General features: G+C 40.0%; 1 protein-coding gene and 1 long non-coding RNA gene across 7 annotated transcripts in view; both read right to left on the bottom strand.

Annotated features, from left to right (window-relative positions):
* The window catches only part of LOC116574467, a 13,921-nt gene extending 8,896 nt beyond the window's left edge, over positions 1-5,025 (bottom strand). The window contains exon 1 of the long non-coding RNA XR_004279329.1: positions 4,614-5,025. This is a non-coding gene — a long non-coding RNA (uncharacterized LOC116574467). The remainder of the gene's footprint in view (positions 1-4,613) is intronic.
* A 50,064-nt stretch (positions 5,026-55,089) lies between these two features.
* KATNAL1 (katanin catalytic subunit A1 like 1) lies at positions 55,090-132,865 on the bottom strand. Of its 6 annotated transcripts, none has more exons than XM_032314748.1 (11): positions 132,476-132,865; positions 112,209-112,384; positions 110,047-110,207; positions 89,324-89,492; positions 81,482-81,609; positions 80,828-80,933; positions 76,275-76,433; positions 74,982-75,108; positions 72,646-72,780; positions 57,430-57,556; positions 55,090-55,798 (listed from the first exon to the last, which is right to left on the bottom strand). In XM_032314748.1, exons 2-11 carry the CDS (start codon positions 112,368-112,370, stop codon positions 55,600-55,602), a joined length of 1,473 nt encoding a protein of 490 aa, XP_032170639.1. In that variant the 5' UTR covers positions 112,371-112,384; positions 132,476-132,865; the 3' UTR covers positions 55,090-55,599. The 6 variants fall into 6 exon arrangements, with proteins under 6 accessions (XP_032170639.1, XP_032170641.1, XP_032170642.1 ...); XM_032314750.1 differs by lacking the exon at positions 132,476-132,865 and adding an exon at positions 132,099-132,415; XM_032314751.1 differs by lacking the exon at positions 132,476-132,865 and adding an exon at positions 131,895-132,051.
* Positions 132,866-144,179: the final 11,314 nt, after the last annotated feature.

Genomic DNA, 144,179 nt, shown 5'->3' with positions numbered 1-144,179 from the left:
TCCCCATAAGCAACTCTACAGGGTAAGATAGCTACACCATAGATATATAGAAAAATACATAGATAAGCTATCCCCATTTTACAGAGGAGGAAATTGAGGCCAAGAGAGATTAAATTAATATTCTTGCCCCAAATCACAGAAGAGTGAGGGGCAAAGCCCAGATCTGAACCTAGGCAGTCTGACCCTGAATCCACACATTTACCTCCACACTGGATTACTCCAGACCCCACACCAGCTCCTGCAAGATCCTCACCCATCTCAGGTCTCCTGCTCCTCCTTGTCTGCATGTTCCACTCACCCAGAGCCTTCTGAAGACAGGCTGAGCACATGCTGACCCCAGGGCCTTTGCACATGCTGTCCCTCTGCCCACGTCCTTCTCTCATCTGCCACCTGGCTGAATCATCCCCCTCTCCCTCCTCTGCCTGAACATTACCTCCTCTTAGAGGACACCCTGGCCACCTCGTGTAGGTTGTAAAGCCCTGGTTGTAAGAAGAGAAGGATTTGTCAGTTCCCTGGTGTGGTCAGTCTCTCCCCCACCCCCCCGCCCCCGGCCCTTTAGTCTAAGATCTATGAACACTTGCTCAGGTCTGTTTCCTTCATCACCATTCATGCTGGTGCTTGTGGCCTCACAGGAGTTCAGTACAAAGCCAGATGAGAGCTTGATGACCCACCTCTACTGCAGGGTGGGGTGTCTTTCAGCCTGGGGAGTGCGTGGGTGCTGGTGGAGGGCCACCTGGCATAAAGTAGCAGTGGGCTAGAGAACAGGAAACACACTCAAATACTCCTGGCCAGGTGGTGACTGGCCTGAAGTGGGGAGCGAGGGAGGCTGAATTGTCCAGGATGACCCCCGGTTTTCAGGCTGGTGCGCTGGATAAAAATGAAGGGGGGACATGGTCCTGCTCCACAAAGGGTAGTGTCTGGGGAAAGGGAAGATAGCCAAACCTAAATGACTAAAGTACCAGGCAACTGGTAATACAGGCAACTGATAATAAATGTCATTAACGGGCAAAAGGGGAGAGGGGGCAAAAATACTACTGGAACTTGAAAGAGGCTGAGATTGTTTCTGCTTGGGATGACCAGAGCGGGAATGGGCCACGTGAGCAAATACCAAAACACAGTGAGCGGAGGACACAGCAAAATTGTCTCTCCTCCCTAAAACAATTAGATTTTTCTTAACCCAGTTTGACTTCAGGAATCCCAATGTGAAAATAGTGACATTTGGCTGTCTGTTGCGGGTGAGTTCAGGGGCGCCCCCTTAAGGGTGAAGCAAGAACTGGGAGGGGCCATCCCAGTGGCTGGCTACCTGAGCAGCGGGGAGGGGTCCGCTGTGGGAAGAACCAGCCTGAGCCTGAGAGTAACAGGGGCCTTGCCTTGAACCTCACCACCGTCTCCCCACAAAAAGGTAAGGAACATTCTGGATCAGAGCTTGTAGGCACTTTCCCATGTGGCCCACTAGCTCAGGGAATGGGAACTTCCTAGACTTTCATCCATGGCCCAGGAAAACGGAATTTTAACTAGTGGGTCCATACCTACCAAGGAGGCCTCATTGTCACCCATCCTGTCTGGTATGGAGGACAATCCATCATTCCATCCTCTGGGCTCAGTGTCCACACACCCTGTCCAGTTGATAATACCACCTTCATGGGACCTGGCGTGGTCCAAAAAGAGAGAGAAAAAAAAAAAAAAAAACCAAAAAAACAAAACATGCTTTGGTGAGTGCTGTGAAGTGTGTAAACCTGGCGATTCACAGACCTGTACCCCTGGGGATAAATATATATGTTTATAAAAAATAAAAAATTAAAAAACAAAACAAAAAACACACGCACATCAGCCTAGCCCCGGGAAACCTCGTGTGTGGCTCTCCGTTACCTCCAGTACCTTGGACATGTAGCTATCCTCTCTGGGACGAGCCTTTCCATCTTTCAGGTAAGAAGGTTAGATTAGAATGGCACTCCTCTGACATTTTTTTAAGTGGGGACCTTTTTTAAATTAAAAAAAAAAAAGGAAAAAATATTTAAAAAACTGAAATCTTAAGGGAACTTCAACATCACGAGCATTTAACAGTGAAACACCACTGCTGAAATAGGGACAGGCCAGCCTGAGTCCACACCTGACTCCCTGTCCCCCAGCCCCCCACACCCCCACCGTGCCAAAAAATGTGCAAGGCCAAGGAGCCCGCCAGAAACTCCCTTCCCCAGATGCTCATTAAGAACACCCTGTAGCTCCAGGTGACTTCCCTTGAGCAGCGTTCTTGGGACTCTAGGTCTCCCCTGGACCCTCTGGAGACGCCGTCTGCCGAGCTGACATAGCAAGAGGTGTGAAGTAGGGCAAGACATCTGGGAGATCTCTGTGGTCCCTAAGGGCGTGGTAATGCTGTTTGCTTTCCACGCAGTCCTCCCGGGAGGCCACCGAACCCAGGCCACGTATAGGCAACTGTCACTAAGCATGACCAGTGGTCAGGGAGTTGATACTTTCAGTTGCAACCAAATGGTGTGCAAAGTTGTCCCCATAGATGCAGGGCGCTCTGAGCTGCTTAAATACAGAGCCTGAGTGCAGAGCCTGATCAATGAGTGTTTGCTTTGGCAAATCTTAAGCCAGGCACTGATGCTAAAATCAGAGACTTGAATATCACCTTGAGCCAGTCCCCTGCAAACATTCATGGACATGAACATCTCAGGGGAAATGGTACAACATTGTGGTTTCAAAGCCCAGCCAATAAAGTCGGATAGACTCACATCCAATCCCCCAAACTGTTTTCTCATCTGTAAAATGGGAAAAGCAACAAAGACACCACAGAGCTGTTGTTTGGAATAAATGAGAGAGCATCTGCTCCCGTTACCATTATTATTCATGTCACTTGGATCTGTTTCCAAGTAGTGTCCCCCTATGGAGGCATCACACACCGAGGGCACACATCGCTGCAGAAAACCACTGGAGAAGTGGCCCGGCCATTCCTTAACCTGGATCTAGTATCCACCTGTCTGTCTGTTTTAAATACTAAGTACTCTGAATATAAAATTATAGAGATATTCTGAGGTTCTCTAGATGATACTATCTGCCTGCCTCCAGATAAGGTTTTTTGCTTTCAGTAGGCATGTGGGCCAGGGCCAGATTATCTTAATCCACCCTCCATGAGCTGGTTCAAAGCTGGTTTCAGTCTTTGTGAAGGCTGGTCTGTTTCTGAATCATCGCTATGCCTGGGGCATTAGTAACCCCTCAGTTGCCCCAACCAAAAGCCTGAAGTGTGCACCAAACTCCCTGCTCCTTGGCAGGCTCCGAAGGCAGTGCTTGCTTTCCAGCCTTGCAGGACTCCTAAAAATTCTGCTTGGTATCTCAACCTCAACGGACACTTAGAAATTACACAGTGCCTCAGTGGGAAAGGAAAGGGAATGCTGGCCCCTAGAATTCCCTCCTCTCCTTGATTTTGGCTCTTCAAGTCCTAGCTGCCTTGGTAGCTCTCTGATTGCTTCCACAAAGTTTTTTAAAAAAATATATTTTATCCACTTTTTCTAGTTGTTCTCAAGGTAGGGGTTGATCCACTGTATTGGAAGTAAAAGTCTGTATTTTGATTTTAATGCTTATTTGGGTACTTTCAAAAACTGTCCTGTTTTCCTCTGCTTCGTTCATTAAAGACCTCCCTGGGATGGTTGGGGGTAGTGGAAATCCATGCTTTGCGTGCCAGTCTCAGGTCAAATTTCTGAAGAGGCAGAAAGGTACAATGTGAGGCGAGTGTTCAATCAAGGATTCAGGTGGCCTGTTGTCATAAACCAAAGGGGCAAGGCCACAGAAGTCTTGTTCTCTGGAGCTTTCCTCAGCAGCTGAATTCTGAAGGCATTTTTCCTCAGCAAGCTGACAAACTAGGCTGATTAATGATAACTTTTCCTCCAAATAATACAGTTTAGAAACAAGGGAAGAGAGCCACCTCCTGGTAAGAAATATGGTGGTACGTTAGAGACTCGGAGATTTGTGGAAGAACCCTGTGGATCCCCAGGAACCGGGGTCTGAGAAGAGGCTCACACTCAGCAGGCTCCTGTGACCTGACCTTCAGTGAGTGCGGCTCCCATCTTACCCTTTTTATGCCCTGGGTCTCTGAGAAAGGTTTCCACCATGTGGAATCTGAGAAATTGTTCCGTCTGCAAACCACTCAGAGTTCAATGGCCTCATCTTACACACTGAGTCCTCAGCAGATAACCTTCCCAGGACCTTACAAAGCATTCCTGGTAAATCCAGGGCCAAACCCAATTTCTCTGACCCCAATCCAAGCACTTTCTACCACCCCACCCTCTGTCACTTTGAGATTCTGTTTCCCAAAAGATTGTTGCTTGAAAAAACTGTTTATTTTAAGGGCCAGGTCCAGGGCTCTTTTTGTGGGGCTTTGTGGGATTTTCTCACAAACTCCCCCAGCCCCCAAACTCCCCAGAGAATAAGAATTGGTTATGACTGTTGGCATTTTCCTGACAGGAAACCAAAGGCAGCAAAGCTAACTGGTGCTCTGCCTCAGACCAACCCAGTAGACTGACTCACTGTGTGACATGGACAAGTCCCACCACCTCCCAGGGCCCAGTTCCCTCCTCCATAAAATGAGAAAACCAGAAAACTAAAGACCTTTGTACCTTGTTACGGGAGGCTCTTTGCAGAGTCCCCCGACACCCCTGAGTCACCCTGACTGAAACCACCACGTGATGCTTCCTTCTCTTGGGAAGCTGGTGACATCAACAAACCCAGATTATTGGTCCATTCCGAGAGAGGAGCTTCATTTCCGTCATGAGGAGGAAGAGATCACATCCATGTTATGAGCTAAATTGTGTCCCCCCAACATTCATATATTGAAGGCCTAACTCCCAATACCTTCGAATGTGACTGTGTATGGAGATAACCTCTGCAAAGATGGAGGTTAATTCAGGTAATGAGATCACGAAGGTAGGTCCTAGTCTGATATGACTGGGGTCCTTATAAGAACAGGACAGCGGTCTACAAGCCAAGCAGGGAAGACTCAGGAGAAACCAAACCTGCTGACACCCTGATCTTGAACTTCTTGATTCCGTAATTCTTGACTCCTTGAACAATAAATGCTTATTGTTCAAACCACACTGTCGCGGGTACTCCGCCCTGGGCGATGAGTGCGGTTGGTAGATTCCCTGCTTAACGGTCCTACCCCCTCACGTTTGCTCTCCTGACAGTGTCTCTCTGCCCATGCATTGGAAATTCCTCCCTTGAAATAAGTAAAATAAATAAAGGTGTAATGAGATGATAACAAGGGACCTATCATTTCTGCCCTGGGAAAAGGGTCACAGCAACTCACACACAGCCTCTTGCCGGGAGCGGCACTGGCTGTCCTTGCTAAGGACCGGGCCGAGACATGCCAACAAATCCTCTGCCATCGCTGCCAGCTCAGGGGTCCAAGACTGCTTGGCACCCCCCCCCCCCGCACCCCTGTTATCACACAAAGGTCTTCCCCTCCCCTGAGTTCAAAGGCCAGGGAGACAGCATGAGCGGTGAGGCCAAACCTGGCTCTTTGAGCAACAACTATGTAACTCGGTCTCTCGGTCCTCAACTTTCCCACCTGCAGAATGGGGAGAAGTATACAGTTCTCGTGCCTGTGAAGAGTGAAATTACGCCAGTGAGAACCAGGCGCTCAGAAAGCAGGAGGTAACCTGTGATTTCTCCGAGTTACAGAGCAGGCGCCTTCCGCTGGTCCCGTAGCTGAACCGGACACGCGGCACGCACGGAAGCACTTGCCCCGCACACCTGACTCCTGATCGCATCCTTGAAAATGGGATCAGGTTTGCTTAGTCTGAACAGGGCTCAAAAGAATAGAGAGGCTGTTTTCCCTGGACTCGTGAAGACCAGAGGGCGGGTTTCATCCAGGTTTCAAAATGACTGGGATCCTCTCCATCAATGAGGAGTGCGATTTTAATGAGGCTTGCTGAGAGCCGTCCTAACATGCCCAAGCCCCGCTGGTAACTCTGCCCTAGGAGCGCAAGTCCACTGGCAAATAAACTAAAGGAGGAAGCTTTGGCCCGTAAGCAAGTTTTGCCGAGATCACGTTCAAGAGCACCTACAGCCCCAAACCCCTAATTAAACAGGAAGGGAAGGTCAGCACAGGGAGAGATACTCTTGTTTTAAAACAGAACTCATTCCTCCTCCATTCTAATTAAGAAACACAGAGAGTTTGTCCTTATGGGTACCGGTGATCTTTACATCATAGTTCGAGATAAGGGTTGCTGAGAAGCTAATGTCCCCTAATCGGTCTCCCACTGTCATCGGGGCTAAAACCAGACAAAACCCAAAATGCCTTGATATGAGCCACAGGAGATGGCTCTCACACGTCATGATCTGAGAAAGCCTGAGAGGATATCCTGCCCTCCCCTATCTCTTCCACGTTTGTGTCAGGCACAGTCCCCAAGAGACTTGTGTCAGAATGTACACAGACAACCAGAGAGAGAGATGTCGGCCCCCGCTCACTGATTACCACATCTGTCCTGCCAACTCACCTCCATTAGGAGAGAGCTTTGCTCTAATAGGGCAAAGACACTGTCTCACAGAGGTAGGGAAGTCCAGGAAAGATACTAGAAAATAGGGCCACCAGGCCTTGATGGGATGCCTGACGGATCCCCAGTCTCCTCTTGGGCTCGATCACACAGCCTTGGGGGCTATAGAGACCTGTGGAGTCTTCCTCATTCTTAGAGTCTTTCGACCTCTTCAGCATGGTAACTTCTCCCAGAGCTCTCCAGTCCTGCTTTGCTCGTCTTTCAGTGACAGTTCGCGTGACCCTAAAGATAAGGTTGGATGCCGCCTTGCCAATACCCCTGTGCCACACACCGGGAACGCTAATGAAGGCAGATGTATGGCTTTTGTGTCTTTTTATTCCCCAAGAACTATCTAGAAGGGCGACTATTAATTTTTTAATCATATTAGAATGATATCCCCCTTTATGCTTCATTGCAAGACTTGAATTTTTAAACTCTGAAACGATAGTCCTGAATTTTCTGTTTTGCCACGTGATGTTGAGGAAAGTGATAACATCCACAGTCTGTGAAGCCCCCGTGTTCCCAAGTACCAGGCCTGGCCCCGGGAAAACAGATCTTAGACTCCTCCGTCTTCTCTTGGCCTTTATGGTTCAGATGAGGAAATGGAAATTACTGAGAAGGATGAACAGTGGATCAAATAGAAAATCGTGGGGTTTTCTGGAAATGGAAAATGCTGCATAGGACACAGACATGTGCCCTCCAGGACCTAGAGCTGAGGGAAATCTGATTGCTGAGGTAATCAGATGGGGAAAGTCTCCTTCCGGAGAGAGAACGGCTCCTAAGGCAGGGAAACTTGATTATCACCTGAAAGAACACATTCGTATCTGAGGAATGAATGTGTCAACCTGAAACGCATGTGGGTTCCCTGAGGAAGCCTTGGAAAAATAATCAGAGAGACAGACATGGTAACTGCGAAGGCCATGGTCCCCCCAAAGCAGGGTGTCCGTGCCCTAGTGTGTGCCAACATGACCCCTTGGGTAATGGGGCAAAAATAGAATGTCTATTTATATCTTGTTTATCCTTTACCATTTCTATGTCAGGTATGCTTTCTAAGGTACAAATCTGTTAGCCTGGCAGAAGATGATTTATAAATAATTGAGTAGGTTTATTTGGTATTCATGCTCAAATGTTGTTTCTGGTAAAGCACATGTGATACTACCAGGGTCTGGAGCGCAGTAATATCATTTGTATGGGCTGAATATTGCCCCCCAAATTCCTGTGTTGAAGTCCTAACCTCTGAGGTACTCCATGTACCTCAGAACATGACTGGATTTGGAGATAGGGCCTTGAAAGAGGCAAGTAAGATAAAATAAGGTCCTATGGGTGGGTTCTCATGCAGTAAGACTGGTGTCCTTATAAGAAGAGGAAATGGGGCATAGGGGTGACCGTGTGAAGACACAGGAGAGAGGTCTCTGAGGGTGCCAACCCTGCCGACATCTTGAGTTTGGACTTGGTAGCCTCTGGAACCGTGAGGAAATGTTTCTATTGTTTAAGGCCCCCAGTCCGTGGAACTTTATTGGGAACTCTTTTAGCTACAGCAGACTGATACAAGGACCCTCATACTGAAATCTCTCCCATCTGAATCAAATCCTTTCCGCCATGCAGTCCTGTGGGTTCTCAGACTCCTAGCCTCACTATTTCTCGTCTATCCCATGGGTGGAGTTCTTCTGCATGCAGCAAAGACTGTATCAGGAAATGCATCTCCCCTCCCTTGTCCGAAAGGACCCCCACCCAGCCTTCTGCTTGCCCCCCTCCTCTCACACACCCGGCTTTTGAGACCCATTTTCTAGCCCCTTCCAGGACCGAGGCTAGGTCAGTGGCTTGTCCAGTTTCACCAAGTAAGCTGGCAGCTAAGTCAAGACATGTCCAAATCCATCCCTAATTATTCAGTCTATGACCTAAGCAAGCCCATGTCTTCAATGTCTGCCAGTGACCTTAAAGCATTTTCAACCGGGATGCCTCGCTGACTCAGCTGGTGGAGTGTGTGACTCTCGATCTCCGGGTTGTAAGTTTGAGCCCTGCATTGAGCATGGAGATCGCTTAAAAGGGACGCCTGGGTGGCTCAGTTGGTTGGACGACTGCCTTCGGCTCGGGTCATGATCTCGGAGTCCCGGGATCGAGTCCTGCATCGGGCTCCCAGCTCCATGAGGAGTCTGCTTCTCTCTCTGCCCTTCTCCTCACTCATGCTCTCTCTCCCTGTCTCTCTCTCAAATAAATAAATAAAATCTTTAAAAAAAAAAAAAGTATAATCTTAAAAACAAAAAACCATTTTGATCAACTCCCTCTCTCCTAGAATAAGTATCCATTAGCAGCCTGAGAACAACAAATATTTAATTGAGATTGTCAGTTGCAGGTGTGAATGTTTTCCTTTCACCTGAGACAGTGGCTGGAGTTCAACTGTCCTGATACCATAACCCAAATTTTACAACTGGTTGGTTGTTGCACAGTCAAAACCTTCAGGTTTAGGGCACCTGGGTGGCTCAGTGAGTTAAAGCCTCTGCCTTCGGCTCAGGTCATAATCTCAGGGTCCTGGATGGAGCCCCGCATCGGGCTCTCTGCTTGGCAGGGAGCCTGCTTCCTCCTCTCTCTCTGCCTGCCTCTCTGCCTACTTGTGATCTCTCGCTCTGTCAAATAAATAAATAAAATCTTAAAAAAAAAAAACACCTTCAGATGGTACAAAATGTCTGCTCCAAATCAGGGTCACAGGTTTGAAAACTAAACCGTTGCAAGGAAGTTGTGAGTCTAACCACGCTGCCAAAACCTGCTTCTCTTGGTGTCATTGGCCACGCACACGCGGACAGTACACTCCAGCGGCTGACCCACAGTACGTGAAAAGACTTGGCAAAAATGAAACAGGAGATATTTTGATCCAAGTTGTGATTTCTGTGCAAGACACACAAACTCCAAGAACACAAAATTCTTCCTGGGCCGTGCTGTGGACCTCCCGGGGGCAGCAGACACTGTGGTGAAGAAGGCACACTGGCTGGGAGTGTGCGCGGCCTGAGGTCAGGTATTTAAATCCTTTGGCCTCAGTGGCCCCATCAGTAAAATGGGGCTTACAAAGCTTCCTCACATGGGTGGTGTAAATAAGTACTGCGTTTACTCCTCAAAGCTCAGGAATCAGAAATGGCTTTGGAAAGAACCTGGAAGTTGCCTGACAGATGGGTATGAGCGCATCGTCCCTGTCCTTGTCGCCCCTTGACAAAGTGAGCTGCGGTGGGGGGAGGGAGGTGACCGAAGGCTACCGTCGCGGCTCACTTTTCCCTGAGGTGGGAAAAGCGGGTGGGTTGTTCTTCCTTCCACAAGCCCATCGTAGGACTTCCCCTTTTCAGAGGAAAGAAGGGGGATGATTTCAACAAATAATAACCCAAACGTCTGAACAAAATTTGCAGAAACAATTGATTTTCCTCTCAAGGACTGGAAGTGGCGCGGGCCGTTGAGCAATAAAGGAGCAGCGGTAATTTTCTGCCCCATTTCTACAACAGCAACAAAAACATGACGGCAGGAAACAACGCCAAGTGACAGTCTTCAATTCCTTCCTTGGGGATGGAAAAACACATCTGTTTATTAAGTCTTTAAAAACTGTAACCACAGATTGCAGCAGCGAGACAGGGCAGCGAAGAGACGGGCCGGGGGAGCCAAGTGTATGTGGCAAGCGGGTGAGGAGGGGGAGAGGGAGGGGGCTCCCAGGACGGAGCGGGGGGGGGGGGGCCAGTCCCCGGGAAGGGCGAAGGGCATGGGGAGCCAAGAGCTGGCCTTTGCGTTGAAAATGCTGCCATGAGTGTGTTTTCCCGGGTGGACCAGCAAGCTCCCTAGAAAGGGGAGATTGATACGAGGGGGAATGTGTGCTCTCTCTAGCAAGCCATGAGCGTTTCCAGCCTGCGGAGAGCCTGGAGTGATGGATGGCCATTGACCCCGGCTTGGGAGGACTGGAAGGAATCGGGCGTAGCCCCACACCTCCCACCTCTTTCCGTCTTGACCGAACGTGTAGTGGAGTCTCATTCGTCCTCTGTCCCTGGGCCAGGGCCGCTCCATCTGAGTTCATTTTACTGAAAAACTGAGGCTTGCCTATTTAAATTTCACACATTATGTATGTCAAGTTTAACAGGTTTTGTTTTTGATTTGTGGGGGCGGGGGGGTGGAAATCTTTTCAAAATTACTGTCAGACCTCCCTGCCTCCTCAGCATATCATGAACTCCAGTGAGCGCATTCAGAGGGCAGCGCTGTCACGTGGTGGGCACTGACGAGCGGGGTCCCACGCTTGCTGCTTTTTATAGATCAAGGTCACCGACGCGAACACTGCTGATGGAGGGAGGCTTCTGCTCAGGAAAAGGGCTGTGCTTTCGGAGTGTGTCTGGTTTCTATCCACCGCCCCCCTTCACCAGTGGTCATTTCGTGACCTCTTCTCTACACTGCCTTGCTCACCCAGGCCTGATGTCCTCCCTGGACAACAGAATGGTTCTTAAAACTGCCTACCAGAGAGTTCCACGGCGGTATCGAATAGGCCACTCGACTAAGCCCCCGCAGACACAGCACCTGCTTGAATTCCCTAAACCTCTTCCTCCCACTCTTCTCCATCTCAGCAAGGGACGCGCCATCCTCCACAGTGGCTGCAGCTCCCAAACACGGAGCTGGCCCTGACAAGTTCCTTTCCTCACTCCCCACCACCAGACCATCAACAAATCCTGTAAGGTCAACCTTCAAAAGCAACTGACTCCTCCTCACCTTCTCCAATGCCACCTCCTCGGTCCAAGCCACCATGTCCTCTCTCCTAGATTCCTGCAAAGTTTGCTGCCTGGAGTCCCAGGGTCTGGCCTTGTCTCTCTATTCTCAACACACAAGCCAGAGGAATCCATTCAGGGATGTCACTCCTCAAAGTCAGTCTGTGTCCTTACTACCTCTCTGACCTCATCTCTGTATGCTCCGCACCTCATTCAACTAGCTCCACCCAAAATCCTTGCCCCTTGTTGTTCCTCATGCAAGCCAGACAGCTTCCTGCCTCAAGGCCTTTGCACCTGCTATCCCTTCTGTCCAGATGCCCTTCACTTATATAGGCACATACCGGGGCACCTAGGTGACACTGTTGGTTGAGCACCTGACTCTTGGTTTTGGCTTAGGTTGTGATCTCAGGGTTGTGAGACTGAGACCCACTTCCAGTTCTGTGCTTGGGACTCTGTCTCCCTCTTCCTCTGTTCCTCCCTTGTGCCCCCAACACTGCTCTCACTCTCTCTCTCTCTCAAATACATCTTTTAAAAAAAGATATGTTTCTCTCAGCCTCAGATCCTTACTCAAATATTACTTTCTAGCAAGTCCCCTTCTTTTTGCTCTCCTTCCTCTGCCTTATTTCAACATTTATCACCACAAGATACAGTTTGCTTATGTATCTTATTCATTGTCTATCTCCATCAGCTAGAATATAAGCTCCATGAGAACAGGGATTTCTTTTTTCACTCTTGTTCACTTTCACTCTATCCCTAAACCCTAAAACAGTACTCGGCACATAGTTAGTCATCAGCAAATATTTGTTAGGTGAAGTATTTTTTTTTTTTAACTGTAGTAATTGAGCCTCCTTCCAGAAATACAGGGTAGTGATCATGAGCATGGATTTTGAAGTCAGACAAATAAATGAAGATTCAAAAACAGTTCTCCCCCACTTTAGCTGTGTGCCCTTGGACAAGGTATTGAACTTTTCTAAATGTAGTTTTATCATCTTTAAAACAGATCAGATGTTGTACAAAAACCATGTAAAATACTGAGCACAGAACCTGGCAAACTGTAGCCCTTCGAGTCCTAAGAGCTGTTCTGGGTGTTTCCCCACCTGCTGCTACCATCAGGTTGCCTGTTGACCAGGAAACTGCCACCCCCTCTCCCTGAGCCCAGTCTCCCCCAAACCCCAATGTCTTCTACATACTACGGCCAGAGTCATCTTCCGAAACAGAAATCTAATCAGTAATACGGACATCAAACATTTTTCTCCTCCAAAAAAGGAATAAAACTGACCATACGTTGTCAAACTCAACTTTGTTAGAACTCTGGAATTAGCCGAAGGCTTGCAGTAATCCAGGAAGCTTTTCTTCAGTATAAGTGACTAAGTCTTGGTTAGAACAGTGAAGTTTGTGGTACTTTAACTTGCCCTGTTCCACTCTGCCCGTCTCTCCAGCTCTGCTGTTGCCTTGAAAACCAAACACAGTAAAGCCAGTGGCCTGGCAGCCATCAGAGGGATGGAAATCAGGCGGGAGCTCCTTAAAGCCTCATTCCCAGGGAACTTCCATGATCCGGTCAACCTGGAAGACCCCACTTGTGAGATCATCTTTATCTGACCTGACTTGAACTCACTCTATGCAAAAAGCCTTGTCCCCAGGGCTGTCTACCCACCCTCACCAATTAGAGGTAACTTTCACTTTGTGGTGGGTGCTCTGTGGCTGCTGGAGGCGTTGAATAGCAGCGGGGGCACACAAGCCGCTAACCAGAAAGCTTAAAAGGAAAAGCTGAGGAGTGCTTCTCCATCGGGGCTTTAAAAGCCTTGGCACGTTCCTGGGCATCTGGACAGCCATGTGCACGTGCAAGGCAGAGTGTCTGCTCAGAGAGGACCTGAGAAGGCCCTGAGCTCTAACCCCCAGCTGACCTCAAGGCTCTGCACAAGCAGGAAGCTGGCCACTGTCTGGCTGAGTTTGGAAGATGTGCCCCAGAGCACACACAGAGCCACACACAGAGCGGTGACCAGGAGATATATGGGTCACGGGAGCGGAAGGAGAGTTCTGCCGGTTCACTAAGGACCCCGGAGCAAACTAAGCAAGGGTTTCAGTGGCTAAACATGCCAAAGACGACAGACTTTACAGACTTCATTCAGAAAGGGTATTAAGCAAAACAGCAAACGAGAAAGGCCTTCAGCCATCTGGCCCCTGGCAACCCCTTCTGCCTTCTCTCACACCTTGTAGCCACCCCTCCACCTCACCTTACCTCACTGTTTCTGTTCCACACACACCACCCTCCCACTCACCTCCGGGTCCAGGGACTTGCTGCTCCTCCTGCTCTGGCCTTGCTCCTTGTCACCTCCCCTTCTTGCTCCTAACACCCGTGCATCGGCTGGTCCTCACTCAGATAGCCCACGCTCCTAAGGATGCTTCCCTGGACCTATTCCAACTGTGCTAAGTGTCCCTCCAGAGCGCATGCCCAGCGCCCTGGGCTTAGGCTCTTTATGCTTCAGCTCTGGGGGTAAAAACCCTCACTTATTTGTCTGCTTCTCTTCCCCATCCTGGAAGATGGGTGCTGTGATTCCAATGGCTTGCCCAGTGCCTCTTCATAGCAGGGCTAGAATGTTTGCTGAATCTGTGACCTCGGGCTAAGACAAGGCACCCTAAGTTAGCCCTCTTTGCAGGGCCAATTTTGATCATTTTAGCCCAGTCCTGATGAGGACTCCCCTTTAGTACTGACAGTATTAATAATAAAGGGCATCTTTCTTGAGATTTTTTAAAAAAGAGAGTGAGAGAGAGAGAGAGAGAGAACATTGTTCCATTTCAGAGCCGCTTACGGGCAGAACGGGCATGGCTTGTCTTTCCTGTCTTCTGTGTCTTTGAGTCCCCGCCTCCCCTTGCCCCCAGCAGCCTGGGTCCGCGTTGAAGCAGGAGATGCTGGGACGTGGAAGGCGCAGGCTCTCATGCAGAGGGAGCTAGGTGTCCCGTGAAGGACAGTGGGGAAGGAAAATGGGCATGAGTCAGGGAGTGAGGGCCCAGTCATGGCTCCAGGATACAGGGGCTGTGTTCACGGGGACAGAGCCCTCCTCGGAGGACAGATCTTTTGTCTAAAGGGAATCACAGAAAGGAGCACCTCCCTGCAGGAGAAACTGGAAAAGGCTGGAAGGAAGAACATCTGCCGTGTGGTCAGGCAGCCAGGACTGGCGGGGAGGCCACGGTGTGGCCCTGGGCCTGGGACTCTAGCCCCACAGCCGTTTCACCTCATCTTCCTGCCGCACTGGGTCCTTCATAAATGCCGGGCCAACTGACGAGTCCTCTGGCCACTGGTGAGTGACCAGCATGAAGTTACCAGACTCCACGGGCTCCCCTGCATCCTCCCCATAGGTCTCCCTCTGGGGCCGCACGACATCCATCCATGCTCCTGCACTTGGGGGCTCCAGGCGGCCCAGATGGAGCCCTTTCGTCCCAGACACGTAGGTGGGGCCCAAGTAGCCACTGTCAAAAATGGCTCGACCGTGAATTGTGTTCCACAACATTTAAGAACTCCACTCTGCTGTAGAAGCCTACCCCTGCGGTCGTCCGGTGGGGAAGACTTTCTCAAACTAAGAAGTAGGACGAGATTAAAACCCATTGCATTTCATCACTTTAAGGTGGCGTTCTGACCGGACTTGGGAACAAACAGACTTAAAACAGTATTTCACAAGTAGTGAAAATCCTATTATATCCTGAATATTAAGAGCTTTTAACTTTGTCTTTCTTCTCCTCTTGTTAACGAAGAGTGTAGTTGGAGCCTGGGAATAAACTGGGGGGAAGAATGGCGTTCTTTGTTTGCTAATGTGTTTTCCTTTTACTCACTATTGTGAAATGTAATTTCTTAATAGATGATGTTTAATGACCCATATTAACCTCTCTCCAGGCTCTGCTGGGCATGACAAATGTGTAGATTATAACTTTTCAGTTTTCATTGAGAAGATAAAACATGAGTATATTAAATTTGTATTTTAATCATGTTTTTCTACATGAGGCCCTTAATTTTTTAATGTTGTCATTGACAAATACTAGTTACCCATTTTCCAGCCAGGGCTTTCCTTCCCCTTTAGGGCATCATCAACTCGAGGCACAGTCTTGACTTCCCAGCTGCGGGCTCCCTGGGGCTGTCCCAGGTGACAGCGCGAGTATCCAAAGCGGCTCAGGCTCATGTTCCCTTCCACCTTCGAGAACCACAGAGCAGCCCAGCGCTCCACGGTTCAGGGAATTAAAAGTTGCTACTTTGGAATCAGATGCCTCTGTCTTGAATGAACTCCTCAGGACATGTCAAGGATTGCAAATTCACTTCCTGTCTCGACGACACATCATGGAAAGTTCTGAGCTGTGAAACAGCCTGTCCTTTTATCTTCAAAGCTTGAAAGCTCTTGGATCTAAGAAGGAAATAGCTTATTTGAGTTGAAAAAGACTATTTGATTTGAGGGTGGGTAAACACAGGGTTACCAAAAAAAAAAAACCTAAAACCAAACAACTTTTAGTCTCATAAAAAACCCACATTGTTATAAATCTGCTGGTAACTCAATGCCACCTCCAAACCAGGCATTCTGCTGTTGGAAACTGCAAATCCGGGGTACGAAATAGATGAGTGGGGGATGACAGCTTATGAGAGTTTCTGCTAAAATGGGTTAGGAAAACATATTTTGGGGGGACCTGTGTGGCTCTGTAGTTAAGTGTCTGCCTTCAGCTCAGGTCATGATCCCAGAGTCCTGGGATCGAGCCCTGCATCAGGCTCTCTGCTCAGCAGGAAGCCTGCTTCTCCCTCTCTCACTCCCCCTGCTTGTGCTCCCTCTCTCAGTTTTTCTCTGTCAAACAAATAAATAAAATCTTTAAAAAAATTTTTTAAATTTTTAAAAGTTTAAAAAAAAAAAAAAGGAAAACATTTTGGAATAGGACTGAGAACCATGATATAGTGACGTGGTCCAAGATAATCTCACATGCACACACGTGTGTGTGCCCATACACACACGCAGCCCACAGGCACATGCAGTCCACACACCTAGCAGTGTTTGCAAAGGTCACTTGCCGACTAAGCCAACAGGTGTTTTCACTAATCACCAGGGCTGAGGTGGACTCTGACTGATGAGGTTTGACCACAGTGATTTAAGGCACCATTGCTATTATTATCTGCCTATTAAATTGCTAATTGTATGGCCTTGGGCAAGGTGTCCAAACTTGCTGAACCTCAGTTTCTTAATCCATGAAATGGGTTAAATAATTCCTTGTATGCAGGTTGCTAATGAGGATTAGCACTAACACCAGCGAAGCATCTAGCGCAGTCCTTGGAACACAGAACCTAATACACACTACTAATCATTACGGCTTTTGTTCTTATTTGTAAGAAGGGTAGGAAGGTAAGGAATTTGAGGAAATGAATGTCAATGTTCTTTTAAAAGGAATGTTCCGGGACTACAGTAGTTTTACTTTAAAATGTTGCCCACAGGGTTCTATCCTTTTAGATTTTTAGGACAGAGGCTCTGTGTGTGTGTGTGTGTGTGTGTGTGTGTGTGTGTGTGTAATAAAGCCCACATAAATAGCTATTTCCATATCTTTAAAAATGTGTGAAATTGCATGTTTGAAGGCAAGGATAGGGTTTCTGGTTTCCTGTTCCAAATGTAAGGAACTTGGATGTCCCCACTCCCTCCTAACTACAAGTAAAAAGCTGAACAGACTGAAAAACAAGCAACTCTTCTTGGGTCCATAGAGAGGGGAGGACACAGGGCAGACCACTATCCCTGCAGCCGGAGAGACATCTGGGCAACCACTGGCTGATCAGAGCGGGGACTTAGGAGCCTGTGCCAGGACTGACGAATTGCTGGAGGCTCCATCCAGATGAGTCTGAGAGTTAAAAACTCCAGGGGAACCTGGTCACAGGGAGCCCCCCCAATATTATCCCTGGTAAACTAAGTTCCCACAGTAAATATTGGAGAGAAATTCCCTTGGGCTTCCAGGAAGTAGGAGGAGGCTAAGGAACCATTCTAAAATATCCCAGAGCGCTGTTTTTCTTTAAAAAAAAAAAAAAAAAAAAAAAAACAGCCCTCCGGGGAACGAATTCACCAAAGCCTTCCCTGCTTATTATCAGAGCCTCACTGGTATGGAGAAGGGAAATATCCAACTGCAACCCAGTCCTGCCATTCTGGTCTACCTAAAGGGAAAGGGAAAACTGAGAAACATTTGTAAAGCTCACAGTGCAGAGGGACAGGCTTACTAAGAGACGGAGACCTAAGGACAGGATGACAGAACACTCCCCCTCCCCCACACCGCCCCACCACCGCACCAGAGAGCTATTACGGCAGCCTTTTATGCCCGGTACATCATGTTCAGCTATCAAGAAAAATCACGAGGCACACCAAAAGGCAAAGAACACAGTTTGAAGAGAAAGAGCAAGCATCAGAACCAGACATGGCAGGGATGTTGAAGATATCAGCCCGGGAATTTACAACAATTATGAGTAATAATGGGCTGAAGGTTCTAATGGATAAAGTAGACAGCAGGCAGCTCTATAAGTAGAGAGACGGAAATCCTAAGAAAGAACTGAAAGGAAATGCTAGACATCAAAAACAGTGATACAGAAAGGAAGAATGCCTTTGACGGGCTTATTAGTAGATGGGGCTGGATGAGAAGTGACTGTCTGAGCTGGAGGCTATGTCAATAGCGTCCTCGGAAACCGAAAAGCAAAAAGAACAAAAACTGAACAAAATAGAGCAGAATATCCAAGGAGTGTGGGAAATTCCAAAAGATGGAACATGTATGTAATGGGAATGGGAAAACCAGAAGGAGAAGACAGAGAGAAACGGAAGAAATATTTGAAACAATAATGACTGATAACTTTCCCCCAATTAATGTCAGACATCAAACAGATCCAGGAAGCTCAGAGAACACCCAGCAGAATAAATCCAAAAACAAAACAAACAAACAAAAACAACAACAACAAAACCCACCAGACCTCACTTTATCATTTTCAAAGTATAGAAATTCAAAGATCATTTTGTAAAATCCTGAAAGAAGCCAGAGGTTAAAAAACAAAAACAAAACAAACAAACAAACAAACAAACAAAAAACTTACCCATGGGGCACCTGGGTGTCTCAGTCAGTTAAGGATCCGACTCTGGGTTACAGCTCATCTCATCATTGTGGGATCGAGCCCCACGTTGGGCGCTGTGCTCAGTGTGGAGTCTGCTTCAGATTCACTCTTTCTCTCTTAAATAAATAAAGTCTTTTTTAAAAAAAATTCTACCTATAGAGGAACAAGGTTAAGAATTGCATCCAGGGGCACCTGGGTGGCTCAGTGGGTTAAGCTGCTGCCTTCGGCTCAGGTCGTGATCTCAGGGTCCTGGGATCGAGTCCCACATGGGGCTTTCTGCTCGGCGGGGAGCCTGCTTCCCTCTCTCTCTCTCTCTCTGCCAGCCTCTCTACCTACCTGTGATCTCTCTCTGTCAAATAAATAAATAAAATCTTTAAAAAAAAAAAAAAAAAAAGAATTGCATCCAACTTCTCCTCAGAAACCAGGCCCCCAAGAAAGTAGAGCAAAATGTTCCAAGTGTTGAGAGAAAAAAACCTACCACAATTCTGTACCCTGCAAAATTATCCTTCAAAAGCAAGGGGGAAGTGGACTTTCTCAGGCAAATAAACATTTGGGTAATTTGTTGCCAGTAGACCTGCTTTATAAGAAATGTTAAGGAGGACCTGGGTGGCTCAGTCAGTTAAGCATCTGACTCTTGATTTCAACTCAGGTAGTGATCTCAGGGTTCGAGATTGAGGCCTGTGTTGAGCTCCATGCTGGGCCTGGAACTTGCTTAAGATTCTCTCTGCCCCTCCCCCTGCCTTTAAAAAAAAAGGGGGGGGGGGAGAAATGTTAAAGAAGTTCTCCTGAGAGAATGAAAATAATGCAGATCAGAAACTCAGCTCTACATAAAGAAGGAAGAGCCTCAAAAAAAAAAAAAAAAAAAAGAATAAAGGAAGGTAAAATAAAAACTTTTTTCTTATTCTTAATTGACCTAAAAGATTAACAGTTTGGGGCACGTGGGTGGCTCAGAGCGTTAAGCCTCTGTCTTCGCTCAGGTCATGATCCCAATGTCCTGGGATCAAGCCCTGCATCAGGCTCTCTGCTCAGCAGGGAGCCTGCTTCCCCCTCTCTCTGCCTACTTATGATCTCTCTCTGTGTGTCAAATAAATAAAATCTTTAAAATATTAACAGTTTTGGGGCTGCCTGGGTGGCTCAGTGGGTTAAGCCTCTGCCTTCGGCTCAGGTCATGATCTCAGGGTCCTGGGATCGAGTCCCACATCGAGCTCTCTGCTAGGCAGGGAGCCTGCTTCCTCCTCTCTCTCTCTCTGCCTGCCTCTCTGCCTACTGGTGATCTCTGCCAAATAAATAAATAAATAAATAAATAAAAAAAACACAGGGCAATATGGAGCACCTGGGTAGCTCAGTCCCTAAGCATCTGCCTTAGGCTCAGGTCATGATCCTAGGGTCCTGGGATCGAGTCCCGCATTGGGCTTGCTGCTCAGTAGGAAGATTGCTTCACCCTCTCCCAGGCCCCCTGCTTGTGTTCCCTCTCTGCCTCCTGCTTGTATTCCCTCTCACTGTCTCTGTCAAATAAATAAATAAAATCTTAAAAAAAAAAAAAACAACCCACAGGTCAAAAGAAACGTGGAAGCCAAAAATAGGAACAAAGAACCAGAGCAAAAAAATCAAAAACAGTAACAAACATTATAGATATTAATCCTACTATACAAATGATCACTTGAATGCCAATGGTCTAAATATGCCAATTAAAACACAGAGATTGTCAGCATGGGACAAAAAACACAACCCAACTATCTGTTGTCTATAGAAATCCACTTTAAATATAAAGACACATATAGATTAAAAGTAAATGGATAGAGAAAAATACAGCACCTTAACACTAATCAGAAGAAAGCTGGAATACCTAGATGAATTTCAGAGCAGACTTCAAAGTAAAGAAAATTATTGGCCATAAAGAAGGGCATTACATAATGATAAAGTGGTCAATTCTCCAATAAAACATAATAATTTTTAATGTATATGTACTTAACAGAGCACCCAACTCACCCGAGGCAACAATTCATAGATCTCAAGGAGAAATATATGAATCCACTATCATAGTTGGAAATTTCAACCTCTCTTTCTCAGAAATGCACAGATCCACGAGACAGAAATCAGTAAGGACATAGTTGAATTCAACAACACCATCAACCAGCTGGATATAATTGACATCTATAGACTACTTCAGAATACACATTTTTCTCAAGCTCACATGGAACATTCACCAAGATAAACCACATTCTGGGTCATAAAGCACACTTTAACAAACATAAAAGAATATAAATTATACAATATGTACTCTCAGGCCACAATGGAATTACACTAGAAATCAGTAACAGAAAGATAACTAGAAAATCCTAAAATAAAGATTAGACAATACACCTCTAATAATACATGAGTCAAAGAAAACATCTCTGGAGAAGCTTAAAAATAAACTAAATACAAATGAAATACGAATAAGAACAAAATAAGAATGAAAACACAACTTAGGAAAATTTGTGGGATGTAGTAAAAGCAGTTCTTAGAGGGAAATTTACAACACTGAACGACTCTATTAGAAAAGAAAAAAATCTTGGGGCAACTGCATGGCTCAGTCAGTTAAGCATGAGAACCTTGGTTTTGGCTCAGGTCATGATCTCAGGGTCATGAAATCAAGCCCTGCATTGGGCTCTGTGCTGACTGCAGAGTCTGCTTGAAATTCTTTCCCCCTCCCCCACTCTGCTCCTCCCCTCCCCTCTCTCTAAAATAAAATAAATAAAAAATTTTTAAGAAGAATAAGAATGCTCTCCAATAATCTGAATTTTCACCTTTGTAAAGTAGAAAACAGAGCAAATTAAATCTAAAGTAGGCAGAAGAGAGAAATACAACAAAGCAGAAATCAATGAAACCAAAGCTGGTTCTCTGAAAAGATCATAAAATTGATAAACCTCTAGCTAGATTAAGAAAAAAGGAGAGAGGACATGAATTGCTAATATCAGAAATGAAAGAGGGACATCACTACAAATTCCATGGGAATTAAAAAGATAATGAAGGGATACTATGAACCACTCTGGCCACAGATTTGATAACATAGATGAAATGGACCAATCCCTTGAAAGGCACAATCTGCCAAAACTTGTATAAGAAGAAATATATAATCTGAATAGGCTTGTATCTATTAAAGAAACTGTATCAATGATTAATAACCTTCTAAAATAGAAATCACCAGTCCCACATTGGTTCACAGTTGAATTTGCCAAACATTTAAGGAATAAATTAGGCTAACTCTCTACAATCTTTTTCAATGGATAGAAGCGGAGGGAATACTTTCTAAATCATTCTATCAGGCCAGCATTTCCCCAATACCAAAACCAGACAAAGACATTTTAAGAAAAGAAGACCATGGGGATGCCTGGGTGGCTCAGTAGGTTAAGCTGCTGCCTTTGGCTCGGGTTATGATCCCAGAGTCCTGGGATCAAGTCCCACATCCAGCTCCTTGCTCAGCGGGGAGCCTGCTTCTTTCTCTGCCTCTGCCTGCTTGTGTTTTGTTTTCTCTCTCTGTCTTTCTCTCTGACAAATAAAAAAAAAAATCTAAAAAAAAAAAATAAAAGAAGACCACAGATCAATATCTCTTGTGATGATAGATGCAAAAATCCTCAGCAAAACATTAGCAAATTGAATTCAAACAAGTAAAAAAGAGTTACATACCATGACCAAGTGGGATTCATCCCAGGTATTCAAGGCTGGTTCAACATTCAAAAATCAATTAATGTAATTCATCACATCGAAAGACTAAAAAAAAGTAACATGATCATATCAAATGCAGAAAAAGTATTTTACAAAATCCATCACCCAATCATGATAAACTCTCAGTAAATTAGGAATAGAGGGGAACTTCTCCAATTTGATAAAGACTTTGCTAATATAATAAGGCAAGGCAAGGCAGGGCAGGGCAGGGCAGGGCAGGGGAAAGGGAAGGGAAGGAATACCGATTGGGAAGGAAGGCATAAAACTTCACAGATGACACGGTCATCTATCGAGAAAATCTGAAAAAATCAACAAGAAAAATGTCTTTTGGAACTAATATGTTATTATAGTAAGTTTTGAGGATACAAGGCTAATATACAAAAGTTAGTTGTTTTCCTATATACCAACAATGAACAAGTGGAATTTGAAATTAAAAACAATAGCATTTGCATTAACAACAATAAAAAAATGAAAAAAAAAAAACCTAACAAAATATATGTAAGATCTATATGAGAAAACCTAAAAACTCTGATGAACAAAATCAAAGAACTTAATGGAGACATATTTCACAGACAGGAAGATTTAATATTGTCAAGATGTCAGTTTTTCCCAACATGACCTCTACATTCAATGCGACCTCAGTCAAAATTTCAGGGAGTTATTTTATGGATATCAATAAACCGAGTCTAAATTTGTATGGAGAGCAAAAGACCCAGATTAGCCAACATGATACTGAAGTAGAAGAACCAAGCTGGAGGACTGATGCTACCTACCTTCAAGACTTACTGCAAACTTCAACAGAGACCAAGACAGTATGGTACCGGTGAAAGAGAAGATGAAAGGTCAATGTAACAGACAGAGAGCCCAGAACTGATCTTTGACAAAGAAGCAAAGGCAATACGATGGAGCAAAAATGTCTTTTCAACAAATGGTGCTGGAACAACTAAACTTCTACGTGCAAAAAAAAAAAAAAAAAAAAAAAAAAGTGAATCTAGACAGAGACATTAACACTCTTCGTAAAAATGGATCATAGACCTTAATGGAAAACACAAAACTATAAAACTCTTAGAAGATACCATAGATAAAACCTATATAGCCTTGGGTATGGTGATAGCTTTTTAGATACAACACTAAAGCCAGGATCTATCAAAGAAATAACTCGAGCCTCATTAAAATTTAACTTTCTTGAGCCTAGGTGGCTCAGTCAGTTAAGTGTCTGCCTTTGGCTCAGGCCTAAGCGTCTGCCTTTGGCTCAGGCCCTGCTCGGGGGAGGGGTGGGGGGGCAGAGCCAGCTTCTCCCACTTCTCCCTCTCCTCCCAGCTGCTCGCTCATGCTCTCTGTCCCTATCTTTGTGTCTCTCTCTCTAAGTAAATAAAAATTTTAAAAAAGAAAAAGAAATGAACTTACCAAGCCATGAGAAGACATGGAGGAACCATGAATGCGTATTACTAAGTGAAAGACGCTAATCTGAAAAGGCTATAAACTGTGTAGTTAAGTTTTATGGCATTCTGGAATAGGCAAAACTATGGAGACAGTAAAAAGATCAGTGGTTGCCAGGTGTAGGGGAAGGACGGGAGAGAAACAGGCAAAACACAAAGGATTTTTAGGACAGTGAAAATACTCTGTATGGTATTTGAATGATGGACATTACATTGTTAAACATTTGTCCAACACCAAGAGTGAATAATAAGGTAAACTATGGGGTGTGGGTGTGTTTGACATGTCAATGTAGGTTCAACCTTGGTAAAAACTGTGCCATTCTGGTGAGCGATATTGACAACGGCAGAATACATACATGTGTGTGGAGAGGGAATATTGTGAAATCTCTGTAACTTTCTCTCACTTTTATTGCAATCTATAGCTGCTTCTTAAAAATTGTCTTTAAAAGAAATAAATTAGAATAAAATTTTTAGGGGTACTGGGACTCAGTTAAGGGTTCAACTTTTGATTTTGGCTCAGGTCATGATCTCAGGGTTTGTGAGATCAAGCCCCGTGTTGGGCTCTGTGCTGGGCGTGGAACCTGCTTATGATTCTCTCTCTCCGCTCTTCCCCCCTCCAAAAATGAATAAATACAATAAAATATTTAAAAGAAAAAGGATCCCTTTTTATAAGACAGAATAAAATAAAAGCCACCGTACAAAATTATTTCTAAAGAAATGTTAACATGGTATGCCACTTATTCCAAAAATAAAATGATAGTCAAAAAATATATAGGAGTCCTTTTTAGAAGTTTTTTTTGTTTGCTTGTTTTAAAAAGACCAACTACAAAGCAATGGAGACTGGAAGAGAGTTTGGTCCAAAACCCTAGATCGAAACAAGCTCACAGAACTAAAGCACAAAAGTTAGCTAAGAACTAAGGTAAAGTAAGTTTCACACAAGCCGCATAGCTGTCGTTATTTAGGAAAAGGAAGTCCATCGGTGTTTAAGGACTGGAAGGAACTGATCAGAGACAAGCCTTTATGTAATAGTGATTTGAGATAACAGTTTCTTACACAGATCATCTTCAGAAGCCAAGGATACAATGGATTTATGGCTCTTTGGTGGCATTTCTCTGGGGAGCTAACACAATATAGCCTGAATGACATTGGCTTTCTGGTGATGGAGTTGACGTGACATTTAAGATATTTATAAGTAAGGCTGACCAAATGAGAGAATGTGAGGGGAGTACAAATGTTCTGGTAGTGTCTGTTGGGTGCTGCGGCCAGGGACAGCTCACTGCGCGCACTGGCCTCCAGGCACAGCACCCTCCTTGGTGTCTGGCTTCAGCAATTGCTTTTAATGCTCCTTCCTGTGAATTTCTGGCACCTTCTTTCTTGACACTTTCTACTACAGCCCCTTAGCTGGTGAGGTACACTGGCCTTTTATTCCTGTACTAGTTGGCACAAAGGTCGCCCAAAGTTGAAAGAAGTTTCCAGTGTTACCCACGTGTTGCCTGGACTCAGCATTTAGGTGCACAGTTTAATTAGAGAGTTGGGAGCCATCTCTGGTAATCCTTTGAACCTATGTCCTCACTCGCGGAAGACAGATAAGAGATGAGCACTGCCCTTGCTTTACTCCCATCCCCCAGAAGCATGTGGAGAGCTTCACATTCTGTCATCTTAATTTAAAAAATGAGAGGTCATTTTTCATTTTGCAAAAATAAAATTATATTACAAATTTGAATCTTCTTTTTCAAGCCACACCTCGCTCAGACTCCCTGTAGGGCAGGGAGAGGCACCTTCACCTACAAAAACCACATAAGAAGAAGGGAAGGTTAGTAGGACCTTAAGCTCTTTTTTGAAACTCATTTTGGTTATTCATTTGTTTAGTCATTCAACACGGAGCGAGAGGTAGGTATTCTGACTAGCTTGTTTAAAGGAAGGCTCAGAAGTTTGGGTGGCCATGATTGAAGGAAGCAAAGCTTCCAATTTCCTATGAAAATTATCCTTGCTTAGATGAAAGATCATGTCCTCCCAGGTAGATTAGAAGAAACTCAGGAAGCAGGACTGAGACTTTCCTCAGGAAATAGTTTCTTCGATGTGTCCACACACTAAAGCACACAGTTAAAATCCCACAGTTGTAAGGGTTAGCCTTACAAAGAAAAGGGCTCAAAAAGTTTTAACGTGATTTCTGTCAAATGTATGATCTTGAATGTCACCTGCTGACCCACCAAGATGAGTGGGTTGTCAAATACACTCCAGGAGGTTGACCTGCTCACTGGAGTTTAGTACATGCATCTGGATGCTGAGGAGTGTTGCCAGAAGAACCAAGAGCGTGTGGCAAAATGGCCACAGGACCTGAGCACCGGGTGCCTCTTTCTTTTCTTTTTTTTTTTTTTTTTTAAAGATTTTATTTATTTATTTGACAGAGAGAAATTACAAGTACACTGAGAGGCAGGCAGAGAGAGAGAGAAGGAAGCAGGCTCCCTGCTGAGCAGAGAGCCCGATGCGGGACTCGATCCCAGGACCCTGAAATCATGACCTGAGCCGAAGGCAGCGGCTTAACCCACTGAGCCACCCAGGCGCCCCCCGGGTGCCTCTTTCTGACTATAGCTGGACTCAGGGGCTTCCTGAGAATGGTGCCATCATAACTCACTCACCCTAGCAGAACTTACCCTCATCTGAAGGTCACAGAACATTTTAAAATGATATCAAATCAGAAGTTTAAAAGGAGGACTGTAACACCGTGTTATGCCAGTTAGAGTTGAAATTTGCCCTCTCATTTTGTGCCTTCAAGTGATTCTAGACATATCAGGTAGTTCTTCTATAAATTTTCAAGAGGAGCATCATACATCCTTCCATAGATAGTTCCTGAGGGAACTACTCCTGTAGAATTAAAGGTAGGCGGTTGACAATATTCTGTGCCTTGTCAAAATCCTTTTTAGCCTGAATCCAATTATGAGGAAATAATCAAACAAGTCCAGACCGAGGGCCCCTCAACAAGACAAGTGATCGTCCTGATGTTTGCAACTTTCAAATAGTTCAAGAAAAAAAGTGTGTGTGTGTGTGTGTGTGTGTGTGCACGCATAGAGACACATACATATACACACAGATAAAACAAATGTTGAAAACAAGTGATGAATCTAGGTGAATGGGTTCACTGTAGGCTTCCAGCTTTTCTGTGGGTTTGAAAGTTCTTATGATACAAAAGGTATGGTGGGGTCTCAGGTCTCAGGTTCACTCCACAAGACATTGGTTACACTGGTTGCCTGAGGATAACTGGGTGGCTGGGGAAGGAGGGACATTTTTTATTGTAGCATAAACCTTTCTGCACCTTTTGAGTTTTGAACAAAAGAAAATGTATTATCTACACCAAAAAATAAGTAACATTTCTATTTGAAAACTTTAAAAAAATAGGAGGTTGATGAATAGTAAGTTGTCCAAATTATTCCTCGGCTTTCTTAAATAAGTGAAACTAAGTGTAGCAATAGTTGATTTTAGAGTAGTTAGGCCTTAGAGCACCTGCTCCTCCTGGACTGTATGAAATCAGGAGGCTCCAGCCTGTCATTGACGGAGAAGAGAGCTAGGGCCGTTGACAAGAGCACGAACGTCCCCCCTTTCCCCAAACCAACCTCAATTCTGGAGAACCTGCAGATGTGGCAGGGGAGCGTGCATGGACCTGAAGCAGTAACAGGCAATGGTGAGAAAACCCTGGGGAGGCAGAGGGCTGTTGCTAACCGTGGGCCGGGCTGGGTGTGGGGCCGGCAGCATGCTGCTGCTGTGGGGGGTGTGGGACCGGAGCAGGGGGACGTTCTGGAAGTTTGAGGCTCAGCTGTCGCCGTTCTCCCACACTGCCTTGGCACAGTCGGAGCTCACCCACTGCCACAGAAATAGACAGCCACAGCCCTGGTCTCAGGAATGTCTGCTCCCCACCCCTGCTGACCTGACGAGCAGATGAAAGGAAGACCAGGGGCCCGAGCCCAACACTAGAACCTCACAACCCGCGGGCCCGGCCTCCTCCCAGGGCTGCGTCTGCCTGAGGGCCTACAGATACAGGCCTGAGCAGGGCTGTCGGTGGTCGGGGGCAGCACACAGGGAAAACTGGAGGCCACCGTGGATTTGTGGCTTCTCTCTACGTGGGATTCCTTCCCTGCTCTCTGCTTAAGCTCACTGGGAGGAGCACGCGTGAGGGCCTGATTTTTGGCTTCTCCCTCACACACATTACCGGAGAGGGAAGCTACCAGTCTCAGAGAAACATGAGCTCCCAGGCCAAGGGAGTATAGAAATCAGGTGAGCCAGGAACAAGAAGTTATTGAACAGGAAGCGTGGAGCAGCCTTCGGTGCCAGACATGCTCAAAGGAGGCAGGGAGCCACTCCAAGGCCCAGAGAGACTCTCAGGACAGCAGTAGGAATTCGGGTGCCCTGAACTACCTCCCCAGTGTGAGTGACAGAAATTTGGGGAATGATGTGAAATCTACCTTTCCCGATTTAAGGACGTCCATTGCCCCCCTCGACACTCACTTTAAAGAATTAGTTCTTTGCCACCCTTCTTATCATCAATAGCTACACACTGTGCATTGCACACTGAGGTGCGGAACCGTGTCTACACAGGTCTGTGTTCGTCTCCAGCCTAAAAATTTTCAGTGGCTTTCTATCATCAACCGAAGGAATTCAGAATGACATCCCGGTTCCAAACTACCTTCCCAACTTTGTCTCCTGCCATTCTTCTCTAAATGCCTTATGACCTAACAACACAAAAATGTTCATCCCAGGATGGCAAAGAGGCCGCTTCTCTAGCACCGGTCCTGTGGATCTGTTATTACTGCATGGAACCCTCGGGAGAGGGAACCGGGGAGAGCCTGCTGTGGGTGATTCGCTTGACTGGCATGGGCCCAGGAGGTGGGGGATGGCGGGACGTGCTGTGATTTAATGAGCCTTCCCGGGATATTCTCCATGAAGACCATGGCTTCTCATAATTGCTTGCCTTTCAAAATGCTGCTGGAACTGCCTAGAAGATTCTTTCCCACTCTGCCCACCAATTAAACTCCTACTTGTCTTCAAGACTCAACTAAAGAGTAATCTTTCTTAGCATCACCTGTTTTCCCCTTCCAGACCCCAGCCCCTTGCCAGGACAGCTGGCACCTCGCCTTCTCCGCACCGTGGCTGTTGATTACAGGCTCATATCACATGGTACTGGTCGTATTAGTCTGCTGATCTTTCTCTCCAGCTGAGGGCTCCTAGAGGGCAGAGACCATGTTTTGCTTTTCTTTGCATCCCCTGTGGGAACGCATGAAGCCTGTCACATAAATACCATTTAATAAATGCGTAATTAATTAATTAAATGTAAGTGTCTAACTAGCTAATTAATTATCGTGGATAATTGTATATTACAAGGATCTGTCCAGGGTGGTTCTTTGGAATTCCTGCCTGGAGGGAAGGTAAAATTCGTTTAGTCTGGCTTATCCTGGAGGTGGGTCAGCATGATTTAATTACAGAGCCTCCAAACACCTGCCTGCTCTCCAGACTGAGGCTTTCCCCCGAAGGGTCCCTCGGTCTCCTTCTTGGCACCGAGACTGCCTGCCTAGCAATGCTGGCCGGTGTCAAGCAGTGAACGTGTCAGACGCTAAAGATATGCTTTTTGAATTTCCTCCTAGACCCAAAGGATGACTTTGTCCTGTGGAGGGAGACGTCATATTCTGAGGGCAGGGGGAAAAAAAAAAAAAAAAGTTGGACCATCCAAAATGTAAGATTTTCATATAAAACTGAGCTTCTGTGGGCTGGGGCTTCACGCAGAGGCAGCCCAGGACTCCAGGCACCCTCTGCGAGCTCCTCGAACACTTCCCCTATGCTTCCTCACCTTCTCCAGGGGCTTCTTCCACCTGGAATTCTCCATCCCACTCCCACTCACCCTCACATCTACCCGCCTTTTAAAACTGAGCTGAGGCATCATCTTCCCGAGGACACTCCTTTGATCCCTCCCGGCCCCCACCGCTGCCAGGCCCCACACAGCACTGGCCCCTCCCTCTGTCTCTCACAGCACCTGTCCCTTGATCGTGCTATTTCTGAGACTGAGTCTGCACAGATCCCAGCTAGGCAGCCAGGACAGGTAGGGACAAAGAGCTGGGCCCTCTCATCATCATCGGCCACAGTTGTAGACAGCAGACCCAGGGGCCGCACAGGCAAGCATGTGTGTGTGGCACCGCAGACTTGGGAAGGGGTGCGGTGCGGTCCTGCTGGGTGCTGACCTGGCGTGCAAGCCAGCAAGTGAGGCCCGGGAAGGGGGTGGGGAGCAGTGCTCTCCAGGCAAGGCAGCCACAGGATGTGGCTTTCAGGTCACACTCGGGAATCTGCTGTCAATGGCGGTATGCAGCCTAGGAGCACTTCTTTCTTCCCTTTCTGCTACAGAAAAAAAACACAACTTGGAGCTCAGGAATACCGCAGAATAATTGAGGTCTTCCTGCAAGGAATGCAGGCATCCTTGGCAGAGTGGAGAGGCCACCACTGGTTAAGACAGAGTGATAACACTCGGCCCCGGGACATCCAAAAGAGATCCGGAGCCCAGCGTTGTTACCGGCAGGCCTGCGGCACAGAGACACTGTTCAAAAGAGCTTTGGAGCTAAGATCTCGGGTCAGTTGACAAACAGGATTAAGACCTAGAAAAAAGGGTACCAGCTTTGTAGGCATTTCTTCCGTCACTGTTCTTCAAGAGGCATCTGCTTCGGGAGTTAATATTAAGTTCACATTTTTTAGAAAAGAGAACTCTTTTTAAAAATCACAGACAAGAGGGCTGCCTCGGTGGCTCAGCGGGTTAAGCCTCTGCCTTTAACTCAGGTCATGATCTCAGGGTCCTGGGATCGAGTCCCGCATCGGGCTTTCTGCTAGGCAGGGAGCCTGCTCCTTCCTCTCTCTCTCTCTACTTGTGATCTCTCTCTGTCAAATAAATAAAATCTTTAAAAAAAAAAATCACAGACAGAAAAGTGTCCCTAATTCCCTCCTCCTCCCTTGAACCTGGTTTTGATTTTAGCCTTCCGGTTCAGGCTGGGTGGCCGGCACACTAAGCACAATGCAACAGCGGCACGCCTAAAATTGCAGAAGCTGGGTTTCCGAAGCTGGCTTAGCTTTGAAAGATTAACTTAGCAAAAGAGCAGATCCATTGCCCTGACAATGTGCTAGGCCCTCTTCTAAATGTTTTAGATGAATTCATTGAGTCTTCCCAGCCATCCTGTAAGTTAGCTACTCTGATGATGTCTATTTTCCAGATAAGGAACCAGAGGCAGAGAGAGGTCACGGGCTTGCTTCAGGTCTCCGAGCCAGGAAAGAGGAGGTTGGTATTTGCTGCAAGGCCCCAGGATGCACACTTTTAACCACGGTGATATCCCACCCTTAGCATAAAAGCCACAGAGTGAGGCGGGCGGGATGCATAGGAGGGTCACCCCTATCACAGGAGGCTCTGGAGAGGCTAAGTTGGGTTTGGGGGATGACTATCCATGGATGGGGGTGAACGAGGGGGAAGGCAGGAGAAGCTGAAGCACCCAGTGGGGGCTCTGGCCCAAGAAGCTATTCCCTGGGTAGGGGATAGGGATCCACATGGGTGGTCTGAGAGAATGTCAGGGTCAAAACCGGAGAAATCCAAAACACAAGCACAAGCTGAGATGAGCCCTAACACTGAGGATATAAATGAGTGTAAAAAGCCAACGAGAGGCCAAGAGACCAGCATGGATAAAAGACAAGGAGATGAGGTCCCATGTGGACAGGCACTGGGGTGGCCCAGTTGCAGCCACCTGGTGTGTGGTTGATGCAGTCACCCGAAGGCCACAGGGTCAGGCTGTGAGGAGGCAGCCTGCCTCAGGGAGTGCCATGATTGATAAAATGACCACTGGCACTTGAAGTCTGGCCACCAGTAGTGAAAATGGACCCACAGAAAGAACTAGGATTGGCACCTCAGGAGCAGGAAAGGACTGGACTGGACCCCTGACTTCCACTGGGCTGGGAGGCCATGGTTCTGGGCTTTTCCCTCAACGGCCCCAAGGGATAATCTCCCTTCTGCAGTCACGGTTGCACGGTGCTTGCTCTGGCCTTACTTGCTGAGGGTGCTGATGACTTAGGGCAAACCTGCCACCATGTCATGTCCTATAAATTCTGGCCACTAAGCAGATTCTAAGCTATAAAACAAGGGCCCACAAGTCATTAGCAACCTACCAGTGATCCCATAATGTTACTGTGGAGATTTGCTAAGTACATAATTTCCTTTCCAACTACTGAGCATCACAATGATACAACCAAGAAAGATGTCTATTTATTCCTGGCCGGTCTCCCTCAGATTTACATTCCAATCATGAGATGGGACCTGTCACTGCATTTCAATGCATTACTTAATCAAACAGTATGCTGGTTGACCCCAGTGTGTCTTAGAGTTGGGATTATTTATGGATATGGTTTCTTGTGTAAGGTCACTGTGGGGTCTAATCTACATATGTCTCTCAGGAGAGCTGGGAAGTTATTTGCATAAGAACCCCTAGGTTTCCTGGAAGGGTCTACAAAGAGGACATTTAGGACCCAGCTACCCAAGGGTAGACTCTGCAAAAACCCCAAAAGGAAGCACTTCGGGAAAGCAAGCTGTCACACCACCCCAAGGCAAGAGTGAGCCAGCCAACACTCGCTTTGCCTCAGGGGGGCATCTCCGTTGGTACGATCTACCATCTACCACCGTAGCACGAATAGCCACAGGCTCTCAGTTCCTCAGAGGTCCTTCCTAGAGATGGGGGTGTTCTTGGGAGCCAGACTTCCACTACGTTTGGTTCAAAACATTTCTTAAGCACCTCCTGGGGCGGGGAGGGAGAGGTGGGAAGACAACACCCGTAGGTGTGATTCCTGTCTTTAAAGGCTCTTATGGTCCAGTGAGGAAGAGAGGGTGCCATGGTTTATCTTTTATCTTCCTGTTTTCTGTCTTCCTGGTGGCTGGAGCCTTCCATCATTATGTAATTACCTTTTTGTCTCTAGTAATTTTCTTTGCTTTGAAGTCTACTTTAACCAGACGTTAATATAGCCACTCCTGTTTTTTTGTGTTATTACTACTATTATTATTATTAATGTTTGCATGGTATCTGTTTCTATTCTTTTACTTTCAACCTACCTACCGGTTATATTTAAAGTATGTTTCTTGTAAACAACATATGTTGGGCCATTTTTTAAATTCACTCCTTCGATTTCTGTCTTTTGTTGTATTTAGACCATTTACATTTTAGGTTAGCTGTTCATGCATCTGAGCTTAAATCAGCCATTTCATTATTTTGTTTGTTTCCTCTTGTTTCTAATTCCACTATTTCTTTTTTCTTACCTTCCCCTGCATTACTTGAGCACGTTTTAAGATTCCACCTTGATATATTTGTAACATTTTTAAGTATCCTGTTCTGCATCATTTTCTCAGTGGTCACTATAGATATTACAATACACATACATAACTTATTGCAGTTTACGGTATCAGCATCAACTACTTGTGAGTGATGGACAGAAAACTTCTTTCCATTTTGGTCCCTCTACACTCCCCATTTTTACAATAAACTTTTCTTTTTCTTTATTTTTTAAAGTAGGCTCTCCATCCAGCGGGAGCCCCACAGAGGGCTTGAACTCATGACCTCAAGACCAAGACCTGAGCTGAGATCAAGAGTCAGACATTTAACTGACTGAGCCACCCAGGTACCCCAAAAATACACTTAAGAATTTTCTCCACATATATTGAACACTACAACAGATGGTGTTAGAATTTCTGCTTGAAACTTCTTATATGTTTAAGAAACTCAAGAGAAGTAAAAGTCTATTTATCCCCCACTTTTTTTTTAAACTCATTCTAATGTTCTTTCTCCCTTTTCTGATCCAAACTTTCTTCTGTTATCATTTCCTTTATATATGACAGTTTTTTTCTTTCAGTTCTTAAAAAATGCTGTGTCATTTTCTTTTGGCTTTTGGTCTTCATGGTTTCAGATGAGAAATCTGCTGTTATTTGAGTTAGTGTTCTCCTATACATGATGCACTGTTTCTCTCTGGCTGCTTTCAAGATCTTTTTTTTTTGGTCTCTAGTTTATAAAAGTTTAGCAATGATGTGTCTTATCATGAGTTTCACACCGCTTGGGTTTATCCCATTTAGATATCACTCAGAGTCTTGAAACTGTAGATTTATGGCTTAACCCCACTGCTTTCCCAGCAAAAGTGGGACACTAACTCCCACTGGCCCGTTGCTTCCAAGAGCCCCACAGACCCCTGGCAGTGGGGAAGTTGAGGGCTCCTTCACACTGCTTCTTTGCTGCAGGACTGGGCTAGCAGCTCAGCAACTTGCTGGCCATCCTGACACTGGGGAAAAGGAAGAGGGGAATCAGCATGATAACTAGCCTCCTACATCACTCTGCCTCTCTAATTCCAGGTAAGCATCAGGCTCAACTACCTACTGGACTCTACTAATATTACCCAGGATAATGGGAGCACTGCCTGCTTTCCCTGAGCACAGACTAAAAGACCAGCTACTCACTTGGCCCACAGACCACTTCCTATGGGGAATTATGGCACCACCTCCTTCTACCAAGTGGGAGGTAGAAGATTACAAAGACGCCTGCTTAGCCCTACTGAGCAGGGGGCTGGAGCGCTATTGTCCACTTCTGTGCAGCAGGGGGTTGTGGAAGATCAGCTCCCTGTTCAGCTCTGCTGAAACTCTGGGGGCAGAATTCTTCTACTGGTGTTTGGCTAGAGCAGGGCGAGTATTGCCAAAAAGGATTTCTGTTGCTAGGTGACCCCTTTCTTGGTCTTTTAGCTATGGGGAAGAAGCTTTTCTTTAAGATTCTTTTGCTCTGTGCCTGTTGGAGATTCCAGGTTGGAAGCTTCGGTAGAGCCCTGTCCAAAATATATAGAAAGCAATTTAAAAACCCAGGGACCCACCACTGTGCTGTTCCTCAAGTCCCGAGGCTCCTGGAAGTCTGCCTTCTATGCTCTTTCAGAATCTTCTTACGCTTGTTTGTTTTGTTATGTCCATGGCCCTTTAGTTGTGTGAGCGAGGAGCTGGGAGGAATGGGCTACTTCATCTTGGCTGTAACAGGAAGTTGGACTACACTTGGCACGTTTGGGAGAGGTCAGATAGGCTGCAAGAGGCCTAAAGTTCCCTTTTGGGTTACAGGCAATCAGAGTTCCTTCATGACCAAGTGTGGTGGGGAAGAAAAAGAAGCCAGTGAGATTGCCAAAAGGTTGCTGTGACATGGAAGGACAAGCTTGTATTGCTTTAAACATAAAGCCTTTCCCACAATTAAAACGAAGTAATGATCCAAGAGCCCTGCACGTTGAACCAGTTTCCAAACATAAACTACAGACTTTACAGAGCACAGCTCCCTTTCCCATGTTGGATGGATACATTTGGTTACTGTTATTTATTATCCACTAGGCTACCCAAAGTACGTTAAAAAAAAAAAAAAAAAAAAGAGCCCACCACGAGCACCATAATAAGTAAGCCAACATTTCTAGACCCTAAATTCTAACATTTCTTAACTGTGGCTTTTAAGACATTGCCTTCAAAAGCCCTTTACGAAGCGTAACGTACACAAGGCTCTGTGGTTGTGCCCAGGCATGCTGGAGCACCAGGCATGGTTAATTTAAACGGGCTTTCCGGGGAATGTGGTGGGAGAAACCAAATCGAGAAGCTGTCCATTGAAAAGGAAGACTTTGATATGCTGCAAGGAACAGTGACTTTTGTCCCCAATTTCTGACATCTCTTTTAACATGAAGTTTTAAAACATCTGTTTCTGAAGCCGAGCAGGAAATCTCTAAGCAGCCATAATTCTTTGGTTGTGTCACATGGCAACTACAGGCTGTCTGCATTTTTTTTTTTAATCCTACCAGGAAATCTTGCTTTTTCCTTTTAAACAAGTTCAAAGCAGAGCATTTAATGGGCATGTAGATGTAGGGAGAGTTTGAGAGGCCACTTTTACAAATGGTGTCAGGAGATGAGTCATGGTCAAGGATGTGATTCTGCTTCTGGCAGGGTTATGAATGGGGCTGCTTTCTTAGCAAGCCAGGGGCAGGAGAGAGACAACCTGATTCTGCGTCAGTGTCACAGAAGAGGCAAATTGCAACTGTTATTTGTCAGGTACCTCTCTTCTGGGCACCTCTTTGAAGCAAGAATGACTGTTCTGGCCCTTTGTTTGAATGAATGGCTTTTGGAACTGTGTTTCCAGTCTCCGTGACAGTGGCTTATATCGCTTCAGTGGCCGTGGATTAGGCAGAGAAGGTGTGTGGGTATGTGTGCTTGTGTTTGCCTATGCAGTTGGCGGGGGTGGGGGGGGTGGAGAGTGGGGGGAGGTGGGGTCAAGATAGTGTTTTTTTTCCTTGATGAAATATATGAAGTGCCATATGGTAGAGCAACCTGAGAATACCAGGTGTGCAGGCATCAGAATCTGATGTGCTGTTACCATGGAGACGTTAGCTCCCTCTGCAATGCAGGGCCTCTGTTCCCACCCAACCCTCCCCGCCCCCCCACCAGGAGCTTACGTGTCCAATAGGAGCAGGTGCTCTGACATACAAAAGAAGTAAACCTTGAAGGCAAGCCTTTAGCAATTGCTGATTTCTTTTTCCTTGATTCTTCCTAGAGTTTTCTCCCTCTCTACTCATGGCTCCTACTTGAGCCCAAGGCCTTGGCAAAATAGTAACAATAGTGTTATTTGTTAAGGTGGTACTTTGGGTTATACATATAGTATCTGTCCTTTTAGAAGAGAAAACCAAGGCTTCAAGAGAATAGAAGATTTTATACTGAAGTCTTAAATCTCATAAATAAGCTGTCCAAGATAGAACGTGAACCCAGATCCGTCTGACATCACCCTGTGCACTTAACTTCCTGCCAGTGATGAATTCATTACATCTGGAGTATACCTTTCTAAGGAATCATCAAACTTTTTTGCCCTGGCTGGGCTTTTCTAAGTAAACACCCAATGTACTCAGCGATGGGAAGAGACTAAGAGCTGAGAAGCAAAAGAAAAAGGATATGAAGCTCCTGAGGGTTTTAGAATAGCCAAGTAGTGGCTTACTAACAGGACATGCCACAACCACACTGGGAATGAATAGCTAAGACTTACGGAACATCCGTATGTGTCATTCATTCTTTCATTAAATACATATGAAGTCCAACCTTATGCCAAGCACTGTTCTGAGTCCCGAAGATGCAGCGTGAGCAAAACAAATGGACAAATATCCCTGCTTGGGGGGACTCCCTGGGCTCCCCAGTCTGTGTCTGTGTCAGGCATTTGGCCCTGGGAACTTGGAATGGGATAAACCACAGTCCTTACCCTGAAGTTTAAGAAGCCAAGACAGAAGCGCAAGTACTGAAGTGTAAAGCACTGTGATAGGTCTGGAGAGAGTACGACGTGCTATGAGTGGGGGGTGTGGGTGGTTCCACGGTTTTTCTCACTAGCTTAGATGACTGAGGCCCTCAAGCGATCCCAGATCCACTGACCTGCCTGGAGGTCCTCTCGGGGCCTCATGACAACTTCTAGGAAGTCGGAACCCCTCAGGTAACATCTACTGGTAAAGGCCTTTGTCATGTAGTGACCTTTATACCTGGTCTCCCTAAGTTGGGCAACAAGCAATTGATTAAGTATAGGATTTTACAGTTGTTTCTACCTCATTTCATTTCTTTACATTTCATTTTGCTCATTCCAGCTCTTCCTTCTACCTACTAAGCTCTTTTTAAATGTTTCAATAATCTTTAACATAATCTGTCCTTCCCAGCTTTGGGCCATCTAGAAATTTGATATCTTCAGCTTCAGCTTCTACCAAAACATTGGAGAACAGGGTTATGTACAAGGTCCTTTGGCATGGTATTAAGCCTTCTTTCTAGTCCAGCACAGATCTACTAATTAATGCCCTTTGACAGAGTCATTCTATTAGCCAAGAACCCATTTAACTATCATTCAGGTTTACTTTTTCTACCTTGTCCCTAAGGACATGGTTGGAGATGTTGCCAAAAGTCTTGGAAAAGATCCTTCTTCCACCCCCAAAGGCACATTATACACACACACACACACACACACACACACACACACACACCCCTCTACCTTGATAGAAGGTTGGGGACATTGCAATTGCTTTAAAATTCCAAATGAAAGACAAGAATACCCAACTATCTGGCTCTAGCCAGCCTAGTAAACTCAGGCCTGTTGTTTACACTTGGGTTTTGTTGCAATGGTGCCAAACTGTCAGTTAAACACAAATGAAATGTTACCAGACAACTGTCCCATTTTGTTTTATTAATTTCTGAGTAGACAGGCATGGTATCAGAGCAACACATAAACAAAGTTCAGTGTTAGCATTAAATAAAACTTAGAGCAAAGCAAATCTAACACATTTTAATGAAATGCACAGCCATGATTGTGCCGACTGGTAATTAAATAGGAATGATAAGACATCCACAAAAATTGAAATAACTTTCTTACACAGTAAAAAAATCCCTGGGGTGAGAGGTAGGTAAAGAGAGGTCCTAAAAAAGGAAGATGGGAAAAGGGAAAGGGAATTAGGACCACCTAGTAAGATCAAGCCTAAGAGTGGGTTTGCCCTTCTTTAAATCAAGCAATTCCAAGCACTGTAGTGCTTCCAGTCCCTGAAGGTGGCTGAATTTACAAGCTAGGAATTTGGACAGGGAGAGGAGAGTCTAAGAATATCTGTTTGGTTCTTCAAAAAGAAACCAAAGAATTTCAAAAACCAAATCAACTAAAATCAACCAAAGCTGATTGTAGGAGGATTACTAAGATACAAAGGTGAAAGATCGTGCTTCCTTCAAGAATGGCAAGCAACAAGAGAAAAGCAGGCTTTCCTGTGCAAGAGTTCTTTACCAGCGAAGCGAAGAAATAGATGATTCAATTAAAATCATCCAGGAAGCTTTTAAAAAATTCATACACCTAGATCACTCCAAAGCCCACAAAATCAGGATCTCAAGGGGCGGGGGGTAGTTTAGACACGTGTATTTTTAAAAGCTCCCCAAATGGTTCTGAAAATCACCCTAGTTGATTATCTGGAACTTTGATGTGTATCAGTTTTACACCTATGGGTGATTCAGAATTGCTGCTGAAGGAAAGAAAAGATTGCGGAGGGCAAGCCGAGGTCGTAAATTATACCAAGTGCCACAAGGTCAATACATGTAATAAAATGTAGTCAGACTGCTTTCCTACCACCTACCACCTAGCGAAAGGGCACTCGGACTGACACGGCAGATGTGGTGATGGTTTTGATGCAACATGAACAGGCCGAGTGGGATGTCAACACATGAGGTTTTAGAAAACCCAAGAGAATTGGGCACTTGAGTCACAGGGATAAAATGTTGTAGGAGGTGAAAGGAAGAGATAGAACAGAAATGGGCCTTTTCAAAAACTAATCAGACTAATCTTGCCTCCAGTCGCCACATGCCACAGCAGTTTCCAATTAAATCCCTTTCAGTCGGTCCCTTCCTCCTCCTCCCCTTCACTGTCCTACAGGTGGAAACTGTGAGTTCAAGGAGCGGGTGCTCTTTCCACCCTACGTGCCGTTTAACCTCCACCCTAGCCAGAGCTTTGTGACCTGCGTTGTCTAAGTCGCCGACAAATGCAAACACACTTAAATTGTTCTGGTCACAGTTCTGAGAGATTTTAGAAGGGCTGACTGAGGTTTGTACAGTCATTCACCTCTAGGTGCTTGCCTGCGGGCTTCCCCTCAGGGAAAGGAGTACACTGTACATGAAAGGCTCCCTGGGGCACACAAGCCATCATCCCACTTATTTGTCATCCTATTCGTCAGCCTCTCATGAAGCAAGCACTTTTGTCTCCCCCATGACCACCCCAGCGCCAAAGGACTGGAAGCATCTATTTTGCCTCTTTCTGTTGTCTCCCAACTACGGTCCTCTGCCCGGGAGCTCTTCCAGTCACTGCCAACTATTTTATCACGTTCTCATTGGTCACTGACCTCAGAACATGAACTCTCTGAAGAGCAGAAGAGGGGTGCTGGGAAAGTCAGTGGCTGAAGAAAAGTCTGCAGTTCCCACAGGCAGTGCTGGGTTATTTTTATCAGGTGAGCGCCACAAGGACATTAGAAGCCCGCGGAATACCACAGCACAGCTCGCCCTGTTTCATGTCTCCGGCATCAGGAGTCACCCACCTACTGTTCCCCCACACAAAGGCTGGAAGGAAACATACCGCGTACTACATACAGGTTTTATTTTAAATCAAATAAGCACAGGGTGCAGACTATTTATAAAACAGAGACACGATCTGCCTTGGCAGGAACTATGACTTACTATAGTGCTGAAGGGCTCCTGGTGCTCTGCTGAGGCTACACAATAAATTTAAATAGGTTGCCACCAACACAAAGGTGGCTGGAAGGAAAATGGATAGAAAACCAAATTAGTTTTCGTTCCAAGATTGACCACTCAGGTTCTGTTTCATTTCTTGGTCTCTCAGATGGGGTACGATTTTAGGAACAATGAAGGTGTTTCCTTTTACAATTAGCAAAGCAGCAATTCCTGTCTAACATTTTTCACAAGTGGATGTTGTGAACAGAATACTGTGGTCAAGTCCAGCCATGTGATCTTGGGCAAATCACCTCAGCAGCCCTCCGTCCTTTGACAAGAAAAATAAGAGAACAAGACAAGGTCTCTAAATGTCCACTCCACCCTAAAGCTGTCTGGCTTCCCAATTCGAAAGCTTCCAAATAAGAAAAAACTAGAATTAAAACCAGAAAGCCAAACTGAATAGTCCAGTCACCCACCATGTTGAGGAAGTGTGAGGTGGACAGTTGCATGGGTGGATGGACGTCACCGGTGGCAGAGTATATCATTCAACCTCTTCTCTGGAAGAGGATTATACATCTCTACCTCTGCCATGGGACACCTTGTGAAGAGAATAGTATTTGCCAGTTTCACTGACAATGGCTTTGTGACCAATGGAACACAGAATTAATGTGCACACCATCAAAAGTTAAGAACTTTTGAATGCTTCTGAGCCCTCTTGCTCTCTCCCCTATGTCATGAGGATAGGGGGGCTACTGAAGGCATCACGGATGTCAAAATGAAGACAACGCACGGAGCAGAATTGCAGCCAAAGAAGAGCTGCAGATGACATAGCTACATGGACAAGAAATACAAGCCACCAAAATGTTGGGTTGCTTCATTATCTGTCTTACCTAGAGAAAGCTGACTGATCCATCACCCACCACTGGACATATCTGATACAGACTCAAGGTATGACAAGTATTGCTTGGCTATCATGTACTGTGAGAATGGAAGCTCCTGGCCATAGTAGCTTTGTAATTCAGGGAGCACCAGGGATGCTGGAGATATAAAACAATTCAAATATGTAACGCCAGCTGCCTCCCACAGGATTCTGGGGATGGCATGACACTTCCATCACAGCTATGCCCTCAACTCACCATATATCTGACTGGAGTCCAATGTAATGGACAGAGACCCTGGTCTTACCATTACCGCCTGATTGCTAAATTCCTTTAGGTCTACGGGAAACCTTGATCCTGGAGCCAAGTCACGGAACCTGTGATATCTCATGGTAGTTCTCCATTCACAGAGGTCTGTGCTTATATTTTCTGTGGTTGTTTATCTAATGAAAACACAGTCTTTAAAAATTTCTCAAAGAACAAATGGATTCTCTAGCTCAGTATGAGAAACACCGGATTCAATGATCTGTAAGGTCCCTTCCAACTCTGAAATAGATCAATCTTAAAACATTAACTAATCCGGACATAATTTTCCTCACCATTTCACAGGTGAATATCATATCTATTAGTGGCACACATCAACATGATGCAGCAAATTAGGGCAGAAAAACAGGTGAATTTTCCAAATGAAAGGACAGCATAATTTAGGTAAAATGAACATGGTTCTAAGGGAAACCTGTCCTTACTAAATCAGACTTTGTTCAGGAAGTAATGTGCTTGTTACTTTGAGAAAAAAAATCAGAACTAATTAGATTTACAATCTGTGAAGACAGCCAAAATAAAGAGCTCAAATCTATTTTTTTATTCCTATATAGCCTGAGGGCAATAGCCAAAAGAAATTACTATTAAGTGTGAGTAATGCAAAATAGATTGTGTGCGAATTTCAATCTGGAATGTGTGAATTTAATATACAACTGTAAATTAAGAAGCGCCTTTTGATTTACAAAGTAGGCTTCGTTCATATGTAGAAAAAATTCTAACCTACAGACACCTCCAAGACAGACTAAGAGACTGCACGTAAACCTGGAAAAATAAGGGGGGAGTTCTATAGCCCTGGGAAGAAGCCACCAGGACTGCAGAGCTGTGCCACAGCCGCGACACACCTGCATCGGACGGCCAGGAGAGGAGCTCTGTTGCTGGGTCTCCACAGCCAGCTGTGGCCAGGGCAGCCACCATCCTGGTAGAGAACGCAGGCAAAGCTGTTTATCAACACCACAATAACTGGGAATTACAATCAGATGCCTTGAAGCCACATGGAAATAAAAGAAAATGAAATTTGTGTTTACCGATGCCATGTCCAGAGACTAGACACCAAGTTTTGCTCTAGGCTTTCTGCTTAGGAGCGGATTTCAAATCCAAGCTTTGCCACCATCCTGCAATGAACATGTTTGTTCGCAGCCATGTTCCTCACGACGGTTTTGCTTACAGGGTCACAGTGAGGAAAGGAGACCTTCTGGTATGATTACAGGTTCTCCTGGCCCACTGGGGATGGGAGAACCTACAAAATGCCAAGTACAGGAAGCAACGATTACACCACTCCCTACTCTCACAGAGCTCACCATGAGTGAGGAAACAGCGGTGTTAAAGATCTTGCTCTAATAAAAGGCAAACCATCACTCAGATACAGGTCACCAGGAAGGAGATGACGGCTAGGTCTACCTGGTTAGTGTTCCTGCCCTTGCCACTTGCCAAATTCCTCTTCATGCTTCAGAACATGGCTGACCTCATGTCCTCTGTGAAGTCTTCTTTGTCCTTTTCCTCCTCCACACCACTTCTCAGCCACATACTCACTGTTACTGCTGCATAGTATTTTGTGATGGTTTGTTTCCAGGCTTTCTCTAGCAGGACAAATTCCTTAAAGCAGGGGTTCTAACTAGAATCTGCTGGGCATTCAGTAAGTTGAATGACTTAATAAAGGTCTAAATAGACCTACAAAAATAAGCTTTGCATAAGATTCAAATTAGAATAGATCAAAAAAGTAAGTCTTGGCTAGATCCTCCAGAGCCCCCTCCTGAATAATTCCTCATGCATTACAAAGAAAACCTTGGAAAGTTCCACTCTATGGAACCTGAGACCCTCTGACATCATGTAACACTTTTCCTCCTTGTGAAAAGCAATTGGGGCTAACATACGATATCTCCAGTCTGCGATTCTTAAGCAAGGTACACAAGGATCTGTGTGATCCTCTAGAAGGTGTGTATGTATTTGCTATTAGAAAAACAGCATGTAGCTTGTAAATTCCCGATTAAAGAGCCTCTTTGTTAAGAAATCATGCTTGCTTTTCTGTTTCTGTTGTAGAAGGGAGAAATGCAATCATGTGCTGACGCAAGAGAGCTCTAAATGGGTGCTGCCACTAAAACCCAGTTTTTGGATCAGGAAAGGTATTAAAAGAAGTGAGAACAGAACCCTCACTTCCTCTTGCCCCTACCACGTTTGCTAGAAAATAGCTGAACAGTTCTCACAAATGCCTGGCAAACACTTCTATGTACAAATGTCTAAAGGCACTAGGTAGGCCGTGCCAATTCTGGGGATCAGAACCCTTTGGACAATTAAAGAATCCCACTTTTGGCAAAAGGCTGAAAGCAGTGTGGGCACTGCCTAGATAGAGCTCAGGCTGTATTTGTCAGGGAATAAAAGGGTGGTGCAACACTTTGGTCTATTTCCGGTGTCCTCAGATTTCTACTACACTGCAATAAAAGTACTGGAGTAAAGTCTAGCTCAGAAAAGACAGTGGCCCTAATTTTGACAGATCCCCAACAGCCATTCACCCTGAGTCAAAAAATGGCTCAATGCAAATCAAACTGTCCTGTTCTTTATGACTAGCAAGGGTTAGGAATAGGATTCATCACCGCATCTCCCTATTTCAGAGGGACTGACAAGAGCTAGACCAGGAATCCAGAGCTGCTTTACTTGCACAAAATAAAGTAAACTGGCTCTCTCAGGGGGTGTGCCAAGGAAGACTTGATCTGTAGTGTTCGCTGTATAAAGATGCCCACTGAGGACGATTCCAAGCCAGCTGGCTCTGGGAAAGCCTGTTACATGCCACCTTAGCTCACGGTTACTGAGGAATCATTGCAGTGCCTGAAACTGACAAGCACTTGAAATTCAGTATCTCATTTCATCTCCCTAGTGGTCCTGCCTTATTATCATCTCCATTTTCAGGTGGGATAGCAGAGGCACAGAGAGGATAAGTAACCTGCCCACGGTCCAGCAGTTTGGAAGTGACGGAGCTGGGGCTAGAACCCAGGTTTCTGGCGCCAGAGCTGACGTTCTCACAGTGCCATTAACGCCTCTTGTGATCCAACCAACAGACTTCCTGTGTAAATGGCTACTAGATCTCCAGCCAGACAGCAGGAGTGAGGCTTGGACCAGAGTATACACAGTGTAAATAAGACCAAACATTTGTGGTTCATGGCAGGCTTCAGCTAGTCACAAAATCCATGAGGATTCCTTCCCTTTGAAAACTCCATACCCTCCTTCCTGGAGTCTCCCTTTCTAGTCTGCCTCTCAGACCTTAACATTTTGCTATTAGTAACTACGGCTGCTTGACTCTCGCTTCTCCCTTCAACAGTTCTGTCCACATTTAACTGAAGAGTCCTTCTCCTCCTCCACGAGCAAGGAGAGGCCAGCCCAGAGCAGCAGGGCCATAGGCATCTCCGAGCCAATGAAAAGAGAAGGGTGACAATAGGCATGTCTGCAGAAGATTTTAACAGAAGCCGCAGAAACGGTTGTGGATGTCAGCACAGGGAGCCCTGATAAGTGAAAAGGAAGAAATGACAGTGACATTCACATCGTATCTATAAGTCAGGAATTACTTTAAGACTAAGAAGAGGAAAACTCACAACAGAAATTACACCTGTCCCAAGGCATTCGAGGACCATCACGACCAGATTGTGCAGAATCAGGAAAACTGTCGGTGGGACTGGCTGAGAAGTGGACTCCTGGGCACCTGTGGGTCAGGGAGGCAGGCCAGCGGAAGACCCAGTTCCTGACCTCAAGCAGGGGTTTCCACTGTTCCAGGATTTTGTTGCCAAAAACTGTGAGTCTCTTACTAAAAACTCTAATATCTGCAACTTAACCTTGAAATAAATTTCCTATTTCTTTAAAAACCTTCATAGGCTTAGCCAAAGGTAAATGAAAACTTCTGCATAATTAGCAAGCATGATTTTTTAATCATTATTAATGGAGCTCAAGACTTATAGCTGCAGCCAGTGATTTATTTCTTCCATTTGGATCTATATACACTTTTGTAAAGTAACTTTTTCACCACAACAGTCATGAATCTAAGCACTGAAATACACTGAATCACTGTGCCCAGTGAGGAGGCCCTGGCTCAGAAAAAGAACAGATAATATTTAATCTCATGGCTCTCAGTACAAATATTCTTCGTAATTTTTAGAGGGCATTTTGTACCAATAAAATTATCTGTCAGTGTTTTCACATTTATAGTCTCTAAATTTTCTAACTTTGTGAATATGGTTATAAATCATATGTAAATATTACTACTATAAATTACAAATATTCTACAAAATATCAATAGCGTCAGGGTGGAAAACTCCCCAACATCTTATTGATGGAGAGGTATCATCCCAGAAGTCTGCAGAACACTGCTGCAGGTTACCAGTGACGATGACCCGCACAACCCTGCCCTAGGAGCCGAATGAAATGAGGTCGAGTCCTGCCTGACTTATAGGCCAAGGGCTTTTGGGAGATAGAAGAGCAGGTGCTAACTTGATTTCTATAAATAGAAATTTTTAAAAAACTACCCTAAACTACCTTAAAAATCTTGTAAGCGTATTTCCTTTGTAAAGTAAAACAATTAATCATATGGAAAAATACAAGATAAAGGGTAAAAGCATCCTCTCATGCAAGAGATTTTACATTTGGATTTGAATTTTTTAAAAATTAAGTGTTAATTCTTAAAAGGAATTCATCAGTCATAAAAATTTTTCCTAAAGTATTTAAGAGTTCATTTACAGCACAAACTAGCAAAATGTATAAGAAATCAGTGTGCTTGAAAGTACAGAAAGATATTTTGTTTTCATCCCACATTAAACAATTCAGGGGAGAAAATGAACAGTCTCCATGAAGCACAGGAACTAAAGAGGCTATTTCTTGTGATTAGCAAATGTGTACTGCGCCCAACTCTCTAATGAGAACCCAGGAAAACGGTGCCTTTCTTTTCATGTATTTCTGAACGCAGCCTCTAGCTGCCTTGAGCAACCTTCCATCCATCCCTTCGTTGCTATGTTGCAGCAAATCTCTTCCAGAGTCACTCTGGTATATGACATGCTGTCCAATTAGTTGGCAATGTATTTCCATTTACCTTCGCTGCAATGACCTTACTTTTTCTAAGAAGATTTCATACAATCAGCCTGCTGAATTAAAACTACACAAAAAGCTGTGCTCACAGACCAACTGCTAGGCAACAGATTTAGTTGAACTAAATCTCCAGTGAGAAACATTTTGTTTTTTAAGATTTTATTTATTTATTTGACAGAGAGAGATGACAAGCAGGCAGAGAGGCAGGCAGAGAGAGAGGAGGAAGCAGGTTCCCTGCTGAGCAAAGAGCCCGATGCGGGGCTCGATCCCAGGACCCTGAGATCATGACCTGAGCCGAAGGCAGCAGCTTAACCCACTGAGCCACCCAGGCGCCCCAGTGAGAAACATTTTTGAAGAGAAATGAGAACAATTACAGGTGTTTCCCAATAAATTATTAATTTAATCCAGAATAATTTGTAAGCATAGGTAAAAACAAAAAAGATAATCTGTAAGAATTTAAGCATTTTATGAATGTATACATGCATAGTTGAGTATGTATGCATATTCATCATGTACGTGACAGATGCCCCCCCCCCCCAAGCAGTTAACTTCGCTTGATTTCTGATCAATCCCCTTTTGTCACTGGTGCTATGAACTTGGGAAGGTAGTACAGTTCACTGTGTTTTCGAGATATCACACTTATTTATTACAAGCTCTTTGCAGAGACCTGCTTTGAAGAGAAACAAATGAACCAAGTTCTTTCAGTAAAAGCAGGATAACTTATTACACTAGATTCAGAACTAGCTTAGATTTTGAAATATGGGCTCTGCATTGTAAACCGAACTAAAATATTTCATCCACATTTATCTTTGGAGGAAAAAAGTTTAGATTGGGGAAAAGGCTTTTAAAAAAGGCTGACGGAATTCATGACAAGGGTTCCAAAGGCTGCTTGGAAATCAAATTGTTCTTAAAAAAATAACTTTGATGAGTTAAGTGCAAATGAATCAGAAACATATGGATTAAATTTCCCTTAAAATACACAAGGGCTTAAAAATTAGAGGAAATATGCTTGGTAAAGTACATTTGAGAAATGTTACAAAACATATTACAAAATGTTTGAAAAACAGCTTGAGGTATTTTACAAATTGCAAACGAAGCTTGATTCATCCATCTAATTACATAATAATTACTAACACTATAGTTTAGGATTTATGTTCTGTAATACAGTAGTCATACCATGATTAGTTATTTGTCTAAAAAAGTTATTAAAGATGTGCTAACTGAAAGCATTTTGAACATTCAGAACTAAACTCAGCTCTAGGGTAACACTTCAAATATAGACAATGAACCCGGGGCCAAGTACATGGGTGGTGGCTCTCCTGGTAATTGACAGTGACCATACATACAGCTAGTGACTCTGGAGCTGTCATCCAGTGGGCAGAGTGCTGTTGGGGATATTCTTAATAAAAATAACTGATAGAGCTTTATGTCACTTAAGCTGGTGGTCTAAATACAATTCATGGAAACTTTCAGAATGACTGGTTCCTATAATAAAGTCTGTCCCGCAAAACAGGTATGTATTCACAGTCTGATACAGCTCTGACAGTGACATTCCCCAATTCATTTTAGTTTTATAACACAAGAGCCTATAAGTCTCCTGGTTTAAAAAAAAAAAAAAAAAAAAAAAGGGCATTACAGTTTGGGCACCTGGGTGGCTCAGTCAGTTGAGCAGCTGGGTTCTGGTTTCAGCTTGGGTCATGATCTCAGGGTCCTGGTATGGAGCCCCACATTGGAGTCTGTGCTTAGTGGGAAGTCTACAGGGGGAGAGCGGTTCTCTCTCTCCTTCTGCCCCTCCCCCTCAACTCTCTCTCTCTAAAGTAAATAAATCAATCTTTCCCAAAAAAAGCATTCAGGAAAGAGAAGGTAAGAATCATTAATAACCTCAGAAAAATGAGTGAATATAACTTTTATTTCAAGATTTGAGTCCTTTTGCATTTATATTGTTTAAAAGTAATCTTGGGATACAGCAAACAAAGGAATAGGCTCTGGAACTAAACTGACCTAATTCCACTCTTCCTTCTACTGCTTAGGGGACAAATGACTGTAACAAGTCTCTTTATAAACCTCAATTTCCTCTTCTGCAAAAAGAGAGTAATGGTATATCTTCTAGCTAATGTACAGATTTAATAAAACAATAAAGGTAAAGTATCTAACATACAGCAAACATTACAAATGTTAGTTTCAACCCATGATTTCAATTTATTTTATATATCTTATTAACAATCACCATCTTGGGTGAATAGGCTTTATTGGTATCAGAGGCTTAAAGGTCCTTAAGATATGTTTTTGCTGTCTGGCTTACTTTCTTTAAAGCCTATCTGCAGCATTTTTCAAGATCAAAAATAGATACAAGTCTCATTTCCCAATCCAAAATGTGATCTTGAAAACACATCATAAAATTTCCCTGGCTCTTTCACCTAGAAGATAAGAGGACTGCACCATGTCATTTGCTCTCAATTTCCTTTGCTCTGGGTTGCTGCTGAGCACCTCTCAAAACTTACATGAGAGGTCCAGAGAAGACCTTGGAAAAATGAGAACTAGAGAAGAGCTCACCATAAACTTTTCTGATCAGAAAGAGGATAAGAAGTAGCCACTGGAGACACTGCTCCTGTCCCTTGATTCCTTTCCCACGTGTCCCGGTTTGGATCCTGGTTTGCCAGGAGCAGCGGTGGCGAGTAAGCAGCCTGGGCACATCCAGGGTCAATCCCTGTGTCTGTCTGGGCCAGCTGCAGCAGCCTGAGGTCACATCCAGCCAGGGAGGGAGGGAAGCACGCTGGCCCTAGCCTCCAGGATCTGAGCCTGGTAGCTCACACTTGCCCTTTCTGGCTATCCATTTGCAAGGCAGGGGCTGGCGCATGGAATTAAATTGATGCTAGGTGCTTTCCGGCTATAAATATTATATGACAACACGACAATATAATCAAGTACAAACATCGACTTCACACTTGAGTCTACCAGGAACAGGTCTGGGAACCAAAGATAAAGCTAAGAAGGCCACAGCCTAGAGAAAGGACACAAAGCACTAAAGCTTAAAAACTGTACAGCTCCCTACTACTCTTTATCCCCATAGGACTGTACTCCTAATTTACCTGTATTCTAACAAGCCATTTAATGACTGTTTCACTGGGTTCACTACAGACTGGAGGTAGGAACTGGAAGAGGAATAAAGGTGGTCAGTCTGATAACAGAATGGTAAAGATGCTATAAGAGCAAACACCAAAACTCAAAGACCATGTAGTGACAGGCAGCAAAGCCCTGTTCCCCACCTTCCCATCCCCTAACTCCACTAGCTGCTGAGGGTAGCATATTTTAAGGATAACCCTGAATCATGAAGAAAAGTTTAAGTTCAAATTCTCTATTTTACCAAGTCAGAGAAGGAGTATGACACATTCTAGCAAGGTTTCAATAAAAGCCAACTAAAAATAGATGAGCATATGAAAAGATGCTCAACATGTCATTACAGAACTGGAAATTTAAAAAGCAATGTTATGCCAGTACACACTTATTAGAGTGGCAAAATCAAAACCCTGACACCACCAAATGCTGGAGAGGATGTGGGGCAACAGGAACACTCGTTCATTGCTGATGGGAATGCAAAATGGTACAACTACTGTGGAATATGGTTCACAGTTTCTTACAAAATTAAACACACTCTTCCAATATATTTTAGCAATCACATTCCTAGATATTTACCAAATGAGCTGCAAACTTACGACCACACAAAAAACTGCACATGAACGTTTACAGCACTTCATAGCAATTTCTAAAACTTGTAAGCAACCAAAATGTCCTTCAAACAGACTTGAATATCACGTAACAGAAAAAAGAAATGAACTATTAAGCCTCAAAAAGACATGGAGGAAACTTAAGTGCAAACTGTAAGTAAAAGTAGGATTCCAACTATATAACATTTTTTAAATGGCAACTACAGAGAGAGTGTTCACTGCTCGTCGAGGGTTTGTGGGAAGGGGAAAGATGAAGAGGCAGAGACAGGAGGATTTTGGGGGCACTGGAACTGTTCTGTATGATCCAGTAATGGTAGATATATGACACAGTCCTTTTATCAAAACCCTCTGAACTGTACAACACAGAGTGAACCTTAATGTAAACTATGTACTTTGTAATAATGTAATAATAATGTACCAATAGTGTTTCAAGTATAACAAGTATACTACACTAAAGCAAGATGTTAATAAAAGGGACTTGAAGCGCTGTGGAGGGGAGCAGAGGAGGGAGGAAGAACTCTCCTCTCTGTAAATATATACTGCTCAAAAAATAAAGTCTATGAATTAAAAAAAAAAGTTCTGGGTGATTCATAAAATAAGATACAGTCATCTGGAAAATTCACCATATGGAACATCCATTTTACAATGATGTTATACAAATAAGGCAAGTGTATTTACTAAACCCATTAGAATTAATTAAAAAGCCACTCTTAGATTACCTCCATCAAACTTGAAATTATCATGGCAAACACAAAAGGTCAAGTTTACAATGTGATTTTTTTAAGAACGGAAACTCTGGGAAACGTCATTCCTTACCAGTGAGGAGTTTGTTACTCTCACTGGTGGCAATAAGTGGACCAGTGACTATAGATCAAATAGGAACCACAAAGAGAACAGCAACAAGCAACACTCTAGAAATTTATTATCAAATCAAAACCTATGCACAAAGACAACTATCAAATTTATTATCAAATCAAAACCTATGCACAAAGACTAGCAAAGTAACAGTGCAAAATGTAAGGAAAAGCACGTTGAAGAAATACAATTTAGAAACGTCTTTTTCTTTGAATTAGGTTCAAAATACTGAGAGACAAACACTGAAACAAAACTCGTAGTCATATACAAACCATCCTAACACGTAATGATCTGCTGGAAACCATGCACAAAATGGTAACTCAAGGCGACTCCCTGTTGCCGTACCAACACATGAATAGACCTGCGTCCATTTCTGTGTGTTTTCATAAAACACGTGGGTTCTTAGAGAATGGACACTGGAAAAGTTAGATTCCAAGGTTTTTACTGTTATTAAAATAGTCTGCATTTATGAAGCTATGGGAAAGAAGGGGACATGTGTCACGTCTGAAACTGCTCCTTGAAACTAAACACATCCGAATAATGAAGCCACACCAAAAAGAGAAAGAATTATCCAGAGATTTCACAGAGGCTTAATTTGGAATATATAGCTTTGCAAAGGCAAATATTTTAAATCTCAAGATTTAAAAAAAAAAAGAAAAAAAAAGGTAGTGGAGGGAGGGCAAAAGGAGAGAGAAGGAAGTGCTTGAACAAATCTGCATAGATGCTGAACGGAGTTTAAATATGGTTTCAGTTCACTTCCTCCTAAAACTATGCCTGGTTAACTGAGGTAGACTCTGGAAAAAACAAGTGCAAAGATTCGAGTTGCCCAAAGGGCAATATTTAGTCATTTCAGAGGTTGTAAAATGAAAGTGCATTTTATGAGCACAAAATCAAGTGGGAAGCTTTTTACAGGAAAAATACCTCTATACTAATTCCCTATTTGTTGTGCTGAATTTCCGAACGTATAAAACCACACTGCCGGTGACAAAGCAGTATCCAGGTTATTTATAGACATACATGAAATAAGGCTGATCAAGAAGTGAGAACGGTAAAATAAAAATAAATGACATTACCTTATTAGTTTTCCTTTTTTTTTAAATTAACAAGTCACTTGGAAATTCAGAAATACCACTGAGTTAAAGAGCTGTCTAGAGCCAAAACACCTAGTAAACATTTCAAGAATTACTGTTAATTTGCATTTGCTTAAAAATGTACCTATTATCTTAGGAATTTTATTTTTAAAGTACTCATACCATTCCTGCATTAAGAAACAATATTAAAAAGCAAACATCCTTTAAGAATTAAATAAATAAAGCCCAATTTGAAAGTATAAATAAGTAAATATAATAATTATAATAGAGTTTTTAGCTTTTTCTGAAAAAATAATTAGTGGAGATGAGAATATAACATTCGGGGTTCAAATATTTTTATTCCCTAATAAGTCCTCCAACTGTAATTCCTATTCTTCTCTATTGTGACAGATTTTTAGATTCACATAAATATTATGTGCATCACAGATTAAGTGATATGTTAAAAAAAAATACAATCAAAATAGTTAAGAAACAAAAGACACAAAAAAATGTTTCAAAAAAATGTTTCTTTCAAGTTAATGTGGCCATTTCTTGGAAAAGGCCAGCAAATATCCTCAACATTTTAGGCCTATCACACAGGATTAAGATGATTTATCACTCAGATAAAAGAAAGAGTGGGGATCTACTATTACACCAAAAGGACTCAATAATCAAGATAATACTGAAGGAGCTGAAGCCCACACAATATGATATACCTGCCTAAGTCTATATATATCTTCCACCCTAGCTGGAGGAGAGAGAAACCTAACTATGCCAACTGGCTACCATTTTACAATTCTCATCAGAGATTCAACAGTATAAAGTATAAAGAACTTCCAATGCAGGAGTTCACATGAACTCAAGCTGTACAAAACCTCAGGATTATCAGTAATTTCGTGTTCAACAGAGTCAGGCTACATATAGCCAAGTGCAAGAGTGACATTTATGTTGCACATTGGTGCTGCACACACATATCTTTACTTGAAGAACCTGTATGTTTGTTGATAGTAGATTCACCAGATATATGTACGCTCACGTTTTGAGTAATTAGTGGTTTCACCCTATACTCTGACAGTCAAATACCACATCAGAAAAACTGCAATCTCAGGAGCTCAGCTGAAGCCCCTAATTATGCAGCTAGACCTCAACACATTTCCTCTTCCAAGCTCTCTTGCTTTTTCTGGAGACAGAGGTCCAAGCCCAAAGTGTGTTTTGATCATGCTAGAATGGCTACAGCGCTACTAACTGGAAGATGAAAGTCTGTGATGCCATCATCTAGTTTGCTGCTTGGATTTCTAGAAGGTTTCAGCCTACATTTAAAAGCCATTTGTCTAGTACATTTCATCAACACTAAGTACATTTAAAAAAATAGTGTGATAACAAGAGCAAAATGTCTCCCATAATTACACGTGCACACGTTTACAATAAACATGAAGTTTGGGAAATGGTTTGTGAAAATCGCCAGATCAATAATAATTTCATTGTTCAAACAAACTTATTTTAAAACAGATTTAAAGGAGAAAGAGAGAAAAACCTATATATATTATCTTTCAAAGCACACACAGATTACCGTGCCTCTCCTTTTAAAACGTGAACTCATTTCATTAGTTGGAGTCAGAAGCCACACAGTGTAATTATAGAAAGTGCCCAGTCAGAATTGCCCAGCCAGTCCAACTCTGTAAGCCACAGAACTCCCACCCGAGGGTCTCGTACACTGTAAGCAACCAATGCAAGCCTGCTAAACGAAGGAACTATCTGATCACATATTTGCAAGACAGAATTGTACAAAACTCGGTCCTAACCTCACTGTGCTGCAGAGCCCAAAACACTCATGGTTTCAGATGAAGTAAAGGAACTGAATCTTTCTAATCTGATAATGCAACATAGAAAAAAAAAACAAAAACAAAGAAGACAATAATTTTCTCATTCTGGGTAAGGCAACACACTGTCTTGCGATAAAGACAGCATACGACAGTAAAGGTTGGACAGAACACCTGAGCAATCTCCTCAGGATCCTTTAAGGGGTTAAGAAACACAAAGCATTCGCCACCCACTGACAGAGCAAAATGAGAAACAACGGAAATCAAAAATTTTAAAAGTGTACCTGGTTCACCAACATACCAAAGATAAGCTTCTAGGAAGCGTGAGTGTCCAAATACTACTTAACTGATAACTTTTTTAAAATCACAATTACCATATTATCCATGAAGAATTTTAGAAGAAGAAATACATGCCAACACAAATAACACAAGACCTAGAAAAAGAGTCTAACAAGTTTTAGCGATCAAAACACATGTTTTAATAGTTGCCCTTAGGACTTCAGGGAAAAAAAAATGTTACTGGATGGTAACAGTCTGCAAGATTATCTTAGTGTGATCATTTATTTCTTTATTTAAAAAGTTAATGAATGAAAGAAAACTTACTTCAATTTTTAAAATGAATTCATTCAATTAAAATAAAATAATGATGTCCTATGATTTTAACTCTCATAAACTATGCCCCAGAGGGAAGGAGGGGTGATTTATTGCATTATATAAAATCCTGGAGTTTAGAGTCAGACTTCAGTTATCTGAAAATTATACAACTCCTAACAGGGGAAACAAATGTCTTAAAGCAAGATACTAAAGAGTTTCTTTGTTAAGTGTCTAAAAAGTTCTATTATTTTTAGTTTTAAACCAGGGGGTGCTCTCCAAAACTGAGAATTCAAGATAGCATCAAATGCAAATTTTAAAAAGCATCACCATTAAAGCAAAGGTTGCCCAATCCAAATGGGATAAGTGTAATTTAAAAAAACAAGTATGAGGATGCTCTACTTGTGATTAGATAGAAGCCATCTACTTTTTCTGGCCTCTTTTTATTGTCTAATTCCTGTTGAACTCAATGTGCATGTCAGACTTCTATGTACAAGTTCTCAACCTAGACAAGGAATAATTTAAAAATTTTAAAATGAACATCACTCATTATGCATAAGGCTATTTTGTTAAACCAGCTGTCCAGAAAACTATAAAGATATTGTTTGTTTTGCATTAGCCACAAGAGAGTGGACTTCCTTAGAATACCAAAGTATTTATTTAGAATATGAAAGTCAAGTTCAGCAAAAATCAAACATTGTTAGAGCTGAGGAAAATAAAAGGCTTATCTATTTGAACATACTGAACGGAAAGTGAAAACAAATCTAGAATTCAAGAATGAAGAAGTGCTTCTTGTGCAATCGTAATATTCTCCCCACCCTTCCAACATAAGTGCCAGCAAAAAATACTAAAGACTAGAGAAACAACCTGACAAAACACTTCAAAGACCACATGCCATGAGGACATCATGAAGCTGAGTAAAGGATTAGATAGTTAATAGAAGAACTGGTGGGAGAACAGAAGGTAAAAATTCAACTATATGATAGACTATGACAGGAAGAGTTGAATTCTAAAGGTTCAACAAATTATTTAATTCAAAACCATCATTTTTAACAATAATTAATTTGACACAAACCCAGTTCTAATGTTAAAAGTCAACATACATGGGTCCCTCACGCTCAGAGCAAAGAATAGAAAAAAAAAAATCAAACCAACAAATGCAACTGAAAAAGAGAGGTCTTCTAACCCTTTTGTAAACAAGCTTCTACATGAGCACACTGATCGCTCTTTGGCCTCCTGATATGCTGCCTTTTTTTTTTTTTTTGCACGTGCAATATCAATGCGTGAAAACGTAGCATTACCAGCACAAAGCCAGGTGAGGGAGACTATCAGGCTCCCTGTGTAAGCTTTTCTTCTTTCCCAACTATATATATATTCTTTGTGGTTTTAAGTTTTTTGCCTTTAAGGGAAGCACCTCTCCAGTGAAAAGTTCTAAACCTGTTTTTTAAAAAAAACTACAGGGAATTTCTTCACATTTTATAAATAAAAATACCAGAAATGAAAGAACTGACAGAAATTCAAGCAGATCCAAATTCAACCATCCATTTTTCATACTTCTCCAAGTCTGCAGCAGAGACAGACTTGGCAATTTTCTTAAGAGCCAATTCAAAGTCTCCTTTGGTAACAGGCATCTGAAGCTCCTCTTTAGAAAGTGCACGGATCTCTTCTGGACCTAAGCCATTGATTCGCCGTCTCATTGCCATTAAAGAGGCATCCCTAAAAACATACAAAATCCATGAATCCACACTGATGCAAATGTTTTAAACACTGTCAATTGTAACAAAGTTAAGAGAAAACATTCAAAAGATCATTTCATGTGTTTTTATGGTGCTGTGCAGAATTTCCCACTTTAGAGATATTCTGAAAGGTTAAAACAGGATGCAAATGACTTAAACATAAAATGTACTATTAATGAATCCTAAAAGTCGAGGTTGGACTCCAATAGTACTGAATTTTCTTTTCCCCACTTGCTCTTCAAAGGCAGCCAAGAAAGTTAGGAAACAGAAGTAGAGTTTTGAAATACGGAATTGCACACTTGAAAACAAACACATGGCTAATATTAAGATAATTCAAATCTTATAATAGTTTGTCTACAACCTAATTAGAGGAGGTAAAGCCAGGAAACTCCTTCTCTGGAACATGAATGTATCTGCATCAGGTAGATGTGGAGGCCCCCACCTGGGGCTCTGGTGGACAACTAAAGGGATTAAACCAGGTTTCTCCAGATCCTATTTTCAGTTCCATTCTGATCAGCTGTATATAATTATGAAGGTCTGGAAGAACTGGACAATTAATGCTCACAAAAAAGCTATTAGGAAGCCAACCCAACCAAAACTTCAAATTTTATATGTATTTTACACAGTGGAACTATTGGGAGCTTGTGTGCCACTAAACTTACATGTATGTAAGAAAAATACTAGTACAAAAAGTGAGAACCAACAGATACTAAAGTTTTAAAGAAAGGCTATTGCTGTCAATTGAAGTATAGTTAAGATGGGAAAAAAGAAAATCCTTACTGAGTGAGGTGAATTGTCTACAAAATATGATGTCACTACAGTGAAAGGGAAATATAGAATATATTTTATACACATAAAATGTGTATTTCCTAGCTTCAACTGATACAACTTTGCTTGCTCATCTGCATGTGGTAAAATAATAACCAAAACTAATATTATTTTATGTTGATACAACTAGGCTACAATTTAGGGCTAAACTGACCTTAGCTTGTCAAAGTCATTATTACCAAATTCAGTATAATTTCTCAAAAACCAAAGGATAGATCAGAGAAAGACAAAATTTATCTTTGGTTTCACTCATATGTATATATATGAATATAAAAAATAATGCAGAGGATCACAGGGGAAGGGAGGGAAAACTGAATGGTAAGTAACAGAGAGGGAGACAACCCAGCAGAGATTCTTAACTCTAGGAAACAAACAGAGTTGCTGGAGGGGAGGCAGTGGGAGGATGGGGTTATCGGTGATAGGCATTAAGGAGGTCACATGATGTGATGAGCACTGGGTGTTATACACAACTGATGAATTATTAAACTCTGTATCTGAACTAAAGATGTATATCTTTAGTTAGTACTATATGTTGGCTAATTGAATTTAAATTGAAAAAAATCAGAGGAACATAAAAGGTGACCATATTGCTATACAATCATTCATCTAACAATGACCCATGAAGTTATGTAGAAAAGAAACAAGACAAATGAGAAATCAGTTCAAGGAAATGGGTCGCTGCTTTCATGTGAAGAGCTAGGAATGATACTAACTTGAAGATCAATCCTCCTGCCAAATCTATACCTAATATCTAAGGTCACAGATCATTAAAAAAAAAAATACCTGCAAACATTAGTTATATCAGCACCAGAATAGCCCTCAATCTTCTCTGCTATATCTTCCAATTCAATGTCAGGATCCAGTTCAACCTCACGAAGATTGATCTTCAGCAGCTCGGTTCTTCCTTTTGCTGTAGAAGATTTTTTTGTTAGTGTTGGAGGTTTTACTTTACAAATCATCTTGATGAGAAATCACGTATTAACATTCAGTAAAAGAAAGAGGAGTCAGTAACTTGAGTCCACCTAATATTTCCAACTCAGGGCATGACTCAGAATTACTGAATTTCCTAAGTGCCTTGGTTGCAATAACTAGAAATTGAAACAAAACTCAAAGAGCTTTCCTTATAGATTGTGAAGATACTTGCTGTGAAAAACGGTCTCTAGTCCTTTATGAAAAATAAAATCATTAATATTCAAGTATCAAATTGCTTTTAGTAAAAAGCAACATTTAGTCTAGTTTTATAAAATTAGATTGCATGGAGTGTAACTCCTATGAATCATTTTGCTCACCTTTAAAAGTGATATAGAAAGAAGATTTCCTAGGATACAGGAAATCAGCACTTGGCATGAAACACATATTAATTTTTTTTTTTTTTTTACTTGGAGAGCCAGCCCACAGACATTTGCTGTTCCAATACGACTGAAATGGTGTATTGTACTGTGTAAACGCAAATGAAATACAGAATTACTTAAAATAACCAATCATGCTTGCTGTCTTACTATCAGTGTTAATATCATATTTCTATTTAATACAGCACACTAGGATAATGCAAACTTAGGTTGCATCTGGCTTTCTATTAATTTTCTGACATGCAAAATGAAATGTAATTTTCCCCCAACTTATTTTGAAAAATCTTAAATCTACAGGTTAAAAAAAAAAATTAGTCAACAACCATTTACCTTCCATTTAGACTCATCATTTGTCAATATTTTGCCATTATCAATCCCTTCACCCCTCTCTCCTCCTCTTTTTTTGAATTTAGAGCTAACTATAGGAACTGCAACACTTCACCTTAAATTCTTCAGCATGTACCTTCTAAGAACAAAGATATCCATACAATTATTACACTTACCAGCAAATTCAACCCTGGTACATTAGAATCATCTAATACACAATCCAGATTAACATGTCCCCATTTTCCCCAGGAAACTTTCTTAAAATCCGTCATACACTGCATTTAGTTATAATATCTCTTTAGTATTCTTTAATCTAAAACAGTTCCCCAAAGTTTGTTTTATCTTTTCTGACACTGACAATTCCCCAGATGATCATACAGAGTTCAAAGCATTCTAGTAAAGATCCCAAAAGGTCTGTTTGTGGATCTAAACAGGCAGATATTAAAATGTTTATGGAAATGGAAAGAAACAAGGCTAACCCAGACACACAGGAAAAACAACAATAAGGTGGGAGGAACTGCCCTATCAGGATTTAAGACTTATTACAAAGTAATAAGATTCAAATCAATGTACTATTCTTGCAGAGATAAACAAATAGATCGATGATACAGAACAGGGGCCCAGAAGCAGATCAAAGCATATACTATGGCAGCTATTTAAGACATGTGGTTCAAGCAGTAGGAGAAAATGCCAGAACAACTACTGCCTACTGGGTAAAAAAATGAAATTGCATCCTGCCTCATACCATACATAAAAATCGGTGCCAGGGGCGCCTGGGTGGGTCAGTCGTTAAGCGTCTGGCTTTGGCTCAGGTTGTGATCCCAGGGTCCTGGGATCAAGGCCCACATCCGGCTCCCTGCTCAGTGGGAAGCCTGTTTCTCCCTCTCCCACTCCCCTGCTTGTGCTTCCCCTCTCTCTTTCTCTCTGTCAAATAAATAAATGAAAAATCTTTTTTAAAAAAATTAGTGCCAGATATATTACTACTCTAAATATAAGATGTAGGGGCACCTGGGTGGCTCAGTGGTTAAAGCCTCTGCCTTCAGCTCAGGTCATGATCCCAGGGTCCTGGGATGGAGCCTCACATGGGGCTCTCTGCTCAGCAGGGAGCCTGCCTCCTCCTCCTCCTCCTCCTCCTCTCTCTCTCTGCCTGCCTCTCTGCCTACTTATGATCTGTCTGTCAAATAAATAAAAATCTTTAAAAAAATATATAAGATGCAAAATTACAAACATTTTAGAAGATAAAACAAGGAATATATTAATGAATTTAGAGTGAATATTCTTAAGATATATAAGATAGATAGATAAATATCTCTATATATATTCAAGAAGCTGCCCACAAAGGAAAAGACTGACAAATACACCACATTAAAATTAGGAACCCCAATTCACCAAGACTATAAACAGAGTGAAACACAATAGCTGGAGTTTGACAAGATATTTACAACATATATTGCAAAGTATTTATATCCAGAATATTTAAAGAACTCCTACAAATATAAAGGTCAGACCACCTAACAGAAAAATGGGCAAAAGATATGAACAGATATTTGTTATGTATCTTTTCCTTTAGTAGCCATTTGATTTTGTTACAATCCAAATGGCTACCATAGGAAAAGATATTCAAATTATTTAATAAAGAAGGAAATAAAAATTAAACCACAATGAGATAGCACTGCACACCAAGAGACTGGTATATGAATTAAAAAGTCTAAGGTTTTGGAAAAATGTGAAGCAACGGGAACTCTCCTATCTTGCTGGCTGAAGTACAGTGTGTAACAACCACTTCAGAACAACCACCTGGGAAGACAGACTGGATTTATCTCTTATTGTTCCAGCTATGCAACATGACCAGCAACTCACTGCATGGATGGAATGCTCCATCTCCCTAAAGAAACTCAGGCATTTTTGCCATTATACGAGTATAAAAATATTCATAGCAGTACTATTCATAATTGCCTAGAATTAAAACAATTAAACTGTCCACCAAATAATATGATGGGTAACTATGGTATAATGACATAATGGATATTATAGGCTGAACTGTGTCTCCTCCAACCCCCCGAAGTTTTATGTTAAGTTCTAACTTCCAACTTCAGAATGTAACTGTATTTGAAGACAGTGCCTTTAAGAGGTGATTAATGTAAAATGAGGTCATATGGGTGGGCCCTAATCCAGTCTGACTGATATCTTTACAAGAGCAGGAGGTTAGGACACACACACAGAACACGACTACATAAAGACACTGGGAGAAAATGACTTTCTATAAGTCAAGGAAAGAGGCCCTAGAATGAAACAACACCGTGCTCGATCTTGGACTTCTACACTGAGAAAATAAATTTTTGTTGTTTAAGCCACCCAGTCTGTGGTACTCTGTAATGGCAGCCCTAGCTGACCAATACAATGGAATGATAGATAATACAGCAACAAAAATGAACAGCACCTAGGTTTCATAATATGGATGAATCTTAAAAATGTACTTGAACAAAAGAAGCGAAATACGGATAAATACAATTGGTGTGATTCAACTTAAGTTTTAAAAAAGATAAAACTTTGTTTGGGGATACATTATTAGGTGAAAAAATTATAAGATAAAAATAAATTATTTCCAAAAAAGGAATAACAGTGATTACCACCAGGGGGCAGGAAGGGAGCGATGCTGGGAAGAATATACTGGGAGCTTCTGAGGTCAGATAATGCTCCATTTCTGGTCCTAGAAAGTAGTTACATGGTTGTTTGCCAATTATTGGATAGAATGAACTAAATTTTAATACATGGTTCTAAAACAAGTTATAGTTCTCACTCACACACGCAAAGTAAGACAAAGCAAAGCAATGCAAGGAGAGGCCACAGTGGGAAGAGAAACAAGCAGGCGTTATCTGAGATAGCCAGAAAAAAACGAAAGAGTATGAGTTGGAAATCTTTACCTCTAGAATTCCTTCATCTTGGGAGCTCCTTATCCTTGATCATCCCCAGCCAACAAGCCCACCTTAGAGTTCACTATGGTATAGAGACATAGAAGTCCTGCACTCAGACGGTCAGCAAGAGGGGTGTGGGAAAAACAAGGGGAGGACAGGAAGCCCCTAGGTCTGCTGCTACAGGAAGTGGCTGTGCTCCTGATGCCTCAGTAAGAACTCTGAATGTAACCCAAGTGCGATTTCATAGTGCTCCACACATAGCAGATGAATGTTAGCAAACAAATATCACTTTGCTCTTAGTCGTAATGCTAAGAGTATCACCGTATTTGTAAATCAAAATGTTTTACTGCAGCCTGCCCTAAGAACTCAAACACCAAGTTCAATATAATGTATTATCCCACAGAAACAAAGTTCCAGTCAGTCACCTTAAATGAACTTTGGAGCATAAGTCTGCTCAAAGTGAGGGTGTAGTGCTACTGAAGCCTAGTAGGAAGCATCCTGTTCCCTAGTCACTGTAATTTGGGGGAAAATAACTTGTGATTCTGGTTGTATCAGTGGTTTGTTAGAAGATTCCAAGTAGGATTTATCGACTCTATAAAACTGAATGATATTGTTGAAGGATTTAACAAGAAATTAATATGTTAATAAAGAACTGCAAATGTCACATAACCAAGTCAGTACACATTCTAAATTTAAATAAACATCGTTAAAAGGATTATACACTTCTTATATTAACAATTCTTCTTAAGCACACTTGGCAGTCCAGTGAAGAAGATAGCGGGTATGTGCTCTGGGGCCAGACTGTCTGGGCTCACAGCTCTGCTCTGCCTCGCTGGTGGGATACTTAACCCCTCAGTGCCTCAGCTTCCTCACATGTCAGATAAAGATAGGAAGAGAATCTACTGCATAAGATTGCTGCATGGGTTAAATAAGCTAATACATGTAAGGACTGGCCCACAGCACTCAAAAAGTGTTCATTGCGGTGCCTCCCCACCCCATGCCAGCACCACCAGTGGTTAGCCAACAAACAAGATTAAAGGGAGACACAGAAAACCCAGATCCCTTTTATTAAGGACCATGTGAGACACGGCTGGGAGACATAAGGGAGACAGGCCAGGCCAAAGAAGCCTTCACAGAATTAGCATGCTTTAATGTCAACTTTGAAATATCAATAAACGTTTCCTAAATTTGTATTTATTTAAGTAATCTCTACACCCAATGTGGGGCTCAAACTCACAACCCCAAGATCAAGGGTCATATTCTCTTCTCAATGAGCCAGCCAGGCACCCCACTGGATTTGGTTTTTTTTTTTTTTTTTCTTCTTTTTAAGTAAGCTCCACGGCCCAAGATGGGGCTCAAACACACACCCCAAGATCAAGAGCCGCATGTTCTACTGACTGAGCCAGGCAGGGGCCCCAGTAAAGTTTAAATAGAGGCAAAGAGAGCGAACAATCAGAAATGGGAGTACCATAAATAAGGACATGGAAGTAAGAAGCAGCATGCATATACCAGAGTCGTTGGGGGGAGTAAGTAGAAAAGTACAAAGGAGGGCTGAGAAAGGCAAATAGACACAATTAAGAAGGATAAGGTGTGGACCTACAACTTAAACAAAGAAAAGGGGGAAAAAAAAAGGCACTCTGACCCTGATGTGATAGGAAATGAGTCTAAGAGACTCTATGACACTTCAGTGATTTAGGGAGGTTATTCTAAAAGCAAAATATAATTAAATGAAAGGGGCTGAAAAAGGACTACATTAAGCTGAGCCTGCTGCTGTAATTTAGATGCATAAAGGAAGAAGAGCCTTAGTGTGAGGCCAGGCTCTAGCTGTGCCTGTTATTTTGCCATTTGTTAACTATGGCAGATTGTATTTACCAGGACGGCTGCAACAGTCTCTCTCATCCCACATGTGCTTCTACAATGTGGTCTCGCCACTCTCCCACCCAGAGGTAGTCTCTTGAAAATGGTAGGGCTGTAAATGTTGCAACCCAGGGTACAGCAGAAGTGACACTACTAAGGCTAGGTTATAAAAAGGGATGCCCCTACCACCTATTCCAGTGGAACATCTGGAGCCCTGAACTACTACGTATGTATGAACTCTGACTATCTGAAAACCCACCACGCCTGGAGCAGCCAAGGCTGCATGGAATGGCCGCAAGGAGGAAAGTGCTCCAGAAGACAAGCTCTGGCTGAGGCATCAGGGGTGCCTTTAGTTTTATCTATTCTCATTTTTATACTTCCTTCCTTTTCCAACTAAAAATTTATTTTCATGGGTTGCTTTGGTTCATAAAATGTCCTTCAAACTTTTTTTTTACTTTCATATAATCTTTCTTTCCATTAATTTTACCCTAGATTTCTAAATCATTCCTTCAGGCCTCTCATTTTTCTAAGGGTTATTGTTTTATCTATTCCAGACCCTTCTGTCTTACCAAATGCACCAGCTCTTGTGAGCTGTCTATTCATTTTCAAGTAACCACACCTTTGTTTCTGTTTTTCTCTGAAAATTAGTGAAAATCTAACTTAAAAGCACTTTGGCCAGAATTTATTATTCCTCATTCTCCACTGCAAAATACCATGGACTAGGGCGGGTGGGGGGGGGGTGTTAAACAGGTGCTAGGGATTAAGGAGTGTACTTGTGTAATGAGCACTGGCTGTTGTATGTAAGTGTTGAATCACTATGTTGTACACCTGAAAGTAGTATTACACTGCACTGGAATTTATGCTGTACTAGAATAAACTAACTGGAATTTTGAATTAAAAAACTTGAAAAGAAAAAGTACCATGGAGAACACTAAGATCACATGACACTGTTTTCCCTACAGTTAGGTTAAATGTATGCCTACCTTCCAACTAACTGCACCCGGAGCTCTCTAAGGACAAGGCTTGTACATCGCTTATATTCCCACAGTGCCTAATAAGTGCCTAACAGTAGAGAGCTAGATAAATACCTATTGAACTAATACAAATGAAAGAAAAAGCTAGACAGAGGGGAGTTCTAATTATGATAACCTGTTTGGATACACATTAGGAGAAAGCAATTTCAGAAGTCCCATGGTCACAAGGTACACACCTTCAGACTAATAATGAGCAAAGAGAAGCACCCAAAAGTGATTACCTATAATGGACATAACGTTTTCATAAGGGAAAACAAGTTTAGAAGAAAGCCCTTCAGTCAGCCAAATCTGTTTTCTTCTCCAATATTTCAAAGAAAGCTAAATTCCTACCTTTGTATCACAAAGCATGTCTTTCCCCCAATACCTAAGCTCTCCTCAGCAGTTTATAAAATTGCTATCATCGACTATTTTTCCAGTTACTTTTTTCCCTCCCTGTTATGGTGAATTAAAGTTCACAATACCAAAGTTTAAATGATGTCAGTTCAAGTAGCAAAACTTTATTTTCCCCCATTAGTATTAATTTCTTATTTATAATCATTGTACACAGTAGTAAAATTAAAACCGATTTCATAGAAATATACCAGATAGAATACAGATATTTGGTTTAGAAAACAAGGGAGAAAAAAAGGAGGGGAAAAAAGAGAAGGAAAGAAACATTAAATCAGAAGTGGTAACAAACTACTCAAATTTCAAACCTTCATGTGGCTAATATGAGAGCAAGCCAGGCAATAAGGAGCTGCTTCTGGGGGTTAGAATATTCCAGGATAGCTTAAAGCTTCTAAACTGAATCACTTTCATTACTGCTTTAAATAAGTTTATTAATATTGTAAGGCCAATCAAAATTTCAGCACTGTTTTAAGAAAAATAACATTTTTCAAGTAATGAGATTTTGAGAATTAATGGAAAGACAATACAAGACAACCTATGAGCTAGAAATCTACCAATTAATTTTATCACACAGAGCCTTGAGATATAGTCATGAAAGTGACTAAGGAATATGTTTTAAAAATTAAGTTTTGGGTTCTTTGGGGGGCTCAGTTGGTTGAGTATCTGCCTTTGGCTCAGGTCATGATCTCATGACCCTGGGATCGAGACCTGCATCAGGCTCCCTGCTCACTGGGAAGCCTGCTCCCTCTCCCTCTGCTGCTCCCCCTGCTTGTGCTCTCTCTGTCAAATAAAGAAACATCTTTAAAAAAAGAAAAAAGTCACAGGTGAGGCTTCCATTTCTGGCCATCACAAAAAAACTGGTACCAGACTTTCTTCGGTAAACACACAAAACGAAAGAGGCAACTGTTTTCATGCATTAGCCAACAGACAGCAAATAACTGTAAAGTAGCTTTTTCTTAAGTTCTACCAATAATACGAGTGCCTGCCAGAACAAAATTCAATACCTTTCAAAGGAAAACAACATAATCCAGACTGCCTACAATGTGCAGCATATAATAAAAACTACTGGACTCATCAAGAAACAGAAAAATGTGATCCATAATTAAGAAAATGAAAAAGCAGCCAATAGAAATTGATGTTCCAGATTTAAGAATCAGCTGAAATAAACTATAAAGTCATATATCAATTATTTATTTCTGAATAAGTTATTACACTAAAACTTATTGGTTTAACATAATAATTTATCATCTTCATTGTTACTGTGTGCATCGGGAATTTGGGAGAAGCTTAGCTAGAACGCTCTCACTTAGGGTCTATGATGGCTAATTTTATGTGAACTTGGCTGGGCCACAGTACCCATACATTTGGTCAAACATTATTCTAGATGTTTCTATAGGGATGTTTTTGTATGAGATTAGTATTTAAATCCATAGACTCAGGAAAGCAGACAGCTCTCCATAATGTGGGAGGCCTCATCTGATCAGCTGAAGGCCAAAGCAGAACGAAAGCCAGGTCTGCCCAGAACAAGAGGGAATTCTGCCCAAAGAGGACCCCTGGACTTGCATTGTGACACCAATGCCTCCCTGGGTCTCCAGCCTGCCAGCCTACCCTGCAGATTTTAGACCTGCCAGTCTCTGTAATTTCATGAGCTAATCCATTAAAATAAATCTGTCTCTATATACATGCTCTACGAGTTCTGTTTCTCTGGAGAACCCTGACTAATGCAGGGTCTGTCATGAAATTTTAGTCAATGTACAGGTTAGGCCTATAGTCCTCCAAAAGTATATAACTCACGTAACAGGTAAATTGATTCCATTGGCTGCTAGTGGGAGACTTTCGTTTCTTCCCATCTGGGCTTTTCCATAGGCTATTTGTCCTCATGGTATGGCAGCTGGCTTCCTCAAAAGCATGTAATCTAAGAGAGGGAGAGCCAGGCAGGAACTATCCTTTTTATGATTTAGCCTCAGAAGTCACTTATAGCATCATTCTCCCATATTCTATTCCTTAGAAACAAATCACAAAGTCCAGTACATTGTCAGGGGGAGGGGAACTAAGCTCCAACTTTTGATGGGAAAGATCTCCAAGAATTACAGGAAAAGATAGACAAAACGGATAAAGAGCTGGGGAATCCCAGCAAAGCAACAGAAACTATATTAAATAGCCAAATTAAATAGCTAGATTTGCAAAATATGTTTGAAATGAAAAATACACTGGTTGAGATTAAAAGTAGATTAAGAAATGGCAGAAGAAAGTGTCAATGAACATGAAGATAAGTGAACAGAAATTATCCAACCTGAAGAATTAGAAAAAAGACTGAAAAAAATGTAATAGAGTCCAGTGACCTGTGCAACAATATCAAAAGTCCAATGTACGTGCAGGATAAATAAAAAAGGAAAATTTTACAGAGTACATCATAGTAAAACTGCTGAAGACAAAAAGATAAACAGAGTATCTTAACAACCACAGAGATGGGGTGCCTGGGTGGCTCAGTCAATTAACCATCCAACTCTTGATTTCAGCTTAGGTCATGATCTCAGCCCCTCACTGGGCTCTGCGATGGCTGTGGAGTGTGCTTAAGATTCTCTCTCTTTCTCCTTCTGCCCCTCCTTGCCTAAAACAAAAACAAAACAAACAAACAAACAAAAACCCCGGAGAGGACAACCACTCAAGAAAATTCCAACCTACTTTCTATAAACATATACTACTACATGACCCAGTTATCTGACTCCTAGGTATTTATCCAGGAGAACTGAAAACATATGTTCACACAAAGAATTGAACATGAATGTTGACAGCAGATTTATAACAGTCCCAAAGAAGAATGGGCTGCAAAGGGACACAAGAAATCATTTCAGGATGAAAGATATATCCTGCATTCTGACTGTGGTATGGTTTCATGGCTTGTATGTCAAAATCAGCAAATTTTAAGTGGATAAAGCTTACTATAGATAAATCATTTTTCAATGAAGTTGATTTTAAAAAACAATAGCTAGAAAGGAAGAGATACATTACATACAATGGTGTGAATGACAGTGGACCTCTCATCAGAAACCAGTGGAGGCCAGATGACAAAGTGACATCTTTATAAGTAATGAAAGAAAAAACGAAACAAAAAACTTTTTCTAACCTGGATTTATTAAAAATATCCTTCAGAAAAAAGGGTGAAAGAAAGACGCTTCATGTAACAAAAACTGAACTTGATGCTGGCAGATCTTAACTAGAAGAAATATTAAAGGAACTCTTCTAGAAAAATGGGAGATGAACCCAGATGGAAATCTGGACCTTAAGATAGAAAAACAGAGCGGTGCGGGTATTAAATATGTAGGCAAACAGAAAACACTACTTTTTTGTGCCCTCTTGGTTGAAGTTTAAACTGACAATTTAAATCTCATTATATTGTGGGATCTATATGAATGTAGGTATAAAACACATGACAAAATAGCACAAAGGCTTGGTGAGAGGTGGCAAACAGTTCTTATATTTTACATGAAATAGTATACTTTAAGTCAACTGTGAAAAGTTACAGATGCATACTGTTAATTCCTAGATCAACTGTTAAAAAAAAAAAGGTATGGGTAAAAATTCATTAAAGGAATTAAAGTGGATACTAAAGTGGATACTAAAAAATAGTGAATTATCAAAAGAAATTAGGAAAAGAGGTACAGAGAAACAAAAGGGAAAATAACAAGATGGCACATTTAAACACCCCCATATCAATGATTACATTGTATTTAAATGGACTAAATATGCCAATTAAAAAGAAGAAATAAACGGATAAATAGCCAGACCCAATTATATGCTATCTACAAGAACTGCACTGCAAATTTAAGGACAGGGTGAAAACTCAAGGAAGAAAGCAGATATATAAAGCAAACGATAAGCAAAAGAAAGATGGTGAGGCTATGGTAACATCAAAAGTAAACATCAAGTCAAAGAGTCTAACCAGAGATAAAGACATTTCATAATGGTAGAAGGACAAAGAAGATATACCAGTAACTTTATGTACCTAATGAACTTCAAAATGCATAAAGCAAACACTGACAGAATTAAAGCAAACAATAAACAAATTCACAATAATACCTGAAGAGTTTAACAACCCACTCTCTGTAATTGGTTAAAAAAAAGAACAGAAAAAAAAATAAGTAAAAATCTGAAAGATTTGAATACTATCACACGAACTTGATCTGACCAACAACTATAGAATATTATAATCAACAAGTACAGAATAAACATGCACCAAAAAAGACTATATGCTGAATAATCAATTCAATAAAATTTAAAAACTGACATTCTACAGAGTAGAACCTGACTAGAATGGAATTAAGTTAGAAATTTAAAAAAGGGGCGCCTGGGTGGCTCAGTGGGTTAAGCCGCTGCCTTCGGCTCAGGTCATGATCTCAGGGTCCTGGGATCAAGGCCCGCATCGGGCTCTCTGCTCAGCAGGGAGCCTGCTTCCCTCTCTCTCTCTCTGCCTGCCTCTCCATCTACTTGTGATTTCTCTCTGTCAAATAAATAAATAAAATCTTTAAAAAAAAAAAAAAGAAATTTAAAAAAGGAAAATTAGATTTCTAATTGAATAGTAAAGAAAATATGCTATAGCAAAATCTATGGGATAAAGCCAAAGCAGTGCATAAAGAGAAACTTACAGCTTTAGATGTTTATATTTAAAAAAGAAGAAGAAAGCTTTAAAATCAATAGTATAAGCTTCTAACTTCAGAAAAAGGAAAGATTATACTCAAAGTATAACAGAGAAATAATAAAAATAAGAGAAAAAAATGTCAATGAAATAGGCAACAGATGGGGCACCTGAGAGGCTCAGATGTTTAAGCATCTGCCTTCAGCTCAGGTCATGATCCCAGGGTCCTGGGATTAAACCCCACATGGGGCTCCCTGCTCAGAGGAGAGCCTGTTTCTCCCTTGCCTTCTACTACTACCCCAGCTTGTGCTCTCTTGCTCTGTCAAATAATAAATAAAATCTTAAAAAAAAAAAAAGAAAGAAATAGGCAACAGAAAAATTACAAAGCAAAAAACTGGGTTTTTGAAAAGATTAATAATATTGACAAATCTCTAGGAAGATGATCAAGAATAATAGAGATAAAATACAAATGACCAATTTTAGGAATGAAAACAGAGGCTTTACTGTAGATTCTATAGAGAAGAAGAAAATAAAGTATGTAGATTTGAAGTATGTCAACTTAAGCTGTAATTTCACTTCCCAGCATTCACATTGCATAGCTCAGGTTCAGTGTGGACCACATGTCATTATGGGTGAAATTTGAACAGCAGAAATTAATCAACTCAGAAAGTTCAGCACATGAAGTGCATTTGCAGCTCAAGCATACTGTCACTTATCTTCTGGCTTAGACTGCCAGTATGGAGAAGGTTCTGCCAGATTTCCTCCTTCAACTTTTTTGACTCCTTAGCCATGTGTATATTTAATGCTGTTATAATCAGACACCTCAATCCTCAAAGTTGGGAGTCTCAGAAGCCCAATATGAGTTCCAGTCTATCTTCATGGGGTTCCAGCTCATCCCCACAGGTTAAATAATTTGTCCTTGTTTCCACCACTTCATCTTTCTTCCTGATTGCCCTCACTATGGACTTCAGGCTCCAGAACCAGACAGGAAATCAACAGCCTCACATAAACCCTTTAGTCCGCTTGTATGTTTCTATTAGGTCAAATCCCAATTTGAAACTTAGAAGAAATGGACAAATTCTTTGAAAGACAAAGCTTACTTAAGGAAAAACAGAGTGGCACCTGGACAGTGCAGTTGGTTAAGTGCCCAACTCTTGGTTTTGGCTCAGGTCCTGATCTCAGGGTCATGAAGCTGAGCTACACATCAGGCTCTGCACTCAGCAGGGAGTCCACTTGGAGTTTCTGTCTCCCTCTGCCCCTCCTACCCCTGCTCTGTCTGTCTCTCTCTCTCTAAATCAAATAAATAAATCTTAAAAAAAAAAGAAAAGAAAAGAAAAAATAGGGGTGCCTTGGGCGGCTCAGTCGTTAAGCATCTGCCTTAGGCTCAGGTCATGACCCCAGGGTTCTGGGATCGAGCCCTGCATCAGGTCCCTGCTCAGTGGGAAGCCTGCTTCTCCCTCTCCCACCCCCCACTCCACCTGCTAGTGTTCCCTCTCTCACTGTCTCTCTCTGCCAAATAAACAAATGAAAAATCTTGAGGGGAAAAAAAAAAGAGGAAGAAAAAATAGATAACCTGATTAGATAGCCCTATACTTTTTTAAAATCAATGGAACAGAACAGAGAACTGAGAAATAGAACACACACATACACAGCAAAATAATTTTCAACAAAGGTGCCAAAATAACTCAATGGAAAAAGAAAACTCCTTTTAACAAGTAGTGCTCGAACAACTCTCCCTCTCTCTCTATATATATATATACACGTGTATGTGTGTATATATATATATGGAAAAAAATGAAGTTCAATCTCTGATACTACATACACAAAATTACTTCAAGATGGATCATAGATTTAACTATAGGTTCTACAAGAAAAACAAGAGAAAACCTTTGCCCTTTGGGGTAAGCAAAGATTTCCTAAGACACTAGAAGTGCTATACATAAAAGAAAAACTTGACAAGAGAACATCACCAAAATTAAAACTTTTGCTTATCAATAGACTTCATAAAGAAAATTGAAAGGCAAACCAAACTGGAGGAAAATATTCACAATGCATGTACCTGATGAAGAATTATACAGCATTAATAAAACAACAAATAAATTAATTGAAAACTGAGCAAAGGACCTGAAAAGACATTGCACAAAAGATATACCAATGACCAAGAGGTACACAAAAAGGCACTCCACACCATCAGTCACCAGCAAAATGCAATTTAAAGACATAATGAGATAGTATTTCAGACTTAGTAGTATTGACTATACCAAGTGTTGGCAAAGATATGAAAATACTGGAATTCTCATTTGTTTATGGTGAAAGTGTAAAATGGTACAACCATTTAGGAAAACACTTTGGGTACCCAAGGACCCACTCATTCTATTCTTAGCCATATTGCCCAAAAGAATAGAAAACATTCATCCATAAAAAGATTTGTACAAGAATATTTATAGCTTCATTCATAATAGCCCCAAACTAGAAATAACTCCAATGTACATCAAAAAAGAAATAAATTGTAACATAATCCTATCAAGAATAAACTACCAATCATGTAACCATATGGATGAGTCTCAAAACATTATGTTGAGTGAAAGTAACAGACACACGAGAGTACAAATGTTATGATTCCATTTATATGAAATTTAATAATAGGTAAAACTAATCTATGTGATAAAAATCAGGAAAGGTAATACTTATTGAGGGTTTGAATTAACTGGTAGGATGCACATAGAAACTTCCTTGGGTCAGAATATCTTACATCTTGAGTAAGGTATTGATTAAACAGGGATATTCACTTGTCAAAACTCACCAAATTACACACTTAATGGTTATCCATTCAATTCCATGTATATTTTATTTCAATATGAAAAGAAAAGTAGTCACTTATGAAAAGTTCAAATCATCGATAGGATGAAGTTATATTTTTCAAAGCAGTGTATTTTTAAGAAAATCCCAAGAGATCTTTATTTTTAGTCACTTAAGATTCAATGAGGACTTTATGGGACCCCTGGGTGGTTCAGCCAGTTAAGCGGCTGCCCTCAGCTCAGGTCATGATCCTAAGGTCCTGGGATCAAGTCTCACATCGGGCTCCTTGCTCAGCAGGAAGCCTGCTTCTCCCTCAGCCTGCCACTTCCCCCAAGGCTTGTATTCACTTTCTGATTCAAAAAAAAAAAAATTTAATGAGGACTTTAAATATAAAAGTAAAACTTTGGACATCCTATCAAACTTATTAACATGAATACTGCTCTGAATGGAAGAACTGCTCTGAAATGTAAGGAACTTCAGTGGAGTACTACTGTGGCCTCTCTTCTGATCTACTACAAATTGTTTTGTGATGCCATAAACTTTAAGCATGCCAAAGGATTAAAAGAATTTAATTAAATTTAATTAAAAGGATTTAAGAATGCCAAAGGATTAAAAACTTACAGAAACAGAAAAAGGTAACAGGAAGTAAAAGAAAAAACCCAACATATAGATATAGTAAAAGGAAGGCATCATACCTGTTGGGAGAGGTATATATATCCTTTTTTCTAGTCTCCTTCTCAGAGCTTCATCAATGTCCCATGGGAAATTAGTAGCAGCCAATACCATAACCATTTTGGAAGGATCATCATTCTCTAAAGCTCCTCCAACTCCTATACACAATAAAGGGGAAAGAAGGCATTTTTTTTTTTTACAGTCCTTTATTCTCTCATTCAACATTTTTAAACATCTGCCAGAGGCTTTGTCATATGCTCAATGATGAAAATAATGCAGTCCTTCTGACCTCTGTATGGTGGCAGAACCAGACACATCAACAAATGACTATAAACAAGGAGGTAATAGAATTCATATAATCTATTACGGGAGTCTAATCCAGTAAGAAAAACCTTCTTTTTTCCTGTAAGAAAATAAGTGTATAGTTGCTCTGAAAAAAAAAAAGGCATGGGAGATCATGCTGTTTTATTCCTTTTCCAAATCATGAAGTCCCTCAAAAAATTTTTATTTTAGTTGTTAGTCTAATTTATTTTCTCAAGAAGGAAGAACAGAAGAAGGTTCACATTTGCTAATGTACTAGCATACAATCATAATATGGCAGGACATACTGCAATAATTTTACCCTTCATACTTCTAAGTGACTTGGAAAAAATAAACAAAAATCTGAGAAAGAACCTAATAATCAGTCACTACTGAAAATATCTTTTCTTTTTATACCAAATCAAACACAAATACCTTGAGTCTACTTTTTCAGAATTAAAGTTTTAGAATAAAAAGTTTCAGGTTACACAATGGGAACTCCAGAAATGTGCAGTAACAACAAGAACAACAACAAACACATAAAAAACTCAAAAACTTTATTGCTAAGAGTTTCTAGTTGTGGCCTGGCTTAACGAGGTAATGAATTTAAAGCAATCCAGTTCAATACTGTATTTCCTTAACAAATTATTACCACACTCCTGTTTCAGTCATTATCACAAAAAATCAAGCTATCCAATTAATAATCAACAGTCACAAACACCCCTGGATGAAATTCAGCTAAATTTATAGTCAGTGATATTTTTGAAACATCTAATGTGTTTCTCCTCTAGATCCCTCCCCCAAAGTATAACATAGTCACTTTTTTCTCTCATACTTTAGCATAAACTAACATGATAAACTCATGGAGGGCAAGGACTCCTATTACTCTGTTTCACACATGCCTACAGTGCCTGGCAATGTATACAACACACATGGTAAGTATTCAGTAAGTATCCACAGTTGCTGTAGAACCATAGCTATTTCCAAACAACACATTCTGGATTTTTTTTTTTTTTAACACATTTTACATTTGCCACACAACTACCAGAGTAATAAACCTCTAAAGGCAATTCTGACCCACCACTCTCTTCCTTCATTGCCGTTTCTTTGTCTGAATAACGTCTGCCAAAGTTTCGAAGCCCAACTCGGCTGTTTCCTTCCATGACTCCCTTAATCTGGGTGGTACGTCTCCTCCCGTGTTTTCACCACACCTAGATTAGTTCTACCACACAATTTTAAAATGCATTATTGTTAAGTTGCCTGCTTCCCAACTAGATCAGTGGTTCTACTTTTTGGCTTCAGGATCTGTTTGTACTCTTAAAAAAAAATTACTGAGCTCCAAAGAGCTTCTGTGTGTGTGGAATAATTCATCTATCAATATTTACCATTAGAAATTAAAACTGAGAATTTTTAAATGTATTAATCCATTTTAAAGTAACAAATCTATTCTTTGTTAATTTAATATAAATAACATTTTATGAAAAATAACGGTTTTCAAATCCAAAAAAACAAATTTAGTAAGAAGAATGGCATCTTCTTACATTTGTAAATCTCCTAATGTCTGACTCAACAGAGAACAGCTGGATTCTCCTATCTGCTGCTGCTTTCCATCTATTATGACAACCCAAATGTCTTCCAGCCTCTGAAACACTCCACTGTATTCTCGTGAGACACTGAGAGTGAAAAAGGGCAAATAATGTCTTGATTTTATCATGAAAATGGTTTAGCCTTCACAAACCTTTTAAAAGGACCGTAAAGACCCCTGGGGCCCTGGACCACATCTCTGAAACCTCTGCAGTCCTAGTAAGATCCTTACCGGCCATGACATTCCTTTTCTTTGTAACCTCGGAACCTGAAATGGCATGTGATTCATAACACATTTGCAGTAAATGCTATCTGAGTGCATGAGCAAACTGAACAAGCAGGTGGAGAACAAATGATTACAAATAAATTCAGGCTGCCTTCCAGTCCACTCACTGAGAATTTCCACAGTATGAATTGACCCAAAATTCACAAAGGAAATGTAACAGTTTGGGGACAGTAATTAAATATCAATTACCATCCATCTGAATGAGTAGTTCAGACTTGACTCTGCGACTTGCCTCATGTTCATCAGAGGTTCCTCTTCGACTACAGATAGAATCTATCTCATCGATGAAGATCGTGGTCGGCGCATAAAATCTAGCCTTTGTAAAAAACATTTTAAAGCAACCATTCAATGAACTCATAAAATAATCTGAATTTTTAATGCCATTTCCTCCTCCTAAAACAATGCTTTAAAAAAAGAGCAGAAATTTCTTACTGCTTTATTGCCACCGTTTGACTACTGACAAAGATTAAATCGTTTATATCAGAAAATGGAAATTTCGAAGAATAAAAGTTAGATGGTTGGTGAAGATGGGAGACAGACACATGGGGATTCATAGTACTATTTTTGTACTAACTTTTGTGTTTGAAAATCTCCGTAATATAAATCTTCTTAAAGATAAATTATCAATCTCCATCTTCAAATATATATTCTTAAATAACTACTGCAAGTCCCTTCCGAAAAAAGAACAAACTTTTATGACAGATAAACTTCTGACTTTTAAATTAAATACTAAAATACACCCTGCTCAACCAGCTCATTAGAAATCCAGAAATATCAGGAAGCCTGGGTGGCTCAATTGTTAAGCTTCTGCCTTAGGCTCAGGTCATGATCCCAGGGTCCTGGGATCAAGCCCTGCACCAGGCTCCCTGCTCAGTGGGAAGCCTGCTTCACCCTCTCCCACTCCCCCTGCGTATGTTTCCTCTCTCACTGTGTCTCTCTCTGTCAAATAAATAAATAAAATCTTTAAAAAAAAAAAAAGAAAGAAAGAAAAAGAAATCCAGAAAAATCAAACCACACATATTTCTAAAGTGTCTTCTACCCTTTCTGGATAGGATGCCAAAGGGCTTTCTCGTACCTCAAAGAGAAAGATACACTGAAAACACATCAACTACTCCACAAAACCCACCACTCCATACCTTACTCATGTGTCAAGATGGAACTATTCAACTACATCTCCATTTGCCCTTTTAAAAACAGGGCACCCTGGGGCGCCTGGGTGGCTCACTGGGTTAAGCCTCTGCCTTCAGCTCAGGTCATGGTCTCAGGGTCCTGGGATCATGCCCCGCATTGGGCTTCCTGCTCAGCAGGGAGCCTGCTCTCCCCACCCACCCTCTGCCTGCCTCTCTGCCTACCTGTGATCTCTCTCTGTCAAATAAATAAATAAAAATCTTTAAAAACAGACTCCCTAGACGAATGGATGTAAAAGGGGTACCATTTGCCTACACAATCAGTTCTTTGAAATCTGAATATATCGTCACTCACCATTTCAAACAACAGACGGACTAACTTCTCAGATTCACCTCTATATTTAGATGTCAGTGTAGAAGAGGAAACATTGAAGAATGTTGTGCCACATTCAGTGGCAACAGCTTTAGCTAGCATAGTCTTACCGGTGCCTGGGGGTCCAACCATCAGTACACCCTGAAATTTCAAAAGATGTATTAAATGTTTTAGCAGATTAAAAAGCATTCTTATAAGGTATCATCAGCTATTGATGTACATAAAAATTTTCCCATCAAAAGATTAACTCAACTGTCACAGTAAAATCACAGTGTATTTGACATAAGTATCATTTCATAGATTTAAAAAATGACTGATTTCACAAAATATCTCAAATCAGAGGCACTTAGAGGTGGGCTAACAAAAGAGCCAGGCAATAAGAAATCTTCTGATACACTGAGAAAGAACCTACCCAATTTTCTTAAAGTTGGAAGAACATAAGTATGTGTAGACTTGAGCATGGCTTAACAGTGACTACTCTGTTTAAACATAACGAAAATAAGATATTTTCTACCACATATTCCTTGACCTTCTAAGGGACAAAACCTGCCTTCTACAACACATAATACACAGTTTTAATCAAAAAGTAGAGATCTGGGACACCTGGGTGGCTCAGTTGGTTAAAATGCTGCCTTCCACTCAGGTCATGACCCCAGGGTCCTGGGATCGAGTCCCACAAAGGGCTCCTTGCTCAGCAGGGAGCCTGCTTCTCTCTCCCCCCTGCCTGCTTGTGCGCTCACATGCGTGCTTTTTCTCTCTCTGACAAAATAAATAAATAAATAAAATCTTTAAAAAAAAAAAAAGGAGAGATCCACCTATTAGTTAATAAGGTAACTAAAATCCAGTGGCAATTCAAGCATAATCAATTCAGCTAGCATTTTATCAGCTTAATGTGCTAGACAATTAACAGTTCATATAAAATAGTTACTGATGAAAGAACTACTAAACACAAACTAAAAACTAAATCTTAGTTACCTCTTACCTTTGGCAACATACAAAATTCTTCTGTAAAAATAAATCAATAAGGAGTAAAAGTTATTCAAGAACACCAGTCCTCTGGTGTTGAAGGCTACTGGATATTCAATACTCAGTATTTTCTTCTTCCAATGGAAATTCAAATACATAGTTAACACTACATTTCTTTTGTATATTGGTTGGTGATCTTTAAAAGAATTCTGTCCCATTTATTAATTTAATTTAATAAGCTCCTGGGGATTTAAATTTTGAAAACTATGCACACATAAAGTTTCCAAATTCAGAAACTGTCCAAACCCTTTCCTATTGTGAAAATTAAAGGAAAACGCCTTTAAAATAGAGCTGCAAGGCCAGAAGGGGGAGCTCTTGTGTCCTACAACTCTTAGTCAATTGCAAACCCTACTGGATGAGACCAGCCTTACAAGTCTACATACACTACATTAGATACTTTACCAGCCAGGCCTGAGGAAGAAAGGTTTTTCTCCTCCCTGTGGCAACAATGAGAGAGTGTCAAAACCAATGGGAGAGTGTCAAAACCCAGCCAATGAAAAACCACTATACTGTAACCTCAGACTTTACTCCAATAGATTTTTTCTTTTATTTCATCCCTCCTAATTTCCCCTTTCCTCTATAAAAATCTTCTCCTTTGCTCTCCAAACTTACGTGTGATTCTGCCATAGCCTGTGTCCCAAATTGCAATTCTCTGCTATTCCTAAATAAACCCATTTTTTGGTGATAAAATAACCAACAGATTTATTCTTAAAGTTAACACTAGTTATAGAATTCTGACACCTAGAAAGAGGATTTGAAACACTACTTACATAAAAAATTTTTTGCTTTCCAAGGAATTTGTAGCTGTGCATGAGATGGATATTTGAAAACTGTACAAACAACTAATGGTATAAGCACAGCTATAGCAAAATTCATTATTTCTCTAATGTCCCTTTTGAATGCCCTCTCAGTTTCTGTAATGTCTTTCATGTGGCCACCTCCAGTAAGAGTTAATTTCCAACATCTCCTCTATTTCCTGTATCTACTTCTCTACTGGCTCCTTCCCTCAGTATATAAACATACTTAAATCTGTCCTGTTTAAAAAAGAAAAAATCCTTTGCTTGACCTTACAAACCCTTTAGCTACTATCTACTTCTTCCCTCCTCAGCCAATCTTCTTAAATTGTTCATGCTCACTATTTTTTCTTTATGAGCTACAATCTGACTTCTGTCTCCACTAATTCACTAAAATGACCTAATTTACTAATCCAATGGTCAGTTTTCAACTTTTATCTTCTGTCCTTCTCCCTGACCTCTGATGGTGCTGATACCTGAGGTTCATTCCCTTCTTCCTGAAAGTCTTCACCCTCTATTAGTTCTAGAAGACTGTTCTTCCCTGACACTCCTCCTACTGGACTCTCTTCCAGTGCCTTTCAGCTTTCCTCCTTCCCTGCCTCTATATTCTCAAAGCAACCAAGCTTCTTGCTCTTTTTCCTTTATGGACCTCCTTGAACAATCTCATCTACACCCATATTATTATTTTAATTTAAATTCAAATTCTATCCTAAGCTCCAGAACTCTACTTCCAATTATTGCTGAGTATTTATCTAAACATATTTTGTTTCTATTTAAACCTGCTCATCTTCTCAATTTCCAGTATCAGTTCACAGTTCACAGTACTGTAAAATAAAGAATTTGGCTGTTCTTTTCCCCCAGTTCCTGGGAGGTAGATTATAAATCCTTGGAATTTTCAAAGTGACAGGAGTGCTCTGTTGTTCACGTGAACCATGAATTTTACGCTGAGGTACTCATGGTGGGCCCCTGTATAGTTAATGCTAATGAGATGATTCAAGATGGTAGCTGGCCTTCCCAGAAAAACCAACCATGGGATTAGAGGGACCTTGAGCTGTACAAGATCAACTAACTAGACCTAGAGAAAGAAGGGAGACTGGAGACTGAGACACATGGGCAGTGATTCAATCAGTCATGACTATGTGGTGAAACCTCAATAAAAGCCCTGAACACTGGAGCTGGAGTGAGCTTCCCTGTTAGCACTATTCTATGTACTGTCACACACCCACAGCATCCTAATTCTATGGGCAGAAAACAGAAGCTTCACTTTCAGCCTCCTTGCAGATCTTACCCTATGCATTTCTTCCTGGGGCTAGTTCTGATTTGTCTCCTTTTGCTACGTTAAACCTGTTATTCTAAGTACAATGCTTTCTTAAGTTCTGTAAGTCATTCCAGAAAATTATGAAACCTAAGGGGGCCCCCAAATTTATAGCCAGCTGGCCACAAGTGAAGGTGACCTGGGGATGCCCAAGTTTGCATGTGGCATCTGAAAGGAGGGTAGTCCCACAGAAAAGTGCCTTCAATGTGTAAGTTTTGGCTCAGTTTGGGGTCGCTGTAGTCAGAAGTAATTGCATACTCCTTCAATTCAAGACTGGAATTTGAGAGTCATACAACTCGCACCCTTTCTCTATAAACATTCAGTCATAAGTTATCATTTACCTTTTAAACATCCCTCACAAATCCACCCATTTTTCATAATCAAATAACAAATGCCTTTGTACAAGTCCTGTTGTTCAGCTTGGCTACTGCGGCCAACGTGATTTTCTACATGTGCAAATCACCTTCCTGGTAAAGACTTACAGGGCTCATCATGATAGGGGGGGTTACACCTACCATGCTGTCTTAAAACTCCTACAAATAGCTATTTTAAGACTTTTTTCTCTCTTTTAAGTATTGTTTTTAAAGTTATAATACAGAGGAAATGTACGGTAATATATTACCAAAATTAGATAAATCTATACCAGTCTATAAAAGTATTTAAGTTATTGAAGACAATCAAAATGCCATGAGTATTCCAAGCTATTTGTGTTAATATAAAATCTCTCCTCCTCTTTACTTTTAGGCATGTCAAAAGAGGAAGAGATACTGAGAAGAGAAACAAACCTTCCTAGCTAATTCAGAAGGGCAGAGTAAGATCATGGGTTTTACTTAACTCTACTGAGCAGACTAAAGGAAGCCTTTGCCTGTGACTGAGACCAAAAAAGTTCCAGGCAGCCATTGTTAGAAGGGGATTTTAATATGCTAAAATAAAAACAATGGATTTAGGAATAGCCCTGAGCAGGCTTTTTACCCTAAAGTAGAGGGCAGGTCTAAGAATAATACCAAGCCTAAACAAAAGTGATCAAAAAAATTAATTAGTGAGAAATGTGCCAACTTTCAGAAAGGTATTTATTTGATCAAAATACTTATTCTATAAGACTATCTACTATTTAACTTGCTTATTTGCAGAAACAGACATCTAGAAAATTTTTAAAGCTAATCCCTAGCCCAGCAAACCTGAGGGCAGTGACTTAACTAAAGACTGTAGTTTCAACACTCTGCTCCTCTGAGAAGTAACTCACCTCAACTATAAATTCAAATCCAGGTGTTAAGAGGGTACACAAACCTCCTCCAACCTTTACCAACTTGGTTAACAAACACACAAAGTAACCACAGTGATGCCGTTCATTATCATGCAAGCATCATCTTTAAACCAATTTTATTTTAATAAATGCTCACCTTCCATGGCCGTCTAATCCCTTTGAAAAAGTCAGGCATCCACATAGGGAGAACAACAGCTTCCCTCAGCAACTTCTTAGCTTCTTCCAGATCTGCTATGTCATCCCTTTGCAAGAGAACAAAGTTTCATGTTTATTCATGGACACCTTGACTTACGGTCAATACTAATTTTTTTAAATAATTTTTTATGAAATTAGTATATTAAGAACACTATTTTAATTAATATTGCATAAAATGATCAGTGAAAATATACTGTAGTTATTAATTAGACATGCTTGTTTGTTTTTAAGATTTTATTCATCAGAGAGAGAGAGAGAGCACAAGTAGGGAGAGCAGCAGTCAGAGCCGGCAAAGGCTGGTAAATGGGAGAAGCAGGCTCCCTGCTGGGCAAGGAGCCCCGATGTAGGACTCGATCCCAGGACATGACCTGAGCTGAAGACAGACACTTAACCCACTGAGCCACCCAGGCGTCCCTAATTAGGACATGTTATTGAATTAACAATCTTTGTCAGTTATGTCAACATCAAGTTAACATGTAAAATGACTTGGTTAGAAGAACTGTCCTGTCAATTCTACACATGCATTTATTATGGAAGAGACTAACATTAGACTTGTTTTCTCTGCTGCTTTAATTCAAGAACTTAAAAGACTTACCAATGAATGCTAGGATTCCTGGATACAATGTCTCTCTCAAGAGCTTCCACCAGATCCTTATCATACCCAGCACCATCAAATTTAGGAATTTCACCATCACTTGCACCATCTTGCATATTCTTCCTTCCCTGGAGACAGATATAAAAAAAGTACTAGTTAATAAGAAGATAATTTTAATTAACATCATTGAGCTTTCAAGATATTAAAATGTAATAATTTCAAAGTAACTTTTCATTATTTTAATACACTGTTTTGTGATTATCCAAATGCCGTATCTGTTTATTTCATCAGAAACAGATGAACTTTATTACACACTTCTTTACATTTACATCCTTGGGGGTACAGTTTCAAGTAAAACTAAAATGATCCTTGCTAGATACTTCTAAGTTTGTGGATGTGGGGAATTTCCAGTGCCACCAAAGAATATATAGAATATTAACGGAGAGGAAGAAACAACATTAACTTACTGAGAACCTACCACATGGCAATAAATCACAAATATGTTATCTCATTTAATACTCACAACAAGGTAAGTATTATTATCCTTATTTTTTTTACAAATAAGGAACTGGAACTCAGGTAAAATACCCTAATCAAGTTTAAAATTATTAAATGTCAGTCAGAGTAGAGATTTTAATGCAGCTCTTTCTGACTTCTCGAACATATGCCCTTTGCACAACATCAGACCACCTCACGCCTGAGTCAGCTTAAAGCTTAAGAGCTTTACAAACTATGAATCCTATGAAATTATGAAAGCCAAGAAAGAGGCTACAGATGAGGAAAGCCTTGGGACTCTGATCTGCATCTTACAAAGCCTTTTTTCCCTGTTACTCTTAGCACCTCCCAGGATTTCCTCCCAGTAAAGTCCTTGGACCACATCACAAAGTCACAATAATGATAATGGTAAAAGGACCTTTTTAAGTAGTATTATTAAGACCACTAAAGCAATATACTTTACCCCAAATTCTTTATTTAATAATATGGTGGCTTTAAAAAAGAATTACATGCTCTGGTTTCTGTGGGGTTCTGCCAAGATTTATTCAGCTTTGAAGGGCTTTAAATGAAATGCGCTCAGTTGCTAGAGATAGTTCAACCACTGGAACTACTTCAGGGGACAGAGCCAAATACCCTTCTAGAGTTTCAGCCCCATAGTTACTGTCTAATACAAAAATGAAAGGGAAAGTGGTCCAAAAATGTGTGAATTTCCTAAGCTTAAATCTGAAGAGAGAACAGAATGAACCTCTCCTACCACACTTCATCTGAGATTAAGCATAAGCTTGATCATAAGTGCTGACAGGGGACTAAATGGCTCCCCTTGGGCAAATGCTTGAGTTCATTAAGCCACTAGGTAAATGACCAAACAGTACTCTTGGTGACTTGACCCAAAAAACAAATAATTTACTGTATCTGGGTAGCACGGTGACAATATTAAGCTAAATTTTCATAAAGATTCTTATATTTCAGATGATAGATACCAATATTGACACTATAAAGAGAGTATATTTGTGGCATACTTAACATGACAAACATAAATATTTAAAATAAGCTCAGCCTAGAATCACACTTTCTAACACAGGTAGGACAAGGCTACGAAGTGACATTCAAACAAATCACTGGCAATTCCCTGTAATCATTTTTAAAACGCTTCTAGAAGTAAATCAACTAAAGAATGCAACAGCAACTGATATATCTGGGACTTATTAACATGTCATGATAGGACAGTCATTGTAATTTGAGACTTAAAAAATTGTTTAAAAATATAAGCAGACATCCATTTTAGTATGAATTCCCAAGTGGTAGAGAAGACATGATAAATACTGCCAAGAGAAAGAAAAAGCTGTACACTTACCTCAAAGTAGTAAGAACCAGAGGATTTAAGAATAATTATGTGAGCATCTGTCTAATACATTTCATTGTGTTAGGTTTTATCAGTGAATGAAAATACACTATCTGCCCTCACTGAGCATCTAGTCTAGCAGGGGAAACAAGTAACATGTAAACAAAACAAAAACACACATAATCATAAACTGTCAAATGCTATGAAAAAACTGAGTGGTCCATGTGGCTAAGAATTGAACAAATAAAACAGACTGGAGAGACAGGCAGAGGCCAGCTCACCCTGGCCCCTATAGGCCACAGTGAGGAGTCTGGATTTTATTCTAAATGTACTGGGAAAATATCTGAAATATGTTAAATAGGGAATGACAGGATCCGATTTAAATCTTTAAATGACCCTTCTACCTACCATGTGGAAAAAGGATGGAATAGAAGCAGAAGCAGAGAAAGAAAAACCTGTGTTACAGTACTCAAGGTCAAGCCTTTCAATACACAGAAGAGGAAATGTGGGGTAAGCCAGTCAAATGACTTCCCTAGAATCCAAAGTTTATCAAAGATAGAGTTGAGATTTGAATATAAATTAAGTACTCCAAAAAAGATTCTAGGAACTCTTCCAAGTCAAAATGGTGAGGTTATTAAAAAACAAATTTAGATAAACTAAAAATAAGTAATTTGGTGACATTGGGAAATCAATAAAATGGGTGATCATTATCTTTTGTAACAAATACTCAAACTAGAATAGGGATAACAAATAGAGGTTACTGTGGTTTCAGTTAATGAGCTAGATTAACTGTAATACCTAAAAGAGACTTAGTTTTCAAGCAATAAAGATAATCTCACCCAGATTATTACCTGAACAGTTTCTAGTAATAATAATAATGATAGCTACAGTAACACTGAAATGATCTTGGAAAAAAGTCTTTGCTTAGATTTTCACATTAATTGACAAAGGTCAACATAGCAAGAATTTGATATTTAGCATGAAGTCTAACAGACCTTTTTCCTCATTAAAGCAAATATTTTAGCATCTTTTTACTAACATCTAAATTACCCTTATCAAGAAAGGTTTATTAATGATCTTTCATTAGTATTGGCTAATAATACTATGTGAAAAAAAATGAGGCTAAAATTAGTGACTAACGCATTATATAAAGTCAATTAATGACACAATTTGGCCTAAAGTGCAAATAATGGTTTTTACATTTTACTGCATGTCTTCTCACATTGGCAGATTAAGTAGAAGACAGTCAGTTACTAGCTCTCGGTCTTGCATTTCAAGTGACAAATGAATTGCACCCAAAAAGAATATCCAGGGCAATGAAAATTCAGAAACCACATCATATAGAGGAGGATCAGGGACACTAGAGACATCTAATGGAGCCACATGACCAACTGACCTATTTACCTCTATTTCCTCTATATTCGTCCAAAAGAAAGAACCAGGACAAATTGAAAGTAACAAAAGATATAAATTTCAGATCAACAAAATAATTTTCTAACAATGAGTTCTAACAAAGGGATCATTGCTCTTGTTAGGTTGTGAGCTACCCAACATCAGAATTACTAATTAGTAATTAAAAACAAAAAACAAAAACACTGGCCCACAATCACAGGGATATCCAAGCTCATCTGAACTCTGAGCTCCACATCACGACGTTCATAGCTTGAAATGGGTCACAAAAATATTTGTATCACAGAAATCAGCTGATAGTACAAATCAGGGCTTGATTTATTACTTTACTAATGGCCTAGACTTAAGAAAATAATGGGGAAAACATTAATAATGCAAATGAAACTTAAAAGTATGCCATTTCTACAGCTGTTACATTGTAAACAGCATAAAAATTAATGAAATATTTTTCCATTATTTGAAAACTATTAACTGCTTCATCAAAGTTGCCCAAATAATCAGTGAATGAGTGAACTACCAACATGTATTTCTACTGTTTTACTTTCATCTTACTCATTAACAGAAAAAAAAAAAAATACCAACCAACATTCATGTCAGAACTACATTTTTATTCATTTGTTAACTGCAACCACCATAGGTTGGCTACAGATAAAAAGAGCTGAGCAAAAGTCAGCAAAGGCATCCTGTGAGAGTCCATTCACTCTACAGAATTTACAGTAAAGAGTACTATATATTTAATTATTTGTAAATTATGTGCTACACATCCTTTATGTCAGTCAGATTTACAATAAATGTGTGAATGTGTATATACACATTTTTTCAGAAAACTAGTTATTGAACATTTAACAATACACTGCTAATTAGATGATCATTATTCATTAAATAGACCCCATAAGACAGTATCCATTTCTTCATAAGAAAAAGAAAAATTTTTCTGAAGTCACTGTTCATTTGTATAATCACTTATCAACAGTTCTCAATCCAGTTTACAACATCTCTTCACATCAGACTCCCTAGACTTAACTCAGTGATGAGAAGCAAAGTATTCAATAAGAGCCATTTGTTACATGCAATTCAATGAAATGAAGTCCTTTAAGTTTAATAACTTTAAATCAATTCTATTAATATAATTTACCATCCTTTAATCTGAATTCTACTTAAAAGCATATGTAGCTTTAATCATGAGACCGTAATAGAAGCACTGCTCATTTCGCTAAGAGTTAATTAACCATGAAGTCATAGTCTTAAAAATACTTGAGAATCAGTTTTAGGAATTAAATTTATTTTTGGTGGTAACACAGAAACATTTCCTCTGCTACCTAGTATTTTTTTTTATTTTTAGACCATCCTTTTTCAATATAAAAAAATACATTTGTTATTTCTATGTGTATTTCTATACTGACTAGAGGCTTAAATAGTTAAATACTAATACATCAAATTTTCTCAGGTACATTCAAATAAGACTGAAAAATACAGCAGTCAAAGTCAAATGATTTATCTCACTCCCTCTCATCAATAAGAAAATAACCAACATGAAGCTAGAATCACATTTTTTTGAAGTCTGTGTTCCCTGTACCAGCAAGTCTGACTAACACTAAGTATGCACATAATAAAGGTGTGTTAAGTAAATAAGGTAACAAACTGGCTTTTTGATGACTCTGTGAACCTCAGAGAGAGAAAAACTGTAAGAGTTGAACAACAGATCACTATACGAAGTGGTTGTTACTTATTGAAAAACACTATTTTTAAGCTTGGACCCACCCGAAGCTTGTCAACAGTTAAAAAAAAAAAGAGGGGAGAAAAGATTTAATCACTCCCAGAAAATGAACTGGAACTCTTACAAGAAACAGGTATTCATGATGCATTAAAATAAGATAGTAAGCATTTTCAAATAAGAGACTATATAGCATACTGGTTAAAAGCTCAGGTGTTAAAGAATTTAACTCCTAGTTCCCCCACCTACTTGTAGGTATGACTCTGTGCCTCAATTTCTTCAAACGCAGAACAGGGAAAATACTGTTGAGGTCACAGGAATTTATAGAAATTAAATAAGCCAATATACATACATGACTTCAAAACGGGGCTAGTACAGGTTAAGTGTACTCAAGAACGAGTAACATCTGCTACTGCTATTATTAGTGGCCCCATCACATAGTTTGCAACACTAAATTTAAAAATCCAAAGATACTGAGACTCTTGGGCAAGATATGTAATTTCTCCTGTCCTTAAATTTTTTTTTACACCTATAAAGTTAAGCGGTTTGAATACAGCAGCAATTTTCAAACATTTGACCAGGACACAATATAATAAATTCACTTGGGATGAGCTACTATATACTAATATAATTATGATTTAGTTTTTTATATATATTCATATAACTCAGTATTTTTTTTCTCAAAATAAGTGTCCTTACTATCACTAGAGCATTCTGAATTTTCTAGTCTATTCTTTTTATTTTTTAAGGTGGTTGCAATACACAAAACTAATTTTTAAAACACAACGGGGACTACAATATCTCTAAGGACCCTGCCAATACAAGGTTCTCATTTTCAAATTATTATTCAAAGGCCATGGATATCTAGCAGTTTCACCTAAACCCCCTCAAACCCTATCACAGCCTTCAGTGAATTTTAAGGACACTAGTATTCTAAGGGGCATTTGAGTGCTTACAACAATAATAACTCAACCAAGTACACTTTTCAAAATCTAATAAACTTTGCATGAGTTTGTTTTTCTAAATTGTAGTCCCTTTTGTGTCCAGAGTGACTCAGAAAACATCTTTTATCTTCAAACAACTGCAGACTTGGTTTTGTTTTTTTTTGTTTTGGTTTTTTTTCTCAAATAAAGGACTAACTTTCCAGTGACATTCTCAGTACTTAGATGTCAACGAAAGAATAAGAGTTAGAAAATTACTTGGAACTTTTTAAGAGACAATTTGCAATCTCCAGAAAAATGTGACATTCAACAAATGCTGCCTCATTGCTTTGTTCTTTGCTTACGAATCACTCAACATTTAGTTAATTGTTCTGGGACTCCTTTCTAATCCAATCCATATTTTTAATCTAGTTTGGCAGGGTTAACTACATAATATGAAAAAAAAACCCTAAAATAAAGAGAGAAAAGATCTGGGCACAAACTCATATTCCATTTCAAGCTCCATCCCTTACTCTCTGACCTTGGGCCAGGTACTTCAGCTCTCTATCTCTGTTTCTTCATTTATAAGATGACTACCTACTTCATGGGACTGTTCCCAAATTACCGTCTAATCACTCCGAATGGTGCTTGGCAGGGAAGCATCCAATAAACCATGACCAAGATTATTCTATTGTGTTATGTTAAATTAAGGTAAAGACTAAAAGTTCCCCACCCTGTTCTAAAATTTACGTAAAAGCTACCAGCAGAGTAAGCGCTGAACTTCAGCCCCTACTTTATGCTTTAAAATGCAAACCAAGGTCAGCTGACAAAAATGAAGAACAAGGGAAGAAACAAAGATGACACATAAGGTAGAGATTTTTAAGTATCTATTCGGTGGGTTTTGATAATGGTAGAAAACCAGTTCAATTTCACCAGCAGGAATCATTCATTCATTCATTAGTGCCCCCTCACGAATCCCAACAAGTATCAAAGATGGAATCACTCACTGCTTTATGGTATAATAGCTCTGGCAAATTACAAAAAAAAAAAAAGTAGAATCTACCTTTGAATCTAGCTCATGAATAGAAATACTCATAAAACACCATTTTTATTCTACCACAGGTTAAATATGCACAAGGCCGAGGAAGGTGGTCTGTGCAGAGTCCTGATCTAATGACTGGAATTATACAGGGCAAAAATATTCAAACATAGTGTCTAATTTTGGATAACAACTTGCTATTAGTGTTGTTATATTTTCATTATAAATGTCATGGCATCAACATGAGGACATATCCTGAACCTCTGGCTAGGAAAATTTAAAACTTCTTGGTGGCAATTCAATAATTATCATCATTCATATATGATGGTCACAATGAAAACGGGAAATGCTATCACTAAACATCTAATTTTGTCTTTTCACTAAAATTAAGGCTAAAAGATGGGTCGGGTCATCCCAGCTGGCTCCCTCCTCTGTAAGATTATCTAAAGTCCATTTTAAGGGCAGGACAGAATTTCCACCTAGCACTATGTTCATTCACCTATCAATTTTCCAAATAAAGTAAATGTACACAGTGAACCCCAACCAAGGAAAATTCTCTCATTAAGAGAAAAAAAAAATCTATACCCTTGGAAGAATTTCCCCTACAATATTTTTCATTTATTGCTCATTTTAATTTAGAATACTTGTTAAAATATATTTTGTTTTAAAACTATTTTGAATATTTCTTTCCAAGATCCATTTTACTAAAGATCTGTGCATTTGTTTTTCTAAATGTACTTCTGAGGTTATCAGCATTGCAGAATGGCCTTCAAAATGCAAAGACTGCCTAGGTTTTTGAGGCACGTAGATTATTAAATATCTTCCATGTCAAAACAGGGGTACTCTGAAAAGCCAAAAGAAATTATAATATGCACCAAAAGTCATGGGCTTCAAGGGAATGAGTTAACAAAGAAAGTCTTGCCTTATCATCTCTTCCTCTTGCTCTACAATCTTTGTCTCTACTTGCAGAGGGTTTTTCACCCTTGGATATAGGATGTGCTCGGCCTACAGGTCCCCGGGCTCCTACTCCCGGCATTTCTTTCCTCAGAGGTCTTACTTCTCGATTGGGACGCCTTATCTGAGGTGGAGCTCTGACAAGAAAAAATTAAAATGAAAATTAATCAAAGGCAAAAGTATTTCAAATACTTTAGTCAACAGAACTATTAAATCAAGAAGCCCCAAATGTCAGAGGTTCCCCTTTTGCCAATTCATGGCTACAACTATTAGGTCAGTTTTTAGAAGTGTTTTTCAAAAAAAAAAAAAAAGTGCTCTTCTGTAAAATATACCAGTTCACAAAATTTTTAAACACATATAAATATGGATAACAGCAATTACTTTGTCAAAAATAACTACTAATCACCAATAGAGGGCAATACAGACTATTTCCATCTAATATAGTATAATGGAAAGCCAAATTACTTATTCATTACTGTCCTAGGCCAAAATTAACTAAAAAAAAAAAAGCTTTTGAAAATAATATTAAATGTCAATTACACTTCAGTTTTTACAAAAGCATTAAAAGCTGAAAGGACAAGAATTCAAAATACATCTATCTGCATAGTTTACTAATTTATTTACAATCAAAATTATTTCCTCTGCTTCTGTATTGGAAAATCCAACATTTCAGTCAACAAATTGTAAGCAGTAGGGCTAAACAATGAAATCTTGCTATATACAAATGAATTTATGTGTGAAAATGTTCTTCATGCTTTGATGGTGTCAAAAATAAAAAATCACAGGATCATTCAAATTATCTATGTGAATGTGCAAGTGATTTAAGAACTTTGAGAACTACGTATAGTGAAGGATATTAACTAGATTTGTGGTGGTTTTCACAATATATAAAAACCCTGAATCATCATGCTGTATACCTGAAACTAATAAAATGTTGTATGCCAAATATAACTCAATTTTTTAAAAGTCACAATAAATACATAAATGTAACAATGTACACAAAGTGGTACATTTTATTTCATGTAATATGAAATATGTTAAAAGCAAAATTCTGAGATTTCTGAGCACAGTACTTCAGGTCTCGCTTTGGGTATTTGGTGGGGGTGGGGGGACACTATATGCTCTGGGCCTAATCTTTGTTCTTCCTTGGACTGTCTCTGCCTCTGTTTTCCTATTTTTACTCTCTCTACCGTTCTGCCTTTATATCTGTAGCCCTTCAGATCCCATACACATAGTCCTTTTTTTACCCATATGTCATACCTATTATTATCCCTTTCCAACTCCATGCTTTTAACTCATCTAACTCATCATGGAGTCTCTCTTCCTGATAGCAGAAGTGACACCTGTATGTAACTCAGAATCCAGCTAAACAGGAAAAGAAAATGAAAAGCCAGGAAGGATGCAAACTCAAGGCCACAAAGGTGAAAGACCTCTGACATGCTGCAGGTCTAGTAAAGGATCTTCAGCCTGTTGGAATTAGACCACTACATGAAACGGCTAAGGGTAAGGGAAGCTGGTGAAAACTGGATGTCTACTAGGTTATTACACGCCAACATTGGAGCTCTTGGAGTTCAGTCCAGCTAAACATTTACTGACCATCTATCAGGAGGTATATGGCCACTAGCTTGCTAGGCCCTGGGAGGAGACCAAGATGAATAAGCAATCTTGTGAAAAAAATCACAGAAAAGGAACTGGAGAAGAGTGTATAGTACAATGGCTACAAGGCATTTTCAAATATAAAGATATTATCTTGGTATTAATTCTAGTGCATGTTTAGTCTCTTAAGCATCTGCCAATAAAATAAAAATGTGATGAGACTGATTTAAAAAAACAAAAACAAAAATGGTACATGCTCTGATCCTACTATTTCACTTCAACCACTATTTTTCAACTGAACTTCTATTCCATTTTGATGAAGGTGTGTAAAGTAGTAGAGCAGAACTTTACTTTTATTTTTATATATTTGGGCAGGCATACATGACTTTCCTGAATCAGACCCACCGGTAAGGTCCAAAGACAATAAAATGAGAGCAACAATCTCCAGCACGCAGAACACACGTCAAGTTTACCCTTCTGTTAGCAGCTGTGCCTGCTATTCAAATGCTCTGTCATTGTCTGTGGGCCTGCTTTCTAGCTACACTGCAGGCCTGAAGCTTCTGCTCCCTGACAGCAACCCCATCCCTTCCAGCTGCATGCTTGCCCCCCTAGGCCTCACTGCTTAGGGCAGAAGGGTGGAGAATCCCAAAATGCCTCTTCGGCAGCCTCAGCTTGTGCTCTCCCCGCCCAGGCCTGCTTTTTGACAGTTACTTCGAGTTCCACTGTAGTCCATTTTGCACATGCATCCGGTTCAGGAAAGCGGTGCTGGGAGAATTATTATTTCAAATCTCTTGCACTGGCGGCATTCCAAGTGCTTGCTGCTGCTGCCCTTGTCCTGCCACTCAACATTCTGACAGGCTCATAAATGCTCTGCATTGCTCCAGAAGCCAGGTGTGCCTAGTGGCAAGCCGCACATCTCACGAAAGTGTGCCTACTCTGTGAGTCTTCAGTTCCATCTCACTGCAGGTTGACATTGTATTTGTAACAGACTCTGTCAACTTCCCAAAGGACATCCTTGATTCTGCTCTGTACTTCCCCCATTAGCGCGTCACTGCACAATGTCATGCTTCAATTTAAGGACTCAGTGACAGATTCCAGGCTGGGTAAAAAAATAAGTCTCACGGCTTCTTTTACTGGCCTCTTTTGAAAGAGAGAGACGTCAGTAAGGTTACACAGCCTCATCAACCTCTGCCCTGAAGGTCAAAAAGAAGATGACACTGTACTAGCTCCCAGTATTCCAAATGTAGAAAACAGCTGGGAGATACACAGATCAAACACTGGGTGATCTATACTGTGCCCAGTTCTCCACTATTTCCCTCTAGGAATGGGAAGAAATAGGCCTTTTTCTATCCTAATTTCCTCCAAAATCCAGTATTTGCCCCTTTCTAAGCCATATTAATTATCACTATTCTATGTAAATGTTCTTATCAGCACTGCTTGTAATAGCCAGTACCTGAAAATAACCCAAAGTCCAGTATCAGAACAGATACATAAATTATTATATATTCCCATAATGGATACAATCTACATGCGAACATGACTTATAGCTACATGGAACAACAGATGAATCTCCTGACCCTAGAATTAAATGAAGAAGTAAGTTCAAAGGACACAGAGTAAGCAACATAGGATACCATTTGGGGACACAAATATATGTACTAAAAGTAAAGAGAGGCAAGGAAACAATAAACCCCAAGTTCAGCACAGTGTCTTACTCTGAGAGTGGAACAGGATGCAGAAAATCTCATAAAGGGTCTTCAGAGGTAGGAGTACAGTTCTTTATCTTACACTCTTTGGTAGGTACATAGAAGCTACTGCATTGTGTGATTCCTTACATAAATTTTAATTATTCACATTATCTACTCAGCAGTTAATAAAACTTTAAATGTGATTACACCACAACAACACTAAGTAAAAGATCTGAGCACCTAAAAAGTGAAATTACATGGGCATCTGGGTGGCTCAGTCCTTAAGCATCTGCCTTCAGCTCAGGTCATGGTCCCAAGGCCCTGGAAGCCAGCCCCGCCATCAGGCTCCCTGCTCTGTGGGAAACCTGCTTCTCCCTCTCCCACCGGCTCTGCCGTGTTCCCTCTCTGCCCGTGTCTCTGTCAAACAAATAAATAAAAATCTTAAGGAAAAAAAAAAAAAGTGGAATTACAGAATTCTACAAAGTTTTTGGCATGTTCCAGAAATACACATGTCCTAGTGACATGGGCTCAGAGTCTCCATCCTTAGTTGACCTACTGGATTACTGCCTGGCAAATCTGCATAAAACATCAGGCAAGAGAGAGAGAACTATCTGTATTATAGCACCACTCCTGTGAAATCAAAACTCAAATTTCAAACCAGAAATCAAAGGGGAAAAAACCTCTTTCAAAGAGGCCCTTCATTCCACACCATGTTAAGACACTAACACAATTTTCTCCAATTTTTATATAGGCTCCTTCTTAAGATTCCTATCTAATGAGCCTATTTCTTCTAGCATTCTGTTTAATGATTATTCTCCTTTTTTTGTTTATACATTGTTAGAATTCTATGTAAGTAATTTAGAACAGGTCCTAGGTATGTCCAAGAACATAAGCCAGATTGCTGGAAGTTAACTTCTGGAAAAGAGAGAACAAAAAATCTTATTTTGCTATTATATTAATCTATAACCTACAACTCCAGGATTAAATAGAGAAACATGTCTTTCCCTGTCTAATAAAAAAATAAAAAAACATAAGCTCCAATTAGTTCTTAATAATACTTTTGCTGTAAGAACTTGGGAGTAAATATATGAGACTTCTGAGTCTAAGAGAAGTTATTTGTTAAGAAATCAAGAGGCAAAAAACAAAGCTTAAATAGAAATGAGAGGACCTAGGATTTGAAGTTAAACATTAATGATTAAGAATTTTAATGTGCACTCTCATCAAATACATGATTGCTATTTTTTCAAATCAGTAAAGTTATTATTTACCTAATAAGTATAGGAACTGTGCTGGATGTTATATTGACATAAAAACACTGCAAACACAATTCCTACCTTCACATAGAACAGCATGGTGATCTGAGGTCAGCATTAGACTTACAATCCAAAAACCTGGATGCCTTTTTACTCCCAGGTCCACCAATTACTGATTATATAAGCCTGTCACTTAACATCTATAAGCCTCACGTTCTTCCTTTGTAGGTGGATGACAATACTTCATAAAATTTGTAAATCTATTTTTCACTGATATAACAAGATATATTCAGTAAAATGTACATATATTACACAACTCAGTAAGTTTTAATACCATATAACCACCTGTAGATAAAGACATAGAACATTTCCCAATAACCCTGAAAGCTTTTTCATGGTTCCTCTTAGCCAGTATCAGCCAGTAAGGTCAACACTATTCTGACATTATCATATATTAGGTTTGCCTATTTCAGTTTCAGAAAAAATGGAATCCTACAGTACATACTTTGTGCTTGGTTTCTTTCTTTCAACATGACCTATGAAATTCATCCATGTTCCTGCATGTAGCATGAGTTTTTCTTTCTTCAATGACAGGCAGTAGTCTATCGTTTAAATATAATGACAACTTACCTATTCTACCATTGATGAGCATTTGAGCTGCTTTCCATTTGAAGGTATTATTAAAGCTTCTATGAATATGGGGATTATGTTCATGGTAAACATAAGCATTCATTTCTTTGGACTTATGTACTCAGGAATAGAATTGCTGGATCACAGGGTATATGTAAGATTAGCTTTAGTAAATATAGCCACACAGTTTTCCAAAGTGGTGATGCCATTCCACACTCGCATCCACAGTGTATGGGAGTACCAGTTGCTCCATCCTAGCCATGCTGATGGGGATGTACTGGTATCTCACTGTTCCTGTACTCTGTCTTTCCTGAATGACTATGGATGTTGGGCACCTTCTCAACAATACTTATTGGCCACATAAACATGGTCTTTTGCAGAGTAACTTTCCAGTTCCTAGTCCACTTTTTTTTTTTTTTTCAATCAGTTGTCTGGCTTTTCTTATTGACTGTCATTCTTTATATATTCTAGATACAAGGCCTTTGTCAGATATATGCATTGCAAATATCTTCTCCTAGTATATGGCTTGCCTTTTCACTCTCTTAATGGTGTGTCCCCTCATGAAGAGAAGTTCATAGTTTTAGAATTCTGATTTATCAGTCTTTTGTATTTAACACCCTAGTGTCCAGTTCAATAAACTTTTGCTACCCCCAGATCATGATAATATCCTTCCATGTTTTCTTCTGGAAACACATCCTTACTACCTTTTACATTTTAGGTAATGCTCTATTTCAAATTAATTTTTCTATATGGTGTGAGGTAGGAGGGGTCAGGACCCCCCATAAATATTAATTAACCCAGAAGCATTTAGTGACAGGACTCACCTTCCCCTACTGAATAGGACATCTTCTCCATAAATCAAGAGACTTCACAGAAGCTAACCTTTAATGATAAGTTCTAGTTCTAAAAAAGAACTTTAGAAATTTTAGTTTTTTGTGATCAGACTAAAAACAAATATTTTATTATGATATATCCAGAAGTCTGTTCAAAATACTGATTTTTTTCAATAAATACCTGAAATCTTAATGAATGCAAGACTGTATGCTACCCAGTATGAAGTCCACATTAAATCTTCCCTCATTATCTAACAAATAAATCAATCACATCCAGAAATACATTGAATGCTATAGGTCATGCTGATATGAGTTGTTTTGTATTTTTCGTACAAGTGTAATTTCTGTACTCTTTAGAAGCTTACTTTGATTTTTAAATAATTCAACTTGTTAAAGTTAAAAAATGGAAAAATTCAGTTATTTCTTAAAACTTTTAAATACAGCTTATAAAACTTTTCCTATGCACAAAAGTGGCAGATTTTAGAAGCCATTTTTAAGGTGCTTTTGCATAATGTTTAATATCATTTCATACCTGGTTAATTAAATGCCACCAAAATTTTTACCTACATTTATAAATGTAATATATTTTATTTCCTTCTTAGTTCCTCAACTGTCTTACTCAATAAAGCATATTAGTTTACATATAAGTACTTTTATAAACCTAGTAAATTGGCCTTACAAGTAAGATAAGCCTAAACTCCTCCTAACACTTCCCAAAAGTACTTAACATAAATTAGGTAACAACAACAAAAAAAAATCACAGATCTCCATTATTCCATAATACGTTCTAAATTGGAATTGCATGCTTATCATCCTCACTAGCCACAACAAATATGCACATATTCCTTAACAGGAAAATATTATTATTGCAACTTTGATTCTCTTAGACATTATATTCTTGGTTCTAAATCTTCCTGGAGTTGAAAGATGCTTAGCCACTACAGAAGACAATTATCCAAGTTAACCAAGGTAACATTTAACCAGAAATTTCAGCTGGTGTGAGATCTGGAGCTACGGACATTCTCACACCAGATATTATACAATCCCATTTAATATCATGGGGGTTGCCTTCTTAACATATTGGTATTATCCACAACCAGATATAATAATGAAACTGTCAGCAATTTTGATGGGATACACTAATCCTTATTTAAAGCTGCTAGCCACTTCAAAGGCAGGAGAGTGGGGATGATAAAATTACTAAGTCATTAGTCTAATGGTAGAATTTCATCACTCTCAGGAAGGTTTATTACTTGATTGTAACCTGCTCTTCTTTATATAAAGACAGACAAGCCTTGTGTTTTCCATGTAACTCTAAAGACTTTTAACTTGAAAACCATAAAATATTTTCTGCCTAACTCTAAAGACCTTAAAACTAGAATAGACAATGGCATTCCTATAGGGTATAAGGGCCACACAACTTCTACAAATATTAAAATACCAGTTGAGGGCACCTGGGTGGCTCAGTGGGTTAAAGCCTCTGCCTTTGGCTCAGGTCATGATCCCAGGGTCTGGGATCGAGCCCCACATTGGGCCCCCTGCTCGGTGGGGAGCCTGCTTCCTCCTCTCTCTCTCTGCCTGCCTCTCTGCCTACTTGTGATCTCTCTCTCTGTTAAATAAATAAATAAAATCTTTAAAAAAAAAAGTTGAACTTTTCATATCTCATAGTTCTTTGTCTAGCATATAGTCAAGTTCTAAGATTATTCCTTCTTTTTTTTTTAAGATTTTATTTATTTATTTTTCAGAAAGAGAGAGAAAAAGCAAGCACATGCAGGGGGAGCAGCAGAGGCAGACGAAGCAACAGACTCCCCACAGAGCAGGGACCCCGATCCAGGACTCACACCCAGAACCCAGAGATCATGACCTGAGCCGAAAGCGGACCCTTAACCAACTGAGCCATCCAGGCTTCCCTCAAGTTCTAAGATTATTCTTATTCTGAAAACACACAGACACAAGAACAAATGAGATAGCCCCTGCATCCAAGAAGCTTAAAATTTAGCTAAAAACATATCCATATTATACTGGACAACCCCTTCTGTCCACACATAAACCCTACAACTAAAGCCTTGCTGAGGAGTTCCTCACTAAGCTAGAAACAGGAGTCCTCAAAGCCAACAAACTGTAAGATAAGACCTTCCAGAACTTATGATAATAGAAATATAGGAATTCTGGATAAAATGTAACAAATACCCTTCTATATACATAGGTAAGCTTACCAGAGGGTAAGAGAAATACCTAATGGCCAGAAAATAAATAAAAGAACACTGATGGCATGGCAGTCCTCTGGGATTTCCAGGCCTCACACCCCTAAGGGCTTGAGATTTAATGACCACACGGGAAGAATTGAGACAAGGCCTTAGCCCCATACCAATCAAAGAAGTTGGAACTAAACTGTCACACACAGCCAGCACTATCAAAGAATTACAACCTCACTGAAAGGGTTGAATTTAAACACACATGTGGAAGAAACAAGTACCTCTGTTTATGTGGGCCTATCATCCATTATTTGTGAAGTTAGGCCAGTGTCTCCCCTTAAAATAGTAACCAAGGGCTTGCTGTCATGTGATAGGAGATTCAGTTTTATACCACCTTAGGCAAAGAAATTTACCCAACAGTGGTCCTGGGCAAGTGACACCCCAGGGCACCTGGCTGAAGCAAACACAGACCCTCTCAGGAGTGACACCCCTCTAATGAGACCTTAGAATGACTAAAACCTTGAAGAGACATTTTTAACTTTACCACAAACAAGAGCCAGCACAAATTAAAAAAAAAAAAAAAAAAAGATAACTCCCAATAATTTCTGATAATAGAACTATTAGTTATAGTATATAAAATGAATGCTTGGATGGTTTTTAAAAGCATGAAGAATTTGAAAAAACAAAAGCGCAAGTCTTAAGTAGTATGAATAAAAATAAATCCACAGTTAGAGAAGTCATCACAAAACTGTTTAACACCAAGACAAAAACACAATCAGGAAAACAATGGGAGACAAAAAACCAGCAACCTACATACAGTTAGACTGATGATATAAGCCGGAAGACAATAATAATACTATTACTAGGGTCATCTTCAAAACATAGAGAACAAATAACTGCCAAGCTGGTGTTTAAATTATCATTTAATTTAATTAGATTTAATTTAACTAGATTAAATTATCATTTAAAAGTGAAAGGAAGATAATGGTATTTTGAGACAAAAAATTGAGGGTTTACCAAGAGAGATGTGTGTAAGAACTACTAAAGGATAGACTTCAGCAAAAATGAAACTGAATCTAGAAAAGAGTGAAATGTAAAGAAATAGTGAACAAAATTAGTAAACACATGAATAAATCTAAAAAAGTATTTTATTCATTCATTCAACAAGTATTTATTGAATGCCTACATTGTGCTGAGCACTATTCTTGGTGTTGAGGATACAGCAGTAAAAAAGCCAAAGCCCTGATCTTACCAAGCTTCCAATGTAGTAAGTAAACAATAAACACAGATTAAATTATCAGGCAGCAGCAAGTACTATGAAGAAAAATAAAGCAAAGTAAGGGAGCAGAGTGATGACAAGTGAGGGGGTAAATTATTTTTTAAATTTTCTGAGTACAGCTGACATATAACATTACATTAGTTTCACAGGTACAACACTGTGATTCAACATCTCTATACATAATGCTGTGCTCACAGGTGTAGCTTCCATCTGTCAGAGCCATTACGACACCACCGATTCTATTCCTTGTGCTTTATTACACTTCATCCTTATGACTTACTCTATAAATGGAAGCCTATACCTCCAACTACCCTTTCCCCATTTTGCCCATCCCCCTAGGGGGATAAGTATTATAAATAAGGTGGTCAGATAAGATTTTCTAGGTGACATGTGAACAAAGACCTAAATAAGGTGAGGACATCAGTCATCTAAATACCTAGTGGGGATGACGTAAGGGCTAGGGGAATGGGCAATGAAAACTACAGATATTTTTTGAGCACATACTATGTGCCTGGCTGTTCTTTACACTTTACTTGTATTCAATCATACAGTTCTAAAATAAACCCATGAGGTAACTGCAGCATTGATCCCCAATTTACAGAGGAAGAAAATGAGAGAAAGACTGAATGTCACAGACACTAAGTGACAAATTTAGGATGAACCCTCAAAGTCTGGCTAATTATCAAGCTCCTGGCAAAGGAAACAGCCTTCCTAGAATCTGAGCTCCTGGAGGGCAGGAATCTTCCCCCTACTTTTTGCATCCAATAGGGCCAAGTATACAGTGGGTGCTGGGTATGTTGAGTTGAACTGAATACAGACAGAGCAGAGGGATAGGGACTAGAGAACAAGAAGTCAGCAATAAGAGAAAGAGAAAAGGCAACAATCGAAAAAGAAAAAGAGGAAGGAAAAAGAAATACTGTAATGTCACAAAAGCCCTAAGAAGAAAGTTCCAAGGTAGAAAGATGGTAACCATTACCAAATGTTACAAAAGTTAAATACATTAAGTCTTGAGAAAGGCATTCTATTATTAAATTAGGAAGCGATCTTTGAGAATTCAGTTCTAATACTGCAGTGATGGAGATCCAAGATTTCTAGTTATTCCAGAAAGCACGGCTGTGAAAGGTGATACAGGTACAGTACACATGACAGCAGTTTTCCAAAGGAGCAAAGAGGGGGGCTGACAGCAGCTCAAGTGCAGCAAGGCAAAGACTTTTCCCCGAAATTCAAAAGTAAAGTGTTAGGATTTCATTCTGACTTACCACTATCTTGTTCCCATTGCTTAGAAATTTTAATTCATTAGAGATAAACTATCTTTCAGTTGTCTGTTCTGTAACATAAAAAAAAAAAAGGTAGAAATACCAAGTTTTTAGGCACTTATTCTAATAAATGTCTAGAATTCCAAAATAAAGATTTCAGATGAGGGACTGAGTTCTACAACATAAGACAAATGCTCCCTAGAGAAACTTACACAAAAGAAACAAAATAATGAAAGGACTTCCCACTCTTAGGATTTCAACCCTGGAAAACATCTGCTCCTTCTGTCCTTACTCTCAAATGATCTTGCCTGCTTTTTTCCCCCTCACTGAAATAACCAGAAGAGAACTTCCAAAGGCTCCCCTCTGTATCTAATCTCTTCTCTACACCCACACGCTGTGTAACTAGGGGCCTTCCATCCAGTTACTTTGAATCAGATGCTCTTGTACACTAGACTGGCTCTTCCCTGTCCACTCCAGCACATTGCCCTTGATGTCTTCCCCTCCATCCCTGGCATCAACAGTTTCCCCCTTCCCTGCCAGATGCTCACCAGCCTACAATCACCCTGCCAGTCCTCTCCCCTCTAAAATAACAAATCTTGACTCTGTCTTCCACAACTACCACTCAATTTCTCTACTCCCCTTGTCAGTAATATTCAGTGAAGTGTTACATGTACTCATTGTTTTCAATTCGTCTCTTCCCATTCTCTGAACCCACTCTACTATTCAACACCATTCCACGAAAACTATTCATCACAGTCACTAATGAGCTCCGTGTTGCCAAATTCAATACAATTTTCAAATTCTTATCTTTACCTACATGCAAAATTTGATGACGTTGCTTAATAGAATAAAAACCTCAATTTCTTCTAAAATAAAAAAGATAATTAGAGTATCTGTTTTAGAGGATGGTTGTGAGAATTAAGAAATAAAGCATGTAAAGAATTTGTTAGCACAGTACCTGATTTACAATTAGGAACTCAATAAATGTCAGTGTGGTTAATCAACACTGCTAGCTGCATTCTACCCACAATCTAAAAATAAAGCCCACTCTAGCCTCCAGAAACAGAATTTTGGAAGAGAAAGGACTCTAGAAGGTTTTTTAAAAATGAGTATAATCTCAACCTGCCAATCATATTAGACAAATAACCGGTTTCACCATATAAAGAATGACATTAAAATGTCCTTAAAATTCCTTACTTGCTGATGATTCCTAAATAACTAACACTAACTCCAATCTCTCCCAAGTTCTGGTTCTCATTTCCAGTTCCTATTAAACAGTTGATCTAAAAATTTTAATCATCTACTCCAATTTTTCCCTCAATCTCTATATTTCATTAATCACAAAATCCTATCCATTTTATCTCACTAATGGCATTCACATTCATTTTCAAGACCATATGCCTAAGAGGGCAAGGACTGTGTCTTATTCTGAATCCTACCATATCCCCAGCATAGTACCGGCATAACATATGACACAGTACTAGGCATATAATAGATGCTGGCATCCTAGTTCAAGCTTTCCAGGATGCCTGCATTATTTCCTCTTACTGGTTTCTGGAGGCCAAGGTCTATGGGGGGTGTCTATTACATTCATACTTTCCACAAGGCCAAAGATCATGCCTAGCATATGATGTATGTTCATTAAAATATATGTTGGCTATATCAATGATACAGTGTTTTTCTTCCTAAGACTTCAAAACAATTTTACAAAGCAATCTCATCATAATATACATTTTATAGGGGAAACAATGAGGTGAGGAGAAGGGAATTTAATGTGAAGGACTACTCAACTAGTGGTGGAACTGTTAAAAACAAAAACACATACAGAATACTTGGCTCTCCTGCCTCTTAATCCCAAGAAAATAACAGCAAGAGCCTGGATGAAATGCCAGTAAGAATGAGATGGTAGCCTACTCTCTACTGGTACTTGACGCTGGCTTTACTTGATCTTTTTCCACTACAAACTGGGACTTAAAATACTAGCAGTAACTTATTTGGGTACCCAAAGAAACAAAGCAACAACTTTAATACCAAGTCAATAAGAATTTCCTCTTTGCTGAAATTCTAGAGAATAGCACAAATTGGATTAACAATCTTACTGTTTCTATATACAAAGAAACACAATATGCCATTTACCTTGGTTCCAGATAAAAGAACATTGGAGGGCCTATTAGAGCTCTATTTTACCTATACAGAATAAGCCAAATGACTAATTTCAGGGCTCCTATTCTTACTGCCATCTGTTCCAAAAGCTGTAACTTAAAAAGACCTAACATATTTATTTTTTAAGTTGAATAAAGAATGGTTTATTGAATACATGCTATTTCAAATATTGCTCCAATGCAGGAAATCTGTTCCACTGCTTCAGATCTCATGAAGAAAGACCTCTTTCAAATGGTCTCTTTTAAAGAGAATTCAACTGCGTACCTGGGTAGCTCAGTCAGTTAAGCATCTGCCTCGGCTGAGGTCATGATCACAGGATCAAGTCCCACATGGGGTTACCTGCTCTTCACATGGGGTTCTTCACATGGGGTTCCCCAGACTCAGTAGGGGGTCTGCTTCTTCCTTTCCCTCTGCCCCTCCCCACTGTTCATTCTCCCTCTCTCAAATAAATAAAATTTAAAAAATAAATAAAGGGAATGCACTTAATAAACTTAATGGAAAATAAGTAATTTAATACAAAGTACCCTTTAACTTAGGACACTAAGAATGATCTGGAAGCTTCACCTCTCTGGAGTTTAATTCTAATATTGCCACTATCTCCCATCATGAACCATTTGTAGCTCAATTTCCTCACATTTAGGACAATGAATCTAATTCATTTTCAAAGACTGTTTTGATTTATCCAAGCAGCTGCTGGTGATTTAAAACAGGATGGTGATTAAACTCAGCAGAGGCATGACATATAAGGTATAACTTGAAACAATGTGGCAAACCACTGCCTGAGACCACAGTCTACAGATTACTTTGGTGTGAAGAAATAGGGATAGAGCAGTTTTGTGTTAAAAGTCCATTAAGTGCTGGCACCTGAGTGGCTCAGTGGTTTAGAGCCTCTGCCTTCAGCTCATGTCATGATCCCAGGGCCCTGGGATTGAGCCCCACATCAGGCTCTCTGCTCAGCAGCGAGTTGGCTTCCCCTTTTCTCTCTCTCTCTCTCTGCCTACCTCTCTGCCTACTTGTGATCTCTGCCAAACAAATAAATAAAAAATCTTAAAAAAAAAAAAAAAAAGAAAGGTCCATTAAGTGAAAAGGACAGGCCCAGAAGCAGGGCTACCAAGTTAGTAGCTAATGCTGAATATATCAAACACATCCCAGAAACTTAATACAAAACAACGTAAGTTAAATTTTCTTACTGATTCACACTGTAATTGCAGTGTGGTGTTTCAAAGAAGAAAAATTAACTATATTTAAAATATCAATACTTATTTCATTATTTGCAGCTTCTTTACTCTCTTACAATCTCTAACAAAAATTTAACCAAGTAGATAACAGATCTATATGTGTACTAGGATATATAGATATATATTAAAACCCACAGATACTACTGAATATGTGTAGGAAAGTAATGCAGTAAAATGGACATAAATAAGCTGAGGGGCGCCTGTGTGGCTCAGTGGGCTGGAGCCTCTGCCTTCGGCTCGGGTCATGATCCCAGGGTCCTGGGATCGAGCCCCACATCAGGCTCTCTGCTCAGCGGTGAGCCTGCTTCCCCACCCCCTGCCTGCCTTTCTGCCTACTTGTGATCTCTGTCAGATTTTAAAAATCTTTAAAAAAAAATAAGTTGAGAAGATTTGGGTTCAAATCCTGATTCTGCCACTTGTTCAGATGACTTTGGGAAAATAAACTCTATAAACTTCAATCTTGTCAGGTGCAAATGGGGTTCATAATAGTAAGTTAGCAATAGTAATATGGGCAAACAATAATAGTAGCTATTTCGTGGCATCACTGGAAGTTTAAATAGGATAATGCTTATAAAAATATGATTAGTGATCAATAATTAGTTGTCATCCCTTCCCTGAAAATGACTACCAACTTCACAAGACCTGGACAATTAAAAAATCTTCTCTGCTAGAGTTATTACAAATGTTTCAGAAAACAAAGGATTTATGCAGAATGAGCAGGGAGGAAAATTATCCTTTTTTAATTCTGTTATTCCCCTATTATTTATCTGAAAAAAAATGGTAGTGCTTTATTCCAGAGTTGACCATTCATTTTAATTATTCATTACATGTCATTTACTGTCTTATACATTAAACTCTTCTAATTAATTCCATGAGGTACAGATTATCATTTTACAGATAACAAAAACTAGTATCGGGAGAGATTAATAACTCGTTCAAGGTCCGGAAGCAAGTAAGTGGCAAGAACAGAATTCAAACTTGGATCTCATAGATTAAGTGTCTTCCCATTGAACTAAGAATATCTAAGGAATATACTTACTAATCACTATCTCTAGGTGAAAATTTCATTATGTTTTGTTTTATGTGACCTGTAGAAGACACAAACTGGTAAAAGGAGAAAAATATCATACAACTCTAACCTCCCAAAACTTTCGACACTGAACTTACAATCTTAGTATTTATTTATTAGCCCATGCATACTCAAGGTATTACACAGAATTCCTTCACCAGGAGAACCTTGTGAAGTTGTTAGGTGTTTTTCCATGGTTGTTGATGATACACATCGGAATGGGACTCTTTGTCCTAGCCCCCACCAGACAATATACAGTCTTGGATTTGCTTTTTATTCTGATCCATAGAAAAAAAACATACTATATACATATAGTATGTAACAGCCACATACAGGGAAAACTTTTTTTAATTTAGTATGGAGAAAGGAGGTTCAGAGAAATACATTCTGGTCCATTCACCTGTTGCTTTCATTAAAACACAAGCACAAAAATAAGTAAGATCTGTGTTATAAGCAGCTAAGGGAAGACAAATAAAAGGAAATAATGGGCTAATGTTTCTCTAATAAGAGAAGTTTTCAGATAAGTATTCATCAATGGGCAAATGCCAGCCACACTTTTTTATTCAGTTAGAGCCACAAATATTAGAGTTACTATCTGTGGCCACTGCTTTTTGAAATACATCATGGTGCTCTAGCAATTCAGAACAGATATTTCCTATATTGTAAATTATTCCCAGGACTAAATGACTTCACTGGAAAATTCTACCAAACATTTAAAGAAGAGTTAACACAAATCCTTCCCAAATTCTTTCAAAAAAATTTTAAAAAAGAGATCGCTTCTAAACTCATTTTACAAGGCCAGCATCACCTGATACCAAAGCCCAGAAAACTACAGACTGATATCCCTAAGGAATTAAAAAAAAAAAAAAATTAAGATTTTGTTTCTTTATTTGAGAGAGAGCAGATGAACAGGGGAGGGAAGGCATGAGGGGTAGAGGGATAGGGAGAAACAGACTCCCCAGTGAGCAGGGAGCCTGAATGAGCCACCCAGATACCCCAGGAATATGAAAATTCTTAACAAAGTATTAGCAAAATATTCCCATTGAATATGAATTCAACAATACATTCAAAGATTATACACCATGACCAAATGGGATTTATGTCTAGAACATCAGGGTAGTTCAACACACAGAAATCAATAAATGTGATACAATACACTAATAGAATGAAAAATAAAAATCATATCAACATCTCAATAGGTGCAAACAAACAAACAAACAAAAAACTCCACAAACTGGATATAGAAGGAACATACCTCAACATAATAAAGGCCACACACAATTAAGCTCACAACTAACATCATACTTAAAAGTGAAAACGGAATGTTTTTTATCAGGAATAAGGCAAGGCTGCCCACACTCATCATTCTTACTCAACATAGTATTGGAAGTTCCTGCTAGCACAATTAGGCAAGACAAAAAAATAAAAGGCATCCAAATCAGAAATGAAGAAGCAAAAGTTGTCATTATTTGCAGATGATATTATCTTGCACATAAAAAGCCCTAGAGACAATTCTCTTAGAACTAATCAACAAATTCAGAAAAGTTGCAGGATATAAAATCAACATACAGAAGTCAGTTGTGTTTTATACACTAACTGGAAAACCTCTAAAAAGAAAGACACAATCCCATTCACGATAGCATCAAAAACAATAAAATATTTAGGAATACATCTAAACAAAAGAAGTGAAAGAATACTTTGAATACTACAAAACTTTAATGAGAGAAATTAAAGAAAATACAAATGGAAAGATATCCCATGTTCATGGATCAGAAGATTAATATTGATAAAATGTCACCTACACATTCAACACAACAATCCCTATCAAAATTCCAATGGCATTCTACACAGAAATCAACAATAACAACAAAAAAAAGACCTCTAAAATTTGTATGGATCCACAAAACCCCAAATAGTCAAAACAATCAAAGAACAAAGCCAGAGGCATCACACTTCCTGATTTCAAACTATACTACAAAGCTTTAGTAATTAAAACAAGATAGTACTAGCATAAATACACACATGGACACCAATGGAAGAGAACAGAGAATGCAGAAATAAACCCTTGTATTTATAGTCAACTAATAGTTGACAAGAGAGCCAAGAATACTCGATGGGAAAAGAATGGTCTTTTCAACAAATAGTGCTGAGGAAATTGGATACCCACAGCAGAAAAATAAAATTGGATCCCTATCTTACACCATTTCATAAAAATGAACTTAAACTGAATTTAAAAGACTTAAACATAAGACTTGATGTCATAAAACTCTTAGAAGAAAAAACATGAAAAGAAACTCCTTGACATTGGTCTTGGCAATGATATTTTGGATATGATATCAAAAGCACAAGCAACAAAAGCAAAAATCAAGTGAGTCTACAGCAAAATAAAAAGTTTCTGCACAGCAAAAGAAATAAATCAAAAAATGAAAAGGCAACCTTATGAATGGGAAAAAAATATCTGCAAAACATTTATCAGATAAGGGAGTTAACATACAAAATATATAAAGAACCCATACAACAACAACAAAATCCAATTAAAAAATGGGCAGAGGGGGCACTTGGGTGGCTCAGTGGGTTGGGCCTCTGCCTTCGGCTCAGGTCATGGTCTCAGGGTCCTAGGATCAAGCCCTGCATCGGGCTCTCTGCTCAGCAGGGAGCCTGCTTCCCCTTCTCTCTCTGCCTGCCTCTCAGCCTGCTTGTGATCTCTGTGTGTCAAATAAATAAATAAAATCTTAAAAAAAAAAAAAAATGGGCAGAGGAACCAAATAGATATTTTTCCAAAGGAGACATCTAAAATGGCCCACAGGTACAGAAAAAAAAAAAAAAAAAAAAAACTCTCAACATTACTAATCATCAAGGAAATGAAAAAAAAAAAAAAAAAGGAAAGGAAAAAGAAAATGCAAATCAAAACCACTATGAGATACCATCTCATGCCTGTTGGAATGGCTATCATCAAGAAGACAAGAAGAAAGTGTTGGCAAGAATGTGGAAAAAAGGGGCGCCTGGGTGGCTCAGTGGATTAAGCCACTGCCTTCGGCTCAGGTCTCTCAGTGTCCTGGGATCGAGCCCCGCATCGGGCTCTCTGCTCAGCGGGAGCCTACTTCTCTCTCTCTCTCTCTGCCTGACTCTCCGCCGACTTGTGATCTCTCTGTCAAATAAATAAATAAAATCTTTAAAAAAAAAAAAAAAAAAAGAATGTGGAAAAAAGAGAACGCTTTTTTAGTCTTACTGGGAATGTAAACTGGTTCAGCCACTATGGAAAACAGCATGGAGGTTTATTAAAAAAAAATAAAAACAGAACTATCAAATGATTTATCAATGCCACTGTTGGCTATATATCCAAAGGAAAACATGATATGGAAGAGATACATGCACTCCCATATTCACTGCAGCATTACGCACAACAGCCAAAATATGAAAACAATTTAAGTGTCTATCAACAGATGGACGAATAAAGAGGTAAAACATAACATACAGTGTCTATCAACAGATGAATGAACATACATTTATGTAAATGTAATGGAATACTATTCACTCATGAGAAAGAAAAAAACCCTCCCATCTTCAACAACATGGATGGAACTTGATGGCATTATGCTAAGTGAGATAAGTCAAACAGAGACAAATACTATAGGATATCACTTATAGGATCTCACTTATATTTAGAATCTAAAAAAAACAAAATTGTAACAACAGAATTAAATATCAGGGGCTGAGGAGAATTGGGAAGATGTTTAAGAGTACAAAGCTGCAATAAGCTGTAGATAAGTACGTCCTGGAAATCTAACACACAGCACAGAGACTATATACAACAATAATATACTGTATTTTAACTTTCAAAGGTGGTAAGAGACTAGATCTTAATTGTTCCCACCAGAAAAAAAAAGAAAAAGATAATTACATGACATAATGGAAGTGTTAGCTAATACTTCCATGGTAATCAAACTACCATAAATCTATATATATCTCAAATCAATACACTCTACATCTTAACTCACATAATATTATATGTCAGCTATATCTAAATAAAGTTATTACAAGCTTTTAGCTGTAAACTAGAAGTATACTTCTGAATTAATGACTTTCAGAAAAAAACAGGTATTTTATCACACAAAATTTTCAAGTTCCGATAAATCAAAATGGCATCATTTCTTTTCCTCGGTATTTACTTTGGAACTTCCATGGTAACAACCCTTTGACTCCTGAAACGTTGCCTTTTAAGAAGATAATGGTTACCTTAATGCAAAACACCTGAAAGTGGTTACTTCTGTGAAAAGGGCTGTATTGTTGTAGACCTTAGAATCATCATCCAGTGTTTTTATAATGGGAATCATAAAATTATCCGTAACTCAATGGAAAAAACCCTGAAGGAATAAATTAGCCACTTTTCACAGTTCTTTAAATGCTTTTAAAAAACTTCAAGAGATCAACAAGTTAAACACATGATCACAGCTACTGACTAAAGAAAAATTTATTTTCTATGATGCAACACTCTGGCCACAATACCACTTCACAATCAAGGAGACCGAAAGCCAGAAAGCCCTAAAGTCGGTTCCTGGCCTACCCTAACTTATAGGTCAGGGTCTGTCAGGCCTCAGTTTCCTCATTTTGAAAATAATGGAATTATTCATTCAATGTTCACTGAATGCCTACTATGTGCCAAACATTGTGTTAGCAATAAAATTTGTTATTTGTTATTTGTTTTGTTTTGAGAAAATAAAAACATGGCCCTTGCTCTAGCAAAGCTCCTCATTTTTTGAACAAAGAAATGCAACATGGTAACTGCTATGCACAAAGCTCTGTGTTTGAGCAAACTGAGAAAGGCTGCAGAGAAAATACAGTTCAGATGAGAATGGAACAAGGAATATGAATATGAGTAGCCCAGATGGGGATCATGGGAATCCCCTTAACAAAGAATAGACTGTGCAAAAACAAAAAAGACAGGAAAAAACGAGAGACAGGTCTAATGTAGATGACACATAGGCTGCACTACAGGGAAATAAACTTGGAACCTGATATGACACACTAGGGAATCTGACCTTTAACTTTTAAGGAATGAAAAGGTTCCTTCTACACTAGGACTCTGGAAACTGGCTGTAGGCCCGACCAGATGAATCCAATCTGTCCACCATTTCATCTAAAATTGTCGGAATCTTTTAAAGCAAAAAGTTTTAAAGCAAAAAAGCCATCCATGTTTTGATGCTGACAGAAAATCTAAAAGACCTCACGTAACTGATAAATTTTAGGACTAGCAGCAGATTTCTATTGTTATGACTTATAGTAGTAAAAATTCTAAAAAATACATAAATGATTTACTTTTGTATCAAAAATAAACTCTGCAAACTATCAGTGTGAAAACTAAACAAGTATTAAATTTGCATACCCCCCAAATATTTTTTCATACTTCATTCAAATAAAGCTTCATTCTCTTCACTCTGAATATCAAAATTAACTATAAAAGCACCTAAAGAGAATATAAAGTCCCATTTACCTGTGTTCTGCAGGTACAGGTGGCGGCCAAACAGCAGGATCTCTAAATGGTTCATCTTGACAAGACACAGGGAAATCTGGGGGCTTGTCAATTTTAAAACTTTCCAAAGTGCTGACAATACTTTTAACTTGTTCATATTCTTCCAATAATTCCTGCCGAACCTTAAAGAAAATAACCTCTATGCTGTAAACTGTTTAAAGTTTATATGAAGGTCAAGTAATAAATTGCTACAGAATGCTAGTTTCCTTGGGGTGCCTGGGTTGTACCATCGGTTGAGTGTCCCACTCTTGGTTTTGGCATAGGTTCTGATCTCAGGGTCATGAGCCTGAGCCCCGTTGTCAGGCTGTGTTCAGGGCAGAGTCTGCTTGAGATTCTCCCTCTCCTTCTGCCCCTCCCCCCTGCACACACCGGCACACTCTTTCCACCTCTCATAACTAAGTCTTTAAAAGAAAAAAAAAAAAAAAAAAGAATGCACATTTTCTCAGTGTCACTCAAACTATACAAAATGAGTCATTACAACGTATTTAAAAAACAAAGAACTATTTACAGTAATATAGATAGGAGGGTAGGAACTGGGTTGAAAAAACACATTACATACTTGTTTGCAGGCGAAGTATGTTTTTCAAAATGGAACTCATTTCTACTAATGAATGTGATGACCATTAATATAACTTAAAACCAGTAACTAGGTCAGTAACAAGTTAACCATTCCCAGAAATCTAAAATGTTATGCTAAATCCTTTTACTATATTTATAAATAGCTTTCAAAAAATTATCAGCCAGAATTTTCACCAGCATTTCCTACTCCTAATATCATTAAGTATGAAATGCCTGTCATAAGCATCTGAAAACCTTAGGTGCTGGAATACTAAGCATTACCAATTTCCAACTTTTATTTAAATTCTCCTTCATCTAAAATCTGAATTCTTCTGGACTTGTTTAAATTCTTTCAAGTGTTGTATAAAGTTCATTTTGAGTTTACAGGCAAGATTTTTTCCATATTTAAGAAACTTCACTGAGTACCTACTATGTGGAAATTCTTGTGTTTTCAAACTTTGAGACAAAAATAATTTTCAAAGGCAAACAGATAATGGATTGAAAATTACATTTATAAATTCATTTGAACAATTCTAATTTCTTTTTAACCAGAAAGCACACTTTACTGTAAAGCAGAGAAAAGAAAAATCTAGGTAAAATTCAACTGCTAATATATGCAATTATATACTTGGAGAAATGAAATTAGAGAACCTAATGGAAATAAACATAGTAGAAATATCCAAATAGAAATGGTCACTATTTAACACAATTGAGAAACTCTCCAAAATATTTCCAAGCTAATAAACCACTCTTGCCTGTGGCTAGTATGTAGGACAGAAAAAAAACACAATTAAAAATTCAACTCGAGTTAAAGCAAGTATATTGTTCTCACTCAAAATAATTTGGTAATGCTTAAGTTGGAAAATAAGCCAAATTTACCCTGAAAACTTAGTGAAACATCAATTTCTGACATGGAAAAATTAAAAGAAACGCTTGAAAGGCATTAGGACATTAAGTGGAAACTTCAAAGAAATGCTTGACTTTGTACTTTTAATTTTAAAAGGATTTTAAGTTTTAAGAATAAGTGGGGAAATTCTAATTCAAGTTTTTATTAACTGTACTAGTATATAATCAAGTTGTACAGTCAAGAGACACAGCAAATATATTAGTTTTATTAGATTATTGACTCCTTTGTATTTGTAGGAAGTCTTTCAAAAGAAGAGGAAACTCTCTTAAAGGAAAAGTTTTATGAAATGGGTCAAAACTACATGTAAAAATGAAAGGGAAAAGGGCAAGCAGAAATACCTTAGATCAAAAATTTGTAATTACACACAACTAAGTGACTGATCATGAAAATTTAAAAAACTGAAAGAAGATTCAATTAGAATTAAATACCTTCAAGATATGTCTCATGAAAGCTATGAAAAATATATAAAATACTAACTGAGCGAGACAAAATTATTCAGAGTACATTTTAAATATATATATACATATATATATTAATATATTTCAGTATTTGGACAAATAAGAACTATTTACAAAACCTCCAACTAATTTTCCAACTCTAGGCTCTCAAGTATAATGAAGGACTGCCCTCACTCACTGAATACTGCAATGTGTCTTACCTGTTGCCATTTGCCTTTGACAGCCGGGTCTCTGACTGACAGGCAATGTCTCTGAATCTGCTGTATCACCCCCTGGTAATACACCATTGATGAGTCATAGTTTCCAAGAAGTGCATATTCTCTTCCTTTCTTTGCATTGTCACAAATCTCAGCCAAATTCATCTTCCTCCAGAGACCTACACAGAATACATAATGTCTTCTTACTAAGTTTTCGGCACCAACTTCAGAACATTTTTTCTTATTCTTTAAAATATCTGCTTAAAACTACTTTCAAAGTCAAAATGGTTCTCTTTCTTTGAGGTTATCTGAATGCATTTTATAATACTGAACAAAGTTTCTAATTTTGGAAGTACAAAGGATATCATAAAAGAACACCTAAGGAGATAACACAGAGAGAAATTACACAGCTCTGAACTATTGGCTTATGTTAAAGGTACATAAATTGGACACTAGTTCTCCTTGCCCATTTACAATTACCGTTAGTTGTAATAACAATAAAGATGAACTTGATCATATTTAATTTATTCCTGATAATTTAGTAATAAATATGTGAATATCACATATTTTTTCCACTGAAAAAACTGCAGAAATTAGTTCTAAAACATTTTGGCCCCCAAAACCAGAAGTCCTACTTAAATACATTTTAAAGGAACAGCCTATAGTTGTCCATGCATAATTTATATGTATTTAATTGTCCCACACAACTTAAATCTAAGCAAAAAACCAAGAATTAAACTACCTGAGCCCTTTTTGCTCCTCAATTTGTAATATTCTATGATTTTGTCTATAGTTTTCTGTCTGTGCAAATAACCATCATCAATCTTTTCCCTTCGACAGATGCTAGGAAGAAGAGTTATCATCTGAACCTCCAGTTTCCACCAAAGCTGTCCAGCCCAGTAATTCTGACTTTTCTTCCTGACTTCCCAAACCCATTCAAGAATCATCCAAGGCTCCTACGCAAATATACTTTCTGTCCAAGACTACAAGGAATAGGAAGTTCAGAGATACAGTAGAATAACATCCAGGAAGAGTCCAAATTGCCCTACTCTTACTGTATAGAACAGTAAACCAATGAATCCACTTAGTAGAGAAAATCAAAGTATTTCTCCATGCCTAACCTAGTCAAGAAATGAAGACTTGAAGTCTTCTCCAAAGACATACAAATGGACAAGAGACATAGGAAAAAATGCTCAACATTACCCAGCATCAGGGACAAACAAATCAAAACCACAATAAGATACCACTTTGTGGGGGTACCTGGGTGGCTCAGAGGTCACCTCTGAAGCCTCTGCCTTTGGCTCAGGTCATGATCTCAGGATTCTGGGATCAAGCCCCACATCCAGCTCTCCACTCAGCATGGAGCCTACTTCCCCCTCTCTCTCTGCCTGCCTCTCTGCCTTCTTGTGATCTCTGTGTCAAATAAATAAAATCTTAAAAAAAAAAAAAAAAAGATACCACTTTGCACCTGTCAGAACGGTGAAAATTAACAAATCAGAAAACAACAAATGTTGGCAAAGATGCAAAGACAGGGAAACCCTCTTACACTACTGGTGGGAATGCAAATTGGTACAGCCACTCTGGAAAATAGTATGGAGGTCCCTCAAAAAGCTAAAAATAGAACTACCCTACAACCCAGCAATTGCACTACTAGGTATATACCCCAAAGATAGACATATAGTGATCCAAAGGGGCACATGCACCCCAGTGTTTATAGCTGCAATGTCCATAATAGCCAAACTATGCAAAGTGCCCAGACATCCACTGACAGATGAACAGATAAAGAAGATGTGGTATACATACACAATGGAGTATTACTCAACCATCAAAAAAATGAAACCTTGCCATTTGCAATGATGTGGCTGGAACCGAGGGTATTATGCTAAGCAGTGTAAGTCAATCAGAAAAAAACAGTTCTATGAATTCACTCACATGTGGAATTTAAGAAACAAAACAGAGGAGCATAGATGAAGACAGTGAAAAATAAATCAAGATGAAATCAGAGAGGGAGACAAACCTAAGAGGCTCTTAACCAAAGGAAATGGAGGGTTGCTGGTAGGGGAAGGGGGGTAGGAGGATGAGGTAACAGGGTGATGGGCATTAAGAACAGCACATGATGTAATGAGCACTGGGTGTGATATACAACTGAGGAATTACTGAAGTCTATCTCTAAAACTATACACTATGTATAAATTAACTGAATTTAAATTTTTTTAAAAGATTTTATTTATTTATTTGACAGAGAGAGATCACAAGTAGGCAGAGAGGCAGGCAGAGAGAGAGAGGAGGAAGCAGGCTCCCCGCTGAGCAGATAGCCCGATGCGGGACTCGATCCCAGGACCCTGAGATCATGACCTGAGCCGAAGGCAGTGGCTTAACCCACTGAGCCACCCAGGCACCCTAACTGAATTTAAATTTAAAAAATATTTCTCCATGCCTTTCTAAAAGAAATATATTTTGGTGTTACTTAGCCCTTTCTCTCTACCTCTTCTCTATTCTTAAGCAGTTCAAAAACTCTTCCTCAAAATTAAGCACATCCAGTTCTAGGCATTTCCAAAGGACTCTACTATATTCTTAAAAATAAAACTGTTTCCTTTATGTTTTCTGACATATAATTTGTCCCTTCACCCAGCATAAGTTCCCGGAAGAAAGCATCTATGTTATTTGAAAAACCACAGCGAAGAGTACACTACTTTTGCAGTTAGAAACTAAAGCGTTCAGTAGATTTACCCACATGGAAATCATGGAAAACCTCCTGTTCAAATCAGAACAGTAACACCAAACAATAAAGTCTTATTACAGAGAATGAGCTGTAATTAATAAATCCAGTAGAAACAAAGCTGTTTCATGTATTATTTTCTTGTAAAGTCACTGTGACACAAAACATTAATTCTGCTAATATGTGCACGTACACAACTACGCAGGATAAAAATATATTGACATAAAGCAGGGGTTTTTAAGATTTTATTTGACAGAGAGTGAGAGCACAAACTGAGGGAGCAGCAGGCAGAGGAGGGAGAGGATGAAGTATGCTTCCCACTCAGCAGGGAGCCTGATGCAGGACTTGATCCCAGGACCCTAGGATCATGACCTAAGGCCAAGGCACCCCAGCAAATTCTTTCTACAAAGGGTCAGGCAGTAATTATTTTAGGCTTTAAGGGCCAACAGGTAAAGTTTAGGACATTATATAAATACTTAAATAATGATAAAATTTTTCATAATTTTTATTGATAAAATTTAAAACATTATAGTAATAACCGCTGAGTACAACTTTTTTAAAACCCATCTCCTCCTAAGAATGAAGCTCTTTTGTGGAGGAGGATAATATTCCACTTAGTTGAGATTCAAAATTTGTGTTCCCTATCAAGGAGATCAATTGCAGGGGTGCCTGGGTGGCTCAGTCAGTTAAGCATCTGCCTTTAGCTCAGGTCATGAGCCCAGGGTCCTGGGACTGAGACCAGACCAGCACAGGGTTCCCTGGTCAGTGGAGAATCTGCTTCTCCCTCTCCTTCTGCCCCTCCCTGAACCCTTGTGCACTCTCTTGTGCGCGTGCTCTCTTTCTCATTCTCTCTCCCTCTCCCTCCCTCCCTCTCTCTCTCTCTCTCTTGCATTCTTGCTCTACTCAAATAAATAAAATCTTTTTTTTTAATCAATTGCAAACATTCATATGGTAGTGCTGCTTTTCAAGAAGATTTTATGTATTTCATGTTTGAAAATGTCTTTTTACCTAGAAAGGTGCCACTGCATACATATGATTTCAATGTTCATTGTTTGGAAGATATCTACGGACTTTATTCTTAATATTTGTCTTTCAGCATGTCCTTACATTGCAGATTAATCACTTCCAATTAAAGGTTAAGGTACAAATTAAATGGATTTTGTAAAATGGTAATTTCCTTTGCATTTGCATCAAAGTCTCTCAGAGGCTGCTAAAATGGGGCTCAGAAAAGATCTCCAGAAAATCTGAGTGACACCACTTCTTTACCTTCACTTCTGATGGCATGGAGAGAGCTACACAAAACAGCTTAATATTACTTGTGATTTAAACAACACTAGTTGGCATCGAAACAACTTTTAGTTTTCCACATAACCACTGTTTTGCTGGTAATTTTAGGTTGAGTACATTAAGAAACATGATCAAGTCTGCAGCAAAAACTGATTTCCAAAGCCATTCAATGTTCAGTAACAGTGGTTGAGAGCAGTTCCTCTCATTCAGAAAAACCTCAATTCAGCCCTAAGCTCAAAAGACTAAATTAAAACTTTACCACTACTAAGCCACTGAACTGCAGTGTAGAAGGGCAGGTCAGGCTACTCAGCTTCTATTTCTGATAAAAATTCATGGAGCTGACAAAGATTAAGTCCACAAGAGCAACACTCTTGAATCTTGAGGCATGACAAGTTCTATATTGCATAATATATTCAAATATTATCTGCAAAATACCTGCTGATAAATAAAACAATAAAAAAACATAGATTTTTAACCACTTTACAATTTTGTAAATTACAGTTTTGTAAATTCATTCACCTAAGCCTTTTTCTGCTCTACATGTATTTTTGCCACCATCAGTTGGCAACCCTGGCAGATTCCACCTCAGGTCATACACAATTAGTGTTTCTGAACTTTCTGTAAGTATTTTTGTTTGTAATTATTCCATGGACACTGTTTTTAAAACTAGTTCATCAAAAACTTCAAACTTAGAATTGACTTCTTGAATAACACTTGAGCTGTACTGGTAACCTCTGTCAATCCAGAAAAGCCAAGGAAAACCACTCAAAATCCTCTGCTTTGTTTTTTAATTGATTATCAATGTTCTCAACTCTTCCAGCAACTGTTCTCGCCAAAAGGCTAATAGCTTTAAACAAGTTTATTTTCTCCAGACACATTTCTTTGGCCACTACAATCAAACAGGATTTAGTTAAGGCACCATCAGTAAACAACTTCCTTACTTGGTTAACAAATGAGACACTCAGAAACTTAACCTCAGTGCAGCCTGATTTTCATTGTTAATAATTTTGGGAAGAAATTCTGCTATGGTAAGATATTCCTTTTTAAAATTTCTAATTTTTCCAAACATTATTTTCCTGTGAGAAGGGAATACTTTGATGAGTGATTAGTCTGGTAATATCAGTGTGTACTGTGTATCTTTTAGCACAGCTATGGTATCACCGCATAATAATCAATACTCTGTCACCTAATTTGACAATCCATACTCTAAGGTACTCTAGAAGTATAATATGCCAAGTCCATTTTTTTCTCATCTTTTCTTGTTTCAACGTGATGGGTAAAGTCCTGATAATAAAGTAAATGGTCACCGAATAGTGATATGCAAATTACTTAAAAGAGATTATAGTGCACCAAGCAGCAGTACAAAAACATTAAGAATGTTGCAAAATCTCTGTCCCAACTACTCAAACTCACAAAAGTTGCCATAAGTAATATGTGTGGCTGTGTTCCAATAAACCTTTATTAATGGACACTGGTAACTGAATTTCACTTAAGTTCTACATGTCACAAAACAGTATTCTTTTGACTTTTTTAACCACTAGAAGAATGTAAAAACCATTCTCAGTTCATAGGCCAGTCAAAAAAGTGGCTGGCTAGATTTGGTCCCCAGATTCTTATTTGCTGACTCCTGCTTTCAGCTTCTATCTTAAGAATCTGGGAAGGGGTGCTCACGTGGCTCAGATGGTTGAGCCTGTGCCTTCCACTCAGCACAGGATCTCCAGGTCCTGGAACTGGCCCACATCAGGCTCTCCACTCAGCACGGAGCCTGGTTCTCCCTCCCACTCTGCCTTTCTACTCCCCTCTTGCTCGTGCTGTCTCTCTCAAATAAATAAAGTTCCTTTTAAAAATTTAAAAAAAAAAAAAAATCTGGGAAAATGCAAGCAAATTAAACCCAAAAGAAGTAGAACATAATAAATTTAAGAACAGAAATCAGAAGAATAGAAAATTTCAATATAGCCAAGCTGGTTCTTTAGAAATGTCATTAAAATGAATATACCTCTAGTAATACTGACCAGGAAAGGGAAAGAGAAAACACAAATTAACAAAATCAGAAATGAAGGAGGGGTTAGCATTACAAACTTTAGAGATATTCAAAGGCAAAAGAGGACTTAATAAAATGTGCAAATTCTATAAAGGTCACAAAATACCAAAGCTTACTCAAGAAGAAATGGAGTGATTAATCTGAATAGTCCTATATCAATCAATGATATGCAACTTATAATTTTTTTAAAAGATTTTATTTATTTATTTGACAGAGAGATCACAAGTAGGCAGAGAGGCAAGCAGAGAGAGAGAGAGGAGGAAGCAGGCTCCCCGCTGAGCACCGCTGAGCAGAGCCCTATGCGGGACTCGACCCCAGGACCCTGAGATCATGACCTGAGCCCAAGGCAGAGGCCCCAGGACCCTGAGATCATGACCTGAGCCCAAGGCAGAGGCTTAACCCACTAAGCCACCCAGGCACCCCACAACTTATAATTTAAAATCTTATCAAAACAAGTAAACTCTCCAGATTCAAATGGTATCACTAATGAATTCTCCCAAAGCATTTAAGGAAAAAATAAAACCACTTCTACACAAACTCTCAGATAAAAGAGAAGAGGAAGAAAAACAACCAAGTTGTATTTTAAGGCCAATATTATCCAGCTACCAAAACCAGACATTATATAAAAGAAATTTACACACAAGTACCACTCAGGAAGATAGAAAAATCTTTAAATGTTAGGTAGTCAAATGCAGTAATATATAAAAAAAGTAATGCATTATAAAGAGGTGTTTATATCAAAAATTCAAGGTGTTTTTTTTTTTCCAAAGTGGTTTACATTTAAAAAACAGTCAATAGAATTTTAGAAGACTAGAAATGAAATATATGATTCTCAAAAATACATAAAAAGCTTTGACAAAAAAATCAACACCATTCATAAGAACTCAGCAAAATAAGAAGAGAATTTCCTCAACCCAGTAAAGAGCATCAGTGAAATACCCACAGCTAAAATCATATTTACTGCGAAAGAGTGAATGCTCTTCCCCAATATCAAGAAAGACAGGGCTCATATATTTGCTCTTATCCCTTCTATTCAACATTAGAACTAGAAGTTCTAACTACCGCAATCAAGTAAGAAAAAAAAAAATAAAAGGCCTAGGGATGGGAAAAGAAATTGCTTGTATTCATATACAATATGATTATTAATGGAGAAAATCCTAGAGAATCTACAAGTTACTAGAACTAATAAGTGAGTTTTGTAACTCAAAATTTATTTTGTAACTCAAAAGCTATTATGTTGTAGGACACAAAGTCAATATTTTAAAAATCAACTGCAAAAAATCAACTGCATTTGTACTTATTAATAATAAATAACTGAAAACAAAAATCAAAAATGAAAATATTAAAAATCATTAAATACTCAGGGATAAGTTTAAACAAAATACATGCAAGATCTGAATATTGAAAACAACCAAAAATTTCTAAGGGAAGTTAAAGATGACCTAAATTAGTGGATATACAGGCGTAAGCATGCTTATGAACTGATACATTCATCAGGGTAAGATATCAAATCTCTTGAAAGTGATTATAGAGTCAAAATCCCAAATAAAATTCCAGCAGCCTTTCTTGTAAAAACTGACAAGCTGATTTCACAATTTATATGGAAATTATATGGAAATACAAAACAGTTTACCAAAGTAAGACAACTTACAGTATCTGATTCCCAAGACTTACTACAAAGTTGTAATAATCAAAACAGTGTAGTTTTGGCATACAGACTCACAGACCAATGGAACAATTAGACCATTCAAAAATAGATCCATAATAGGGGCGCCTGGGTGGCTCAGTGGGTCATGATCTGCCTTCGGCTCGGGTCATGATCCCGGGGTTCTGGGATCGAGCCCTGCATCGGGCTCTCTGCTCAGCGGGGAGCCTGCTTCCTCCTTTCTCTCTCTCTGCCTGCCTCTCCACCTACTTGTGATTTCTGTCTGTCAAATAAATGAATAAAATCTTTAAAAAAAAAAAAAAAGATCCATAATATATGGCCAATTAATTTCTCACAAAGTTGTCACGGAAAGTCAACAAGGACAATTTTTTTCCCAAAAAAAGGGTACTAAAATAACCATAAATCCAAATGCAAAAAGAACCTGAACCTCAACTCTTAATATCAGATACAAAAATTATCTCAAAATAAATTACTGACCAAAACATAAGTTAAAACTATAAAAGTTTCAGAAGACAACCCAAGGCATAGGGAGGGAGGGGGCACCAGTTCCTCAAGCCCCAGTTGCCATAAGGCAATGCACAATGGACTGGCTGATATCCTCATATACAGTAGGTTGCATTACAGGAGAGGAATCCTCAGTTTAGGGAAGCCAATCTATTATACGGAAACTATCCTTTGTTCCAAGAAGATACTATCACTTTCTTCCAAGACTATAAGCAAGCCTAACCTTTGCTCTGAAGGAAGACACTCTACCTACTTTTCAAAACTGTTAACTTGGTATCAGTTTTACCCTGAGGAGTCCCTTTGCCTCTTCTATGTTTGTTTGTTTGTTTGTTTATTTATTTATTTATTTATTTATATTTAATTATTTTGGTCTATGTCTTTCTCTTTCTTGGTTGCTCCCTTACTTTTATGAAACACATTTTCCATATATGAGAGGTAGAGTTTTTGAGACTTTATTCTACCTTTATTTTACCTTCATAGTTTATTGGTAGTTTAGCTACTGAATGCTAGTTTGCAAATAATTTTCCTTCACAATTTTGAAGGTACTGCTCTACTACCTTCTAGGTTTCAATTAAGTTCAGAAGACTGGCACCATTGAAATTCCTGACCCTTTATGTATCACCTGTTTTGTTGCCCTTTCTGAAAGTCTGTGGGATCTTCTCTTTCACACAGGCTTTCAAAAATTGTTGATGATGTATTTGAAATGGTCTATTTGGGACTCTTTCAATCTAGAAATTAATGTCTTTAATTTTAGGAAAATGTCTGAATTATTCCATTGATGATTTCTTTCCATTTTTTCTGTTTTTTTCTGGAACACCTTTCATTCAGATGCTGGACCCTAGGTTGGTCCTCCCATTTTCTTATCCTTTCTCTCTTATTTTCCATCTCTTTGTCCTCTGGCTCTACTTCCTTCAAGATTTTCTCCAATTTATATTCTGACTTTTCTCTAGAGTATTTTTTTCTTTTGCATTTTTTCATTGAAGTATATAACTTATATAGTAGTACAGAAGTCTTAAATGTACAGCTCAATGAATTTTAACACTAGGGCATCCAGGTAACACCCACATCACAACACAGAACATTTACAGCATTCCAAAAGGATCCTTGATGAGTTTTGCCTGCTTTTTAAATTTTTTGTAAGATTTATTGATTTATCTGAGAGATAGAGAACACATGCACAAGTGGGGGGGGCAGAGGAAGAGGGAGAGAGAATTTCAAACAGATTCCATGCTGAATGCAGAACCCCAAAGAGGACAAGATCTCACAATCCTGATATCACAACCTGGGCTGAGACCAAGTGTCAGATGCTTAACCGACTATGTCACCCAGGTACCCCTTACCTGAGCTTTAAAAATCAGTTTTATTGAGCTGTAACTTTTATTAAGTTGTAGGATTTTATTTCTTTTGAAAAATGTATAGTTGCATATCCACCACCACTGTGACATATAAAACATTACCATCACCCCAGAAAACTCCTTCCTGCCACTCTGCAGTCAGTCTCTACCCCCATGATGTATTCTTCTGTTCACATACCATAGTTTTGTCTATTCTAGAATGTGACATGAATAGATCACTCTGTGTATTCTGGTGTTTGGCTTCTTTCATTAAGAAAATGCTTCTGAGATTCAACCATGTTGTTGCATGTTTTTGCAGCTGAGCAGTACCTCATTATATGGAAATGTTAAAGTTTGTTTATTTATTCATCATTTCTCCATAGGTACTTTTCAAGGAAAAAAAAGTACAGCATATATTCTTTTCCCAAACCTCACAGAATTTGAGGTTAGATCTAAAACTTCAAGATACAAAAAAAGATACAATCTACCATAAGACAGAGTCAAATGGTATAACGTATAATGTTATTATCTAAAGCACATAACCTATTATTTACTATAAAATAAGTATATTTAAAAGCATAGAAAACACATTAAAAATGAATAGGCAGATACAAAAAAGATTCAAAACTTGTAGCATTAAAAAAAAAAGTCACTGAAATTAAAAGCTCAATGAACTAATAAGCAAATAGCAGATTTGACACAGATGAAAAAAAGAATCAAGGAACCAGAAGAGAGAGCTAAAGAAATTGTCCAGAATGCAGCTTTTAGAGACAAAGTTAAGTAAGCAAAGGTAAGAAATGCAGAGAATAGAAAGAGGTGGTCCATGATATGTCTATTATGAATTCCAGAAGGAAAAAAAGAGAGAAAATACCCAGGCGATAATGACTAAGAAATTTCCAAAATCTAGGGACAATAATAACTATTTAAATAAAGATAAGTCCACACGTAGAGACAAGGTAGTAAAACTAAAGAATGTTAAAAGCAACAGAAACAAATACTACAATACCTTTAAAAAAAAAAAAAAAAAGACAGCTAACTTTTCAAAAGTTAGGTTTCCGTGGAAACCTAGAGTCAGTGAAATTATACCTTCCAAGTGCTAAAGGAGGGTGGGGGTGGGGAAACTGCAACACTGAATAGTATACCAAACTAAACTATTCAAGTGTGAAGGCAATATAAAAATTTCAAGCAGAAAAAAATGGATTATAAATGTAGGCACCACAACGTTTTAGTTGTGGCCTCAGGCAAACGTGTAATTTCTCTAGGCCTTAGTTCTTTATCTATACAATAGGTAAAACAATATTTATCATCATAAAGTTAAAAACTAAATGTGATGTTAGGGGCGCCTGGGTGGCTCAGTGGGTTGGGCCGCGGCCTTCGGCTCAGGTCATGATCTCAGGGTCCTGGGATCGAGTCCCACGTCGGGCTCTCTGCTAGGCAGGGAGCCTGCTTCCCTCTCTCTCTCTCTCTGCCTGCCTCTCCATCTACTTGTGATCTCTCTCTGTCAAATAAATAAATAAATAATCTTAAAAAAAAAAAAATGTGATCTTAGCATCCTTCCTAGCAAATAAAGAGCAGTGAATCAATGTAAGCTATTATCTTTACTCCACACTCAACATTAATATAGAGGTTTAGAGCAGCTAATTTTCCTCAAAAATAACAAGAAATCAACTGACCCAGTTTTCATTATAAACGCCTACGAGCGCCTGGGTGGCTCAGTAGGTTAAGTGGCTGCCTTCAGCTCAGGTCGTGATTGCTCGGCAAGGTGCCTGCTTCTCCCCCTCCCCCCACCCCACTCACACTCTCTCTCAGAGCATGCTCTCTCTCTCAAATAAATATTTAAAAATAATAAGAAATAAACTCCTAGAAGCTGTACCATAATTTTAGTTACTCTTAACCATAATCTTGAAATATAGAGGGTTTCTAAAAAATCTCCTTTAATATAAATTATAAGTTTCTAGGACTTTTTTTTCCCAAAAATTTTATTTATTTGACAGAGAGAGAGAGAGAGAGAGAGAGAACACAAACAGGGGAGAGGGGCAAATGGCAGAGCCTGAGCCATGGCTGATCCCAGGACCCCGGGATCATGACCTGAGCCGAAGGCAGATGCTCAACAGAGGCACTCAGGTGCCCCGAGAAGTTTCTAGGACTTAAAATGTCAGGTTACATCTAAAAAAAGGCATGAATTGCTTTAAGCAATGTCATGCTTGACAATACTTCTCTTATTCTGAGATTATCACGTATTCAAAAATGGATTCAGCACCTTCTTACAGTATTTACTGCTGAACTGATCCAGTAATATTGCCCTATACAGAACAATCCAACTAGTATCTTCAAGGAGAGTTCTTTGCTCAAAGAGAGTTCCATGCTCAGAATGAGAAGAGCTCTGTTCAAGTTCATGCTCAGACCAAGAAGAAAGAATATTGTTTCATTTGGTCCTACATAATTATGACTTATTATGACTTAAGACTCATATTTAACCCTAACGAATCAAATAAAATCCTGGTTCCAATCTCTCTTCAGCTACATTACATCTACAGCCACACTTTCTTCTCTTTTGAACTACCATTCTCCCACAATACACACACACACACACACACACACACACACTCACAGAGCTTTCTCTCCCAACATACTTGGATTTTTACCTTATACCAAGACTAAGGCACATGTTCGGGAAAACAAAAACTAGCGTATACTGAGAAGCCTAAACTGCTTAAGATGTCACAAATAATTCTTTTGTCTCCACAGTTGTGGTTTTAAAATGAGAAAGAAAACTTTTTTCAAACTAATTTTTTAGAATGAGCGAGTGATATCTAATTCAGTTATAATGTATGTGAAGCTTTAAAAAATATTGCTTTAAGCTATTTTCATTTTCACACTTCCATAATCCTCTCAGAATATTCCTTTTCCTTCTATGAGTTGCAAATTCCTTAAATATTTATTTCAAAAACACTGAAGCAGCCTCAACTACAGCGATGCGAACAAAATAATAGAAGTTGAAACTGTGGTAGCAAAACAACAAATCAGACTTGATTTTAAGCATTTTGTATCATGTTGAATTCTACCAATGTTCAGCCTCTACATACTTAAAAAAAAGTTTATTGAAATCGCCAAAGTCCAGTCTATTTCATACAATGACTGCTATAAATCCAAGTAATTAAAAAAACACATAACCACAACTGCTCAAATTACCGCATTTTGAACTATGTTTTAATAGCAATAAATTAACCCACTATGTGAATACTAGTCACCAAAACAGTTTATTCTGAAAGCCACAATACCTCCCATTTCTTCATAAAGGGTTATATGCTCAAGGACTGTAGCTGGCCATGAATAATGGAGAATAGGACTTCATCACAAACTCAGAGACAACAGGAAAGTGCCTGTAGCAACCAAGTCTTTTCATGTGTTTCCTTATCTAAGCTCACTCTGAAATGCTTAGGGAACAGACAAATGACCGTCCATACAAAATAAAAGAATCTAAAGCGATCATTCTAAGAGTTTAAGTTTCTAAAGAAGTAGCCACAACAGTAATTTCTGCCCAGGTACTCAATTCTTTACAACACTGAGGCAGCTGACAATGTCTATACCTGCCATTCTGTGTCAAGATGGCAGCTTAAACAATATATTTTATCTTAAGTACTTAAGTATCCTTTTAACATAGAAATAACATTCACTGAATGTTTATTCCACGTGAGGAAATATGATAAAAATGGCTGTCTAGTCATTATCTCCTTTAATCCTCATCACACTAGTGAATAAAAATGGTTATCCCCATTTAATAGAAGAGGAGGCTGAAGCTTTAAAGAATTTAAACACCCAGCCTGGATTTACACCTGGATGTGTCTAAATTCAGAGCCTGCACTGTTGGGTCATTATACTCTACCGCTCAAATTCCTTCAAAATACATTAACTCCTTCAAGTTATATAGCTAACCCAAAAATAAATAAAAGGCTAGCTAGTAGAGATGAAATCATAGATTTTATTCCAGTTGCCTATATAATTACATACTACTGTCTTAACTTCAAGGTATTTGAAAGATATTACATGAAACCTTTCAAAACCCTGTCTGCATCACATTACTTTACCAAGTAGTCTTTAATCAATTAATATTATCATATCTATTCGCTCACACATTCATCATCCATTCTATACTATTTAGCAAACACCTACCCCATTTAGCAAACACCCATGTATATGGAAGGCCCATATTCACCAAGAAAAATGGAAGAGGGGAAAATCATCAGAAAGGAAAAGATACTTAAGTTTAAGACATCACGGGTACAGAGAAATCAAAGAGAATGAAAGAACATGCTACTGAAATAAATGAAATGAAGTTGAAGTTATACAGACATGATTATAAGTTACAGAAGCATTTATAAAAAATATCTTCATACCCAAAAAATTAGAAAGAATAATCATTTGAAACTAAAGCTCACTTGTAAAAAATAATGAAATCTTGACATTTGAAACGACATGAGTATGCTGAGCGAAATAAGTCAAAGACAAATACCATGACTTCACTCATAGATGGAATTCAAGAGACAAAAAACAAGCAAAGGGGAAAAATGCTGAGGGGGAGGCAAAGGAAGAAACAGACTCTTCCTACAGAGAACAAACTGATGGCCACCAGATGGGAGAATGGGGGAAACAGGTGAAGGAGATTACGAAATGCACTTGTGTGAAGCACCGGTTATTGTGTGAAGTGTTGAATCACTACTGTACACCTGAAACTCATAACACATTATATGTTAACTACTGGAATTTATTTTTTTTAAGATTTTTATTTACTTATTTGAAAGAGAGAAAGAGCACGAGCCGGGTGAGCGGCAAAGGAAGCAGATTCCTGCTGAGCAGGGAGCCTGATGAGGGGGCTCAATTCCAAGATCCCAGGATCATGACCTGAGCCAACTGCAGACACCTAACAGACTCAGCCACCCAGGTGCCCCTAATTAACTGGAATTTAAATAAAAACTTAAAAAATAAAAGTCACTTTTTAACAGGCTGCTTAACAGGAGCTTTTAGTCAACAATTATTAATGGACAACTAGTAATTAAATTACAAAGTTGGCAAGGGACTTAAAAGGTCATTTATTCCATCTCCATACCTTCAAATAGGGCCATAATCTAACCATCCATAGCAAAAGAAACAAAGACATGTAGTGGACATTAAACAGCTCGCCTTGGAAAACACTCCTTTTGGTTTTTTTTTCACTCCTCTCACAATCTATGCCTTAAATTTTTCTAGCTAATGCCTGTATATACCTAAGTTACTAAGTGCTCTAAGGCAGTATTTCACTAGGCCTACCATATATGAGAAAAGTTATCTAGGAGAAAAAAGTGTTTGAAATAATGCTGAGTACATTAAAATATACATATTTCCATTTTATAAACTGAGGTTCAAAATCAGTGACATCATAATATAAATCAGTCCAGAAATGAGATATAGTCAAAGAAATTTAGGCTACTGGAATCTCATATCATGCAGCAGAATTCCAAATTTCTCTGAAGACGAAACCAAGGCAAAGATGTTAATATTATTAATTGTCTACAAAAAAAAAAAAAACATTTTACGGCATTTAAGGAAGCCTCACTTAAAAGAGTAACTGATGAATCCTTTTATAGAACAAATCATTATTTTGTAATATACTTACTGCCTTGAACTACCTGCTTAATATGATCAGGTAGTCACAGAACAAGGTCTCTCGTCAAACAGAAATGACAACCCTGGCACATTGTTGCTATGGGGGAGGGAGGGAAGAGAAAGGTGTTCAGTCACTGGGCACTTAGGGTTTACCTCTGTTAAACTGCCTATTCCTCCCAAAAATCTTGTAAATAGTATTACTATCTTTTTTTTTTTTTTTTTTTTTTTTTTAGTAAGGAGACAGATTGGTAAACTTGCCTGTGATTATATAGAAAATAAACTGTAGTTCCAGAATTGACAACAGATGTATCTGACCCCTTCCACTATACCATAGTCAGTAAACGCTCCTTGGAGCAATGTTCTCTATAAAAGAATACCACTCTGCATGTTGAGAAAATAAAGTATAAAGTGCTAATCCAAAGGATCCATAGGAGCTTTCTAATTTTACTGTGATATTTATACAAGATAGATAATAATTATCAGTTAAATGAATAAATATAAAGTTGTTTAAGAATACTCAATCATAAGTTCTTGGCCTGGATTCTCTTCTCTTTAGTAACACATTAAGCTATAGGTTTCCTTAGTATTTTAAGCTCTCCCATAGTAAATCGAAATTTCAGGGGGTGGCGGGAATCACACAACCTTGTGTTTTGCGGTCATTGAAAATTACTGAATTCTAATCTCAGCTTGACAAAACCATTCTTAACCCATCCTAGCTTTCTACACTGGCTATTCCAAATCTCCACCATTCTCCTTTCTTAAACCCAATCTCCTCTCATCAACTGACCTTGATTCCTATCAACCTCTCAGAGATCATAAGTTTGAACTCTCTAACTTATAAATTATCTATATTCTCACTTCTCTCCTTTTCAGTGCCGCTCTCCTCCTGTCTACATCAGCACACTGCCTAGGATCACAGTGGGCACTTAGTTGATACTTACACAATATAACTAATTCTAAACTAATTCTTCCACCCTCATCCTTCCCTAAATTTTCAGAGTCCTTTATCAGCTATCTCCTCTCTTTATTTTCTACATCTGCAAACATTTCCTCTTTATTGGCTCTTTCCCTAATAGTTTATCAGTCTTTAAAAAAACGAAAACAGAAACAGAAAACCTACAAACCCTTTTTAGTTACTGCCTCATCTGTTTCTTTTCTTCAGAGTCAAACTTCTTTAAAAAGAGAAGTATGCCTGGAAGTTTCAGAGTAAGGAAGTACTGTCAAGTAAGTAGCATAATATCACAGGGTTTTAAGAATCCTTAATTCTTTTTTAAAAGTTTTTTTATTTAAGTAATCTCTAAACCCAATCATGGGGCTTGAACTCACAACCCCAAGATCCAGAGTTGCTCACTCTACTGACTGAGCCAGCCAGGCACCCCAAGAACCCTTAATTTTCAAGATACATACTGAAATAATTATAGATAAAAAGATATATCTGAGTTTAGCTTTAAGATAATCCATTTGCGGGAAGGAGTAACAGATGAAACAAAATTGGTTATGTGCTCATTCTTCAAGGAAACTGACAACTACATGGGGAGCTCATTATTTTATTTTCTTTTGTATATATATTATCAAGGAAAATTTTTAAACTTTTTAAACTTGTTTTTCACGTAGCCTCTGCTCGCATTTCTCTTCATTTTTGCAAAGAAGTTTAGAAATACTTTACAGCCACCAAATCCACTGTACATTTTTCAGTCTTTACCTTACTTGCCCTCTCCGAGACACAAGATACTCTGGTCCATTCCTGCTTCTTTTTTTCCTCTCCTTTGTCATTTGTTAATGCATGCTCACTCTGATTCTTCTCTGCCTCCCAACCCCTCAGTCTCATTTGTAGGCGCTTTTCTCACTTCCTTTCAAACATGGTCCCATTCTCCTGCCCCAACACACACATGTGGGCACACAGGCACACACACCCAAAATGCTGTTCCTTCCTAAGAGTTCCATATTAAAACTTTTCCTTTTTCATTTCCACACATTTCTCCAATGTGAGCTGATCCCCTCTCCTGTAATTTCAACTACTTACACACATGCAAATCCCCACCCCCAACCGTGAAAGCTCTCCTGAGCTCCAGATCCAAATGCATCCTTACCTCAGTATCCCACAGGAATTTTAAATAAATGCTCAGAACTGAACAGACCTTTATCTTTAACTCCAACAAAACCCTGCTTTTCCTCCTCTCAAATAAATGGTTTCACTATCCTCACAAACATCCTAGCCAGAAAATTAGAAATCATTTGTTTTAGGGTTCCAAAACTTTCTAGCCCCCAGCTAAAGTCATATCAATTTTATCCCTTAAATCCTTCTACAATCCCTGTCTACCATAACCTCAACTGCTTGGTTCAGATGTATCTTCATTTTTCTATTGTACATTTTTTTCCCCTAAAACTGGTTTCCCTACACCACTCTATTCTCCCCTCTCCAAACTTCAGCTGGAGTTACCGTTCTAAAATACAAACCCAATTAACATTACATTTGAAATTCTTCAATGGTTGCCCTATGTTGGGGAAAAAAAAAAAATCATGGTACCGAGTTCTCTTCTAACCTCTCCCCCAACTACATTGCAAGTACTCTAGGATTCAGGCATCAGAATGACCTAGGATTCTCCAAACACAAAACTCTGGAATCTATCCTTTGCTTTTGTTGTGCCATGTGCCTAAAATCACTTTCCTCAGGGGCACCTGGATGGCTCAGTGGGTTAAGCCTCTGCCTTCAGCTCTGGTCATGATCTCAGGGTACTCTGATCAAGCACCGCATCAGGCTCTCTGCTCAGCAGGGAGCCTGCTTCCCGCCACCCCCCACCCCCTGCCCCGCCTCTCTGCCTACTTGTGATCTCTGTCAAATAAATAAATAAATAAAATCTTAAAAAAAAAATCACTTTCCTCACCTTCTCTCCCAGTGAAACGTTAGTCAACTTACTTAGCTGAAGTCAAATGTCACATCATACTAGAAACTTCCCCCAATCTCCTTAGACAGGTCAAGAGAATGGCATCAGTGCTTGAGATCATGACTTAAATTAGACCCACCTGGGTTGTAATCCCAGGTTCAAACCTTATCAGCTATGACTGAACAAGATCTCTAAGTCTGTTTCTTCAACTCTAAGTAACAGTAGTTAGGGATTTTTATGAGGATTACATAATGGGCTACATGCAAAATTCCGTACAGTGCCTCCCTGAAATAAAGTATTCAATAAATATTACTGTTATATTACTGTTTATTTCCATTCCGGGCTCCTTTAGCAACTTGCACCTATCCCTATCTTACTACTGTGATAACATGACTGTTTGCTCAGGCAGAACACAGACTATCTTCTATTACATTTTTATTACCACTACCAGGCATAACACCTACAATATCATAGGTTCTTAACAAATCTTGAATAAACAAATAATATGCTTCCAACCCCTGTACTATACGCCATTAAGGCCTCAATTTTTTTTTCCTAAGGGTCTTTTTAAATTTACTTTCCAACTCCTTGTACAAAAATGGTACTTTAAGTAAAATTTACAAGTCAGCCTCATTGTAATAGAGAAAAGGGGGATTCTGTAGTGGCCTTGTGTTGTCTTCTTATTTAAAAAACACAAACAGGGGTGCCTGGGTGGTATAGTCAGCTAAGCATCTGACTCTTGTTTCAGCTCTGGTTGTGATTTCAGGATCCTGAGATAAAGCCAGCAGTCTGCTTAAGAGTCTCTCTCCCTCCCTCTCTCTCTCTGCCCCTTCCCTTCCCCCTCTCTAATTAAAAAAAAAAAAACACAAAACAAAACAAAAACAAAAAAACTAACACACACAAAGCCCACTGTCCTATCAACAATTTTTCTAGATATTATATAAAATACTTAATTTCTAGGACGGTTATCTCCCTGTTGAAAAAATTCTAAAGGGTAATTAAGGCAGGTTTTCTAAATCTGTGTTGGCTTCCTTACCACCAGGACCTGAGCAAACTCTAAGGACTAAGGTGTACTGCAGAATAATTTTTTTTAAAGTAGAACATAGCATTTTTCATTTTGAAAATATGCTCCTGAATAATTCTGAGAACAATGAAATACCAAAGAAAATAATTACTACTACCCACTGCTAAAAATAAAAAAAATACAACTCTGTGCTTTAAAAATCACTAGTAAAAAAAAATAAAGTTAAACTAATCGTCAAAATAGAATCAAAATATGTGTAGGCAATATTCAAGCTAGTAAGTGGGGGTGTAGGAGTACTCATTTTGCAATCTTGACCCTCAATAAATAAAATGCAAAAGGCAAAACGGTTAAAAAAAAAAAAGCAGCTACTATATAATAGCATGGTCTCTACTTCTACAACTTGTCTACACTTGATCTTTAAGCATTAACGCCCTTTGAGTAATTATTAATGGGTTTAATATGCAAACACCTGAGCTGCTTAAGAATAAATATAATTAAATACCTAGAAATAAACGTATTAGGGAAAGGAGAAAGGCCAGTTTAAAAAAAAAAAAAAAAAAAAAAAAAAAAGTTTCTCGGGTCTCACATCAAATGCGTGCCATACATACGGTTCGGCACCCAGAGGCAGCAACCTGGGAGGGTCAGAGACGCCGCAGGCCCGAAGCCCTGCAGCTGGGGCGGCTGCTCATCCCTGAGACCAGGCTGGGCGGCGGCCCAGCCCCGTCGGGGTGGGGCCGAGCGCAGTTAGCCGGGGCGGGCCAAACGGCAGGGCGGGAAGCCCAAGTCTCACCTCCACTTCCCTTTCCCAGCGCAGAGCCCAGTTCCGCGACCACCCAAGAGCCCCTGCACCACAAAGACAGATTTTTCTCTCGCCCGGTCCGCTTAAAGTTTATCGGTCTTTCCCAACGGTCAGGGCCGCCGGGCTTTGTAGTTCGCCGGTCCCCGCCATCCCGCCAAGGCCGCAAGCCTGTGGAGCAGCTAAACTACAATCCCCATAATGCCCCGCGAGCCTGGCGCTTCCACTGTTCTCTACTTCCCCTCCCGGCGCCCCAGGTTGCGTGCCGCCGCACTGCCGTGGCAGCGGGAGACCGGGTGTGGCTGTCAACCTGAACACCCCACCACCTGCTCTCCTTTTATGCGCCCGTCTCCCTCTGATCCATTACTTACGTGCCGCAGGTCGGCCCGCCGTTGGTGAGGCGGTCCGGGTGGGGGTGGGGCACCGGCCGCCGCCGCCGCCGCCACTGAGTCCGTTAGTTCCTGACGTGCGTGAAGAGGCGGCGGCGGCGGCGTACGGTTGCCATGGCAGCCGCAGGCCGAGCGAGCGGTGGGGGGAGCGCGGAGGCGCTAAGTCACTAGGGGGAGGAGCCTGGGAACCCCACCCGGGTAAGGGGGAAGGGAGGCGTAAGGGTGCGTCTGGAAGAGGCAGACGGTGACATTGCGGAGGACGAGTGACTAACAGAACTCGGGTACTGCCCACTGAGCCCTGCCGCGGCAGCGTCCAATCCGGTTGGCAGGACGCGTGTCCTGTGCCATCGGCTGAGCGCGTTGGTGCCCGCTCTATTCTGAGAGGTTGCCTATGGCGTCAGAGGAAGGAGCGGCTCAGCGCCCGGCTCTTTAAAGGTCGTCGGATCCGGCCCCTCCCCCGCCGCCTCTGCGGGCATCCCCCGCTGGTTCTGGAACCGGAACCACCCTTTCTGGGGTTTTCACCAGGAAAACCGAATTTGCAATCTTTCACACCTTTCTGCCACTTTCTGAGGAGTGGGATGGAAAGGAATCCTTTAGTAAGGCGTATGCGTACGACCTAAAGGGTTATTAAGGACGTTTGAGAACTTGTAAGTGGCACTGATTTCGGCTGAATTTTTGATGTGTCATACTTCGGAAGTAACCGTTTATGGACTCTTCCCGAGACCGGTCTCAGAGATGCAGTGCCACAGAGACGGGTTGAGCGCGTGGGCGTCTAAAACCCGCTTCTCGGTTCACGTCCTGCCCTTACACTGGGTAGCTGTTAACCAGGGGCAGTTTACGTACACGCTCTGATGCCCAACATTCTGACCTGCAAAATGGAGATGATGTCCGGCGCACCGTGCGTGTGAGAAATCAAGGCACTGAGACTGGTGGAGCGCTGTACAACAACGACTGGCATTCAGTTATTTATTCCTTCGTGATAAGAGTCAGGAGTGGTAGCCTGGAGGGGAGGGTGGGTGTGACTGAAGAGGGAGTTTTCTGTAGTGATGGAAAAGCTCGACCTCCTGCTTAGGGTTTGGGTTATCGAGGTATGTGCATCTGCCAAAACTCATGGAATGGTGCGTGTAAAATCTGTACCTTTCACTGTGAGTAAATGAACCTCAAGAAAAGAACATAAAAATAATTTCAGCCTTAGCAACTTTCAAATACACAATACGGTGTTGTTAAATTTAGTCACCAGGCTGTACATTTCATCCCCCGGACTTATTTATTCTGAAACAGAAATTGTGTACGGGGCACCAGGGTGGCTCCATCGTTAAGCATCTGCCTTTGGCTCAGGTCATGGCCCAGGGTCCTGGGATGGAGACCCTCATCCGGCTCCCTGCTGGGGTGGGGAGGGAAGCCTGCTTTTCCCTCTCTCACTTGCCCCACTTGTGTTCCAGGTCTCAGCTGTCTCTCTCTGTGTCAAAATCAGTAAATAAATCAGTAAATCAGTAAATAAAATATTTTAAAAGAAAATATGTACCCTTTGGCTCCCTTCATCACCCATTTCACTCCACTACTCCCACCCCCTACCTCTGGCAACCACCAATCTGTTCTCTGCATCTGTGAGACTATAATTAGAAATGTAGACCCTAATAGAGACCACAGCGATGTCCAATCTCCAGATTTTGCAGATGTGGAAGATGAGACCTAGAGATTTAAGTAAATAGAGGAAGTGTGGGGGGGAAATTACTCTGTCGTTTTCTACCAATAAATGTCTCTTGAGAAATTATGATTGAAAATAGCAAGCTACTTCGTGTATGTCATCCAGTTCTCAGTCTGGGTCACCTTGTCCACAGAAATGTTGTTGAAATAGACTCCAGTCCCTTTCCCACCTCCTGTGGAAAGGCCAATGTTCTCTCCAAGACTGTACATTCCCCCCACCACCAGAGTGGGAGGGAGGCGGTTACAATCTCAGGGTCATTTCTGGCTCTGAGGTCTTGTTTTTCTCTGAACACATGGACTCTCTCATATCTCACCTTTTGCAACTCTTTTCTCTCCTGCTACACACAGCTTGGAAATCAAACCCTTTTCTTTGGTTGTTTGTATAGCAGGCTCCTCTGAAGGTTTGGAGCAACTGGAGGTTTTTTTTTGTTTTGTTTTTGTTTTGTTTTTTTAAAGATTCCATTTATCTACTTGACACAAGAGAGATCACAAGTAGGCAGAGAGGCAGGCAGAGAGAGAGAGAGAGGAGGAAGCAGGCTCCCCACCGAGCAGAGAGCCTGATGCGGGGCTCGATCCCAGAACCCCGGGATCACGACCTGAGCCGAAGGCAGAGGCCCCAACCCACTGAGCTACCCAGGTGCCCCTGAAGCAACTGGAGTTTTAAATAAAGGCTGACAATAACCTAACGCTAGGACTCCCTGGTCTTGGAAGGCCTTCAGTATCCCCATGGCATTGGTATCCACCAACTCCTTTTTTTTTACCCCCCCCAGCAGAAAACTGCAACTCTGCACTAACCATCATCTCCCTGGTCCCATCTCTCTCTTCCTCTTTTCTCTCTTTACACAGTACTTTTAGTTATATCTGTCTCCTAATCTATACCTTCAGGACTACTTTCCATTCTTAAACTGTTCATCAAAGTATTTTCCTACACAAAGTACTTGCCCAAAAAGGAACTCTAATGCTGGCTTTTAAGATCATATGTTTCAGCTCAGAATATATCCACACATTCTATTTGATTCAGCCCAAAGTATACTCAGTAAATATTGAGCTTATGCATATGACCTGTCTAAGATACCGGCACAATGGTTTCAATTATGAAAATTATTCAGTATAAATGAGGAAGCATTCGACAGTAGCTGGAACCCGACGTCTAAGAGAAAGAAAAACTAAAGTCTCTGTGATCATAGGTAATACTGTGCAGAAGTAATCACAGCCTTCAAGCAATAAAATCCAGAACCAAATCTGAGTCAATACTTAATAGCAATAATGACATCCTTAAAGAAGCAACACCTGGACTTGTCACCTCTAGCAAACTGATCACAACTCTGCATACATAATGAGCATATAAATAGTCTCCTTTACTCCTGGAGAAGATGATACTGATCTGCTATCAGCTGAACACATGTTTTTGTAGTAGGGTTGATAGGTTCACCTGATCCATCTATCCCTCATCTAATTTCCCTTGTGACCAGTCACTTGCACTTAGAAGGCAGCTGGCCAGGGTTGCAGTGCAGACTACAGCCATGAAGAAGTCTGCAAATCCAAGGCCCCAGTGCATAACCCTCCTTGTTTTTTGAAGTCAGGCTCCCAGAGAAGCAGCTCAGCAGGACAAACCACTTAATGAGAATGATGACAGCAGCGAAAGGCAACAGCTGCCTTCAAGCAGGCTGAAGGAAAATAGTCACACAAAGGAAGACCGTGAGCTACGGAAGCAAGGCCGTAGGAAACCGAGGCCAGTTGGGAAGGAATGAGGACCGGCAATTGTTTCTTGTTTTCACGGGAGACTTTGGGTCAGTTCAAGTAATAAATACCCTGTGCAAATCTGAAAGTAATAACAGATGCATCTACATAGACAGTATGGTCATGAGCCATTGCCCTCATTGTCAAAGAGAACATCTAGGGGCGCCTAGGTGGCTCAGTTGGTTAAGCATCTGCCTTCGGCTCAGGTCATGATCTCAGTGTCCTAGGATGGAGTCCCACATCGGGCTCCCTGCTCAGTGGGGATTCTGCCTCTCTTCCCTCTCCCTCTGCCCCCACCCCCTGCTTGTGCTCACACTCCTCTCTAAAGTAAATAAAAAACTTTTAAAAAAAGAGAGAGAGAGAGAGACTTAGCACATCTGGTTCAGAGTTTGACATTTTTCTTCAGTTCTCAGGCTTGGCCGCTCCAGCATTTGACTTTGCTGGCCACCCTCCTTAGTGGTTCCCGACCTTGGCTCTCCCCCAAGCCTGCTTCGCTGTGTTTATTCATCAGCTCTTCTACCTGCTCCTTACTTGTGGAAATAGCTCCCAACTTTCAGTCAACACACCCTCTCCATTTACAGGGTTTCATCTCTCAGCCTTGGCTGATGCTCAGATTTCCCTTACTAGTTCTGATCCCCAAACTGCAGTACAGCCCCGAGCATGCTGGGCAGGTCCTTAACCTCGCTCTGTAGAATGTTGTCTTCACCTGGGATGTTATACCCCTACCCTAAATTCTACCTATTCTGCAAAAACTAACTCGGGCCTCGGCAGGAAGCCTCTCCTGATCATTCCTGCTCACAATCCTATCATTTTGCTCTGTACTTACAAAATTTCCTGCCTTTATCACCCTCTTAGACAACTAGCTGTAACGGCCTAGTAGCAGCTATCGTGTTGTTTACTCATTGGCTCTTGTCTTTTCTCCTCACTGGATTTCAAGCTCCTCTAATGTACATTTCTGGGTATTTCCAAACCCTTCTTTATAATACCTTTCATCTAAGGACACAGTATTTTTGACTGATGGCTCCTTAACTTTTCTCCTGAGTTAAACCTCCTCCTTTCTCATAGCTCTCCCCCTTCTAGTGCTATGAAGAACATTTACAGCCTCCTACTATGAATATCCCTGAAGCTATGGAAAAGTATGGGCCCCCATGTGTATTCAGTGGATGGGTTTCTTGAGAGGCAGTTCCTCTAAGACTCTTTTGGTATGGAAGGAGTTCAGAAGGTGAATGGCACTGAATTCCAATGCTCAAAGTCACTACTAGGTCCTAGAGCAAAGCTTAGTAGGTCATGAAATCAATTTCATGCATCCTATCCAGCTTTCTAATGTTTAAAATGGGCTTGGGTAAGATAGAGTAGGGTAGGGCAGAAGCAAACAGAAGCCCTAGGAACGACATGCAGAGTGTATGCACATAGTTCTGGCCAAGTACTAGACAGCAATGAACTTCCAGCTTCAAACCTACCCTCTCTCTACTGCTTTGTGTTGGTGGAGCTGGAACTAGGCAACCCACATTTCTCCTTTGTCAGCAAGCTCCTGGGTACACTAGGGAAGAGCACGAGGCTGGAAGAGGAGGAAGCCACTAGCTCACAGGGTTGCTTCCTGTTAGTCTACTATCAGCATCACCCCAGCGATGGCCTTTTAGCCTGGTGGCAGTGATTTCTGTCTCCAGCTTCTAGTGGCACTTCCAGAATCAGCCTCAGGATACCTTTCCTCCCTCCACCCAGATTTACCTGCATGAGTCACGTGTGCCTTTCTTCAAAGGTCTGGAGTCGCATCCCTGGTGCTTCTCCTTAGGCTGCTGGGTTCTAAGAACCCCACCCTCCTCTCCACTCTTTGATCTCTGGCCCCAGAGGCAGTTGCTACTTTGCAGTCATTACTGACATGTTCCTCCAGCATTCTTTTTCAATTCTTACAGCCCTCCAACATCTATTTAATTCCCTCTGCTAAATTCTTTCTCTTGAAATACTTCCTCTGGTTTCCTTTTTTAAAGATTTTATTTATTTATTTGCCAGAGAGAGCGCGTGAGAGTGCCTGAGCACAAGCAGGGGAGTGGCAGGCAGAGGGAGAAGCGGGCTCTGCACTGAGCAGGACTTGGGACTTGATCCCAAGACCCTGGGACTGCAACCCGCAACCAGAGCTAGATGCAGATGCTTAACCGAATGAGCCGCCTAGGCGTCCCTACTTCTCTGGTTTCTTTTCTCCTAACTGGTGGACCCTGACAAATATGGATTGGGAAGTGAAACATTTCCTGCTGTGAATTTTCAGTCCAGAAGGTTTAAGATGCCTTAGGTGCCAAGGGGCCAACCTAACCCTGTCCGGGGGGCTCTGTATCTCAGGTGTGCAAAGAGCAGAGACACAAGGAGGTGGCTGTCACTGTCAGACCCCAGGCCTATCTAGCATGACCTGTAAAAATCATTGCCAATGAGCCGACAGCTGTCTCCCACAGTTTGGCGGGATCCCTGACTTTCATCTGGAATCCGACCCCTCGGATATGTAGAAACCCAGCTTTTTAACTTGCTGCCCTTTTACTCTTTTTTGCGAGTGGCAGAAGCAGAAGTTACTGGGGAAAAAAGCAAGGAAGTGTACCAGACCTGATAAAGTGGGACTTAGCGAATCGAAGAAAAGGATGAAAAAGATAGATTTCCAGTGTGCACTTTTTCTCTCTGATGATGCCTTTTCTCATAGGTGACAGGAGGAGGTAATAGACAAGAGAAGGAAAGGAAGAAACTTATCCCAATGTTTCCACCAAATCCAGCCTAAATGAGTCTTTTGCTCTCTTTTATTCATGAACTTACTTACATACTTCTGCTTCAGTGCTCCCATTAGAAGGGAGACACTCTTTAAAGACCAGAGCTATTAGGCCAGCCTCACTTAATCACATATCTTTAATAAAAAGAACTGCTCTACATTTGGGGAATTCAAAATATTTCTTATGTACGCCAAAATAAACACAGAACCTCTTGGCAGTCGCCTGTGGGGATTCTCCCTGCTTAGGATTTTTGTATTTCTTTATGCTAATTTAGAAATATGAACAGAAAACCCAGGACTCGAGGCTGTTAAGTGGATTTGTAACACTCTGGAGTGTCGTGGGTACGTAACTCAATGAATGAATGTATAGTCCTCTGTGATAGCTGGAGTAATAGTATTTTCATTGAGAACTGCAGTCAGTCACTGTGTATACTCTGCAAGCTGCTAATACATTAGCAACGCGTCTTTCACCTAACTGTTTTAGGACCTTACATTTAGTAGAGGAATACAGAACCAAATGTGAATTACTCCGGCGAATGTTGGCAAATGACTTCGTTTGTGACGCGCAGAACATTTTCTAGAGAACTGAGAAGCTTGTCACCTTGTGATTTTGCCACTGAAACACGTTACAATGTAGGTGGCGTGTCACAGAGGAAAAGCAGCTTGTGATCAGGTTTTCTATTTGTAGAAAGCAGGATTGTGCCAAGCAACCCAACCACAAAGCATTTTAAGTCTGAATGAAGAAAGGAGCGGTGCAGCTGGGATCCCATCTCCCCTTCCAAGAAGATATCAGCCACCTAGAGACCTATAGTTCCTGGTCCTAGAATCCTTCTCTTGCCTGCCTTTTTTTTTTTTCCTCCCCTGTGTCCTGTTTTAGTCCGGCCTATAGGGAATTGAAAGTGATGGGGTGATGGGTTTGGGAGATAAATTCTATTTCTTCTCTTCCCTCTTGTTTTTCTGTTAGATTTTAGGTCTTCTTTGTGATTTATGTGCGTAGATGATGACTTACATGAATCATTCCTAAATGGTTAACTATTCAAGCAAACCATTCATCATCTAGTTCTCTGTGATATCCTCACCTTGCGTTTGCCAGCCTGCCTCCCTCCTTTCTCAAATCCCACTGCAAAGTCCACGTTTCCAAAAAACCCTCCCTGACAGCAGCAATGAAGACTTCTAACAGCTCTTATTCATTGTCATCTCTGTCCCTTCTCCCCAGCTCTCCAGTTGCCTGTTCTCACCATCTGACAGTGAAATCACAATGAAATAAAGGACAGCAATCATGTAAGTTTTCTGCTCTTTCTTCCCTCTTGATCTGTGCCTGAATTTATGCCTTCATGATGAATAGGCATGTTGTTGTTTTTTTTAAACATTACAATATACATGAAAATTGGAGTTGTCCACTCATACCTCAGAGATACTGTGGGCTGTTTCCAGAACATCACAATAGGATGAATATCACAGTAAAGCAAATCAAATTAATTTTTTGGTTCCCCAGTACATATAAAAGTTATGTGTACACGCTACTATAATCTTTTAACTGTGCAGTAGCATTATGTCTAAAAAACAATGTACTGGGGCACCTGGCTGGCTTATTGGAGTGCTACTCTTGATCTCAGGGTTGTGAGTTCGAGCCCCGTGTTATGTTATAAAGATTACTTTAAATTAAAAAAAAAAGAAGAAAGAAAAATCTTAAAAATAAAAATACTTTTAGAAAATAAAAATACCTTAATACAAAGCTTAATACAAAGATCCTTATTGCTGAAAGATGAGTTTTCAGCTGGTGGAGGATCTTGCCTCACTGTTTATGGTGGCTGACCAATCAGGGTGGTGGTTGCTGAAGGTTGGGATGACTGTGCCAATTTCTCAAAATAAAACAACAATGAGGTTTACTCATGTTTATACCTGTAGAGCTAATTCACTCATTTTAACTGTTACACCCATATAATACAGTTCATCCATTTCCCATTGATGGACATTTCATTTCCAACTTTCATGTCTGATGAGTCTGGGCTACTATAAGAAAAACATCATAGGCTGGATGGCTTATAAACAGAAATTTATTTCTAACTTTTCTGAAGCCTGAATAGTTCAAGATCAAGTCACTGGCAGATTCGATGTCTAGTAAGAGCCAGCTTCCTTTTTGATTGACAATGGTCTTCTGTGTCCTCTCCTGGCAAAAGGGGAGAGGAAGCTCCATGAGCTCTTTTATAAGGACACTAATCCCACTCGTGAATGCTCCACCCTGATGACCTAATCACCTCCCAGAGATCCCACCTCTAAATACCATCACTCTTGGTGGTAGGGTTTGAACATTAGAATTTGGAGGGGATATAAACATTCAGTCTGCAGAATTCTACCCTTGGCCCCTCAGAATCCATGTCCGTCTCATATGTCATCAACTCTAATGTCCAAAGTCTCATCTAAATATCATCTAAATCAGTCATGAGTGACACTCGATATTCATCCTGAGGCAAATCCCTCTCCAGCTGTGAGCCCATGAAACCAAACGTGCCATGTGCTTCCAAAACAAAAATGGTGGGGCAGGCCTATAGCTAACTTTCCCATTGCAAAAGGGAGAGACAAGAAGGAAGAAAGGAGGGCGATCCAGAGTTAAGTTCAAAACCCAAGGAGGCAAATTCTACTAAACCTTAAGACTGGAGAACATTCCTCTTTGACTTGAAGCTCTGCGCTCCAGGTACACTAGGGTAAGAGTCCCACTGTCCATACACCCTGGGCTGGCGGGCCTGCTCTCCCAGCTTTGTTGAGCAGAAATTGGGCCCCAAATCTCCCAACAGCCCTGGCCCCATGGCTTTGGGTAGTCTCATCTGCCATTGCGCACCTGGGTACCACTCTTATGGCTCCAGGGTCCCATACTTTGAAATTTAAGAGAAGGCAGTCATGTCCCCAGGGATTGTTCTCTCTGTAGGCTGTGCAGATACCACCAGAATTTGCTGCCTGCACTCTCTTGGGGGGCAACCACTGTAGCTGCGTTGCATCTGGGCCCACTGGCTCCTCCTATGGAGCAGCCTAGGAGCGGTGGGGGGAGGGGGGTGGTAAGAGGTGTGGTCTCGCTTGCACAGTGTAAGGGGAGGCAGTGCCCAGCAGCCCACATTGAGCTAGAAGTACCAGCAACCCCTCTTTTGAAACTGCTCTTCCTGCCCTCCCGCTTGGGCCTCTGTGGGAATGGTAGGCCTAATGATCTTTAAATCACTCTGAGAGGAATGCTTGGTCATTCCTCCATTGTTTTGGGGAATACCAATGGGCTTCTGATGATGAGGCTGATCTATTCCAATCTCCTCATCAAATGGTCACTTAGCTACACCCTTAGTGTTCTCTCCCAAACAGGCTTTCTCCTTCCTTTCAACTGGGACAGACGGAGATTTTTCCAAATATTTAAATTCTGGTTCCTTTTTGATTAACAACTCCATCTTTAAGTCATTTCTCTCTTCTTGAATTTTACTATAAGGAGTCAGGAATCGTTTCTGCTAAATATCCAATTTCATTGACAGTGTGAACGGATTTTAATCTCAAATGGAACCAGAGGATATGAAATGGAGAATCTCAAGAATGTGCCCTCAGGGGTGCCTGGGTAGCTTGGTTGGTTAAGCATCTGTCTTCTGCTCAAGTCATGGTCCTAGGATCCTGGAATCAAACCTTGCCTCCCTTCTAGGACTCTCTGCTCGGAAAGTCTGCTTCTCCCTTTGCCCCTCCCCCTGCTCATGCTCTCTCTCAAATAAATAAATAAAACCTTATTAAAAAAAAAAAAAAAGAATGAATCCTCAGGAGAATAGAACTTAAGAACCAAGAGACTGATTTCCACCACATGCCTCATTTACCCAAGACCAAGACTTAGTGCCTGACCAGTGAACATGCAAAAAGAAACTCTCCCCATCCTTAAGCCAATAAACTCACTGCTTGGAATCTGGCTCAAATTTCCCTTCATTGCATTCCTTGCCCATAAATATTCGTCCCAGACACTGAATGGACCGACCTGTAGCTTGCCATTTCCCAAGTTGTATTCTTCTGCTATTCCTGGATAAACTCCATTTTAGGTCATTTGAACTTACCTCAGTTTACCACTTTATTTAGGTTAACATTTGCTTGTTCTAACTTCCACAAAATACTGGAATATGAACACAATTCAGTTGTTTTCTGCTTTATAAAGGATGGCCATCCTTCTATTCTCCAATAAAATGTTCCTCATTTCCATCTAAGACCTCATCAGAATGGCCTCTACCATCCCAGTTCCACCACCATTCCATTCAGGATTACTTAAGAAGATTGAGGCTTTCCCTAAAACTCTCCTCTTTTTGAGCTCTCACCAGAATCACCCTTAATGGTCTGTTCATAGCAATGTCAGCCTTACCCAGTTCCAAAGCCACTCCACATTTTTTTTTTTTTTTTTTGACAGAGAGAGAGCTTGCGCACAAGTACAGGGAGTGGCAAGCAGAGGAAGAGGGAGAAACAGGCTCCCCGCTAAGTAGGATGCCATATGTAGCACTCATCCCAGGACCTTGGGATCATGACCTAGCCAAAGACAGATGCCTGACCAACTGAACCACCCAGGCACCCCACCACTCCACATTTTTTTTAAACACTTTTTTTTTTAATTTGAGAGAGAGTAAGAGGGAGGGAGAGGAAGGGAGAGGGAGAGAGAATCTGAAGCAAACTCCAAGCTGAATGCAGACCCCAACGTGGGGCTTGATCTCACAACACTGAGATCATGACCTGAGCCAAAACCAAGAGTCAGACAACCAACGAAGCCACCCAGGTGCCCTGCCATTCCACATTTTTAAGAGTTTGTTAAAGCAATGCCATACTCCTGGTACTTCACTAATCTAAAGGTTGTACAATGAATATTCTTGGAGGTTACTTTGTACATATGTGTAAAAGGTTTAGTAGGGGGGCACCTGGTTGGCTCAGTGGGTTAAGCCTCTGCCTTCAGCTCAGGTCATGATCTCAGGGTCCTGGGATCTAGCCCCAAGTCGGGCTCTCTGCTCAGCAGGGAGCCTGCTTCCCCCTCTCTCTCTGCCTGCCTCTCTGCCTACTTGTGATCTCTCTCTCTGTCAAATAAATAAATAAAATCTTTAAAAAAAAAAAAAAGGTTTAGTAGGATTTATACCAAGAAGGAGAATAACGGATAGCAAAGCATGTTCATCTCCAATTTTCCTAGATTTTACAAATTATTTCCTAAACTGGTTGTATCCATTTACATTCAAAACAGCAGAACAAGAGAATTTCTATGTCACCATATCTTGGAATTATCCAACATTTTAGTTTTTGCTGATCTAACAAGTACGAAAATATTAAGGTATATTTGAGTTTAATATGGGTTTCACTATATGAGTATTGTCAAGCCAAGAAAATTAAGCAGAATCCAAGGAAGCAGAGGAAGTCAGATATAAATTAGATAGTATATTAGTTCTCTATTATAATAAATTACCTCAATCTTACAGGTGCAAGACAATAGACTTTTCTTTTCTTTTTTTTTTT

This window comes from Mustela erminea, chromosome 15, assembly GCF_009829155.1.
Source record: "Mustela erminea isolate mMusErm1 chromosome 15, mMusErm1.Pri, whole genome shotgun sequence".
Classification (NCBI taxonomy): domain Eukaryota; kingdom Metazoa; phylum Chordata; class Mammalia; order Carnivora; family Mustelidae; genus Mustela; species Mustela erminea.
Note: the sequence above shows the minus strand (reverse complement) of the source record. Positions and strands in the feature narration are given on the sequence as shown.

Excerpts from the sequence above, each read along its gene's own strand:
- KATNAL1 (XM_032314748.1), bottom strand. The coding sequence starts at position 112,370 with ATGAATTTGGCTGAGATTTGTGACAATGCAAAGAAAGGAAGAGAATAT. Across the intron at positions 89,493-110,046 it reads CCTGTACCTGCAGAACACAG|AGCTCCACCTCAGATAAGGC; the intron begins GTAAATGGGACT and ends TTTTCTTGTCAG. Across the intron at positions 80,934-81,481 it reads AGGAATCCTAGCATTCATTG|GGATGACATAGCAGATCTGG; the intron begins GTAAGTCTTTTA and ends TCTCTTGCAAAG.